The 134,198-nt window shown below is 33.0% G+C and overlaps 8 protein-coding genes, 2 long non-coding RNA genes and 3 pseudogenes across 12 annotated transcripts; 7 read left to right on the forward strand and 6 right to left on the reverse strand.

Moving 5' to 3' along the window:
- Positions 1-10,992: 10,992 nt before the first annotated feature.
- LOC100808490 (chlorophyllase-1) lies at positions 10,993-13,005 on the reverse strand. The gene is made up of 2 exons (XM_003528911.5): positions 12,664-13,005; positions 10,993-11,891 (listed from the first exon to the last, which is right to left on the reverse strand). The coding sequence occupies exons 1-2, from the start codon at positions 12,916-12,918 to the stop codon at positions 11,223-11,225; spliced, it is 924 nt and encodes a 307-aa protein (XP_003528959.1). The 5' UTR covers positions 12,919-13,005; the 3' UTR covers positions 10,993-11,222.
- Positions 13,006-15,805: 2,800 nt separating this feature from the next.
- LOC100809028 (reticulon-like protein B9) lies at positions 15,806-18,260 on the forward strand. The gene is made up of 5 exons (XM_003528912.4): positions 15,806-15,952; positions 16,256-16,436; positions 17,069-17,210; positions 17,314-17,383; positions 17,811-18,260. The coding sequence occupies exons 1-5, from the start codon at positions 15,847-15,849 to the stop codon at positions 17,978-17,980; spliced, it is 669 nt and encodes a 222-aa protein (XP_003528960.1). The 5' UTR covers positions 15,806-15,846; the 3' UTR covers positions 17,981-18,260.
- Positions 18,261-21,396: 3,136 nt separating this feature from the next.
- On the forward strand, positions 21,397-21,967 carry LOC113002122 (uncharacterized). Its single transcript, XR_003267608.2, has 2 exons — positions 21,397-21,503; positions 21,595-21,967. It is a non-coding gene; the product is annotated as an uncharacterized lncRNA (long non-coding RNA).
- A 5,521-nt stretch (positions 21,968-27,488) lies between these two features.
- LOC102661585 (uncharacterized) lies at positions 27,489-29,030 on the reverse strand. The gene has a single exon (XM_006584130.1). It carries the CDS (start codon positions 29,028-29,030, stop codon positions 27,489-27,491), a length of 1,542 nt encoding a protein of 513 aa, XP_006584193.1.
- Positions 29,031-31,667: 2,637 nt separating this feature from the next.
- On the forward strand, positions 31,668-34,149 carry LOC100805657 (pentatricopeptide repeat-containing protein At5g66520-like; annotated as a pseudogene).
- Positions 34,150-34,276: 127 nt separating this feature from the next.
- LOC102668299 (uncharacterized) lies at positions 34,277-37,133 on the reverse strand. Its single transcript, XM_041016961.1, has 4 exons — positions 37,045-37,133; positions 36,366-36,466; positions 36,020-36,263; positions 34,277-34,985 (listed from the first exon to the last, which is right to left on the reverse strand). The coding sequence occupies exons 3-4, from the start codon at positions 36,168-36,170 to the stop codon at positions 34,762-34,764; spliced, it is 375 nt and encodes a 124-aa protein (XP_040872895.1). The 5' UTR covers positions 36,171-36,263; positions 36,366-36,466; positions 37,045-37,133; the 3' UTR covers positions 34,277-34,761.
- Positions 37,134-50,758: 13,625 nt separating this feature from the next.
- LOC100809575 (reticulon-like protein B9) lies at positions 50,759-52,627 on the reverse strand. Its single transcript, XM_006583377.3, has 5 exons — positions 52,484-52,627; positions 51,953-52,145; positions 51,341-51,380; positions 51,165-51,234; positions 50,759-51,048 (listed from the first exon to the last, which is right to left on the reverse strand). Exons 1-5 carry the CDS (start codon positions 52,575-52,577, stop codon positions 50,999-51,001), a joined length of 447 nt encoding a protein of 148 aa, XP_006583440.1. The 5' UTR covers positions 52,578-52,627; the 3' UTR covers positions 50,759-50,998.
- Positions 52,628-58,951: 6,324 nt separating this feature from the next.
- LOC106799443 (40S ribosomal protein S3a-like) lies at positions 58,952-62,534 on the forward strand (annotated as a pseudogene).
- A 10,921-nt stretch (positions 62,535-73,455) lies between these two features.
- LOC100807785 (uncharacterized) lies at positions 73,456-78,958 on the forward strand. The gene is made up of 5 exons (XM_003529991.5): positions 73,456-74,121; positions 75,352-75,510; positions 77,829-77,927; positions 78,037-78,183; positions 78,640-78,958. The coding sequence occupies exons 1-5, from the start codon at positions 73,597-73,599 to the stop codon at positions 78,772-78,774; spliced, it is 1,065 nt and encodes a 354-aa protein (XP_003530039.1). The 5' UTR covers positions 73,456-73,596; the 3' UTR covers positions 78,775-78,958.
- Positions 78,959-80,896: 1,938 nt separating this feature from the next.
- Positions 80,897-86,348, reverse strand: LOC100808317 (uncharacterized). Of its 3 annotated transcripts, none has more exons than XM_006583378.4 (10): positions 85,830-86,348; positions 85,380-85,457; positions 84,672-85,020; positions 84,368-84,588; positions 84,086-84,188; positions 83,214-83,314; positions 82,920-83,094; positions 81,695-81,865; positions 81,318-81,421; positions 80,897-81,195 (listed from the first exon to the last, which is right to left on the reverse strand). In XM_006583378.4, the coding sequence occupies exons 1-10, from the start codon at positions 86,097-86,099 to the stop codon at positions 81,136-81,138; spliced, it is 1,632 nt and encodes a 543-aa protein (XP_006583441.1). In that variant the 5' UTR covers positions 86,100-86,348; the 3' UTR covers positions 80,897-81,135. The 3 variants fall into 3 exon arrangements, with proteins under 3 accessions (XP_006583441.1, XP_025984988.1, XP_025984989.1); XM_026129203.2 differs by having other exon boundaries at positions 81,318-81,418; positions 85,830-86,346; XM_026129204.2 differs by lacking the exons at positions 80,897-81,195; positions 81,318-81,421 and adding an exon at positions 81,436-81,560.
- Positions 86,349-92,378: 6,030 nt separating this feature from the next.
- LOC100808843 (uncharacterized) lies at positions 92,379-95,248 on the reverse strand. The gene is made up of 2 exons (XM_003529992.5): positions 93,719-95,248; positions 92,379-93,523 (listed from the first exon to the last, which is right to left on the reverse strand). The coding sequence occupies exons 1-2, from the start codon at positions 94,939-94,941 to the stop codon at positions 92,713-92,715; spliced, it is 2,034 nt and encodes a 677-aa protein (XP_003530040.2). The 5' UTR covers positions 94,942-95,248; the 3' UTR covers positions 92,379-92,712.
- Positions 95,249-103,307: 8,059 nt separating this feature from the next.
- LOC113002177 (uncharacterized) lies at positions 103,308-104,372 on the forward strand. Its single transcript, XR_003267665.2, has 2 exons — positions 103,308-103,606; positions 104,184-104,372. It is a non-coding gene; the product is annotated as an uncharacterized lncRNA (long non-coding RNA).
- A 19,141-nt stretch (positions 104,373-123,513) lies between these two features.
- LOC100809922 (uncharacterized) lies at positions 123,514-126,068 on the forward strand (annotated as a pseudogene).
- Positions 126,069-134,198: the final 8,130 nt, after the last annotated feature.

Raw genomic sequence — 134,198 nt, forward strand, 5'->3', positions numbered from 1 at the left:
AAAGTATACTTGATGCGCCGGTTGTTCAACCTCAAGATGGGAGAAGGTATCTCTGTAACTGATCATATTAATGAATTTAATACTATTCTTGCCCAGTTGGAATCAGTGCAGATTAAATTTGAGGATGAGGTGAAAGCATTGATTCTATTGTCATCACTACCGGATAGTTGGGCTGTAACTGTTACTGCAGTTAGTAGCTCTACAAGGGAGAACACATTAAAGCTTAGTGACATCCATGACTTGATCTTAAGCGAAGATGTTCGCAAGAGAGATTCAGGAGAATCTTCCAGTCATGTTTCCAATTCAGCATTGAATACCGAAGGCCGGGGAAGGACTACCCAGAAGGGTTAGAATGGTCGAGGCAGATCAAAGTCAAGAGGGAAAGGTCAAAGAAAATTTCAAAGTGACGTTACTTGCTAGAATTGTGACAAGAGAGGTCACTTTAGCAATCAGTGCAAGGCACCAAAGAAGAACAAGTCGCACAAAAACAAGAAGCGCGATGATGATGAATCCGCAAATGTAGTAACTGATGAACTTGATGATGCATTAATTTGCAGTTTGGATAGTCCTGTTGATTCATGGATCATGGACTCAGGTGCGTCGTTCCACACTACTCCCTCTAAAGATTTATTGTCTAACTATATTTTTGGAAGATTTAGGAAAGTTTACCTTGCAGATGGAAAATCTCTTGACATTGTTGAAAGAGGTGATATCAACATCAAGACCTCCAGTGGATCCCTAGGGACATTGCACAATGTCAGACATATTCCTGCCTTAAAGAGAAACTTAATATCCATAGGGCAATTGGATGATGAGGGGCATCACACCACTTTTGGAGATGGAGCTTGGAAGGTAACAAAAGGCAATCTTGTTGTAGCTCATGGAAAGAAGCGATGATCTCTTTACATGATTGCAGATGAGGATATGGTAGCAGTTACTGAGGCTGTCAATAATTCAACCATGTGGCATCAAAGACTTGGACACATGAGTGAAAAAGGAATGAAGCTTATGGCAGCAAAGGGTAAGCTATCAAGCGTGAAGCATGTTGATGTTGGTGTTTGTGAACACTGTATCCTTGGAAAGCAGAAAAAGGTCAGCTTCTCAAGGGTAGGGAAGACTCCTAAAGTTGAAAGGCTAGAATTGGTGCACATAGATGTTTGAGGGCCAGCCCAGTGAAATCTGTTGGAAACTCACGCTACTATGTCACCTTTATCGACGACTCTACTAGAAAGTTATGGGTTTATTTTCTTAAAAGTAAATTTGATGTGTTTCCTGTGTTTAAAAGGTGGAAAACAGAAGTTGAAAATCAAACAGGTCTAATGGTTAAAAGTCTGAAATCTGACAATGGCGAGGAGTGTGATAGTCAAGAGTTTAAAAACTTCTGTTCAGAACATGAGATCAGAATGATCAAGACAATACCAGGAACACCTGAGCAAAATGGTGTTGCAGAAAGGATGAATAGAACCTTGAACGAGAGAGCAAGGTGTATGTGGATCCAATCTGGCTTGCCTAAAGCATTCTGGGCAGAAGCAATAAACACAACAACATATCTCATCAATAGAGGACCATCAGTTCCTTTGAATTATCAGTTGCCCGAAGAAGTATGGTCTGGAAAGGAGGTAAAACTTTCACATTTGAGAATTTTTGGTTATGTTTCATATATACTGACAGACTCTAATAGTAGAGATAAATTGGATCCGAAGGTGAAGAAGTTTTATTTTATCGGTTATGGATTTGACATGTATGGCTACAGGTTTTAGGATGACCAAACCAAGAAAGTTATCAGAAGCAGGAATGTTACTTTTAATGAGAACTTATTTTATAAGGACAAATTTTCTGCAGAATCTACATGTGCAGGTAAACAGTCAGAAATTTATGAGAAAATAACACTTGAAGAAATTTCAGAAAGTGATGTAGCCAACAGAAACCAGAGTACATGCGTAGAGGATGATTCAGAACTAGAACCATCAACTCCTCCAAGAAAATCTAGCAGAATTTCAGTACCACCAGATATGTATTCCCCTTTATTGCATTATTTGTTGTTAACTTATGCTGGTGAGCCAGAATGTTTTAGTGAGGCTATGCAGGGGAATGACACTATTGAGTGGGAGCTAGTGATGAAAGATGAGATGACATCTCTTCAGAAGAATAAGACGTGGTCTTTAACTAAATTGCCAGAAGGAAAGAAAGTGTTACATAATAGGTGGGTCTATAGGCTAAAGGAAGAATCTGACGGTAGAAGAAGATACAAGGCAAGACTTGTGGTGAAAGGGTTTAAGCAGAAACAAGGAATTGATTTCATAGAGATCTTCTCTCCAGTTGTAAAGATGACTACCATCAGAATTATTCTGAGTATTGTAGCTACAGAGAATCTTCACTTGGAGCAGTTAGATGTTAAAACTGCATTCTTGCATAGGGATTTAGAGGAAGACATCTATATGACCCAACCAAAAGGTTTTGAAGTGTCAGACAAGGAGAATCTTGTGTGCAAGCTTCACAAGAGTTTATATGGCTGGAAACAATCACCGAGGCAGTGGTACAAGAAGTTTAATGATTTTATGAGCAACTCAGGATTCAACAGATGTGACATGGACCATTACTGCTATGTTAAGAAATATACTAATAGTTATGTTATCCTTGTCGTGTATGTTGATGACATGTTGATTGCAGGATCTAGTATGGCAGAAATTAATATGTTGAAGTAGCAGTTGGCAGAAAACTTTGAAATGAAGGATCTTGGTCCAGCTAAACAAATCCTAGGTATGAGAATTCTTAGAAACAGATCAGAAGGAATTTTGAAGCTGTCTCAGGAGAAATATATACTCAAGTTGCTTGACAGGTTTTACCTTGAAGATTCTAAGACCAGGAATACCCCTTTGGGATCTCATTTGAAGTTTTCAAAGAAGCAATCTTTGCAGACAGATGAAGAAAAATGTTACATGTCAAGAGTACCATATGCATCAGCAGTTGGGAGTTTGATGTATGCTATGGTGTGTACCAGACCTGACATAGCACATGCAGTGGGAGTTGTTAGTAGGTTCCTATCAAATCCAGCAAAGAAGCATTGGAAAGGCGTAAAGTGGATACTCAGATATCTGAAGGGTACTTCAGAGATGTGTTTGTGCTTCAGAAAAAACAATCTCACTTTACAGGGATTTTCAAATGCATACTTGGGAGGAGATTTTGATACCAAGAAAAGCACCACAGGCTACATTTTTACTTTGGGAGGTACTGTTGTGAGTTGGAAGTCTAAACTTCAAAATAAAGTTGCTTTCTCAACCACGGAAGTCGAGTACATAGCTATCTCAGAAGCAGCTAAGGAGATGATTTGGCTAAAGAATTTTCTCAATGAATTAGGGAAAGAACAAGATAATGCTTCAATGTTTAGTGACAGTCAAAGTGTTATAAGTCCTGCTAAGAATCCAGTCTTTCATTCTAGATGCAAGCATATTCAATTAAGATACCATTTTATCAGGGAGTTGATAAATGATGGAGACTTATCTTTGTTGAAGATCTTAGGATCAGAGAATCCAATAGATATGTTGACTAAAGCTGTTACAACTGACAAGCTGAGGCTTTGCATTGCCTCAGTTGGCCTTCAAGGATAATTGAAGATGAAGGCGCTACACTAGGTAAAGAATCGATGAACTCACCGCTTACAAGAAGCTGCTAGAGTTTGGAACTTAGACCCCAAGTGGGAGAATTGTTAGAGTTTTGTGGTCTTAGTCCCACATCGCTTGGATTGTTAGAGTTTTGTAGTCTTAGTCCCACATCACTTGGTTTGTAAAAACTTGTGTCTCATTAGTGTTATATATAGAGACACCTTATAAGCTTTTATATGCGCAAGTAATAAAAGTTCTCCTAGTGTAGCCATGGACGTAGGCACATACATTGTGTGCTGAACCACGTTAAACATTATGTCTTTTCTCTCTTCTCTGTATTTCTTTCTCTTCTTTTATTATTCTATACTAACAAGTATCTTGTGGATGGATAATACTAGAGACATGTGGAAGGACTTAAAGTCAAGATACTCACAAGGAGATCTGCGGAGAATTTTAGAATTGCAGCAAGAAATGACTTCCATCAAACAAGATGATCAAAGCATTACTGATTACTTCACAAAATTGAGAATTATTTGGGATGAATTGGAAATTTACAGGCTTGATCCAACATGTTCATGTGATCCAAAGTGTGCATATGATGTTCTTACTAGTATGATAGAAAGAAAGCAACAAGATTGTATAATGTAGTTTCTTAGAGGTTTAAATGATCAATTCAATACTATGAGATCCAATGTATTAATGATGGACCCATTACCAAACGTAGCCAAGGTTTTCTTATACATTGTTCAGCAGGAAAGACAAATCAATAGCAATGAATTAACAGGAAGCAAGAGTCTGATCAATGCAGTAGGCAACAATTCATCGAATTCTTGGCCTTCATGTACCTATTGTGGGAAACAGGGTTTGCGCAGACTGTGGTCTATCTAACCATACTATAGATGACTACTACAAGAAGCATGGGTACCCACCAGGACACAAATTTTACAAGGTACAAAATCCAAACATCAACAATGTCAATACTATAAGGGAAGGAGTGTGAATATATGTATACATGATTTTGATGATGTTAAAAGAAGAATCAAACAAGGGTCATTTGCTTCAAGATTAATACAAGATTGTTTCAACAAACAAAGCCTTGATTTAAGATTTCTTCAAGATCAAGCATTGCCTCAAAACGAAAGGTTTCAAGTCATCCAAGGCACATGTAATCGATTACCAATACATGTAATTGATTACTAATGGTTTGAAAGTGTGTAATAGATTACACATCATATGTAATCGATTACCATAGACTCTGAACGTTGGGAATTCAAATTTTAAATGAAGAGTCACAATTGTTCAAGAAAATTAACTGTGTAATTGATTACACTAATGCTATAATCGATTACCAGAGAGGATTTTTAAGGAATATCGCCAACAGTCACATCTTATCATTTGGATTTTGAATGGCCATCAAAGGCCTATATACATGTGTGACTTGGGACGAAATTGGGAGAGAGTTTTTCTAAATTGAAATGTCTTATCCTCTCAAAAAGATTCCTTGGTCAAACACTTGCATATTCAATAAAGAATCTTGATTGATCTTCAATTGTAATATCCTTCTCTTAAAGAGAGAAACTTCTTCTTCTTTTTCTTTTCAAAGGAAATTGTTTAAGAGATCTAGGGTCTCTTAAGTTGTAAGGATTCTTGAACACAAGGGAAGGGTTGTCCCTGTGTGGTTCAGACTTTGTAAAATGAGTTTTACAAAGAGAGTGAAAAATCTTAAGTGGGTTGCTTGAGGACTGGATGTAGGCACGGGAAGTGGCTGAACCAGTATAAAAATTGTGTTTGCATTCTCTCTTCCCTTATCTTATTAATTTTATTGCAATCAATTTTGTCTTTCATGTTTAAAGAACATTAGTAAATTGAATGCTGCTTTTTCTGCATTCTGAGCCTATCTCTTCTAGAAGGAGGTTAAAAGTTTGTTAGTGGGAAATTAATTCACCCCTTCTTAAGATTTCTGAGGCCACATGTCTAACAAGAAGGTGATGGTTCACCCTTAGATCGAAATCAAGAGACACAAAATGAAGATGTAAGATTAACTACTCAACAATATAAAGCCTTGATGTCATTGCTGCAACAACAAACTCCAACTCAAAGCAATTCACAAATAAATCAGATTGGTACAATCACAAAGGTAGTATATTATCTGTCACTTGTAGTGTTAGCAAGACTAGCCAAGATGAGTAGATCCTTGATTCTGGAGCCACTGATCAGGTCGCAACCTTCCCACATTTGTTTTCTTTATGCAAGAAAATAAAACCTGTAATGGTTAGGCTTCCTAATGGTCATACAGTTACTGCAACACTTGCAGGCAGAATCCAGGTTACTCAATTTTTATACTTGGAGGAAGTTTTATACATTCCTAGCTTTCAATATAATTTGATTTCAATATCTAAATTGGTTTCCTTTTTACCTTGCAAACTAACATTTATGAATGATAAATGTTTTATCCAAGGTATGAACCAGCAAAAGATTGGTATAGTTGATATGGTGGAAGGATTCTAAAGACTCAAGATGATTCCTATCAAGTCTAAGTACAAGTCTGATTTTGTTGGTTCTAGCATTTCCAATTTTTCTGCCTTCTCATGTAATAAAATACCTATAAATCTATGGCACTATAGACTTGGTCATCCATCTTTAGAAAGATTTTTGTTATTAAAACAATTTTATCCTATTCTTAAATCAGATAAGCAATTTGCGTGTGAAATCTGTCATCATTCAAAGCAGAAAAGATTATCATTTCCTAGTAGTGAATCACATTCTTCTTGTGCTTTTGCTCTTATACATGTTGATATCTAGGGTCCTTGCAATGTAACTTCATTAAATGGTTACAAGTATTTCCTTACTATAATAGATGATTACTCAAGGTTTGTTTTGGGGTTTTTCTCATGCAGTTAAAAGCTGAGACACAATCTCATCTAAAGAATTTTGTTGCCAATGTTGAAAGGCAGTTTGAGACTAAAGTAAAAGTGATTAGGTCAAATAATGGGGCAGAGTTTATCATGAGACAATTTTATGATGATACTGGTATTGTGCATCAAACTACTTGTGTTGAAACACTCCAACAAAATGGTATTGTTGAAAGAAAACATCAACATTTGCTCAATGTGACTTGATCTTTGTTATTTCAATTAAATCTCCCAACTGTATTCTGGTCATATGCATTGATTCACTCTATTGTTCTTATCAATTGCATGCCCTCTCCCTTTCTTAATAATCATACTCCCTATGAAAAATTACATGGAAAAATCTATGATATTGAGTCTTTAAGAGTATTTGGGTGTTTATGTTTTTCTAGTACTCTAACAGCTAATAGAAAGAAACTAGATCCTAGGGTTGCCACTTCTGTATTTTTGGGTTTTAAACCAAACACCAAAAGATTCATTATGTTTGATCTTAAAACCAAGGCCATATCTGTCTCTAGGAATGTGATCTTTTATGAGGATTGTTTTCCTTTCATTGGTGAAGACAAACCCCATGCTGTCACTGTCCTTCCTATTCTTTCTTCTCATGCCATTGATCAACCTGATGGCGTCTCATCAGAATTACCAGTTGATCATATCATGCCTGTACCAAATAATGTTGATTCCGATCCCTTAACTTTAGAGCAGTCCTCTAATGCAACCAGAAGATCTCTGAGACAGACATACATACCAAGTAAGTATAAGGACTTCCATGTTTCACACCCATATTCAACTTTAGCTAGTTATTCTGCAAGTACTTGTCTCTATCCTTTTAATTTTGTTCTTTCATATAGAAAATTGTCTCTTTCTTATCACAATATTGTTTTATCCATTTCACAAAGTCTTGAACCTCGGTCATATAATGAAGCTTCTAAGGATCCTATCTAGGTAGAGGAAATGAATGCAAAGATTAAGGCTTTAGAACTTAATGATACTTGGATTTTAATTGATATGCCTCAACATAAGAATGTTATTGGTTGTAAGTGGGTGTATAAGATCAAGCACATATCAGATGGGTCAGTGGAGAGACATAAGGTCAGGTTAGTGGCCAAGGGCTACATTCAAGTGGAAGGGCAAGATTACCTAGACACCTTTTCTCCAGTTGCCAAGCTAACCAGAATGAGATTTCTATTGGCCTTAGCTGCTATCAATAAAGGGTATCTCAAGCAATTAGATGTGAATAATGCTTTCTTGCATGGTGATTTAAATGAATAGGTGTACATGGTACTTCCTCAAGGTATGCGAGTAGCCAAGCTTGGGCAAGTTTGTAAGTTGCAAAGGTCCCTATATGAACTGAAACAAGCCAGCAGGCAGTGGTATGCCAGGCTCTCTTCCTTTTTAATCTCTCATGGGTACAAGCAATGTGCTTCATATCATTCTTTGTTTCTCAAGCATGGATTCAATATTGTCATTGCTCTATTAGTTTATGTGGATGATATTGTTTTGTCAGGAAATGATTTGATTGAAATACAAGCTATTACACAGTTGCTGGACAATGCTTTTAAGATAAAAGATTTAGGTGACTTGAGATACTTCTTAGGTTTTGAAGTAGCCAGAAAACCTACTGGTATCAATCTTTGTCAAAGGAAGTATGCCTTAGACATTCTTAGTGATGCTGGTATGCTTGGATCTAAACCAGTATCTACTCCATCAGATTATGCTACTAAGCTGCATCAACAATCAAGGACTCTTCTTTCATTGGAAGATGCTTCCTCTTTTAGAAGGTTAATTGGAAGGTTGATCTACTTGACCAATACAAGGCCTCAACAGCTGTTCGAATTCTTAGGTATATCAAGGGATCCCAGAGCAGGGATTGTCCTTTCTGCTGCAAGTAAAATACATTTAAAAGGGTTTAGTGATTCTGACTTGGTTGGTTGCATTAACACAAGAAGGTCTATCACTGGTTATGCTATGTACATTGGTGACTCACTGATTTCATGGAAATCCAAGAAACAAGCCACTATATCTAGAAGCTCATCAGAAGGTGAATCACATAGCTTCGAATCCAGTATTTCATGAAAGAACAAAGCATATTGAGATTGACTGCCACATAGTTCAAGAGAAGATGTTAAGGGGTCTTGTGAAGTTGCTTCCCATTCCTTCTACAAATCAATTAGTTGATGTTTACACTAAAGCTCTAATGCCTGGTGCTTTTAAATTTCTGAATTCCAAACTAGGGATGTCTGATATCCACTCCTAGTTTGAGGGGGCTCTTAGTGTTAGTTAGTTAGTTGGAAGTTAAGTTAGTTTAGTTGTTAGTTAGTTAGAAGTTAGTTTAGTTGGTTGAAACTAATAGTTAGTTGGAAGTTAGTTGCTGTATATGTGTATATATAACCATTTGTACAAATCAAGATGTAACTTTTGAGAATTAATCTTTCAATACATAGAACTCCATTCATTACTTCCCTTTTTCTTTCTAAGCTTTTCCTGCAAGTTTATTTGGTTAGCTCTGCATTCAACAACGACAGACACAAGGTTTATGATAGTTGATAAGGAATTAAAATCTTATTAAAAAAACTACATGTGATTAGCCATCAAATTTTTTAATAATGTAATAAGTCATTATACTATTACATAATATTATTGTAATGTCATAAGCTACTTAACGATAAAGACTCTTTGATAATGGAGAAAAAGTTTAGGAACTTTTATAGGTCTAATTTTGGATTATGAATTAAAAACAAAAATAAAAAAGTAGCAAATTTTTATTAAATGAATGGTTGAACTTGGAAAATATAAAACAGTATTGAAGCAAGTTGCAGAGGTGAAGGGCTTAGAGAATTTCTTACTTACATATAGCTGAGATGTAAAACATGTTCAAGTCTGCAAATGATGTTGAGGGTGAAGTTGGGTTGCAAACAACAACAATAGACAAATTCAGTATTCATATAGCAGTTGAATGGGATCAGAGAGTACAATTATATGCACTTTATAACGATGAAGATGTTAATGCATAGGGAGATGCGGAAGAGTATCCAATGTATGGTGATAGAAGAAACATGTGGACTAGCAAAAACAATTTCATTGCATCTTGTAAAACTTCCTATAAATTGTAACTTTTTTTGTTATTTGCCAATGAAAAATAGGTGAAAAGAAAATGTGTAAAAGAATCTATAAAGTGCATCAGATTTTTTCTCTTTGCCGACATTGTTGCTTCTGTATTTTCTCTCTCAAATTTTGTTTCTTTCTTCTTCTTTTTTCAAGTTTCAAAAAGCAACTGTTGCCTCTGTTATCAAGAATCGGGTAACACTGAAAAAACAACCATTTATTCGAGGGTTAAGAATGACTACTCAATTTTGAAATATAATTAAAAAGTCTAAAAAAACACGAAGAAGAATGAGAATAAGAAAAAAAGAAGAAACAACTAAAATATGTGAAAAAGTGTATAAATTAAATGCAAGAGGTTTTTTTTTTCCTTGCCGACCTTATTACTTCGCTATTTCTCTACAGCTTTTTCTTTTTGTTGAAGCTCCAAACGATCAACATTAATTCAATCATTCAAAACTAATCCATTTGTACAGGCAAAAAAATGATGAAATTCTAAGAGGAAGAAATTAACTTGAAGAAAGTGGTGAGACAATTTTGTTTTAATAATAGTTGAGATAGTACCTATGTAACCGATAAAGGATAATGATTAAAAAGAAAAAATAAATAAAAGATAATTCTACCACTATGCATGAAATAACCATTATGGCTTTTGGATTTTAATGAGACATCAAAATAAGAAATAAAACCTAACCAATCAACCTGAAGAACATGGATTGAAAAAATACTGTGTGCAAGAAAGGCCGCATATCCAACAAAAACTTTTTAACCAATCAACCTGAAAAACATGCAAAATCAATAATACAATAACACAATCATCACCATCACAAACATTAAAAATCAAAATATAAAAAACAAAACAAAACGTCTATAAATTCACAATTAAAAAAAAAACAACTCATTCAAAATCAGGCGTCTTCACACAGATTGAGGAATCTCGGGTAAAAAGTTCCGGCAAAAAGAGAGGAATGAGAAGTTAAAAATTAAAATATAGAGGAAGATAAAATGCATGAACGTTGAATACAAAAGGGAATCGTGGAGTAGGTTGAATAAAAACTGATTTAGTTATCTTGTTTTTATGAGGGAAATATGAACACGATTAAAAATGAGAAGTTTCAGGAAAGAGAGACCGATGAGAAATTATTAATTAATAAAAGTAAAAGAGAACCAATGAATTAATTATGTGAACATGATTTGAAAGTGTCAGTTAGGTAATGGTATAGATTTTCTTTTTCTCTTTTGTGGCTGGTTACATAAGTGTTGTCCCCTGTTGTAGTTTTGTTTAACTACATGTGGTTGTGAGAGACTAAAAGTGGGTTACATGAGCAGTTGAGGGCAAGGAGAATAATTGGTATTTTGCTAATTATTTAGAGGCAAAATCGGTCAAATAAAAATGTATATGAGATAATTCTTATTATTAATAGTTATAAATATAAGTGAAAAAAATTAATTACATTAAAAAATTAAAACGATAATATTTTAATTTTTTTTTCTTATACTATGACAGGATAGCGAGAATACATAAATAACCATAGACGATTATTTCGAAAGACATTTATAGGCCTTTCAGGGAAATAAAAACGCAAACGAACGTTGAGTGTTGATCAATTCATGCTGGTATGTAGTCTACACCATCGACTTCAGTGGGAGCAAGATTAGGGTCCTTTAAAATAGCATCAAAATCCTTCCATAGGTCATTCAATTGTGCCCTCAAGAAGGACACAACCAACCCTCCAGTGGTCCTTCTCATCAAGTCCCTAGGACCCGTCGTCCCATTCTTACACATACACTTTGACACCAATGTCCCAATTAGCCCTGGTGTGTCATCATTCAACATGTCCATGTGACCATACTTTGCTACAACAAATTTAGCACAAGGGGGTTTGCACTCGTTGAAGAACTCCTTATAGTTCACCCCATCAGGAGCACACGGTGGAGTACAACAATTAAGCTTCTCTGGGCCCAATCCAGTGCCAATTACTTCAACTGGCATTTTCAAATCAAAGGACCGTGGCTTGCCAGTGAGAATATGAGGACGTGTTCTACAATATTTAGATGTGCCTACAAGTGCTGAAAACTTGAGATTAGTTTTTGCATGACCAAGAGCCACAGCAAATACAGTTTTCCCACCCCTACTGTGACCTGATAGAACCAGTTTGTCCAAATTGGCTTCAACGTTCTCTGGAAGCAAATGTTGAAGCTCCTCAGCTATCCAATCCGCAACTTTTCCTGCATATTCCACTTCAGTGGGTCCATACATAGGAAGCCCATTGGAAAACTACAATATTGGGAAGACAAAAGTCAGGTTAGAGAACCCAGAAAGGAATATATTAAAAACATTTTTTTAGCTCAATTTATTTCTCACAATTTCATATCAATTAAATTATTTAAGATAAATATTAATAACTGCTTTAAGGATATTGATTAAGAAATTTAAAGTAGAAATATTTTTCTTGTAAAATAAAAATTATATTATACATAATATTTTTTACATTTTTTATGATTTAATAATAAATATTTTTTATTTTAGTTATTTAACTAATGTACTAAGCAAAATAATTAGTAAGATCCATTATTTAATAATGTACTCTAAAAAGAAATTATTTAATGATATCACAGATATTAGTTGATAATATGTGTATATATATATATATATATATATATATATATAAGCAGGTAATTAATACTAAGTACTAATTTCAATAAAGTTTAAGTGATTTTGAAAACTCATTAGAGGAGACTGAGTATTTATAGAAATACTTGTAGGATATTCATCTCCTCACATCTGCAACAAGAATTAATTGAGAAAGGTTTCACATATGTAGCATTTATTTTTCATACAATTTGTCACGCGTTGTTTGTAATTGAGGTAAACAATAAAGGTAGTGCGTAAAAAGAATCTGTATTTTATTTCGGTATTATATGTTATTAACCAAAATTATATATTCACAAGAAAAAAAAAAAACAAAATAGTATACAAATTTTAATGGTGCGTGAATAATGTATTTTGAAGTAAAAAAAAGTTAGAAAGTATTCAAAGTATAATATACCAGTTGAGGAGCAACGATTATGAATCCATGTGAGACTATGTGGGCTAGGAGCTTTGAGTAGTAGAAATTGCGAATGAAAAAGCCATGGACGAACAATATTACAGGGTATGCGCCAGGAACAGTTGGTGTAAAAATTAGCAATGGTTTTGGAGGTGAGAAGGAAGCACTGGATGTATCAACATTGAATTGCTTCCATTGGATGTTTCCCATTTGGAAAACATCTGTGGCCAATACTGGTTGAGCTCTCTGCGCCATCACACCACTCTTCTCACACCAAAGAGTTTGTTTTTAAGAATACTTATATTTAGTTCTATGCATGTATTTTGTATTTATACAACTTTCTGTCAGGTGTCAGTGTCTTATAATTTTTTCTTAATTGTTTTCATAAAATCAATTTATATAGATTTTTACAATTAAAAGTTACATGAAATAATTAATATGATGAAAAACGAAAAATAATAATTAAAATATAAAAAGTCTTTTTATTCGTCACATCTTTGTCTAAGAAAATTTATACTAAATTTACAATACATGTAATTCTTTTGTTTTAACATTGATTCACAGGAGAAAAAGATTGGGAACTATCTGAAAAATAAATAAAATCGGATAAAAAATCATTTTCCTTAAAGATCAATATCGAATAATATGTAAACTCGGATATCACATTAATCACTTATAACATGCATCTAACTCGGATACCACACAACGCTTAAAACAAGTTCATAAGTGGACCATGCGTTTAATGGAGTTACCTGATATTGAAGGGAGCATGTAACATGCATGCGTAGTTACTAATAATTGAAGGGGCGTCTAACATGGATCAGTCCAAAACTGGTGACATCATGGGTCTTAGGTTATATGAGTGTGAAATATTTTTAATTTTTTTTTTGTGAGAAAATCTGATTAAATCAGTTATAATAAAAAAATTATTTTTTTTATTTACAAAATTTAAATCTAAAATTTTACTTTATAGATTTATAAATTATTAAATGATGAGTCGTCAAAATTGAATATGCATATGACTGAATATGGAAGGTTGATATGACAGGGTTCATCACCTTCTATATATATGAGTATGAAAAAAAAATCAATGGTTAACATGCTACCTGTAAATAATTTGATATGTTTAATTTTGCAGCTCAATCCTCGTATAAAAATGTGATTAATTTGGATAAATTTGCAAAATTTCATTGAACAGATTTGGGAAGCTGAAAGATATATCCTATTTATATTAAGTAAAGAATCATTAAAAATGCTTTCAAAGTTCATCATATATACAAATATTGATAATTTAAATTGTTGGCTTGAAATCCATTTTTTTATATATATTCAACCTTCATATTGGAATGAATTGAAATGTGAGTGTATGTAATTAATGAGTTGGTAAACATGCAATCGGTCACATTCAATTCATTTCTGTTTTGAGAAAAGTAGGAACACCACTCAAGGAAAGTGGGTCAAAGAGGGTGAGGATGCAGTAATCCCAGGCAACAAGATTGACAAGAAAAGTTTGTTGATTGGGACCAATCCAACTTGCTTCTGTATTGATATATATGTTTCAAAGATATAGTAGGATCATATTAATATCATTCAGAAAAATAAAGAAGAAAAAGAAGAAGATAAAAGCAGGATCATACATTTATACTGCAAATTCTAAGTACAGACAGCGACTTTCATGACCACTCTGTTGTTTGTGCATGCTAAAAGGACCCATAAGCCACATGCATTGACGCACAACAAACACGCTTAATTATTTATAGACTACATTAGTACTCGTGCTATTCATGGGAATACAAAAAATTATTACTTTTCTATTATTTTGTTTATAAGTGTAAAGTATTTATTGACTTTAATATTGATGAATAATTTTAGTTAAAAAAATAGGTTAATCATTTTTAATAAAGTTTCTTCTTTTAATTATAATTCCAAAGGTTTTTCTTGACCTATTAGATCTCTTTTCGTCTATCCCCATTTTTACTTTTAAATTGAATTTTAATTTTTTTTAACAATTACTAATAGTCAAAAAATTTGTAGCACAATATAAATTATTCATCATAAATTTAAAATATAATTTATCTATTTAAAATATTTATTTATTATATATAATAAATATTTATCTTGTGTATTGCATAAACACTATAATACTAATAATTATAAATTTCCGTTATAAAGATTAACAAATGGGAATGAAAAGAACTACTATTAATTAAAGATAACAGGAATCATTGTTTTCAAAATACCGGTGTTTTTTCTTGTTTTTTTTTTAAATTGTTTTTCGTTTATGCTCTTTTTCCGTTTTTTTCTTCCTGTAAACCAAATATTTGTATGAATGGGTACCAGGGTTACCAAGATGATACAATTGATGCAACCAGCCAATCCCAACCAGCACTAATGCTCTTTTTCCGTTAATGCACCATGTGCATGCAAACCATTTTTACATTTGTTTAAGTATAGCATGCATTGATAGTTCATATTTTCTTTTTGTTTGGCGTAGTTTGTGTTGGTTGAGTAAGAGAGTGCAGGGCAGGAAATTGACCCATTCGACTGGACTTTTTTTTTTCACAACATAAAAGTATAATATTTTTTTACTCCAATTAGCTCAATTAATTAAATATAATGTGTGAATTGTTATAAATTATTTGGTACCTATTTTCAATTCCATCATATAAAAAATATTAATAGTTTTACAATTATATACAACCACTGTCTAAAATAACTTGATTTTTTGGGCTTTGTTACAGGTGCACTGATACATGAATATTTATAGTTACACAAAGATATACCAAACTATAAGTGTTTTAAATGTAAACATGCATTTTTTTTGTGATTAAATGTAAACATATATGTATAGAAAAAAATATGAACCTAATTATTTATGAACAGAGAAACAAATGCGCAGTTTATTAATTGCTCCATATTTTTCGACAAGGGGTTGCATAATAATCAAGAGTTGGTTGCTGAAAGAAGACTCATCTAGATTCGTGGCATAGATACTTTAGACTTTTTTAGGGTGTTAGCAGGAATGCAAAGGTATCCTCAAGTTAACCCCAAGTCATTCCTTACGTTAGTATTGAGCATAGAATCTCCTACCCTTGTGCATGAAAACAAATAAATAAGGTCGGAATTTCAATATAAATGGCACGTAGCACTAGAGCACAATATCAGTCAAGAAGGAATTGAACTATGGCGCACGATACATCATCTGATTCTGAAAATGAAATTATTGGAGCACGGGCAAAGCTCTTTGGACATGAAAAACCGATTCATGAAGTTCTTGGAGGAGGAAAAGGTACCACGTTAAATTCAATTTGGTTCATAGTCTGTTAGTCATGTTATAGAAATTCATGTTTGAGTACATATATTACAATATATAAATTCATTGGCATGATATTGCACACTAGTACATTTGCACTTGCGTCTTGTGAGCAACTCATAGAGAGAGCTATATATAATCTTGCAAATGATATCATTAATTTTTCTGTATTCTTTTAATTTCTTAGCATTATGCTAGTGATGTGACTTTAAGGAAGTTTTGACTTTTGAGAATCCATGCATGAATTGATTATGATATAATTGGGGAACTTAATTGCAGTGGCAGATATGTTATTATGGAGGGACAGATATGTATCAGGTGCGCTTTTGGGTGGGATGACTGTGATATGGTTTCTATTTGAGATCGTTGAGTACAATTTCGTGGCACTCCTTTGTCACATTTCCATCACCACCATGCTTGTTCTATTCATATGGTCCACGGTTGCAGATATATTTAAATGGTACCTAGCTAATTTGCTTAACTTCGAACTTAGTTGTGGGTATGAATGGATACAAGACATTTTATCCTCTCAATTTTGAATACCACATATTTTTTGCACCTGAATTTCATAGTGTGAATCAACCTATAAGTAAACTTTGATCCAAATTCAAGTGCTACTACGTACGTGTGCTGATTTTTAATCATTGGATTTGTAATGTGCATGTCAAATTGAAGGGTGACTGTCTTCTAAATTTTATGAGCATGCATGGATGTACATGGGCTAACCAATTAATTATGACAAATTCATATTCTCTTTGGTTAATTGGTATATTGAATCTAACTGACGAATCAATCCACCAAAAATTGTCATGGCACCTAATTAAAAGCTTGAAAGGAATTCAGAATATTAGCTTTATGGGAACAGCGGTACAATATCCCTCCCCTATACCTTCGCATAGCGAAGAGCCTCTGGACAATGGGGTACGCTAGTTTGTAGCTTTATGGGAAATTCATATGGAATTATTTTCTATAATTAATTATGTCAGAAGTTTATATTGTTTCTATTATATATATTTAAAACTCAAATAACATATGTAGATCTATGTATGTTCTTTTGTTACATTAATTCCATTTGATAAAAAAATATTTCAGGAAAGGTCCCCAGATCCCAAACATTGTTTTACAGGAATCTTTCTTCCATGATCTTGCTTCCATCCTCCACAAAAGATTTAACCAGTTATTACCAATGCTCCTCCACATTTCATGTGGAATAGACCTGCCAATCTTTCTTCTGGTAGACAACCTATATATAATCATTGTCCTTCATTAAGCTAAAGTAAATTTCTTAATTAACAAAAATAGTGAACCTGACATCTCACTTCTCAAAACATTTTCAGAACATTGTTTCTCTCTATATTCTGTCAGTGATTGGAAGCTACTTCAGTTTTGTCAATCTGCTATATATTGGTAAGAATTTCTTCCTTTTGTTTCTTTTAAGGTTAAATTATTTCATTGATTACCATAAATTATAAATTAGAGGCTGTTTCAAGTCGTCAATGATGAGAGAATAAGAAATATTTCACGAAAGAAACAATTTGCTAATCCTAGAGAATTAATTCAAAGAATTAATCTTACTTTGAAAATTCTAAATAATTTAGAGACTAACTGAGTTTTTCTTATCCGCAAATACTAGTTGTTTATTTTGTTATAATATTAGTAGAAAGAACAATCTCTCCATTTTTCATTTATCCATACAACCATCAAGTTAACTTTAAAACTGGTTAATTAGAGACCAACTGAGTAATTTAGTCTTATTATTATTTATGATTTTTAACTGAAGTTTAAGTGTACTAAGATGTCTTGTTTCTTTGTTGCATCGTTCATTCGTGACAAGGGTTTCTCTGCATGCAAACGCTGCCAATTGTGTATGAACGGTATGAGGAAGAAATCAACAATTGGGTCAGCGATATCATAATAGTTATAAGGAAAAACTATAGGAGGTTTAACAAGAACTACCTCAACAAAATTCCCAGAGGACCAGTGAAGGCAAAGAAAACCCAATAAACTATTATACTCAAACTTCTAAATATAAGATATACATGATGATTTATACAAGTTTCTTTCCAAGAAAACAAATACCAAACAATGTATAATTCTATTTTTCATACATGTCCAATTGTGTAATTCAGAGGTGTTTACATGGATTGTGTGTGAGGAGTAGTTTATTTTATTTTACTTTTTCACTAAAATACAATTTTAAGTTTTCTTCACTAAAGAAGTGTGCGTGTGGTGTGGACGTTTGTGAAAAACGTTTCTCTCAAAAATATTCTCCATCTTTTAAGTCCCTCAAAGTTCACTTATGTTACATTCGGATTTAAAGAGAAGCTGAGGTCAGACTCCAGAACACTTTTTCTGACTACATGATTAGTCAACTTAATACTATATTATTAATTATCAAAAACGTGTGATCAGAAACACATGCAGTCTTTGTAATATTATATGCAGTACTTTTTAAAAACAGGTCTAAACTGACAGTAATAAGAAAATAGATAAATGAATTAAAGCTTAAATTATTCAGTTGGTTGAAATTATTTAAAAAATTTTAAATAGGTCCTTAAATAAAAAAAGTAAAATAGAATTGGATAACTAAACTAAATAGCTCTATGAAATTAGTTTATAGTGGCTTAAAATCACAATAATAATAATAATTTATGAAGATTTTCAAAATTTTAGAGACTTAATTCAAAGAATTATATGATCATGAATTTAATTAAAAAATAGTTTAAAAACCTACTTAAAAAATTAAATAATTTAGAGGCCAACTAAGTAATTAATTTAACCTTAATTAGAAATTCTAAATTAGATGAATTTATATGAAAAAAATAATGGCATACCCAACTTCAATTATGGGTGCTGCTGCCCATGTTTCCAATCAGAATTGTCCATGGTAAATAAGGGTCCAAAGAATAATCCAAGATGATCGACTTAATTCCCACCAAACAGGTTGACTTGCATAAAATACAACACTATGATCTTGACAATACAATTGTGCTTGTCACATGAAGCATAATGCGTCTGATGTGGTGGTGCAGTACTCTATAACCCACTTAATGTGGCAAACAGATAGCCCCTAGATTACAAAAATTCCATTAACATTATGACTACGCACAGTGTGCGTCCAATAAAAATTGAACACATTCCATAGGCCTCAAGTTTCTGCTTTTGAATTGTTAAGAAAATTAAACTAGAAACTCAACCCGAATTCTACTTCTTATTTTTATATATTTATGCAATATGAGTAATGTCAGTGGCTAGAGTTCCAGTTTGTTGCTTCTTTTTGGTGAAAAAATTGAAAACGTTCCACAGGCTTGAATTTTCTGCTTTCGAATTTATTAGTTCAAAACCTGAATTTTGCTATATGTCTTATTGATATATTTATACGACTAGAGTAGTGCCAAGTGGCTTGAGTTTATAACATGTTTAGATTGGTTGTGGACCATGTTAAAAAATTATGGTGACCTTAAAGTTACTCCTTCGGATAAAAAATTATTGATATTTTAATTTTTTTATTAAAAATTATTGATGTTTTTATAAATTTTAAGTTTTATTAATTATTTTTTTCACATATATCCATAAATACTAGGACTTAAATAAATAATTATGATCTATTGTACAGTTACATACTTTTATCATTGACATTAAATAAGGATTTTTTTTTGCACTAAATATGTCATTTGTGAGAAATATAAATATTTTTAAAGCTATGCACATTAACTTAAGTAAACATTGGTAAAAGAATACTAAAGTAAACATCAATAACTTTGGTTCGGAGGAAGTACTATGTGGGGTGTTGGAAAAATCCAAACATGCTAAGTTATTGTTGTTTTTTGCATTAGAAAGCAAAATTCTTAAATCAGTTATCGACATTGTATTAATTGTGCATTTAATCGTGAGATTTTACAAATCCTCCATGCATTAATCTTGGACTTTGTAAAACTATATTCATTATATTTTTTTAACTTTTTTTATTACTGTAGTTTTCCATTGAAAAGAATTAAAGTAAATGTCGTTTTTTGTAAAATTAACATAAGGTTTTTAAAATCTTATAAAGTAAAATGTCCGACTCATACAATTTTTCAAGAACTAATTTTGGAGTCGTCATCAGGTAATTTTAATTGGACCTAGTTTATTTTAATTGGAAAAAAGGGGAACTATATATATCTAACATATACATACGGTAGTGATAGATAACTTACAAGTCATATGGATGGAGTTTCGTATCAGAAAGGGCCAAGATTTATATTGGCTTTTCACCTCTCTAAAAATCAACATATATAGTTGGGGCACCAGTCTCTGATATTGTAGTTGAAGCTAGAACCCATAATGGTGCTTGCTGATGCTGATTGGAAACATAACACATGGAGCATAATCAATTAAGCAACTGCAAACCAACACACTAATGAACCGTACGGTCTTCGAATTCTAGGATAAAATCTCCTTTTCAAAAGTTTGCATTTTGCAATTTCATTAACAATCAACAACTATACCATTATTGGTCTTCGTCCTCCACTGAACCATAAGTGGAGCCTCTAATAATGTTCTTTTTTATTATTTCTAGTCTAAAAAGGGCAGGTACTAGAAGCAGCCACTAAGCAAAATAATTGTATTTTTTACTGCTGCTTAATACTGAACCAGTTACAGCCTCCCCGAGTCTATAACAGAAGTTTTGCTTAGCTTACACATTCTCATTGTTTTGAAACCAGATCGGATATGTTGGAAAGATTGAAAACCAGTAAATTGGTTAAGTGTTCAGTTCAAATAAACCACAGAATCGATCTAGTTAAAAAAGAGGAAAACTGATTAAAAAAAAAACTGGTAAAATTGGTTAAAGAATACAGGATCACAGCCAATTAATTAAAAACGTTCAATATGATATCATTTTTATTTTTTTCTCAAGAAAATGAAAAAACAGCCTGTTATTTGTTATTTTCTTCTTTTACTCTAGATGCAACTTGTTATTCAATGAGCATTGTTGTTTTGTACTAAAACTTAAATTTAAGTATTATGACATAATTGATTTGAATGTGTACTTTGAAGGTTAAGAAGTTATAAAATTATGATAATATGTCTCTTTAATATTATTCTATGTATTATTATTAATACCAAAATGAGTAATTCGGTTTTAAAAAATTGTATTTTGCAATTGAAACATGAATGCCAATTTAATAGTTGAAAGTGACCACTGGAATCACAAGATTTGTCCAAAGGAATCCGAGATTCGACTGTCACAAAAAAAATTAACAAAGTACAGGTCATGTTAGCTCCCACAACTAAGTGTCATGACAAGAACACTGAGTGGTCCACCACAGTCTAAAGGAGCAATAACTTATGCTTTTCAAGGGTAATGAAAAATTGAAAACGTCTTCATCCGCATAGATAGATATTTTTATTTTTTTTATGTACAACATTGACTGTATATAGCTTATATAACAAGAATATATATGAACATGCGCTGTGTTCACTCCTTAAACAACAAGGGTTGTCCTAAGCAAAAGGGGAGGGACAAATGGTGAGAGAATTGAAAGAGGTGAAAATTGTAGATGCAGCAAATCTTGGTTTCTTTGGTAATGCCTATGCAATTTTGTTTGTGGTTTTGATTACCTTTTGCATTATACCAGCAATCATCTTTTCTTGCGCGGATGGTGTATCCAAAGAGAAAACTTCTGCAGCAGATCAAGAGCCTTATGGAGCTGGATGTGGCGCTGGATGTGGTGCTGGGTGTGGTGCTGGGTGTGGTGCATGAGATCCTTCTTGTTACTATCAATTTCATGCATATACAGATCTAGAAGAGGGATATAACACACAGTTCAAGTAGAAGTGGAATTTTAGTGACTACTGTAATGTTAGTTTTTTTTTTTTTTTTTATATTTCATAGTGCAGCTTGCTGCTAATTAGGCCTATGATTATTAATATATGCTAATTTTACTTCTTGCCACTGTAAGCAGAGAACTCCTGCAATGGTTGTTTTGAATATAAAATTTTGATCTCATATACCGTCAAAGTGTAACTTTCCCTTTGCTCAATTTTCCTTTGATCGACCAATCTATGTTGTTCTCAACCTTGTCTGTTTAAGCAAAATGTATGTCATGTAGAAAATGCAGGTTTGGTACATGGAAATTTCTGGTTTGTGAAATGTTATGACTTACGTACAAGAGAAGACCATATGGTGGCTTCACTCACCCATCTAGTCTATAGGCATCTTTTTCTGTAACCCAACTCTCAATGAAAACATCAATTATTACAAAAGAGTAGTCCATCGTGTGGAGCTAGCTCATGGCTTAGGTATATCACATTAAGCTTTTTATTCTACTCAAGAGAATGTTTAATCAGAAAAATTTTAAGAAAATGTTTTGGGGAGTCAAGGTGCAACACATGAGTTTTGTGCAGTTTGATCGAGTTTAAAATTAGAGACATCAAGCAGCATTTGGTTAATTTGCCAAAAATATTAACTATATATTGCCATCAATTAGTCTAACATTGCATAAGCACAACTGAATGTAATTTTTGATATTTAAAATTTTACCAAATTTTCTTAGACTACGTGTTGTCATCTAAAGAGTCTATTGGCACGCTATAATCGGCCTAGTGCATGTGAAGATTTTGGGTAAGATTGTATGAGATTCGAAATTTAAACCTAATTTCCGTACAACAAAAAAATCTAAAGAGTTTATTGGCATACTATCATGTATATCCCTATTTAGTGGCTTTTAGTTTTAGCATGCATCTTCTAATTAAAATGGTCCACCCCTTACAGCAGAATGGTGATACGCGTCTCAAGTGCAGTGTGGTTACTGCCCTAGGCCATGGACCTTCTTGATCAACCTTTGGCTTCATCTAGTAGGAAAGTATATTGTTGTAGCATGCATCACATAATAAAGTGGTCCACCCGTACCACAAAAACAAGCTATATATCGAAAGTTTGTCAAACTTATTTATTTTTGTACTTGAGTGTTGAAACATATGAAAATTGTAGAATAATATCTGTCAATCTAAATTGTAGAGTAATTGCACAGATTAGTAGGAGAATGAAAGAGACATAAGATAAGCAGACCTGATAAGATCGTAGTTGAACCGTCTAGCTAGTAGAAGAATGAAAGAGACATAAGATAAGTAGACCTGATAAGACGGACATATCACATGTGAAAAATGAAAATAATGAATATTGATTTTATTAATTATCCAAGTTAAAAGATTAAAGCATTTACTTTTTAAAATGGCCATTGATAGTAGTTTAGTTTAATTTTAATTACTCGTGAATTAAGATTTATTGTGTTGTTTCCGCGCACACGTAATACTTCATAATAAAAGAGAGAGATTATTAGATCTTATTTAATTTAAAATATGATTAATTATATTTTTTTCCTAATTTTTTCTAAGTTTTACTTTTAGTCCATAAATGAAATTTGTAGCATTTTTTATTCCAATGAGTGTGTCGGATCCATAGATTTTTCTTATTGGAGGTAAGAAAAATTTTGGATTAAAATATTTTTTCGTCTTTATAAATATGAAAATATGCGCTCCAAATTTATTCCTATAAAATTTTTGTAGTATATTTTCGTCCTCACAAGATTAAAATATGTAATTGTTAGGCTGAAACAAGGTTGTAAACCTACTTATATTGTTTTTATACATTGGTTATATATATAATCTATGTAAAAAATGTTACATTTACATAAGTTATATACATAACTAATGTAAAAAACTATTGTTGTAGGTTTTGATTTATCCAAATTTAAATTCAAGTCAAAAAGTGTCCTATTTCTATTTTGTGAGGATAAAAATAATAAAAATTTTGCAAGAATAAATTTTGAATATTTTTATATTTATGAGGATAAAAAATAGTTTTTAACCAATAATTTATAATATTTTCAAAAAAATTATCACAAACTTTTACAAAATATCTAAGTTTATATAAATTATAATTATCTTGTATGCATTTTTATACTTAAAAAAAATTCTATAATTTGTCCGTTGTCAATAATATAAATATTAAAAGAATAAAATAATAAATTTAGTATCAATCTATTTGTTTATTTCTTTAATTTTTACATTCATTTAAAAAAAGTACTTTTTGTGGGGGCAACAATCTTTTTTATTACATATATACAAATAAAAAAAATCTTGTTCAGACAATTGCCTTGCCTCATATAGTGTAATACGTGCATCCCCCACTGGTTCCAATACATTTCTTTTTTCTCATGTAAATTGTGTTCTAATCTATCAGTAGATTAGTTTGGCATCCTCAACTAGCCAGTGATATTAACATATGAGGGATTGAAAACATATTTTACTTAAAAAAGATCATGTAATTGTTTTTGTTAAATTCCTTAATGATATGACAAGTCATTAAAATGCTAATGTTACATCATCACTTAATATTATTACTTAATAATAATCACTAAAATAATTAACAAAAGAAAAGCATATAGAGACTAAAAATATTTTAAAAAAATTGATGAGTGACTAAAGTAAATTTTTTTTAAAAAAATAAGAACTAAGAACATAATTAATCCTTTAGCATATAAATACATGTTTTTTAAAATAATTGTCTAATATTATCAAATATATGAATCAACTATATTAGATCCTGTATTGGACATATTAATAACATATTTGGATTCAAAAGTGAATCCAAATTATACGATGAAATATATTGGACCTGTAAACTAAGGATGAAAATCATAATTAATCCTTTGAATCCAAATTAACTAATCAATTTCTCCAAAAATTAACTTTGGCAAAATATGCTATTTACATGTCCAATACATTTAACCATATAATTTGGATTCAAACTAGACCTATTTTACAGATCTACTTGTATTTATGAACTGTAAGCTTCTTGAACAAAAGAAAAGACAACAACAATAGTAATCCTTCTTCTTAACTTGTGTAACCTTCAAAGTGCTATACGATTGATTTTTAATTTCAAAGCAACAAAATTGTCAAGATGGCCGAGTTGGTCTACGGCGCTAGTTTCAGGTACTAACGGTGTTTATAGGCTATCTTGGTGCAATTCCATAACAGGATTGGATAGCAAATTATACAGAGCAATAATAGAATTGGAATATCTCCTAACAAACTTTGTCCTATACTGCAATGCAGAGGAGATTATCACACGTGCTTGATTCCTGAATCTTCTATGTATAATCAGCCAGGTAAGTTGGTCTATTCTTTGTTTTGATGGGCCTGTTGACGTTGCTACTATTCTCTTGGGCTGCTGTGTTGTTGGTGTTAGTAGCAATACTCATATTGCTAACAATATCTCTTGCTGGCAAAGACACCTTTTCCTTAAGGTGTAATTTGTCCGAGACAGCTAACCATGGTTCCTATGATGTCTCCTCCAGGGGTAGACCTTTCCATTGTACCAAAACTAACGGAGTTGGTGGAGAGGTGGTGTTGTCGTCTTTATGGGCCAAAATAGCTAGTGGTTCCAAAATGGGTTTATTGCCTTGAGCTACAGGGGGTAAATTATGAGTTGTGGAAGATGGGATGTATCTTTGAAGTCGTTGGTAAATTCAAGCGATAGGCAACTTGACCAATTTGCTCAGTGATCTCAAAGGGCCCGAAGAAGCGTTTGGCAAGTTTGGACTGGGAGCTGTCGGAAATGGAAGTGTGTCGATGCAGGCGAAGCTTGACATGGACCCATTGACCCACTTCAAACGATTCTGGCTGGCACTTCATATCAGCAAAATGTTTCATAGCAATTTGCACCTTGATTAAACAATTATGGAGCTTTTGGTACACCAAGGTACGATCACGCAGAAGGGATTTCACGGCTTCATTATTGGAAGAGGCCAATAAGGAATCAAGTATCGATGGTGGCGGTTTGTCATAGATTACTTCAAATGGAGTTATCCCGGTGCTCGAATGCAAGGAGGTGTTGTAGGACCATTCAGCAAGAGGAAGGTATTTGGACCATTCAGTAGGCCTGTCGTGGATGAATGCGCGAAGATACTTCTCAAGGACCTTGTTGATCACCTCTGTTTGTCCATCTTATTATGGATGATACGTTGTGTTGAGGCACAAGGTGGTGTTGCTTAATCGAAACAGTTTCCGATTGACTTACAAAAATAAGATCGCGATCTGAAACAATGCTTCTAGGAAACCCATGAAGCTTGTATATGATATCGAGGAAGAGGAGGGTGACCTTGTAAGCCGTGACGTGAGAGGGTAAAGCACCAAAATGCACTCCCTTAGAAAATCTGTCAACGACCACCATGATTACTGTGTGGTTCTGGGAGTTGGGCAGATGGGTGATGAAATCCATCGAAAGATCCTCCCATATCCCAGAAGGAATCGTCAATGGTTGTAACAAGCCGGCCGATTTTCCAGGGAAGGGTTTGGTCTGTTAGCAAATTTGACATTGCTTAATGTAGCTTCGAACATCACGGTGGATGTTGGGCCTAGTGGAATTGGCCTATAGGCGGTGAGTAGTTTTCAGGACGCCAAAATGTCCTCCCAACGGGGTGGAATGGAATTCCATGAGCAATGCTAGGATAAAGGGGTTATCATCATTGATCTAGACACTCCCCTTGTAGAAGATCAAACCATTATGGAGAAAGAAGTCAGGGAAATCAGTGGGACTAGCTTGTATGGAATGTAGCTTCTCCTAAAATGTCTCGCTAGCTTGTAATGATTCACGCAACTGATTCATGAAATCTAGCTGAGGAACATGGAGGACCAAACATGTGGAGTCAGGTGCAGGAGTAATGCGCAATAGGGCATCCGCTATGACACTTGAGTGTCCACTCTTGAATTTAATTTGATAGTCATATCCCAACAGCTTCGCCAAGTAGTAGTGTTGCTCCAGGGTTTGAACAACTTGAGTCATTAAGTCTTACAAGCTCCGGTGGTCGGTGAGAATGATGAATGCGTGTCCGAGGAGATATTGGCGCCACTTGTTGACTGCGGCGGTTATCATGTGTAATTCACAAGTGTAGGTCGAGGCACGCTGAAGCTTTGGAGTAAATTGTTTACTGAAATAGGCAATTGGCTTGGCATTCTACATCAACACGGTGCCCATGGCAACGCCGGAGGCGTCCATTTCAATCACAAATGGTATAGTGAAGTCTAGAGGGGTCAACACAGGGGCGAATGTCATAGTTTGTTAAAGCTGAACAAAAGCGGTTTGAGCGAAGGGAGACTAGGCGAATTTGTTGCGACATAACAGAGTTGTCAACGACGAAGCAATAGAGGCATAATTACGAACGAAATGGCGGTAAAAACCGGTGAGCCCCAAGAAAGCACGAAGTTCCTTCATGGAAGAAAGGACTGGCCACTGTGTCATGGCGGAAATTTTGGAAGGGTCAAGTTTAATGCTGTTACCGGAGATGACATGACCCAGATATTCCAGGTGACATTCCCTGAAGAAACATTTGGACCGCTTGAGGAAGAACTGATGACGGAGGAGAGTATCCAGCACTTGTTCTAAATGATGGAGATGGGACGACAAAGAGTCACTATAGATGAGTATATCATCGAAGAAAACCACCGTAAATTTGCACAAAAATGGCTATAATACGGAGTTCATAATAGCCTGGAATGTGAAGGGTGAATTGCACAACCCGAAAGGCATGACCTTATACTCACAGTGGTCACGATGGGTTCTGAAAGCTATTTTCGGGATGTCTTCCTCTGCCATTAGAATTTGGTGGAAGCCTTGTTTAAGGTCCAATTTACATAACCAGGAAGCTTTGCCGAGGTCATCTAATAATTCTTCAATTGTCGGCAATGGAAACCAGTCACGGACGGTGACTGCATTCAAGGCCCAATAATCCACGCACATGCGCCAGCTTCCATCCTTTTTCTTAACCAGAAGAACTGGTGAGGAGAAAGGGCTGTGACTTACCCGTATCAAGCCATCGAGAAGAAGTTCTGAAACCTGTTTTTCAATCTCAGCTTTTTGGAAGAAAGGGTAGTGGTATGGGCGCACGTTGACCAGACCTGTGGAAGGTTGGAGGATGATGTGGTGGGCAATGTCACAGGAGGGGGGGAGGGATGAGGTGTTTAGGAAGATGACACTGTATTGGGATAGGATGTGGGAAATTTCGAAAATGGTATGGGTGGTTATGGCTTCAAGAGGTGGGGAAGGGTGGTGGAGGGAAAGGTGGAAGAACGAAGAAGTGGAGCCAGTGTGGATCATGCCGAGGATTTGCTTGGCTGAGGAAGAAGAAGGCCCAAGGGGTACATCAGCGCTTAATTCAACTGGTGTGCCATTGTGGGTGAACTTCATAGATAAGGTGGTGTGATCAGTAAGGATCGGCCCAAATTGTTTAAGCCAGTCTATGCCCAAGACTATATCAGCTCCGCTTATAGGTAGCAGGTGAAAGGTAACCCGGAACTCGTGACCCTGGAGTAGCAGTGGTGTGGCAGCACATTGTTGTCGGCATTCCAAAATGGTGTCATTGCCAACCATTACGTGCAGCAGAGGGGTGTCCATTGGAGTGAGGGAGATAAATCGCGCCACTCGAGGCTGTATGAAGCTATGAGTGCTTCCGTTGTCGATGAGGACAGTGACGCAGTTATGGTGGATGAAGCCATATAGACAGAATGTCGCTGGGGCTGTCAAACCGGAGAGGGCGTTGAAACTAATGTGAGGGGTGGGGTCATCAAGTGGTGGGTCAGGGGGTTCTATGTTGGGAGGGTAAGAAATATGGTATGTGGTTAGGTTAGGTTCTGGTGGGGCTTCGTCGGTTTCTTCTATGAGGAGCAGAATCCGACCACGACACTTGTGGGATGTGCTCCACTTGTCGTTGCAATTGTAGCACAAACCTTTCTCCCGACGGAGGGCCATCTCTTCAGGAGTGCGATGGATGAAAGGTTGGCGGGGTGATTGGGAGGGTGTCGGAGTTGGAGGGGGAGGAAGAGTGTTTGAGGGAGTAGGTGGGTTGGGTCTGTAGGTACGGCGGCGGTCGAGGATTTTGTCCTCCTGGAGTTTGGCCAGCGCCGTGGCTTGGGGGAGAGAAATGGGTTGTAACGCAAGGACCTCCCGGCGGATTTTCGGAGCTAAATCAAAAATAAAACAACTGAGCAAAAAAGGAGGAGGCAAGCCCATTCGGTTCGCAAGGCGTTCGAATTCCGTCAAATAGTCATTGACGGAACCACGATGTAGGTGCAGGTGTTGTGGGAGTTGGTGGTGATTGGTTGAATTTGTCCAAGAAAATCTCGGCTACTTTGGAAGCAAGGTCTGAGTGTTGGGCCGCAAGAGATTCGTGGTGGAGGGTGAGGCATGATAGAGCTTCTTCCAAGCGATCAGTGGTAGTTTTGCGGGTACCGTGATCAGCCATGGCAGGTCGGACCAGCTGTTATGGTCCCTCAAGTGATAAAGGAAAAGAGGCAGTAATATGCCTTGTATTCGAGAACAAGGGAAACTCCTCAAGGTAAGAAAATGACTGAAAATTTGCTCTGCTTTTATTCATATTACTAACGATATTTATAGGCTATCTTGGTGCAATTCCATAACAGAATTGGATAGCAAAATATACAGAGCAATAAAAAAATTGGAATATCTCCTAACAAACTTTGTCCTATAGTGCAATGCAGAGGAGATTATCACATGTGCTTGATTCCTGAATCTTCTATGCATAATCAGCCAGGTAAGCTGGTTTATTCTTTGTTCTAATGGGCCTGTTGACGTTGCTACTATTCTCTTGGGTTGCTGTGTTGATGGTGTTAGTAGCAATACTCGTATTGCTAACAAACCACCTACTTACATAACAATTGATGAAATCTGTGTCTTCTTCTGTCTTCAGAAAAACTCTACTAGGCTTCTTAACCTTACCAGACGTGGCATTAGAATCAATGTCAGAAAATGAAGAATAATCTGCACGTACCCTATTATTCTTTGATCCATAACATGCCCATTTCCAGGCACACCTCAGTGCTTGATGACAAATTCTGCATGGTAGCTTGATGAAACAACAGGCACAGGCTAAAGGGCAACATACACAAAGCAAGCAACTACTACAAAGGAATTCAATCAGTTTCTCTTTGGTTATGTGACCTTGTTGCTGAGAGGCCAAACTTGAAAAATTGCAAGTTTTGGCATGCCTTGTTGCATCAACATGTTCATGCCTCTGCCTCCTCCTAAATGTGACTCTTTCTTTGTCTTCAAGGGCTAGTTTGCACCCCATATCAGTGTATGTGGGTCCCATATGCCATCAAATATATGCTGAATGCTGTAGTTGAGATGAAACCCCTGCAATCCTTGTGAAGGGTTGTGTGAACATTTGCTTGGAAATCTTCCTAGGAAAGCATTTGGAACTTGCTGCAGTTATTTTATGATGAGTATATTATATTTTTCTTATGTTCCTTCTTTCTTTGGTTTTCTGCTTTTTGTATCTAAGAATCTTGGTTGCCAAGGATGCTTCTTCACATTCAAGATTCTCTAATGGCTAAGATAATTTTAGTTATTCGGGTGATTAGATTCAAAACTTTCTCTACAGTGAAAAGTTATTAATAAAAAATAATAAGTATCCAATTCCAATGTTTTCCATTCCTTTCTAATTTGGGACCAGAATTCTTTAGGTGGAAAGCTTTTATAATGCACTAACAGGTACACTGGTATTCACACAAACTTATTCGTTTTATCATAACACCACTTTACTTAACGTGGGACAATGTAGATCACACAAGAAAGGCAGAAAAAAGAGGAGGCCTGAAATCGAAGGAAGGCATCTCCAATATCATCGCTACCTTCACTGGATAGCATAACCACAATTTCAGCTGTCCAGTTCAAGTTTCTTTTTATTAGTACAATTAAATTGGATTCTGATAACCCCATCAGCCTTATTTTCTTTTATCCTACACCTTCTTTCGGCATATTTATTTATTTATTTCAAAAATAATGAGTTCACCCTTTTTTTTTCAAATAATTATGACATTGTAATCAATTTGAATGGGGTTAACTGATCCTTCAGAGTTCAGATATACACTTTTTTAAGCTTTTACTTTTTATCAGCTTTTAAGCTCCTTTTTTAAGTTCAGATATACACTGTTTTTCTATAGTAAGCTTCTCAATTTAAAAGGCAAATTATGTAATTTCAATTAATGATGAAATAATCAATAGTGAATATTACGTACACATATATGATAAATTATGAATGTATTGAAACGTTATTTCTTAATTTAATTCTCCTCAAGGACTGAGATTATGTACTTTATTCTGATTCATTTTACACGAGTCAACTCATTAAAGAACATGTATCACTTTATTTCCCATTAATTATTATTAGCTCATCTCTCCCTAACCTGTCTAACCATCAAGGATTCAAACTTCGTTAGTTGTTCATAAGCTTCTTTATAGATTCGTGTTCCTGTCTTTCACACGTCCATAGATCATTAAATTTTTCTTCCACCTTCTTTTGTATCATCTAATTTGAATATTACACCAAAGATTACGAAACGCAGTAGTCCCAAGTTGCATGTCTTTTAGTTACTTCACATAAGTGCATGGTGTGGAAGCTTGAGACTTTAACTAAAAAATCTAACCACTGATCTGTAACCTTTATGGCGTGTCTGTTATTTTATTCCCACTTTCCTATGCACATTTAACAGAATATTTTAGACATTTACCAAAAAAAAAGATTGATATGGTAACACTCCCAATTAGGAGAAAAATGATTTCTTTTATAAAAAGAAAAAGGATAAGCAACTACTAAATCAGAAAGATCAATGACATGGAATAAAAATAATGATGTGGTGAGGGTTTTTTTTTTGACAGGTTGTGGTGAGGTTCTTTACCAGCCTTTTGAACTAATCCCATGACTTCAAGGGCATGCATCGATTTAAATTGAGACCATAATATTAAAAAAAATCACTGTGGATTCATTGGGTTCAATTTTGGTTCATCCATGAGTGATGTGGTTAGTTGATCAAGATGGTTACCCTTCTTGAGTTCAAAACCGTGGAATCCTTAAGCCTAACCCTTAGGAACACACTCTCTAGATTGATTGAACAATGCAAGAACCAGAGAGAGCTCAAAAAAATTCATACCCAGATTCTAAAGTCACCAACTTTACACACTGGGGATCAATATCATCTCACTACCCGTCTCCTATTTTTTTGTTCCTTTTCCAATTATTGTTCTTTCAGCTATGCCACCAATGTCTTTCACATGATCAAGAAGCCTGATCTTCGTGCCTACAACATCATGATCAGAGCATATACAAGCATGGAGGGTGGTTATGACACCCATTTTTGCAAGGCTTTGATGTTGTATAAACAAATGTTTTTCAAGGACATTGTGCCCAATTGCCTCACTTTCCCCTTCCTTTTAAAGGGTTGCACTAGGCGGCTTGATGGTGCTACTGGCCATGTTATTCATACCCAAGTGATAAAGTGTTATGAACAGAGATGCTTCAATGAGAGGCAGCATAGACACAACAGCAAACACAGGAGGTGAACACACAAACACAGGGGTGCAGAAAGAAGCAATACTCAAAAGAAAGGTCAAAAAGCCCACCTATTTGAAGGACTTCGTCTGAAGGAATCTAATGGGATATTGCCGGCTCACATGATCTTCCAAAATCCTTCTGCTGATGCTGCGTATCTGAGGAAAAGCATCCATAACAGAATTAGTTATATTCCTAGGATTATACCAATTCTAGAAGGAAATTATTCCTTTCTAAGGATCTATAAATACTATGTAAATAACAGAAGGATTAATAAGAAAAAGCTGGAATTTTTCCTTATCTCTGAAACTTCTCTAAATTCCCTTCTATTCTCTGGAGGAGCTGAACCTCTAAATCAGCTAAGTCCTTAACATAAAGTTTGGATTTTTGAAGGATATTTATATTGGCAATTCTTTGATCAGCTTGTACATGGCTTGTGGGTGGTTTCGTAATGCCAGGAAGGTGTTTGATGAAATGCTGGTTACAGATGTTGTCACTTGAAACTCAATGGTTATTGGGTGTTTGAGAAATGGAGGACTTGACATGGCAATGGACTTGTTTAGGAAGATGAATGGGAGGAATATCATAACTTGGAATTCGATTATTACAGGGTTGGCTCAAGGGGGAAGGGCAAAGGAGTCACTGGAGCTTTTCCATGAAATGCAGCTTTTGAGTGATGATATGGTTAAACCGGATAAGATTACAATAGCTAGTGTCCTTTCAGCTTGAGCTCAACTTGGTGCTATTGACCATGGGAAATGGGTGCACGGTTATCTGAGAAGAAACAGCATTGAGTGTGATGTGGTAATTGGAACAGCACTTGTCAATATGTATGGCAAGTGTGGGGATGTGCAGAAAGCATTTGAAATCTTCAAAGAAATGCCAGAGAAGGATGCCTCAGCATGGACCGTAATGATTTTGGTGTTTGCTCTTCATGGATTAGGTTGGAAAGCTTTTTATTGCTTTTTAGAGATGGAAAGAACTGGAGTCAAGCCAAACCATGCGACATTTGTTGGATTATTGTCAGCATGTGCTCATTCTGGTTTGGTAGAACAAGGTTGCTGGTGCTTTGATGTAATGAAACGTGTTTACTCGATTGTACCACAAGTTTATCACTATGCTTGCATGGTTAACATTCTTAGTTGAGCGAGGCTGTTTGGCGAGTCGGAGATTCTCATAAGAAGCATGCCGATGAAGCCAGATGTTTATGTTTGGGGTGCATTACTTGGAGGTTGTCGGATGCATGGGAATGTAGAATTAGGAGAAAAGGTAGCTCATCATTTGATAGACTTGGAACCTCATAATCATGCTTTCTATGTGAACTGGTGTGATATATATGCCAAAGCTGGCATGTTTGATGCTGCCAAAAGAATTAGGAATCTAATGAAAGAAAAAAGAATAGAAAAGAAAATCCCCGGCTGTAGCATGATTGAAATCGATGGAGAGGTTCAAGAATTCTCAGCTGGAGGATCATCTGAACTTCCCATGAAAGAACTAGTCTTGGTCTTAAATGGATTAAGTAACGAGATGAATATATGAATACATTGAATTATCAACAAAAACATAGCTTTCAATAGTTGTATGGTGAAATTTGCATATTGCTTTGTTAAACAGTAGTCCAACAATCAATTGCAGTAGCATGTGTTGTAATTTTTTGCCATGACTTAAAATTACTTACTTTTTCAATGAAAAGTAGGCACTGAAATCTTGCGGCAAATTACAGGAAATACAGTAACATCGCTAGTTCAAGTGTAATCTAAATTATTACGCATAAATTTTATAGTGATGCAGAGCATTGTGTTAATGGATATGGAATACCAGGACACATGTAAAGAGCCATTAAAAGATATGGAAAACTAGGATTTTACATCAAACAAAATCAAGGACTAATACCCCAATGTAAGCGTACTAATACCTCAATGACCATATTCTATGATAAGCATTAATTACAAAACCACCGATTTTTTTCACATGTATTCATACTAGCTTGCAATGATAACCATAATATATGTAGCATTGCCAACTTCGAAGTAAACGAAGTGCCACTACGGCACTACCATAAGATGTATTAGTATCTATGATGTAATTTCTTAATTGAGATTGACCACAAAATTTCTAACCATGACAGAATGGCTTTTTTTTTTTGACAGACCATGACAGTGTTAGCAGCTGACAAAAACGCTACAAACCAAAGCATAAAAAGCAAGCACCATATAGTTTAACAGCAGTAGCCAGAGGCCCCGAGCCACCTCCTGTTATCTGGTATCTGTTATACAACACAACCAATCCAAGGTTGATTTGAAATCTTGACAGCCACTGCCACTAGCAATTGCAGAGTTCAATCATCTCTTATTTTTTCCTTCATCAACTCCACTCCTTCCATTAAAACCAGGATCAAACTCCATCTTCATTATCAGTGTCATCTATTTCTTCCCAATGAGAATCGGACTCATCCTCTTCATCTTCGGACAATGTCCACTTCCCTAGAATTCCCCTCATCAACTCCTGGTCAGCTTCTATAGGCTTCCCTGCTAAATACCTCTGCAATATAGCCTCAAACACAGAAGGAATTGCCTCAGCATCACCCTCTTGAAGCTTTGCCACACGCCTCTTCAACTCTTTAACCCAAACACACAAAATAAAATTCTTTTAGCATAAACTCAAATGATCAATATTTGAAACCAATGTATTAAAATCCTAACTGGCTCATTCAACCAGTTGGACTATGATCCAGTTATGTCTCCAAGTCGATTACACCTTATTTCATAACTCCAAAAGTTATGTCTCCAGTTCTAATAAGTTCTTTTAACACATTTGTATTGAGAAACTTGAAAGTGTGAAGAGTTTTTACACTGTCAACTAATTAGAAATTGTCATGCATGATAATTTATTGACATTTATATATATAATAACTATTTTAAAGGTCGTAGCTAGTATGATTTTTGATAAATTGATAATATAAAGTATTTTACTGATAACACATAGGAATTAATCTCTAACAAGAGAAACTTATCTGCATTCATAATGTTAAGAATTTTTATGGTGTCAACTATTTATAAATTGTCATATATGACAAATTTATTGACTTTTATAATATAATAACTACTATAAAAGTCATATCTAGCATGATTTCTGATTAGTTGACTTTTACAGTCATATTGCAGAAAATAAAAAAAGAAATGCAAAAGAGAATGCATTTAGTGGCATTTCTCTTTGAGATGGAATAAATCATCAATTTAGTCCTTGAAGTATGTCCCCTCTTCTACATAGTCCTTAAACCAATAAAATTATATAAGTAATCCTTAAAGTATTAAATATCCATCAATTTAGTCCCTGAGTTGATATATTTTACTAATATTGAAAGACTAATTTGAAGGGGAAAAAAATCACTACTTGAGTGACTATGTAGTACGATATTTAATGATTTAGGGAGTACTTATATAATTTTAATTTCATTAATATAAAGACTATTAGGAGAGAGAAAAAGAGTGATACTCTATAGAACAGATTGATGGTTTATAATTCCTGTAAGATTGCTTGAAGCAACGAGAAAAGTTGTAAGCGTTCATAGAACCATTTTATCAGACATGTGAAGGACACCCAAGTAATTAAGAGGACAGATAAAGCGATAATTGAGGAAGAGAAGTGTTACCTTCGTCGCTAATGTCTTCAACGAGGGAGTGGGGTTTGTCTGGGGCATGGGAGCGAGAAGAGAAGCAGGTGGGTGCTGTAACTGTAGGAGTGGGAGAGAAGCGAAGACGGCGCGCGTGGAAGGACAAGTTTCTGAGAAGGTTTGCATTCATGGCTGTGTTGTGTTTGTGTTCCTCCTACGTTGCCAAGTCACGAAATCCCACAAGAGTTGATAATGGCTGATGGTTTTGACTTTTGATGTGATACTTTATATACAAAAGAGAATTTGAAATTTGAGTAATTGTACATTGTCCCCGGTCGTGCACAACCGAGGTCATTAGTTAATAGTGAAAGATTTTTTCTCTTACTTTGTGTCCGCTTAGCTGAACTAATTAATATATAATTTTTCATAGTAGCTGACTCTATTGTTTAATATATTAATTGCTTCTTTGTTTACTCCTGTTTGCACCTGAAGCATGAAATAAAGAATGAAAAGCATACAAAAAGCTTATTAGTGGACACCTTATCTTTACATATGTTTTATAAACATTAGTAACAATAATTAAATCAAATTCTCGTCTTAATAAACCCACAAGGATTTGTAGAAAACTACCAAAAAAAAAAAAATACTGATAGTAGTGAGTCTAAGGTATAGAACAAAATCTTAAAATTGCAAAGGATTAAATCTTGGCCAACTCAAGAGAGTTTCATTCCATCTGTGCATCAAAAGATACCTTCACACACACATGTGCATTACTAAATAAATCACATGAGATATACAATGCAAATTTAAGTGCAAGATTACTATCTAAAATTGATCCCAGGAGTTTCTTCTCGGGGATGAGGACCATGCATGTGTATATATAGCTGACCCTCCCCACTCAACAATGAAAAAGCTACTGCTACTAAAGAAAGCATATGATGAAATTTTTAAATCAAAGTTAATATGAAGTCATGTTAAATATAGACTCTCATCCAAAGATAAAAAAGAGGAAGGAAACCAAACTCTTGCCATAATTATTGCACAAATTTACCTTCAAAACTTACTTGCTTTGAAGCACCGACATGGCTCCAAACAGCGGTGTGTTCCCGCTTCGGACACACCGACGACATAGACATGCGCCGGACACGCATTCTTCGTGTCCTGCTTTTTTTTTAAAACCTTCGACATAGTTCTGGACACAGGAAACCAACAGACACGACACGACTTTTGTTAATTTTTTTTAAAATCATATTTTTTAAATCTTAAAAGATAAAAGATTAGATTTTAAATTATAATAATATATTAGATTTTTTATTATTTCCTCTTCACACTTCCTCCTCACGTCATTTACGCTTTCTATTTTTTTTAAAAAATCTTAAAGATAAAACATTATATTTTAAATTATAATAACATATTAGAATTTAGATTAAATCAAATTAGAATAACGGCACTTCCTCTTCACGTTAGTTGTGCCACTCCTTCAGTCACGTACGTCTTCACTGGTTCTCTCGTTCATGTCTATTCGTTATTGGTTTGAGTTTGTTGTTGTCGTCATTCGTTCAACTTATGACTTTCGTAACGTTTACGGTTGCTGACTCTGACTTGCTGTTTGTTGCATTTGTAGTTGTTGACCTCTAACTTACTTTTGGTTTTGGCTAGGTGCATCGTAACTTTGTAAGGTTTGCACCTTTGAAACATTTTCTTTACTTTCCAATATTGATAATTTTTTCTTCATCTTTCGTAGGCTCGTAAGAATTTTTAGTTTAATATTTTTTTCTTTACTTTCTTACGTAGTAATAGATTTAATACTTTCTGATTTTTAATTTTATATCCTATTTTGATAATAGTTTTTAAATATAACAGTTAACTATTCATGGTTTTTTTATATTTTTAAATTGGTCGTTGTGTTCTTTTTTTTTTATTTTATCATATTGATTAATTGTAGAGACGAGTTCTTCTAATCAAGTTAAAGAACAAGGTGATGACACCAAGCCTTTATGAAATTATGTTTCAAAGATTAAAGGTCTAAGTGGAGGTGGTGGAAATTTTGAAGTTAGATGCAATTTTTATGAAATAGTTTTTAATGGGTCTTACACGAGAGTAAGGACACACTTGTTAAAAATTACAGGAAAAGGAGTTAGAAGTTATCAGAAGATAACTCCTTCAAGGCTTGCACAACTACCAAGATGGATAATGAGGCTGCATTAAAAATAGAGAGGTCAAAGAAAAAATCTAGCTCTTTACCCTCGATGTCTAACCAAGAGACAACCAATGTTGATCCAAAAAAGAGAAAGACCCTTGAAGGTTCTTTTAATATGCAAGCTAAAGAGACCCTTAAGTATGAAATTGACATAATGTTTTATTCTACAGGACTACCATTTCGTTGGCAAGTGTACCAATTTGTCACAAGTAGTAAAGTAAAATGGAAATTCGAGTGTCGAGTCCACAAAGACTTTGTTTGTACTTAGATTGATGCAAACCCAATTTTCAAGCAATTAATAGAGTAAAAGAGATAATGAATTATAGATGTAAAATTTAAAGAAAGTAAGAGATAAGAAATTTAAAATAGAAGATAAAGAAAACTAGAAGATAAGATAAAGATTTAAAATAAAAGATAAGAGATTTAAAGATAAAAAAAAGTAGAAGATAAAATAGATAAGAGATGTAAAAGATAAGAAAAGTAAAAGATAAAGATGATGATAATATGTTTAAAGGCTTAAAGATGAATTCATAATTTAAAATATGTTAGGGCTTAGCATCTACTTGTGATGCAATGTTAATAAATTTTCTCTATCTAATGTTATCCCAGTTTCCACCAGCATCTACTATGATACTCTATCTTTGGTTTCCCGCATGAAGAGCCTAATTTATCTATTTTTCTCTCCCAAATTTCTTTGCAAAGATAAACATAGTAAATTGCATTAAGATTGAAGATGTGTAAAATAGGCTAAACAAATCTCACTCTATTTCTAGCAATGATTTCATTTAGATGTCATTTTCCAGTTCCCAGAAAATAACCATTTTTCAATGTATTATCTCCTAAACAATACATGAGCATAGGTGATCAGGCCATATCAATAAACAATAAAGCACAGAAAAGAGTAATAAAAAATGGATTGCATTAAATATATAATACGAAAGAATTACATTAGAAAAGTTGATTTGCCAAGCTCTCAACAATGGGGGTTTAGCTTCTCATTGCCATGAGAGGCTTTACACTTTAGGGGCTGATGTGGATAAAAGAAGGGAAGGGATGAATAAAGGAAGAGAAGGGGATAATGGACATAGAAAGAGGGTTTCCCCTATTTGAGATACTCAAGTTTAGGATGTATTCATTAAAGAGCTATGAGTCTCTGTGTGTGCTTCTCCTTTTCTTCCTACTCCTTTTATAGGCCTAAGGTAGCTTAGAATTCACGCGTCCTCGCGCTAAGCGGGCCTTCTAGGCTTAGCTAGTATGGCGGTGATCGCGCGCTTAACACGGGACTCGCGTTAAGCGCGCCTTTGGGCTACTTCGTGGGTCTTCTTTGCGCTAAGTGTGAGCTAGTCGCTAAGTGAAGAGACGTGTTGGACCCATCTTGTGCATTAAGCGAGTTGTCCCAATCTCCAACTTTTCTTCAAGTTTTTGCATCAATTTTCCTCCAAAGCACTTGAAATTTTCTTCTTTTGAATCCTGCTGGTAAAAAATTAGAATGATATTAAATTCTTCATTATTTCATTAAAAACAACAGTAAAGTGAAGGAATTCTAATTATTCTTAGCCAAAATTGACTATCAATTAAACTCAAATTTCGCAGTTATCAACTACCATTTCATTTAGCAAGGAATCCTCACTATAGGAAGGCGTTCTCTTTTCCTGCCAACAATTATTGTATATTTGGGTATCAACCTCTAGGTTACAATAAGTTGAGAACAACCTTACTTGCAAATGAAAGAAGACATGTAGAGAACCTATTACAACTAATAAAAAAATTCATGGAAAGAAAAAGGTGTAAGGATTGTAAGTGATGGATGGAGTGACAGAGAGTGGACCAATGTTTTTAAAGGCCTTAGATTGTTCTGGTGAGGTAAAAGATAGGGGTTTCATAGCTGAATAAATGAGGGATGTAATTATAGAGGTTGGTCACTCGAATGTAGTATAAATTGTTACTGATAATGCACTTGTATGTAAGGCAACAAGTTTGATCATAGAGGTTGAGTTTCCTTCCATCTATTGGACTCCTTGTGTTATGTGCACCTTAAATCTTGCATTGAAAAATATATGTGCAGCCAAGAACATAGAAAAAATAATGAGGTTTATGAAGAATGTTGTTGGATCACACAGATTGTTGACGATGCCATGTATGTTAGAAATTTTATCATGGACCATTCTATGAGACTATCAATGTTCAATTTATTCAACACATTGAAGTTGCTAGCTCTTGCTCCCACAAGATTTTCTTTCACCATAGTGATGCTAAAGAGGTTTAAAAATTTGCAAAATGGACTTCAAGAGATGGTTATTAGTGAGCAGTGGTCTTCTTATAAGGCAGATTATATTAACAAGGCAAAATCTGTGAAAAAGACGTTGTTGGGTGACATTTGGTGGGACAAGGTTGATTATATACTTTCTTTCACTACTCCTATCTATGATGTTCTTAGAAAAATAGATACGGATGCAGTTTGCCTTCATTTGGTGTACGAAATGTGAGACTCATGATTGAAAATGTGAAGAAAGTCATATATCGACATGAAAGAAAGGCAGAAGGTGAAGAATCTACCTTTTATAAGGTAGTACATGAAATATTAATTGAGCGTTGGACTAAGAGTAGCTCACCTCTTCATTGTTTAGCTCATTCTTTAAACCCAATGTGATACATTATATTCTTTCACTTATAAAGTCTATTTTTTTCATACGTTTCTATATGTTATATTAATTTATAATCATTTTTTATCATAGATATTATAGTCATGAATGACTAAGTGAAGATTCAAATAGAATTCTTCCACACCAAGATGGAGAACTTACTCGTGAAAGATTGAAATGCTTCAAAAGGTATTTTGATGATGATAATCAAAGAAGGCAAGTGAAATGTAGAGTTTGCAAACATTTCTGGTGGAATAGAAGGCTTTGATGATATTGACTCTTTAAGGGATAGAGGTCTAATGGAAGCAAAGTCTTGGTGGCTAATTCATGGTGCTCATGCACCAACACTTCAAAATATTGCTCTTAAGTTATTAGGGCAACCTTGTTCATCATCATGCTTTGAAAGAAACTAGAGTATTTACTCTTTCATTAATTCAATCAAAAGAAACAAGATGACACCTCATTGGGCAGAGAATCTAGTATTTGTTCATATTAATCTTCATCTTTTTTCAAAAAATTTCCCAATGATTTATCTTGGTATTTGTATGTGTGTGTGTGTGTGTGTGTGAGCAAGCTTTCAACAGAGAAGAAGTAGAGAATAGAGGAAAGGAATCACCTCAGAATAGTAGCTTCCCATTGAATCAACAATTGGGACATAGTAGCTTCTAAATGTTTGACAACTCGAACATCCAACACCTTCCATGGGCAAATCGTTGGTCCCAGTTCACTAGAAGTGAGTGGAAAAGGAAGATATGGTGGAAAACTTTTGCCACGAAATGGTTTCAGAAGAGCAATATGAAATACAGGATGTATTTAGCAGACTCAGGAAGCTGTACTTTATATGCAACAATACCAATTCTTTCAATCACCGGAAATGGACCAAAATAGCGCATGCCTAGCTTCTGATGCTTCCTCAAAGCCACTGAATGTTGCCTATAGGGTTGTAGCTTAACTAAAACCAGATCACCAACCTTAAATTGCAAATCTCTTCTTTTCTTATCTGCTTGCATCTTCATATATTGTTGAACCTTCAGTAAATTACCTTTAAGCTTGCTCAAAAGTTGATCACGTAGTTGTAATAAATCCTTGAGTGGATTAGGATCTTTAGGATCAACCTCGTAGTGCATCACCGCTAGTGGAGGTCTACCAAAAACTGCTTGAAATGGTGTCATACCCAAGCTTTGGTGGAAGAAAGTATTATACCAAAATTGAGCCCAAGTTAGCATAGTAGCCCAACTCTTAGGATGTTCAAATACAAAGCACCTTAGATACATCTCAACGGTCTTGTTAAGATTCTCAGTCTGGCCATCGGACTGAGGGTGATATAAAGAGCTCATGGCTAATGTTGTGCCTTGAGCTTTGAATAATTGTTGCCAAAAAGTGCTGATAAAAATTCTATCTCTGTCAGAAACAATGGTTTTTGAAAAACCATGAATTTTGACAATGTTGGTAATGAAAACTTCAGCCACAACCTTGTTGTTAAACTTAGACTTCAAAGGGATAAAGTACCCAAATTTGGACAATCTATCAACTACTGTAAAAATGGTTGTAAATCATTGTGAAGGAGGCAATTGAACAATAAAGTCCATTGCTATGTCTTCCCATATTTGTTGAGGAATGGGAAGAGGCTATAACAACCCAGTTGGCAAAACATGATCAACTTTAGCTTGTTGACATATGGCACATTCCCTCACAAATTTACTAATATCGCTTCTCATACCATTCCAATAAAATTGAGCACCAATTCTAGTTGTTGTTCTATTAACTCCAGAATGTCCACCCATCTTAGAACTGTGAAATTACTCCATGATCTGATTAAGCAACCCAACATCATGAGGTAACACAATTTTGCCTTTAAAGAATAATAATCCATTCTAAATACTATATTCAGAAGATGGATTCTGACCTTGCAAACATCTTTCATAAATTTTGGATAATTGAGAATTAGTTTGAGTCAAATCCATCACTTTATTAATCCACGAATGTATAGGAGTAGATACAGCCATCATGAAACTCCTAGATAAAGCATCAGCAGGTATATTTTCTTTCCCTGGTTTATACTGAATTGTAAAGTCAAACCCCAAGAACTTAGGAAGCCATTGTTGTTGCTCAAGAGTTTGCAACTTCTGTTCTAACAATTCTTTAAGGCTTTTCTGATTTGTTTTAATTATGAACTTATGACCCACAAGATAATGTCTAAACTTTGCCAAAGCTTGAGTAATAGCATAGAATTCTTGAATATAAGCAGACTGCTTCTGCATCCTTAACAACAATTTCTTAGAGAAATAAGCAATTGGATGCTTATTTTGGCTAAGGACAGCACCAACTCCACTTCCCGAGGAATCAGTCTCCAATACAAAAATTTCCTTGAAATTAGGAATAGCCAATACCGGAGCAAATGTCATGGCAATTTTGAATTGTTGAAATGCTTCTGATGCAGCCACACTCCTTTTAAAAGAATCCTTTTTCAACAAATCAGTTAAAGGGGTTGCAATGCTAGCATAAGACTTAACAAACCTCCTATAGTAACCTGTGAGTCATAAAAATGCTCTCAACTTTTTGCGATTACTAGGCTCAAGCCACTTTTGAATAGCTTCCAATTTAGTTCCCTCCATAGCTACTCCTGAACCAGACAGTGTATGTCTCAAGTAATCAATCTGTTGAACTCTAAAACAACACTTAGAAAACCTTGCAAACAATTGATGTTGTTTCAAGATACTTAAAACCACTTCCAAATGGTATAAATGATCTTTCCAATTAGCACTATACACCAGAATATCATCAAAGAAAACCAGTACAAATTTTCTTAGTATTCCACCAAAAATGTCATTCATAAGGCTCTGAAAAGTAGCAGGAGCATTGGTTAGGCCAAATGGCATGACCAACCACTCATAGTGGCCATGATGAGTCCTAAATATTGTCTTATGTCTGTCATCTGCATTTAACAAAATTTGGTGATAACCAGACCTTAGATCCAATTTAGAAAAGAAGGAAGCTCCAAAAAGCTCATCAATCAACTCATCCACAGTAGGAATAGGGAAGTTGTCCTTGATAGTAATTGCATTAAGAGCCCTATAATCAATACACACCCTCCATGAACCATCTTTCTTTTTTACCAATATAATGGGAGAAGAAAAGAGACTCTTACTAGGCTGTATGATGCCTTCATCTAACATTCCTGGCACCAATATCTCAATTTCTTCCTTTTGACTATGAGGGTATCTATAAAGCTTAACCTTAATAGGTTGTGAACCACTCAATAAAGGAATAGAGTGATCATGGGATCTCTGTGGAGGTAAGCTGCTAGGAGTATCAAAAAGCACAATGTAAGTGTGCAATAATAAGGCTAATTCAGGCTCCATCATAACTGGTAAGTCAAGCATAGACTTAGGAACAACATCTGGCTTCATCAACTACAGACTATAAACTTCAGCAATGGAATTAGTGGCCACCATTCTTCTTATACAATGTAGTTGAGCTTGCTCAGGTACCAGTTCACAATCTCCTTTAAAGTAGTAAATTTACCCTTCCACAAAAACTTCAATTGTAGAGCATCATAATCAGCAATGTGAGAACCAATAGTCTTCAACCAACTAGCTCCTAAAATGAGATCAGTACCAGAAGTAGGAAGCAAAAATATTGGTAACTGAAAGGTATTCCCTTGAGCCTGTACCTTCAATTGCTTAACCAATCCTTCAACAGACATATAATTACCATTACCAACCATTACTCTAAATTGAGTAGCTGGTTCCACAGGTAATTTCAAAAACTTGGCCACTCTTGGCTGCAAAAAATTATTAGAATTGCCACCATCAATCAACACAGTCACTGGTAACTTTCAATATAAGCTATGAACCTGATAGTACCAACTCCCCTACCACCTTTCAAAGCATTTAAAGACAAATGATGATCTTCAGATTCTACTATTTCATCTTCTTGAGTACCCTAAGGTAAAATTGTACTAATAGGATCCTCATTATCATCTTTCATTTGCAACAACAGAAATTGTCTATTAGGACATTTATGATTAAAAGAGAATTTCACATCACAAAAATAACACGATCCTTTTTCCCTTCTCAACTACATTTCAGTAGGAGTAATGCTTTTTACATTTGAGGACCGAATTGGAGGGCCTGGTGAAGTAGGTAAAAGCGGAGGTAAACTAGATTTAATTTGTGTTTTTGGTTGAGCATTAATAGAGACTGGGGTGGAAGAAATTTGGGAATATTTGTGACTATAGGAATTTCGAAATGGCTTAGAAACAGGACCATATTTTTCTTCAAAAAGTTTAGCTAAAGCAACTGCACATAATAAGGTAGAAGGGCACATAGCAACAACATCTCTTCTAATATCAGGATTTAAACCACTATTGAAACAATTAAGGAGAGCCTCATTACTTAATCCCAAAGATCTATTAGCTAGAGACATAAACTTGAGGTAATAATCTGATACTGAACCTGTTTGTTGAAGCTTGAAGAGCTCAGCCATTGGACAATCAAAAGGTGAAGGACCGAATTGAGACTCTAGAGCACGAGTCAACTCAGACCAAGTAGACACTAGAGCTAATTTCTACGACATTTGAAACCATGCCACTATCCTTATAAAAATGCATCGCCATAATATCCACTATAGACGCATCAGGAGTATTATGATAAGTGAAAAATTCTCCGCTTTGAGGATTCACTCCATCACCGACGTCGTTCCATCGAAGTGAGGAAATCCAAGTGAGATCTCTTTTACAGGCAAAGAAGCATTAATCGGTTGCACCATCGGGGAGCCATTGTTCGAAGAACTTCCAGGAGGTTGAGAAGCATTCTGTAATAACAGATTCATCGCTAACTAAGTTTGATCCATAGAATTTTGGATCTGAAGCATCTTATCATTTTGCTCTTGGTAACGCATATCCATCGTTTGATTGAGACAACGAATATCATCCGAATGTGTTCTGTTTGCAAATCCTTCAAATGCGTGTTCCTAGCCATGGAAGCACAATGAAAGCACCAATGAAACAATTCAATTATGTAGCAGTAGTTTATTACAATGAACAGAGAACAAAAAATCAACAATAAGCTGCAGAAACAGCAAGGCAACGAAGTAGAGAAAGAACGATGATCACGGCACACTCCTCGGCCGTATACCGGCAACAGAATCACCTGAGAGAAAGGGGTAAGGTGAGAGAAAGGAATAACAGGGAGAAGAAGCAAGCTCTCAGTAGAGAAGAAGTAGAGAACAGAGGAAAGGAATCACCTCAGAATAGTGCTACAATGTGTAATCCTCCAGCCTTATATTCTCCCTCCTCAACCTTGTGCTACACCTGCCTCCCTCACTTTGCGGACTGTGAGCCACGTGTCCCTCCCTTCTAACATAATTTCGTACTAAATCTCCTTCCTTCTTTATGCACGTTACAAAAACCCAAGCAGCATCAAACTGAGATCCACCTTCGATTGGTGGTGCGGTTGATTTGGACACTCCTCTCAAACTTTGAAATGCTCTCCTTCAAGGTTGTGAAGTTCTTCGCGAATTCGTGACTAAGTGATAGAAAAGGGTGGACGATGCCATCAATTGGTTCAGAATGTTGGTTGATAAAATGATGCGGAGTGGGGGCCGACGACCCCAGCCTTGTTCTGGTGCGATAATGGGAGTTGCTTGAGTTAGAATAATAGAAAACACAAGGAAAAAATAAATTGTAATTAAATCTGGTGCAGACACTTCAATTCCATTGTAATCTCCACTTATCTTAACTTGATTGAATCTGAGGTATCGTATTTTTGTTTTTCACGGTCGGAAACCAGTTTGTCTTTTGCACCCTAAACTCCATCTTACTTTAAAAGGAATAATATATAATAATGTGGGGGGTTGGTGTATTAAAAAAAGGGAGATACCGTGAAAAGAAAGAGATAGAAAAAGTGTAGGGTTTAATTTTAAGAGAATATCTGCAATGATTTTTAAAATTATATTATAAAGATCTATAAATAATTTGTAATTAGATGATACTATTAGTATAATGAATTCTAATTAAATTTAATGTGATTTCAAAAGGAAGAAAGAGAATAAAATATGTTTTTTGTTATTCTAAAAGTAAATAGTAAAAATTCAACTTTCATCATCCCTTGAAAATATGTTTTTGGTTTCTAATAAATTTTGTTCATTTGTCATTAATTCACCAAGTATTTTGTAAAGGGATTAATCCAAAGTGAACCAAAATTATTAGGAATCAAAAACATAATGTGCTAATTTATTGAGGACTAAAATCAAATGTCAATGATCAAAAATAAATTTTTTATTTTATTAGGAATTCGACAAAAAAATTATCAGAGATCAAAAATAAAATTCTTTAATTTATCAGAGACCTAAAACATAGTTTCAATTTTCATTTTTGAAGTAATTAATATATTAAACAATATTGAACTAAAAAAATATATTATTCATAATTTAATAATATTAGTTGTAGTTGGGGTGTTCGTGGGATAATTGCAACATGTTTATTTTTGTTAGGTTATTTATGTGAACTTGAATTCAATCCAATCAAGATCCAATAATATATAAGATAAGATTAGATCAACCTGATTTATTGCATAATAATATATTAATATCAACATCATTTGCTATTTGATGGAAGATTCATTCTACAAAAGGATGATTACTGTTTGTTGGCTCAAGAGTTAGTTTTAATTAGGCCAAAATTGCATCCACTGTTTCTATCTTCATAACTCTTTATTATTATTATTATTATTATTATTATTATTATTATTATTATTATTATTATTATTATTATCTTTCTGTTTATACACCACTGTCATTCTTTATCAATTTTTCAATAATGTTAAGGCATTCATTTGATGGCTTTAATTATATGATCCTTCACAACTTCTTGGTCTTTTGCTCTAACATTAGGACTTTTTCATCCTCCAAACTCCAAACTCCAATGTAGTGCATTTATGTTTCTAACTACTTTCATTTTTTGTCTTAATTTTGTTATTACTCACACAATATCATTGATGTCTCTCATTATATATACAACAATAAACAATTAGATCTTAATTTTTTTTCAAGTTTCTATAGTACAGTGCCTCTTAGAGTCGTCCAAATTGAATGAGTGTTATCAATTAACTAATTTCTCTAATTCTATTGCTTCACTATTGTATAATTTTCGTTTACATGGGTTTTCAATGGTCTTAGCATTTTGCTTGAATTTTTTTGGATATTTTTCTTAACATTTTGTACACAAAACATTACTATGAAAAGAACTTTTCGTAATGTTAAGAAAAACAAACACTGTTCCAATAAAAGTGAGGATAAAATTGGATATTCACAAACTCAAACTTGCTGCCAGTTTCCAACATCTACTTCCTCAATCAAGCAAAGCAAAGATTATTTATGCTTTTATTAACTATTTTTTTATTAATGTTTATCTAACCAATAAGGAACATATCTGAATGTATTAATTGAAAAATCGACTCTTTTTAGTTTTTACATAGTCTTAAAAGCCTTTCAAATAGCAAACATTCACGGTCGGTAACTCAAACAAAATATTCTCCATCTTTCTTTTATGATCAGTATAAATGTTCAATAATTAAGTATAGTCAAAATTTGACAGGGATAAAAGGAAGAATAAAATTTATTGATTCATATAGCAAAATATATAGGGCAATTCTATAAAATATTCTCCACGCACTCTTTCCTTGTGTTATCAATATATACGGTCAATACCCCTATCAAGTAGTCAAATTTGATTAGGATACAATTAATGACTGATCAAATTTAGTGATTCATACAGAAAATACATTTGTGGTAAGTCACTCTTTCTTTTATTATCAGTAGAAATGTTAAATACTATATAATAAAGTTGTCAAAATTTGATTAGAATACAAGGAATGATATCATAAAGACAATTAATACAAATATACGTACTAGAGATTTACACAGGATGTAAACAACATAAACCTCTTCACAGCCTCACTAGATTTATATAAATACAACAGGAAAAAAATTTACTATGTACTAAATAACAATAGTACTTGTTTTATCACCTTTGTTATCACTTTTCATATCATCATCACATTCACATACTTCCGAAGTTTTTAGTTTTGTTCAGCAAAAGACATAGTTCCGAAGTTATGGGAGATCCTAGGTACAAGGTGGAAGTACTCACAGAAGGTGGTCCTGGAGAATGGTTCGGACACACACCGGATTATTGCAGTACCTATCGTGGCACGGTAACTATTTTCTTGATTGACACTATCCAAGAAGCTGATGATTATTGTCCACCTCTCTCATTTATATTACTTTTGGAGCTTACAATGCCGGTTCCCATAGATGGAATAATCATACCTCGTGAGAGTACACACTATTTTTGCACATTTCTGATGAAGATTCCAACCCCGATTCCCCTTCGGCTTCCTCTGGATCTAACTGCACTCCGAGTACGTAGTTCATCTCGCAGTGCTTGCTGTGGATGGTTAGATCATGAGTAGTAGGGTGAAGGGCGAATTCTTATGAGTTATGGCTTTAATTAGGGTTTTATTTTTGCATTTATCTGAACAATTCTGATGGTTTTTATGCTGGTTGTCGATTTAGACTTGGATTGTTTATGTGAATGACAAGCATGCATTAAGTTTGGCGGCAACGATTCGAATGAGTATGCTTGTAATTGTTATTTGATCCCAATTTCTTTCACTCTGTGGTACCCATTTGGGCGATGTTCAAATTTTCGTGATCGATCATCAAGTTGCAATACCTTTTTACTGTGACAATGGTGGGCACCCATGCATACGCACAAGGTTGTGGGCCAAATATATAATCAGTATTACAGATTTGTAGCACACAAGTTCACTTGATATTAGTTGTTTCTAGGCAAATTCAACAAGTTAAGTCATCTCAAATTAAGGAGAGCACGAGAAGTTATCCTCGCTAAAAAGGAGAATTTAGAATTGGGTAAGATGGAAAAACACAGAAGAAATTAAAAAATAGGTTTTATCCCTAAACCACGAATTTGAAAAAATACAAGAACAACGGAATAACAGTTTCAAGCTCGATCATTAGCGAGAATTGTCTCAAAATTGCTATGTATAAAGCATTTTCGTGGAGGCTTAATTTCCAAGATGACAGGTAGAATGGACATGTTTAAATTTACCGAGCCAAATAATTAATTAAAGATTATTTTTAAACCTTGATCTACTATTTTATTTACTACAACTTTTTACGCGTACGTATCACAATAATTTTAAACTTAAAGTTTACTTATCCAAACGATTAAACATATTTTAAACTGAAATATTTAAACTATACAATTTAATATTTTGGCCATATATTATTTTACGTTATGATAATTATTTTATTTAATAATAATTTTAGACTTAAAGTTTAATTACTAAATCAAGGGCTATATTATCAATTATTTTGTTATCTAATACAATAATTAAATTTCTATACCCTTAAAATCATTAAGTTCAAATTAATGACTAAAAAACTATTTTAACAATTATTTAATAATCTGTTGTTTTGAACTAATAATTAATTTAATAATTTTAAACTTAAAAAATTATTGAACCAAATAATTATTTAAAAATTTACTGAAGCAAATAATTATTTGCATAAAAATAGTTTAAAAGTATTTACTAAATTGCCACGTGACATGCTACATGACTGCCGATCTATTTCAAAAAAATAAAAAATAAAAATCAAGGTGACATGAAACTTACCACGTTAACTGATGAGTTAACCATATTGGCCTGGTTAAAACTGTCTCATGCTGATAAGATGTTTGAAAAGAGTCTTGTTTAGTATTTTATTTTTCAAAGTGTCTTGATTTGGTCAATCAGCCAATAATTGTTTAGTGTAAAAAACTGGCAAGTGGATTTTAATAAATAAAAAATATAAAAACTACACATCACAAGCAATCCATATAAATACCTTAGAATCACACAACATGTATGAAAAATAAATTCATGAACATTGTTTGGTATTTGTTTTATTGGAACCATCATTTTATATATGGTTTTTTTGGAGCTAACCGTCACCTTTTATCTTCAATGTATAGCAACTATTTATGTATGTACAACACCATATGTTTTAAATATTTCAGTATAATAGTTTGTCGGGTTTTCTTTTACTTTACTGATACTCTGGGAATTTTGTTGTGGTAGTTCTTGTGAAACCTCCACCCATTGTTGATTTCTATACGTGCCATTTATACACAATTGGCAGCGTTAGCAAGCATAGAAAACCTTCGCATGAGTGATGAACCATCAACAAGAAAGAAAGAAGACAACTTTTAGTACACTTAAATTAAACTTCATCATAAAATCATAAATTAAAAGAAAAAAGGTGAAGAAATGCTTACCAACATGTAGCCAATTGACAATGCTGAAGTACCTTTCTATCACTGACAGTATATAGAGGGAACCAATGATCTGAAAATGTTTTGTGAAGTGAGATGTCAGGTTCATGTATTTGTTAATTAAGAAATTAACTTTAGTTTAATGAAGGAAAATGAACATGGGTTATATATATATATACCAGAAGAAAGTTTCGCAAACTTAATTCACCTGAAGAAATCCTGTAAAACAATGTCCAGGATCAGATAACTTTTACTGAATATATATATATATATAAGGAGATAACTTTTGCTGAACGTATCTATCTATATATCGGGAATGTAATAAAACAACATATATAGACCTCAGAATGCTATTTGATTTCTAAATAGAATAAAACAATATAAATCTGGCATAACTATAGAAAATCACTCCATTCCCTTAAATTTGTTATTCTGAATTCCATTGAAGCTTTTTTTTAGGATCCTTGATCACAATTTTTAGTTAGTGGATTGATCCGTCAGTTAGATTCAATACCAACCATAGAGGATATGAATTTGTCATGATTAATTGATCTGCCGATGTACATGTTGTATGCCCCTAAAGCATATAAGAAAACCACCCTTCAATTTGACATGCAAGTTACAAGTACAATGAATTAAAAGCAATAGCATACATTTGAATTTGGATCGAAGTTGACATATATTATAAGCTGAGTCACTCTAAATATTAGGTGTTACTACTATTTGGCAATATGTCTTAAAGGACTCCATTCATAGCCACGATTAAGTTTGATGTTTAAGCAAATTAGTACCTTTTTAATATATTTGCAAACGTGGAGTATATGAATAGTACAAGCATCATGGTGATGAAAATGTGAAAAATGAGAGTCCTGAAATTAGTCCTGAAATTGTACTCAACGATCTCAATCAGAAACCATATCACTGTCATCCCAATCAAAAGCGAAGCTAATACATTTATGTTCCTCCATAATAACGTAGCTGCATCTGCAAGTTCCCAAATTTTCAGAATCAATTCATGGGTTCTAACAGAATGCAACATTCTTAAAGTTACATCACTAGAATAATGTTAAGAAAGAAGAGAGAAAACTTAATGATATCATTAGCACGATTAGCCCTCTAATGAGTTGCGTGCTCACAAAAACGCAAGTGCAAATGTACAACTTTGCAAGATTATATATAACAATGACTTTATTGTGAAATATGAAACATGGAGTCTGATCTTTATTTTATAATCCTATTTCCGTTTGTGGGGCTGCCTCATGCCTAACATGAAGTTATATAACATGACTAAAAAACTATATGAAAAAAATCCAACGTGATACCGTTTCCTCTTCTAAGAACTTCTTGCATCGGTTTCTCCCATTTAGAGAGCTTTGCTCGTGTTTCTGATGCTGAAGATGATGCATCACGCGCCATATGTATTTCCTTCTTGACTCATATTGTGTTCTAGTGCTACCATTTATATTGTACATCCGATCAACCATGTTATTTATTTATTTTCATGCACAAGGAGAAGAGATTCTATGCTCAATATTAAAGCAAGTATATGACTTGGGGTTAAGTTAAGGATAGCTTCGCATTCCCACTAACCCTCTAAAAAGTCTAAAGTATCTATGCCTCTATAAGGATCGATGCAACATTGGTGACACATTGAGGTCTCCGATGGTGGCCACCTCTGTAACACTTTGCTATCGCTACATGACCCTTACTGACTTACATTACGGAATAATATGATTAATAACAATACTCTTATTAATTTATTTATGAAAATAAGTACTATTTTTTGTATTTAATTTCATAAATAGAAGTAAAGTGCGAAGTCAAGGCCAGCCCTAAGCCGTGCAGAGAGACTGTAAATCTTCTATGGTAGAATGATGTAGTATGTGATAAAGTAACTAAATTATTTGTCAATATAGCACTTAAACTATAGACCTAACTACACTAGATCCATTCCTTATAATATCTATATTTATGTCATTTCATTTATCTTATTATTGCTACTATTACCTATCACACTTGTTCAGTTCAAGTTTATATATTTCAGGTCAAATACACAAAATCCAAATTAAAGCAAGCATATTCATCCAGCAAATAAATTATTATTACGCCTAAAATCGGTGTATGAAATTTCGCAAACGAATCGTATATATCTGTGTATCTCGCATCTAAGCTTATAATAGTAACATAGGTTCACAAAATGATTGCTATTCAGATAACGAAAACTAGCGTGTAACTCCAACTTTTCAGAACAGTTGCATGGTACTAGAATGCAATGCAATTCAATTGACTATTAAGGGTGAGCTAGTGTGCTTGTTGCTGCAAAGGAAAATGCGAGAAGAGAATAGAGTTTTCATATTTAGACACCTGTTTTAGTGACCAAAATCCTTAATACACCGCCTAGGTGCTTTTCTTTATTTCTATTTCATTACTTTTTATTTAAAATAGGGATTTCGAAAAACACAAGAAAAAATTAGAGATAAAAAAAGAGCAAAATACACAAATACCCCCTCAAATTTAGACATATTACAAGTATATTCCCTCTGTATTTGATCCCTACACAAATACTCATTATTTTGAAATTTTAATTATACTAATATTACTTCTCTTATAATGATGTTAATTTCGTTTATCCAGAATAGTCATGTGTGTTAGTCACATGGTCCTTTAAAAGAATTTTTATGACAAAACTATCCATGTCTTCTTTCAACCAACAGTTTAAATCATACATTTTAGGGGTTTTTCATGCATTTGCTAGTTTTTGTTTGATTCCTATTGGCCAAATTGATTTCTTCATACACTTGTTCGATTTTTTTATGTATTCCCGAGTTATTAATCATGGGTCGTGAGTTTTATTTGTTTTTGTACTGAAGGTTTCATAGTTTGACATAAATCATAGTTTGTCTCACAGTTAGGTGCCTTTTTTTGTTTCCTTTATGAACCTATTTGGTGCTTTTTTGGGATTAAGGGTTTCTATTATGGATTGTTGGGTGTTGCTCTATGATGTTGGGTGTTGCTATTGTTGTTCATTATTTTCCAAATTTAGAATGCTATATCATTGTGTTTTTTTAAGATTTTTGTTTGTTGCTTCTAGGATGTTCGGCAAAATGTCTCAATCTAAGATTGTATCTTCTGGTAGTGTTAGTGGGGGCATGATATTTGTGAAACACCAAAAAATGTATTGTGTGTGGATCACAAATGGAAATATATTGTGAGGGAACCGTAGTCAATCCATATCGCAGAACATATTTTGGGGTTTCTAATTTGGGGGTTTTTAATTTGGGGATTTTAAAACATGTGAGGGGGTAGTGAAATGAGAGGTTTTAGAATTATAAAGGATAATTTCGATCTTTCGTAAACACACTAACAGCGTTAATTAACAGATTCGGTTAGGAGATACAAAAGAAATGCATTTTAAGGGAGGGGATGTGTTTTTATTAATTAATCTCTTTATTTGAGCCTATGATACTATGTATGCTGAATTATGGCACACATTGTGCTAATATTCAGCTTTCTTATGTTGTTTCAGTTTTAATAAAACTTTGCTCATCAAAAAAGAAAAAAAAAACTCAACAACTGTTGTATTTTCAAGCATGCATACAAGATAATGTGAATTTGCTCATTTTATTGGTTTTATGAAAAGGTGAGTGTGAACAATATTGTGTACAGAAGGGTGAAGATGATATCAAAGTAGTAAATGATAGATTTATTGCGTGTACATTCATGTTAAAAAGTTATATATACTTTTTGTGTTTTTGTTGTTTCCATAATTACTCTCTCTCTCTCTCTTTAATAATCAATGTTTTGTTCAATGCATCTTAATTAGGGTTCAAGCAATTCTTCCTTGTCTCTTTAATGTTTTCGTAAAGTATTTACCTTCTTCAGAATCTGCATCTTCATATGTAACATTTCATATGCTTTGACACATTTAATGATCTTGCTAATTGTTGACTGACCAATTGCAGCTCTGGTTGCGTGTATGAACTTTTGTTTGAAGTTTGATGATTTTAGCATGAAATTGTTCTTTGTGCATCTTTTGATCTTCTTCCGACTTCGTAACATATTCATGAACTTTCTATTGTTGCATAGCAGCAAGAGAGTTATTTTTCATTGCATTCTTCTTGATTTCTTTTGCTAACTTTTATATTTCATTTTCATTATGTGTTTCACGCTTTTCCAATCCAATTTCCATAACTAGAGCTTGTTCTCTGTTATTCTCGTTGCAATTTAAACTTTTCGCATAAACAAAAATCCTTTTCAAGTTATCCATATGCCACTAGACTTAAAATGTATAAATATATTAGTTTATTTTTTCCAATCATAGCAAGGTTAATTTAGTGCATATTCTTATGGCATCTCATTTCCATGTATTTTAAGTGCTTTTTTTTTTTTGCTTGAATAATGTTAATCAAATTGGAGACAAGTTTATCTTGCCTTTGAGATTCTTCTTCAATAAGCTCGTGTCTGGTTTTATCGTCTATATTTCATAAATGTTCTTCATATTGTTCATTTTGTAGTAAAAAACCTAGGTAATGCAAGCGTAAATACCAAACTTTTGCCAAGAATTCACAAAAAAAAAAAAAAAAAAAAACTTTTTTTTCCTTCTGATGATGTAATTTATGTATGACCAACCTTAAATAATGTTTTTCCATTATTAAGAACAAAGAATTAATACATTTAGATATTTGAAGGAAATCAAAATTAAATAATGCCTTAGGATAATAAAGAGCAAGCTCTACGAGCTTATTGGGGGCCACAACATTCTTCACATTTTCCATTATTGCCATTGTGGAGTCCGCCATAAACAATATAGTCAAAGATCCATCCATTGAATTGTTGTGCTAGTAGTGACCCTTGCTCAACTCACCTCCATTTTTCACTGTAACTGTCTTATCAATGTCATCACCCATAAACTCAAAAATATCAAAGAGGTCATAGTTCATCGACAAGCTTTAGAAGTGCTAGATAGAGGGTACTCCTACTAGCATCGACCGCCTATATACCAAACTCATCCAAATTGAGGTCAAAAGTTTCAAAGGGTAATAGGTTGTCAAACTTTGCAACAAAGTAGAAAGACGTGGTGATAGGACCCATTCTTTAAAATTAACACTAAATCCATAGTTGTTGGTGGGTTTTCAATGAACTTTAGGTTAGTTGACAAATTGAAAGTTCATCAAGATTTAGTTTTCGTGGACTTAACATTGATTTTAGTTTTTCAATGGATCCAAAGTTCATTGAAAACTCATTGAGAATAATGGACATAAAGCAAATATTAGATAATGGGTCCTACCACTAATGTTCTCACTCATACACCTCTTTCTACTTTGTTGCAAAGTTTGACAACCTTCTATCCTTTGACATTTTTGACCTCAATCCAAATGAGTCTGGTAGGCGACCGAGGCTAGTAGGAGTGTCCTTTGTTGGGCACTTTCGAGGCTTGTCGATGGACTACAGCTTTTTTGATACTCTTAAGTTTATCGATGATGATGTAGATAAAAGAGTCACTTTGAAAAGCAGAGCGAGGGACACCAAGTAGCACAACAATTTGAGGAATGGGTTCCACAACCAAAATAAGGAACACAATATTTACCTAAAACAAGAACCCAAATCAGATTTCATAGAAGTAGAGAACTTGAGCTTATGTAAAACCATCAAGAGAAAGGAGAGAAGTGTAAAAAACAAGGTTTACCAAGTAACAAGTAAGCCTTCTAACTCAAGAGGAGCAGAAAATAACTTTGCCTTAGAAGATCCACAACTTCAATCACTAGAGGGGAATATCAATGGAGATGATACGTGTGCTTTGCAAGAGACGGAAAAACTAGTCTTTTAGGTTATGGTGGCTGCTACAACAAAGAAAGTAATTGCTTGCCACTAATTAAATACCATCACACATAACTAAACCCTAAAGACCCGATGGGCCTTCTCAAATCCTTCCCAAGGCCGAAAACAGCTCAAGCCCATCAACACATCCTATAACTAATTAAACATAAGATTTTCATTTTAATTATGTTTTTCACAAATACAAAATCAATTTAATTGCTCTTGTAGTTTAATTAAAATTACTTAATTATGTATTTAACAAAACCAACGATGCCCCAGTCAATATATATGATGGAGCATGAGACAAGGATTAAGATAAGTAAAGTACATGATCTTGATTCAAATTGTTCAACTTGGACTATTTGATCAAATAAATTACTCTCTATTTGGTCGGACTCTAAAATGATCAAATTTTGTATCGTTTTCCTTTTTTTTCAACACAATAACAGAGTTCACTTTAGATTAAAAAAACAAAAAAAAAACTGAAAATTACAAAGTTAAAAAACTTAGCAATAAATAAATCTCGCGTATGTGTCATAAAAAGACAAACATAGGGGAATAAAATTCACCATCAAATCACTTTGAATGGTTTGTACTCATTCATGAAATATCGAATCTCAATCAAATCAAAGAAGTACCAAGTAATTTTTGAAAAATAGTTATATCTAAATTATTTGATATTTCATTGACTGGTTAAGACAAATCTTCACTCATTATTTGAAGCATCAGGGAAAAATAAACAGAATAAAACAACTAAAGCCAAACATATGTAAGAAGGAGGGAACGGTACAATTCCTCCCGGCCACATTCAATGTCGTATTACAATTCGTTTTGAGCTATGCACAAATATATATATATATATATATATATATATATATATATATATATATATATATATATATATATATATATATATATATATATATATATATATATATATATATATATATATATATATATATATATATATCCTCAATCTAGCAAATTAAGATATGTATTTATTCATTAAATAATATTATTTATTATATTTATTAAATACAATATATAATTAATATTACAATGCTTAAACACTTTATTAATGTAGTATTTATAATTATATAAATATTAAATAATATTTTTTATTATGTTTATTAAATATAATATATAATTGATATCACACATACACACTTTATTAATGTAGCACTTATATAAACATTAAATAATATCATTTATTACATTAATTAATTATAATATATAATTAATGTTATAAAATTAATTAATATCATATACATATGTATTTAATGTATGCATTTAACACACATGTAAAGATTACTTTGTTCTAAAATAAGTGTGCATTTGAAAAAAAAAATTAATTGTCTCAGAATAAGTGTTATAGTAAGGTTAGTTTTGTGAAACTTTATTGCATAGCTTGCATAACTTTTATAAATTTGTGTAAAACAACTTAGGAAAACACTAATTTGGAAATAAAGGAAGTATTATCATTTATATTAAATTTAACATAAATTAATATTACACAGTATATGTACGTATTTAATGTATTAAATAATATTAATGTATGTATTTAAATAATATTTAATGTTGGATCGGTGTCTATCCAAATATTTCTTGTATAAGTATAAAATATATTTTTAATCTCTCAATTATTTAAGATTTTTATTTTCAATCCCTCAACTGAAATATGATTAGACTTACTGAATACACTATTTTTGTTTTTATCATTGCCATCAAGTTTTCCTGTTAAATGTTAGTGTGACAATTGAATTGTAGCAGTTTTTATTTTTGACAATTAAAATTTGCCAAAAAATTTGCTAATAATATGATTTTTAATAATTCAAAAATCAATTTTTTTGTTCGAGAAACTGGGATTAAATAACATTTCAAAAACAAAAGCCATCCTTATATTCTCATATTACCAATCAAACATTTAAAAACCACATCTACGTTAAAGTGCAAGTTGCCCCATCTTGGTATTCTCGTACCAATCAAACATTTTAAAAAACCCATCTTCTTCAAAGCCACTTCAGCCATGGAACCCACAAAAGATAATTTATAACTGAATATTGAAAATACAAATTAGGTATCAAAGGGCGACAAAAAATTCATCAATTGCTCTAACCCTTTCTCTATCTCTTGGAATTACTCACGCAAAATCTCTACCTAAGAAGCTTCCTTCTGGATGGAGACCTTGCGATCGTGCGTGCTTGCAGTGGAGCTTGTCGGCGTCGAGTTCCTCATCTTCGTTCCTCTTTAAATGTTGATTGTGTCGTTGAGGAAGGGGGATTGTGCAAAACGGTGCAATGGGCGAGCAAAGGTGTTTCAAGAATCGGCTTCCAAAGGAGGCGGTGGACGTGCATCATGCCTGTCTTAAATGTGTTAAAGTTTTCATGAAGCTACCTCCATGAAGATCTTCAAGTTTTTTTTTTTGTTCTTTTATCTATTTTATTGTTTAGATTGCTGCTACTGACTTTTAGTTTACGAGGATGATGGATGAGAAGGAAATACTTTTTGTGTTGAAATGCTAAGATGGGACTAGGTCCAAATAATTAGGTTTTAAGAGATGATGGATGTGTGTGCTATTGCTTACAATGGTTTTTTGTTCTTGTTGTTGATTGTTGTTTAGCTTTAGTCACCAGAAAGATGGATGCATGGCAAAAATATCCTGTGTTAAAATATTAAGATTTAGATGTATGAAGCTATTGCTTACTAATGTTCTTTGTTAATTTTGGATTTTGGATCTTGGTTTTTGTTCTGGTTCATCGTCTTACTGTTGATTCTTGTGTTGGGTCTCACTACTAAAAAAAGATATTTTACGACACTAAATCAAGGACGATTTTATAAAACCTTACTTGTAAAAAATACTACAAGCTTTCAAAGACAATCCTCTAAAAATTGTCTTTAAATGCTTGCTTTCAAAAAGAGTTATCTCTAAAAACTGTCTTTGAAATTTGAATGCCTTTAAATATTTTGGTTCTCGCTTAATTACTTTTCCTGCTCATTTCTTTTTTGCTAATCTAGTTTCTCTCATCTCCTCACCCTTACTCTCTGTGTTGTCACTCTTGTCTGCCGCCGATGTTGAACCCATTGTCATCGTCAAAATCACCATTGTCGAACGTTCTTGCTCTGGCTCTGATCCCATCCCTGAAAGGGGAGTTCCAGTGGATGTTCGAATTCCGCCTCAAGGCCTTCGACAAATTCCAGTCCATGAAGGAACCCACGTGGTTCGACAACACTTACCCCCCCCCCCCTTTCCATCGAGTTCCAGAACATCTGCTACTACTCTAAGTCGAAGAATAAGCCCTTACTCCAATCCCTCGACGACGCCAACCTAAAGCTTCCCCGCTACTTCGACAAGCTTAGCATCCCTCTCAATGAGCAAAAGAGCCTCGCCAATGTCATCATCGATGTAGTCCTCAACAGTGTCTTCATCGCCACAACGCACTGCAAAACCCTAGAAAAAGTTGACATCATTTTCTGCTCCATCTTCGAGGCCATTAAGAATTTGTTGAAGGAGCAAAATGAGGAAAGTGGACTTGTCAAAAGAAGCATTGCTTCAAGGTTTGATTCATTAGCTCAATGCATTCCTCAGTTATTGTTTGTGTTTGTGTTTATGTTTTGGTTTTGATTTAACCATAAAGAAGGGTGGCAAGAAGAAGGCGTTAGTATCTTCTGTTTCTATTCCCTTTTATTCTGTTTCATTTGTGTTTTTGCGTAAACATTCAAAATTCAATGATTTGTTTGGTTTTTGTATGAATGTGCGAAGTTGATCCCTTTGCCAAGAAGGATTTGTATGACATTAAGGCCCCTTCTCTTTTTCAAGTGAAAAATGTTGGCAAAACCTTTATCTCTCATACCCAGGGTACCAAGGTATTGTTTTTCAAATATTCAACAAAGAATTGGAATTTTTCCTTTTTTATTGTAAATTTGTTGGTTTTGTGTTGTGGGTCAATTGTATGGGTCTTCAAAATCAGAAATTTGTTTTCATATAGCTTCGACTTATGTTTTGATTTTTGAGTTGAATCTATTATAAATGCTTGCTTTCATTTTGCTACAGGACTTTGTTTCTATTATGTTTTGGTGAGTTTCATGGAATGGCTGATTTTTTTGGTTTTTGATGTACTAAGTGAACTTAGAGAAGCTAAACAGAATGATAGCTCCCTCTTTGAGGTTTGTTGTTCTCATCAGATCTCTATGTAATATGGGAAAAATAATATTTGTTTTGAAGTGTGTGCTTATTGCATTTTGTTTCTATGGGAGAACGAGGGTTTATGAATCTTTCAAGTTGCCTATTTTTATGGGTTTTATGGTATGTGATTTGGTGATATGAACTTTGTATGCTTATTTAGACTATGGTTGTTTGAAATGACTTATTGCTTATGAAGGACTCAAACATAGAGTGTTTGAGGTCTCCTTGGTTGATCTTCAAGGAGATGAGGATCATGCATTCAAGAAGATTAGGTTGAGAGCTGAAGATGTGCAAGGGAAAAATGTTCTGACAAATTTATGGGTATGATGGGTCATGCATGAAGCTTCTTTTGATTGTAATATTGTATTGCATTATACTCATCAATTTTGAATTTTTGTTTTATTCTTTGAATTTTTAGGAAATGGATTTCAAAACTAACAAGCTGAGATCATTGGTGCAAAAATGAAAAACTCTAATTGAAGCCCGTGTGGATGTGAAGACAACTGATAACTACACATTGAGGATGTTTTGCATTGGAGTTACCAAGAGAATAACTAACCAAGTGAAGAGAACCTACTATGCACAATCAAGCCAGATTAGACAGGTATGTGCACTAATGTTTGGTAGTTAGATGCTACTTCTGTTTACTAACAATCTCGTTAATTTTCCATTCAGAAACTTATGGTACAAAGTCAACATGGTATCCTTAACACATGCTTCTAGTTGCACTTCTCCAAATGAAGTGCATATATATATATATATATATATATATATATATATAATAGCCAAAAGAAATTAGTGGCTTTTAACTTTAAAGTATGTTGTGTTTTTTATATAATATTGCATATTAGTAATTATAATTACACCTTTATCATTTCAGATTTATAGGAAGATGAGGGAGATCATGACCAACCAGACAACATCCTATGATTTGAAGGAGTTGGTCCGCAAGTTTATTCTTCAGATCATTAGAAAAGAGATTGAGAAGGCAACATCTAGTATTTACCCTCAGCAGAATGTGTTTGATTGTAAAGTCAAGATCCTGAAACACTGCTAAATATCACACTTTTTACATCGGTCAAAAACGATATTCAACATCGGTGGTCAACCGTTTTTAAATATGATGTCGTTGAAAGTTAAAAATTTCAACATCAATCCTCAATTGACCATTGTAGAAAAATAATGTTTTCTACATCGGTGTTGTCCTGCCCACCGATGTAGAAATTAGACCTTCTACATCGTTGTTGATATCATAACCGTTGTTGAAATTAGACCTTCTACATCAGTACTATCCTGACCACCGATGTAAAAATTAGACCTTCTACATCGGTGTTGTAGTCATAAACGATGTAAAAAAGGTGTGTTTTAACATCGTGCTTATGTCACAATCAATGTTAAATGTTAAATAACCTACAATTAAAATGTAGGTCGATTAATAATCAAAATTTATATTTTCAATATTATCAATATTGATAATAATAAAAAAATATTATTATGTAATATTAAAATTAGTATTTATAATTACAATATTATCAATATTGCTAATATATAATCAATAAATATTATTATCTAATATTAAAATCAGTATTTATAATTACTGATTATGATATCCTATTATAAGAAACCAAGATAAAAGAATATAAATTTCATATGAAACCTTGAATGAAGTCTCGGTCTTCACATGGCAATGTCTCACATTTTGGATATGCGTTCAAAACTGCATCCTCATTATATGCTCCTGGAAAGCTCTGTATCAAGTAATTCACTAGTTAGGAGAGACAATGATGCTATGTGAAACCATAGTAAGAATACAAAGATCTCTGACGGGAAATATAACATTATAGGTTCAATAAGTTTCTGTTAGTGAAACTACAATAAGAATACAAAGAACTTTGTATTTCCAGCCTTGCAGTTTCTGTTAGTCATAATTCATAAAAAAATAAGCTTTAATCAAATAGAATCATGCATATGTTTTACTCATGGAAGCTGGACATTAGAAACTCAAAGATGTTAATTTTTAAAATAGAAAATAAGAAGAAAAAAAAAAGAATTAGAGAGAAAGAGATGAACAAAACATAATACAAAGGCAAAAGGAGAACTGGAGAAGTCATGTGATATGAGTATATGCCATATGCATTCCGCATCTAGTCATATAGGAATGAATGTAAAAGGTTTGTGGTGAGAAAACAAAAAACAGTGAAAGAGATGGGAAAATGAAAATAAAAACTTGCTTGGATATTTATTTTAGAAATATTAAGTTAAGTGGGCTTATGGACTTACGGTTAGCCTGGGCTTACAATGTCATCAATCATTAGTATATTAACAATGTATATGAATTTAAGATAAAAAGGTCTGCATGCAGTGAAGTGAAAAAAGGGCTTGAAGTACTATCCAGCTAACAAACTATGCCATGCAAATTTGAAATTTCCACAAACTATACAAGAGATATTAGAACTAAACGTAAGATCCAGTGGTAGTATACCAATTAAAAAGAATCATTTTCTATAAAACAGAGTATTTATAATACTCCCATGGCTTAATGTATAAGAAAGTTGCAATGATGAAACCTGCAAAAGATGTATCATGAAGAAAATATATATAATTTTTCTACTCAATTAATATTTACACCAAAAGTCACCTCTTCCAAAAATTCCGGTTGTTCCTCATATATTTGCCTCAGCTCATCCAACTACACAATAACAAAATTATCCAAAGTCCAAAAATTAAAAAATCCCGATCAATATTAAAAGGAGAAATTCAATTAAAACTAGATAAAACATTGAAATAATTTTGTAATTAAGTATTTTTAATTAATGTTGGCTCTAATCAGATATTGTATTTTGATATCCCACTTAATAAAAGTTTGTGTTAAAAACTAGCATAAGATATAAAAACTAGCATAAGATAAATTTTCATATGATATATATATATATATATATATATATATATATATAATCTGCAGAGTACTTCAGGTAACTGACAAGTAAGTCACGAGCTTAAACCCTTGCTCGCAAGTCACGAACTTTAACTCAATCTTATTTAATATTTTTATTCTAAAAATATCTTTAAGTTTTTTATATGTAGAAATTAAATTTAAATATCAAGAAATTTATAACAATTTACTTAGAGGGAGACCCCCTCAGTCCAAGTATCAACATCATTTACAATAAATATGGTTAAAAATAATTTAGAAAATACAGTTATTTTTATATGAAATAAAGAAAATTAAATGAACATAACTTAAAACCTTAATCAGCATAAAGTTAGGTATTTTAGTTATATTAGAGTGAGAAGTATAAAATATGTGAACATTATGATCTAGCCGGATTTGAGTTTAATTTAACAAAACTTTTGGCACAATGGCTGAAGCTCACGAATATTCATAATCTGTAGATATAAGTATGCATAAGTATAATATTTAAAGGGGGTCTCTATATTTTTTTAAATTGAAAATAAAAATGATAGAAAGAGAGAGAAGGAAGGTTAAATAAAATATGATTAAGCAGATAAGCCGAAAGGGTGGAAAGCAGGCTGGTCGAAATCTATTACAAGCTGTGGTTTTCTAATTAGCTTGGACAAATCGTTGGCCCGTTTATTTTTTTTATATAAATTTATGTTTTTTTTAAAACACACATATTAATTGATACGAATTATTTTTTATGACTAATCTTTACTTAAAAAAATATAACTAACCACTTTTAGGTGGAGTTACTATTAGAAAATCATGAATTAATCACTAACAAAATTGGTTGTTAAACAAGAAAAATCGATCGCTGGTTTGTACAAATGACAATTTATGTCACCAATGACTAAATTGATTGTTGTTTGTCACCAATAATTTCCGATAGCTATTTTCGGTAGATAATTCCCACTTTCTTAGTAGTGAGTTTCTCGTCCCAACTATAATTTTCTCAGCTATAAGATTTGAATATGAGCTCCAACTAAAGTTACTTATTTTTACTCTCGCCAGCATAATATAATTTCCTGTCTATATATCATTTTGAATATTTTAGCTTGTCTCCCATTTTGCCATTTTAAAAATTAAGAAGTTAATCGTCTCATTAACAATACTCTTATTTATTATGTCCTTCGTTTGTTTCATTGTATATGACATATAAGATTTTGACACAGATAAAAAATGTAATTAATAGTTTAACTTTGATAAAAATATATTGTGTAACTCTAATGTATTTCTTATCTCTCTAATTATATAATTAGTTTTTTTTTTCATTTACTACACTGTAACAACTATTTACTCCGAATAAGAGTATTTCATGAAAAAAAAATCAATGTTTGACAACTAATTTAAAACTTTTTTTTTCTAAAACGTCATATAAAGTAAAATGAAAGAAATATATATTACTTAAAAACTTAAATGATTTATATGTGCATTATAACTTTTTAATAAATATACTTTTTATCAGGAAAAAAATAATATTTTTCACAATAATTTATATGATTAATAAATTTCTTAAAATATGCATTTCCTTAAAAATAAATGACATATGACAGATTACACATAATTTGCTTCATCCTTCTATGATTCTACCTCTGGCAAAATTGTTCTTTTGTCTCCCATATATGGCTCCCAACTTCAATTAATTAATGCCTACACCAGTCAAAAACAATATACTGGAACATTTTGCTTGTTCTTTTGCCTTTGTTCTTTACTTCTTGGCAGTCCCATTATTATATTTTTTTCTGCACATTTCTATATTATTTATAAGCCGCACTACATTTCATAGTACCGCTCACGTGATCTGAAAGGATGGACTTATATTTTGGTAATAACCGCATGTTTAGAGAAGGAGCACATGCACACACCTTTCATATGGATCAAGGGGTCTTCCATAGAACCATCAAGGGTCATTTTCCAAGAATAAGGAGTTTTATATGATATAGTCATTACCAATAAACTCAAAGGTAAAGCTCGGATCTCATGTATACAAAAAACAATGGATTTGTTTGTGATCTTCCCCATTTTTAGAAATTAAAAACAGGAAAGAATTTTGACCGCAAAAATTGTAACATTTGTATTCTAAAAAAGGTGAAAGATTTCGAACTTAATTATATTAATGCGAATTAAAGTTGAGAATATATAATTAAGCATAAATTACAATATACTAAAATAATTCCTGACATTTCGTTTAATTTTAAATTAATTAGTAAATACAGGTCATTAACCCAATTACTTAATGATTCGGTACGAACTTCCATTTTTCTTAAAGCATATCCAATAGTTTTGATATAAATAACCTAATATATATCATAGCTAACTCATTTAATTTTTTTTTTTTCTGATGAGTATTTTGATTGACAAGTTGTTTAACTTACAAATATTATATTTCTCTCTTATATTTAATATAAAATTAAGTACATATAACTCATGGGTAATAGTTGCTTACATATGAAACTCTATCCAATTTTAAGTAATTCAAAATTATGTGTGTCATATCAAAATAATATTTTTTTTAAGCAACACCTGTTATAGATGCTATGTTAGGGAGATTTGAGGGGTACACCTGTAGACCACGAGTCACCTCATAAGGAGACCTGACACCGCACTCTAACCCAAAACTTTAAGGCTCAGGTGTTCTTGGTATTGTCTTGATCATTCTGATCCCATGTTCTGAACAGAAGTCTTTAAACTCCTGACTATCATACTCCCCGCCATTGTTAGATTTCAGACTTTTAACCTTTAGACCTGTCTGATTTTCAACTTCTGTTTTCCATCTTTTAAACATAGAAAACACATCAGATTTATTTTTAAGAAAATAAACTCATACCTTTCTGGTAGAGTCGTCGATAAAGGTGACATAATAGCGTGAGTTTCCAACAGATTTCACTGGGGCTAGCCCCCAAACATCCGTGTGCACCAATTCTAGCTTTTCAACTTTAAGAGTCTTCCCTACCCTTGAGAAGTTGACCTTTTTCTGTTTTCCAAGGATACAATGTTCACAAACACCAACATCAACATGCTTGAGGCTTGATTGCTTACCCTTTGCCACCATAAGCTTCATTCCTTTTTCACTCATGTGTCCAAGTCTTTGATGCCACATGGTTGAATTATTGACAGGCTCAGTAACTGCTACCATATCCTCATCTGCAATCATGTAAAGAGATCCTCGCTTCTTTCCACGAGCCACAATGAGATTGCCTTTTGTTACCTTCCAAGCTCCATCTCCAAAAGTGGTGTGATGTCCCTCATCATCCAACTGCCCTATAGATATTAAATTTCTCTTTAAGGCAGGAATATGTCTGACATTGTCAATGTCCATAGGGATCCACTGGAGGTCTTGATGTTGATATCACCTCTTCCGACAATGTCAAGAGATTTTCCATCTGCAAGGTAAACTTTTCCAAATCTTCCACAAATATAGTTAGACAATAAATCTTTAGAGGGAGTAGTGTGGAACGACGCACCTGAGTCCATGATCCATGAATCAACAGGACTATCCAAACTGCAAATTAATGCATCATCAAGTTCATCAGTTGCTGCATTTGCGAATTCATCATCATCGTGCTTCTTGTTTTTGTGCAACTTGTTCTTCTTTGGTGCCTTGCATTGATTGCTAAAGTGACCTCTCTTGTCACAATTCCAGCAAGTAACGTCACTTTGAAATTTTCTCTGACCTTTCCTTCTTGACTTTGATCTGCCTCGACCATTCTGACCCTTCTGGGTAGTCCTTCCCCTGCCTTCAGTATTCAATGTTGAATTGGAAACATGACTGGAAGATTCTCTTGAATCTCTCTTGCGAACATCTTCACTTAAGATCAAGTCACGGATGTCACTAAGCTTTAATGTGTTCTCCCTTGTAGAACTACTAACTGCAGTAACAGTTGCAGCTCAACTATCCGGTAGTGATGACAATAGAATCAATGCCTTCACCTCATCCTCAAATTTAATCTGCACTGATTCCAACTGGGCAAGAATAGTATTAAATTCATTAATATGATCAGTTACAGAGATACATTCTCCCATCTTGAGGTTGAACAACCGACGCATCAAGTATACTTTGTTGGTTGCCGACGACTTCTCGTACATATCTGATAACGCCTTCATTAAGCCTGTAGTAGTCTTCTCGTTCACGATGTTGAACACGACGTTCTTGGCTAATGTCAATCTGATCACGCCAAGAGCCTGTCGATCTAGCAAGTTCCATTCTTCTTGCTTCATGTCTTCTGGCTTAACCCCTGATAAGGACTGATATAGCTTCTTTTGATATAGATAATCCTCTATCTGCATCTTCCAAAAGTTGAAATCTCTGCCATCGAATTTCTCAATCTTCACCTTTCCCTCTTCTAATGTCATTGCTCCCACTGCATCCTCTAAACTGAGAAGACTCCCACTAATCCCTTTAAACTAAGGAAATCCCGTGGAGTAATCGAAAGCTCTCTATGGTGTCAGGTCTCCTTATATGGTGGCTCGTGGTCCACAGGTGTACCTCTCGAATTTCCCCAATAATTGGTATCAGAGCCGATGGTTCGGAGTTGGTGATACCACAGGTGGCCAGAATAGCTAGCAGTACAGCGTGCCCCGCTGGTGGAGCGGGGTGGCCAGAATGGCTAGCGGGCAGGGCAAGTACCGCAGGTGGCCATGGCTATACTCGTGGATCTTGAGGGGGAGATGTGTTGGGTTACAAGTGTGAAGTGAAGTCCCACATCAGGTAGAAGTGGAAAGGTTGAGCACCATATAAGTGAGGAGAAGACCCATAAACTTAAGCCTTAAGGTTTTGGGTTAGAGTGTGGTGTCAGGTCTCTTTATGTGGTGGTTCGTGATCCACAAGTGTACCCCTTTTAAATTCCATTGTTATCACTTTCTTAATGGACAGCCTTCTATTAGGAGATTCTGGACGCTTAAAGGCTAATTGAATAAATGTAATTAGGTGAAATCACTTGCAACAGTTTGGACCTATAAATAATCGTTTAGGTGAATTTCTGCTAGCAAATCCATACTATTGGACACACTACCTAGTAGAATCAGGGTGTCTTCTTGTTCTATCACTTTTTAATACCAAAATAAAAATCTAAATTAATATTTTAAGATATTAATATATAACATATTTTAATTCACCTTATATAAATGATTTTGTTACAGATATTTTTTTCTCTGATTCATTTTATTACATCAACAATTAGTAGAATTCTTGTAACATCTTATTTTTTATAAAATAAATTATAAAAAAATTATTTATAAATAAATAGAGTTTTAGAAAAATAATGAGAATTTTGTAATTAAATAAATAAGGAGAAATATTTTTATTAATTAAAATAATAGTTTTAAGATAAATAAAATAAATGTATGTTCTTAGAAAATAAAAAGGATGTTTTATTTATTCATTTGATATGGAGTAAAATAGAGTTTTGTTTTATAAAATAAAAAAATAAAAAATAGAGTAAATAATAGATTGAAAGTGCCTTAGCTATAAATCGAGATATATTAGGTCATTTTCGATAGGTTTCTACTCTCTCCTCCTTTCAAATTCGTTTTCTATTTCCCTCTCCCAATACCCTCTCTTTTTTCGCATACATTCAAATATGTCTCAGTAAACATATGATCCCAGAGTTGTTATCTGTTATATTGTTGTGAAATTTAAAAACCTGGTTCAGAACTTAATTTCGCACATTCTCACAGTTGGGATTTACGAAATAATATCTGTGGTGAGACAAATGTCTCTCGCATGTAGTTTTTTTTTTCCTCACATATACCAAAACTTGTCCCAGTAAAACTACAATCCTGAACTTGTTAACCGTTGGATCATCGTGAAATTTAAACACCAACTTCATAATTTACTTTCACACATTCTCACCATTTGGAGTTGCAAAATAATGTCTATCGTGATAGAAACGTCCCTTGTATGGAGACAGTGAAATGAAGATTCTAATCCCTTCTCCTTCTCTCTAACACTTGGAAATCCTAGTAGAGTAACTAAAGAAAAAGTTTGAATAATCTTAGAAAACTATTAGAGATGCCGCTACCACTATTGGACTACACACATGAGCCTGCTTAAAAGTAATAGATGAGCTTATCGTAATTGGGATTAGAATGACCGTGTATAGGGATCTTTAGAGGATCAAATTGAGATTTATTTTGGGATGTTTACTGTATTGTGATTCTTATTTTATGATTATAATTATGAGATTGTTTTGTTTGATGGATCAATTGACGCCCTGATGAAAATTGGTTGATAAAATTATGTGCTCTTAGTGTTTTTATGTTTTTGACCTATGATTTGATTCCTTTTGATATGATTATGTGAAATTGTTTGAGGGGTTTAATCATATGAACATAACATATTAATATTATTATTGTGTGACATGTATATAATGCATGAAACGCAATAATGTGTTGTCTTGGGATTATAGAAGTGTGATGAACTATGTGAGTGACAAGTTGAGTATAGGTTAAATTGTGAGATCACACATGTGTATTGAGATGTTGTGTGCATTGAGTTGTGAATTATGAATTGTACAATCACACGACTATAAGACCTTTTAGGGCAACGAGTTAATTCATGACGATATTGTGATGAGATCTATTGTGGGAACCTAATGAGTTTAATCACTTTGAGGCATGACAAGTAAAAATTATTTTGAGAATAATTGAGGAGTCGTGTGTTTTGTACCGTTCATAAATAGAGTCTGCGTGTTAAAATATTTTCTGGGTTGGACCTGAATTAGGAGGGAGAAGTCATGGCGGACTCTTCGGAGTGTAAGCCTTAAGGGTAAATACATTCAATTTGAATGTTCCTTGAAGCCTATGCTAATCTCATATGGTTGGAGCATTCTCACAAAACAAAGTGACCTTGACTAGTCTCCCTATGATTTTACCTAGTGAGAGTAACCTGACTTACCAGTGTATGGTTTGTCTTGTCATGTACTCCTAGGCATCTAATGAGGTTTTTCACTGACATAGTATCACATTACATATAGGATTGAGTCTTAGTATATTTGTTGCATAACGCTTCTGTATTGATCAATATTAATTGATTGAGTGATATTGTGTTTTGATCCTTGAGTATGAGAATGATGTGAAAATGTGTGAGGCATGTAGTGTTCAGATGTGATGTCACACGATAAGTGGTGGAATGACATGAACTGTGTTTAAGTAAGTTGTATTTCATTTATATGATATGTATATCTATGTTGTTTTGTTTCTCTCTATTAGTTAGGAATATGATCACTCACTCCCTGTATATTATTTGTGTTTGAATCCTATGATGTTCTCGAATCTTGTATTCGTGGGAGCAGATGATTAGGTGGATGACTATGAAAAACCTTATGCCAGAGGACACTAAAACACGATGCTCTGATATGATGTGACATTGAGACATGGGTTTCGGTATTATTTGCATAATGGTCTGTGAACATGTTATTTTATGTTATTTCACTGCTTAACTTGTTTCTTTTGTAAAAAAATTGGATGACTTTATTTTGGACCAAATATGTTTTCATACCCTTATTTGACAAGTTTTTAATTTGGTGATTAATGGGAATGTGAACATTTTACTTACTTGAGCTCTTTTATGTTTATTGAATAAAATTATTTTGATTAATTATGCATTTTCATATATAATATTATATAAATATGTATGTCAAGGTAGAAGGTGTCACAATTCCTATTATCATCTTTAAAATTTTAAAAGATGTAATAAATTAAAATTCTAAGGTCAACAAAAGAGGTTTTTATTTTTTTTATAACACCTATAATAAAGTATTCAAAATCAAATGTTAATGAAATTTTAAAAAATGGGGAAATTTTTTAAAAAACCCATAATTTCTTTCAAGGGTTAAATATATTTATAGTCAAATAATTTTTTGTTATAAATTACTTTTTTTATTTTTGTAATTTGAAAAATGTTTGTTTTAGTTCTTTCATGTGTTAGAATGAATACTTTGAAATGAAAGCACGCATGTAATGGGATATTTATTGAATAAATGCAAAATCAAATTATTTTCATTTAAGTAACTTGTAATTCATCCGTGAGGTAGACTGACTAAAATACATTTTTCAATTAAAAATAAAGCGTAATTTAATCATTTGTTGCCAAAAGCAATGTATTTGTCCAGGACCTGAGATCACATATAGTAAAAAGAGTTCAGAATCTTTTTATACGTAAATTCCACATATTGTTCAATGTCTTTAATTACTCTTTTTTTCTTCTTTTCTATTTTTCTTTGTTGCCCCTTTTCTCGCACCATCCACAAATGAGTTTTTAGTGGAATAAAAGTAGGTAGCTAGCATAAATAATTTCCCAAGTGAAAAACACAATGAATTGCATGGAACTTACAGCAAAGTTGCTTTACATGGACGACATTAACTTTTTTTCTTGGGTCAAAATTTAAGGCACCCAACCCCACATAACACACCATTTTCTGAATTTCTGTAATTAAATGATGGGTGTGACCCACTACATCCCAAAAACCATTGATGTTTTTGACCTGGTGATTTCAGTGTGGGACCCTTTCCAATGCGGTCCATTCTAACCTCTGAAATCTAACTTTCTGTAGTGTTTTGATTATTATTATTTTTTTTATCGTATATGATATGATCCCTGCCCCTTGGTAGTACCTTATTTTTTTTGCATTCTAATTCAAGCCTCAAGCCAAACCACCACACTCCAAGAACAATCAGAGAGGAAGGGATTTTCAACTTTTCCTCAGAAGTGTAGCATCAGTTTAGCTTAAAATGCACAAAAAGAAGCAAAAGTAGTCACAGATTCCAGGGGCCTCAGACACCGATTGAATAATAGCATATGCCCACAATTCCAACAACAAGACAAACCAAACCCCACTTATCAAACAACCACGTAAGGAAAGTAACCCCACAATTAAATACATATATTATAAATAACATTATTTCATAACTAATCAATCCACATCCCCTCCACTAGTCTCCCCCACCGAATGCATGAGTTAATTTAGAACATAGCAAGAAGAATTTCCTTGAATTTTAAGATAATAAAATTGCATTAGCTTTTAAATATTAATATTCATCAATTTAGTCTCTAATGTGATAAATTTTATTAATATTTAACAATCAATTTGAAGATTTTTTCAATAGTCGAGGAACTACATACAATTTCTTTTATAATTTATTTATTTATTTTAAGAATAAGAGGGGGTAATACTTTATATATGAAACTGAAAATTTATTCACTATTTATTATAAAATTGCATTAGCTTTTAAATATTAAATATTCATCAATTTAGTCTCTAATGTGTTAAGTAGTTGAAAAAAAAAATTAATAATCCTACTGTTATTAGTTATTACCCTATCAGATAACTGTCTTCTCAAAAGAAAAATCCACATTGTCTGCATTCCACATAACTAGTTAGTTCCTTTGCTTCTAAGACCAGTTTCAGACTATTGTTCACTCATCTCCATTCTCTTCTTAAATTCTCAACACATCTTCTCTCTCTAAAGTCTAAACCATGCCTGTAGTGACAGAACACATGAAATGGAGAAGACCAAGAAACCAATTCAGGCACCCCATTTCAGAAACTGATGATCCAAACCCTCAAATCCCTTCCATAATCCAATCCTCTCACAGCAAATCCACCTTCTCCTCTCTCTTTTCTTCTTTCTCCACCTCCAATGAAACCAGAGACCAAAATAGAAACAACAACAACAAAAGCAACAGAAAATTCTCTGCAGCAACCTTCAGAGGCTTCGGCTGCACTGCCGGTGCATCGCAGAAGGTGTCGGTGCCGGTGCCTGCGGTGATTCGCTCCTCGGCGGATAGGGAAGGGAAGAGTAGCAGAAAAAAGAAGCACAGAAGGAACAGTAACAGTGGCAACAGCACAAGTGATGATGATGATGATGATGTTTGGTGTGGCCCTGGAATTGGGTTCTCAACTGATGCTGCTGCTGCATCTGTGGAATGTGTTGTGGCTAGGAAGAATGTGTCTGCAAGAGGAAAACTTGATGTGGTGGAGGACAGGGTAACACACAGGGAGGTACTATACTTTTCTGGTTTTTTCACAATTCAATGACTTGGTGGTTGAATCTGTTATGAATTGTTTTATTTTTTTTACTTGTAAATGTTCTTCTGAGTCTAATTTGTAGAGCCAGAAAATTTTATTCCGTGTGGGTGATATATGTATGGTGTGCTTGCTGCACTAGTATTATGTTCACATTTTTTTTGTGTGGTTGGATGTGTTTGTCATGTTCATAACTTGGGGAAAATTGATCTTTCGTGCGAGTTAAGACCACCAATCTTTTTGGTTTAAATTGATTGATTGATTTATGTGTCTCGTTCACGGTTTTTCTTTTCTAATTAAAAAACGGGTAATTTTTCGATTTTGGGGTACTTTTAACACATGTACATAAAAGAAATAAAAGTTAAGTGAAAAATAAAGATACTTAAGTAATGAATTAATATTTTCACTCCTATGCTGTTTATTTTTTCTTCAAAAGAGGTAGTACTGCTTCAAGAGTTTAATAAATATGCATTAACATAGGTATATATGTATAGTATGTTAGTATAATTTATGCAGTCAATGAATCAAAAATTAATTTTTTTTATTAATTTTAAAATTATTATTATTATAAAAATTAAGAAACTTATCTTACCACAATTTATAGTTAAAAGATAGTACTAGTAGTATATAAAGTTTGCTCTTTTGGTAAATACATTTGTGTGTGTGAGAGAAGTTCGACTTCAAAGAAGTTTTCTGTCAATGCTGCAAATAGCGGACTCTTAACAAGATCCGCACACAAATTCTTGCAATGACATGACATTTTTCTATAATATTGATCTCGATAATCCAAAAAGCATAAAAGGAAAAGAAAACACATTTCAATACTTTCTAGTTTCTAGCTTAGTAATTAAGACAATTATTAAAAGATGGTCTATAAGATTCAGAATTATGTATAAAATAGCTGCCACCTTCTCCAATGCGTGCACGTATTCCATTTCCTAGTCACAGACGCATGGGAGAGTTCTTGATTGGTGTATTGTGGACCCCTCGAGTAAGAGGAGTCCAGTGATTGAAGACAATGAAGGAGGACACTGATTACTATCACAAACATTCTAGAGTTGTTTGTTTCATTGTACTGTACAAAACACTTACATGTGAATCATTAGTTGGGGTTTTCGTTCCATTTGTGTTAGTTAAGTTTCGTCATTGTTTTGGTCTCTACTTGCTTTGACATTATCTGACTCTGCTTCATAAATATCATGGCAGCGTTCATCTTATTTTGGAAGGCGCACTGTAAAGCCAGAAAGCTTCTCCTTTCTGGAAGATGAACCTGACATTTTTGCAGCACGCCCTGGATTAGAGCCTTTTGGAACTGCTAGATTCTATCGCCATGTTCCACATCCTTCCCCTGATGGTCTTGCTGAGGTTGGTTCTTTATTTGATACCCTTTTATGTATGAGTTTAGTTTCCATGCACTAATAATATAAAGGTTTTTACTCAATCTATAAGAGACCATCGTAAGTATGAACTTTAAGTAGTTTTTGTAAAAGTCACTAAATTATTGTGATTTCTGATGAGATACCAGTGAAAAAATTCTTTACACTATCAGTATATTGATTATTTTCTCTTATTGTATTCTTGTTGTGGACATTGATTAGAGTGGATGTTTAATATATAAACACTTGGAACAAAATTTGGGTTTTCATTATAAAGAGCTTTTGGTCTGTCATTGAATTTGATTTGACTGAAGATGATTGTTTACTCTTGAATTTGATGATCATAACTTTTATTGTAAGCTAACTTACCCTTTTTATCAAGTATGAATAAGGGAATTTTTTGTGTGTGTGCTTTCTTTTTAGTTGCTAAAACAGAATTAAGTGTATGATATATGAAAATAAGCAATTTGGCTCGTTAGATAGGATCATGTACTGCTGTATTGCAAAATTCTTGTTTCAAATGTTGGGTTACGCCATATAGGTAAGCTCCATGTTCTTGCAGTAAATGGTACCAAACACTGATTTGAGTTTGCTGTTATTTTCTGACTAAAGTAGAACTGTTTATGTGGCTGTCACTTACTGAACATGTTAAGCCAACAGTAGAACTTGAGTTTCTAATGGTCTGTTTGAGAGGAAAGAAAATGCAGTGTCACTAAAACTGTTTTACCTCTGTAGTAGAACAAAAATATCAATTTGTGCAGGCCGCGGATTGGCCTTTAAAAAAAAAAATTTGCTAAATCTTCCTTCATGCTATGGTTCTTGCATGAATCCTTTACAACAGAGTAATATTATGATGCTAAAATAGAAGAATAAAGGGTCTTTCACACTCCTTTTTACATTAAACAACCCTATCTACACTTGCATTGGAGACTTGATTGGAAACATCATGATGTCAAATATAATTGAAATAGAAGAGAAAGAGAGAAGTGTGAAGGTAATATTTTTTTTGGTATAGAAACGTGTTATACTTACACTAAAGAGGCTCTTCGTTGAGGAGGCCTCATACTAAGTGTTAGTTTGGATATCCGTCCATTGAACTCATTGGCCATCTTATATTTGCGTTGGTTCGTCGTTCTAGAAATGTGTGTCACCGCATGATGAATAGGAACTCAAACATGTCCAAAGATGTTTTCATTTTGGGTTACTCAAATCTGTTAGGTGGGTCCCTCCTTAAGTGGGCCCACACTAACCTTTTAATAAAAGGAAAAAAAATAATGAAAAGGGCCGAAGCCCTTATATGTTTTAAGGGCTTTTTAATCCCTAATTAATTGGAAAAGAAATAGGAAGCAGGAAAGACATTATAATTGGAAATGAAAAACGACGGTGCTGTGAAAAGGCACTAAATAGAAAAAGGGTTCGATGCGGCAATTTAGAAAAAAAGGGTTCTTAACTTAACTGATGAGTTAGAAGCAGATGAGTTGGAAGAGTAAATGTATTTCCTTTTGTGTAAAATTTTAGTATTTTCATCTATTTTATTCGCGGTTTTACCTTTTCTTACTGTATATGTTTAGGTACCTGTTATTAGGTTTTATCATATTGGTTTCCACCGTTGTGGTGATATTTTTTATAATCTGTTGATTTCTATTGGTGGTGTTAATTAGGATCTCAAAAACAATGTTAAGTGTGGTGATACTTTTTATAATTTGTTGATTTCTATGGGTGGTGTTATGAACTCAAGGACAATGTTAAGTAAGATTTATTACCCTACGTATAAATATGTCAAATATAAAAGGAAGGATTTAAAAATTTGGTATGGCCCCCTTTAGCATCAAGGTAGCTTCGCCTCTGCATATTTGGATCTTAGAAATTGGAACGAAATTGTAAACAACAACAACACTTGTTTCATGTTTTAATTTGTCCTTTATGTACTATATACTAAAATTTGAGCCATCAAATTTTTCGATGATGTCATTTTAATTTGAGTGCTATGTACTTTCTCACAATTTTGGCTTTGCCGTTTTTGGAAATTGTTTGATGGTAATGTTTACCCAAAAATAGAATATTTATAGTTAGATTTGTATGCTTCTTTGTTTTATCGTTTTAAACTTCTACATTTTATCATGGTTTTTCCTTCTATGTTTGGGTTACATAGGTAACTGAATAACTAGGGCTTCTTAACAAAAACAAACTTGTGTTTAAAAGCATCAGTGTTACAAATATAACACTTAACACATCAAGCCTTTGCTCAACTATTATTGCATTCAAGAGGTAATATTGAATATCTTGATTGTTGCTTGCACATTGAAGATAATGATACTTCAAGGAAGAATAATGATGGGGGGACGATTTGATTCACACGACCAATTTAGAGACTGGAGACTTGATGTTGATAACATGTCATACGAGGTGAGAGATCTTTCTCCCGTTAAATGTTCCATTGTTTTTATTTTGTAATGGATTTTGTGTCTGCACATGCTTCTGCATTGTTCATCAAAATTTCTGGTTTCTGTAACAGCAATTGCTTGAACTGGGTGAGAGAATCGGTTATGCCAACACTGGGCTCAAAGAAGATGAGATGGGACTCAACATAAGGAAAGTTAAGCCTTCAAGTTCAAATGATGCATCAAAGCATCAACTAGACAAAAAGTGCAGTGTTTGTCAGGTGAGTTTGTAAAATTACTCTTTACCTTCACTAGCTTTACATGCAATGCAGGAAGTTTTGAGTTAAATATATATGTTTTTATTTCTTAAAAATATTCCGAGTTTTGGTTTTAGTTAGTAAATTCGATTTATTTTTAGTTTCTATATATGACAAAATGATGTAGGTTTAGTCTTTATTACATGTATTTAGTTCCTTATAAGAGACTAAAACCATGTCATTTCCTTAAATGTAAGGATTAAGTATGAATAAAATTTGCATATAGCCTAATATATAAAAGGACAAAACTTAGATGCAGGTTGGAGAATAATACCAAAAGCATCTATAGAACTACATTTAAGTTTTGTCCAATAAAAAGTTGTGATATTTCAAGGACAAAAAAATTTATAAACTTAAGTTTTTAAAAAATGTGTTTAAATAATTGCATATCATGTTAATTTGTTTTGCTTGTGTGCTCAGGAGGAGTATGAATCAGATGATGAGCTGGGGAGATTGAAGTGTGACCACAGCTATCATTTTCAGTGTATAAAACAATGGCTTGTGCATAAAAATTTCTGCCCAGTTTGTAAGCAAGAAGTTGTGGTTCGACACTAAGTGGCACTATCCTCAACGTTTTTTACCCTTAAATTGGTGTATAGTTTTTCATATGCAATATAAGCAATCTTCATTACATATTTTAAAACTTTTGGCTTCCTTAGCGAGGAGTCGGCAATATTATACTTGTAAGTTTTATATTATGATCTCGTAATTGGACAGTGATTTTGCATATTATACGCAAGGTTTTGAAATTTGAATGTTGTCACTCAGGTAAACAACGATTTGATAAGGGAGAACTCACTTTCTATTCCTTTTTGCCCCGTGCAATTCTAAGTTTTCTAGTTATTAAAACATTGGTATTTTTTTAAAGCAGTGTACTTACATTTGATAAAGTACAAAAGCATTCCGTATGTTAAGAAATTGATTGAAAAGAAGTATATACTTAAACTGGCGCTTCCAAAACTTGGTCATATATATATATATATATATATATATATATATATATATATATATATTAAATAGATATTTTGAAATGTTTATATTAATAATTATTAATAGTGAAAGAAACTTTATATATATGATGTATATGAAAGAAACTTTCAATTTAATAATAAGTTTTAAGAAAATATTAATCGGTTGAAAATTATAAAATAATATAATAATTATCATAGTTACAACTTATAATTTGATCCCTTATCTATGTATATAATTTCTTGGCAATTTCACTTCTCTTTGTTTGCAAAGTCTTAGAATTTAGTTACAACTCTTCAATTTAATTTCAGTTAGCTGACAGCAGTTAAGTGATTGCTAATTTTTGGTTCGTTCTCTGTTTTGTTAGTTATCTATTAATGACTCTTTTGCCAGTTGCTCTGTTAGAGGCTTAGTTATTCTTACCATTCATATTATCAACCATTATACTATTGAATTTAATAATGAATACAGAATTCACCCATGTTCATCAAATTCAATTTTTCTGTATTAAAATAAATAAAAGTACTATCTTTTTTTTAAAAAAAATAAACTGTTTTATTTCTTAAATATGAGTAAAATTATAAATAATGTCAATAATTTTAAGGTTTTCTTGATAAAATAAAACTCATAAGGAGGTTTTTGCCCAAAATAACAAAAGGATCTTTTTTGCTTAATGATCAAATTTTTTACTGAACAGTGAACACGAAAAAGGATCATTAAGTCTATGATATATTTATGCCCAAAAGGTTGCAAGCGAAACAACACAAAATGCAAATATAAGTAGGTAGCATTAAATTGTTGTCAATTATTCAAAACCCTTGTATCAGTCCGGCTGTCTTATTAAATTCCAAATAGCTTTTAGCACAAATGGTTTTACGTGTTTGTTTGGTTTGGTAATCTATTTTGAGTTTTATAAGCCTTTTTAGAAAATTTTAGAAAAACAAATATTTCTTAAAAAAGAAAAATCTATTATTAAATAGATATGTATGACTAAGATGTATAGTTAGAAACAATTTTAGGTCACCTCATTTTCTTTGGTTTTTTTTTTATATTTTTTTAAAATTATTACTCAGATCGGCAAAATCTTGAGTTTGTTCTTTTAGATATGGTTCTCAGTGGCATATCTTTTGTCTTGGTTATTCTTCTTTAGTGGGTTTTGGTTTTTCTTTTAGAGTGTCTTTTATTAGTCACCTTATGATTGATTTTCTTTTGTTTGTAGGGTAGAGTTTCACACGTACTTTAGCAGGAAGTGTAATACACTCTTCAAGCTGCCATACTTTTTGTGTTGCTCTCCACTATGAAAGATGTTATGCCATCGATATTCTTCTGGCTAAAAGATAGAATTACAAATGATTAGTCACTTCCTGTAAAAACTATTTTTTGTTCTTTCTCTATTTAAATATGATGAATCTTACCCAATTTGTAAAATACCCCTGCTTATATGAAGTTGTGCTGTGACATTAATAAAACTTACTTTTAAGATTAAGAAAAATAACTCGTAACTGTTTGAGTTTTTAGACCAAAGCATTTTAATATGTTAAAAACTTCAAGGGAAGTGACAAAGTGGTACTTCTATAACATTGTCAAAAGAAAAATAATTGTTAAAATAACAAAGTTCACAGCAACTTCAGTTCCACTATTTAAATTCTTGTTAATTTGATTGAAAATACCATCTAATTCCTATTACCTGCTTTCTTGGAACTTGGTAAAATCAGAAATCAGAATGATATATACAGAATTTGTACTGTCACCTTGTTTACTCTATTTAAAACTACACGTATACATACTGTCTTTGACTATACACAGGAATTTAAGTATTACTGCAGATCATGCATATATTATATAGTAGCAGGATCTTGTATGGTATAGGGGGTGTCCTCTCTGTGAGGATTTTGATCTAGTGTCCTATAAGTACAAAAGAATGAGGCATTGGAAAATAGCAATGGACTAAACGATGTCATGATGGATGAGAAATTCAGTGATACATGGATACAGTTGATCTGCAGCCTGCAATATGGAGTGTAAAGCGACAAAGTTATGAAAATCCATATCTTGAAAAATGTCAAGTTGGTTCAAATAAGTATTCTTGCAACTCATTTTCAATAAAATAATAATTGGAACAATCATACCAGACGACCACCCACTAAGTCATAGTGGGCATAGTGTGGACCACCAGGCTCCCCAAAGACTTTGTATGTAACCAATTCTTCAGGAATAAGCTTCACCGTTTCTGCTTCACATTTATCATTATACTCATCACGAAAACTAAAAAATGAGGAGTACTAGCTACACACTTTATAACACTCTTTTTCCAACATGATCTTTCTTATTGGTTGAGTTTCATGTGAGTCTCACTAGTTTGGGAATGGAACCTATCAAATGCAAAATGTGACCCAAATATTTAGTGAGACTCAAATGAATTTCATCTAATATGTCATAAAAAGAGCGTTAGACAGTGTATTGTTAGCATTTTTATTTAAAGGATTGGCTAATGCAGTTTTAATACCATATACAGCTTCAGGAGGGCAGATTAAGTCTCGGTCACCAGCAATTGCTAAGACAGGAACATTACTTTTGTGGAGATGGTCCTTGTAGAAGAATGTTCCACTCCTGTCACGTAAACCACCTTTTTGGAAAACTGATGATAACTGCAAGAGAAGCTTGGAAGGTACGGTATCTGTAAATTATGGTCCAGTTGTAAATAGTGGAACAATGCAAAGTTTGCAAGAGAAAAATTGTGACAGCATACACAGATCACACAATTTAAGAAGTTACAGAAAACACAAATTAAAGCCTGAAAGATCTAACATTTATCTATGACTGTAAACTAAAACACAAACTAACATTCAATGTATGGATTTGATTAAAAGACTGGCATTTATATAAAGCTGCCAGATCAGGCAAGTTAAGATTGAAATAAAAGGACCAAATCAACTATTAATTTAGCATCCTAGCTATAAGAAATTGACCAGGAGAATAGTCATATAAGGAGTATTTTAGTTATATTCCTAGCCAATGTGGCATGTGGGACATCTTAACACACGTCCCTTATTCTTATGCCCGGGACTAGATATCTGGTGCGTAATTTTTGCAAGACCAGACCTTTATGGGTGGCAGAACATCAAGACTAGAGAGACTCAGAAACCGTATTATAAATAGATTGGGACAAACTCACTTCCAAAAGTTAACTCAAACGATGAGGGTTTCCTAAGTCTTATCAGTCGTATTCTGATCGTATTCTTAGCCAATGTGTGACATCTTAATACCAGCATTAGCTTGATTTAGTTGAAACTCGAACTAGATAAATAGAAGATCCAGTTGGGGCTGTAGCATACTTCAGTTAAGTCTGCCAATAAACTTAAATCTTATCAAAGGAAAAGGAGGAAGAGGACTGTAGCTACACAAATTAGTTTAACTGGAGCATCCACAAGAGTATGATAAAAAGTTTATAGATATTACTGTTGCACAGATTTATAGTGCAAATTGCACAGTGAAGAATTGAAATGCTGCTGAGTGCTGACTAGTATTTGCAATAAGCTGAAGGGCATGGATCACCTCTTAATTTATTTTAGACGAAACATATAACGATGTATTTCTCAATGGAAGTCCCTGATGCCCTACTGTGTACAGTTTCATAAGCAATTTTTTTGCTAAAAAAGTGCACAGATATTTTGTTGAAAGACACTCTGTAGTCTGCACAAAAAGTTGCCTGAGAAAAAATTGGAACTTACCGAAGTTGTTCAAAACAAGCTTCTCAAATAGATTTTGGTCCATCATATCTTGAGCTGAAATCTGAGAATTTAGCCAAGAAAAAACATATGGAGGATAGCTTGCAAGGGGATGAACAGTAGCCATCAATGGCCCAACTGGAATAACAGGAATGTTCAAAGCTCGAGTAGGTTCTGCCTGCAAATTAAGGCATAATCTACTTAGTTTTTGTTATCTTTAGCTTAGAGACATATCACTAGCATGGAATAAAACAAATAATTTTTTTCACCACACAATCAGTTTCTTTAAATACTTGCCAGGGGTAAAAGCAACTTGAGAGATGATCTTGAAGGGGTATAGTCAAGTGACGATGCCAAAGTAACAACAGATGCCAACCCAGAATCCTTTCCATCAAAACCTGACATAATTTATGTAGCAAAGAAGAAATACCAATCAACACATTGATTCCCAAGAATAATTTGCAAATAGGGTCCTTCACTAATCACAATTCACAACAATGCGGTTTGTATTCCACGCAAGATCTCAACCAGTCCGGAAAACTTCTCACATGATCAAAGAGGGAGGTGACATGCTTGGCAAGAGATATTTATATTTTAAATGTCATCCACTTAGGTTGTAGAAAATAACTAAGAATATTTATTGTTTTGTTCTTAAAAAATAGTGATGTGTGAAATAATTAACCTACAAATATGTCGCTCTCAATAAAAAAAGAATGGGCATAATAATCTAAAGCTCATAAGGTTTATAATGCCCTTCAAATGCTGGGCAATGAACTAGATGCAGCTATTGCAAAACATTAAAAGCACTTGGTTCCACTATAATTTCAAAATAAAATGATTTATTCAATACATTAAAGATAAATGTTGCATTGGACCATTGAAAATTCTAGAATCATGTGACTAATTGCAATGAAGTCAAAGAAAAATGAAGGTTGTAGCTACGTAATATTTTAGCATGCTTTTATAGGTAAAGGTATGAAATTTATCAAATTAAAATAGAAAGTGAAATACACAAAGCAACCATGATAAATTTTGTGTAAACAAACTTGCACCAAAAACCAAGCAAATTTGAATTTTGATATATCTGCCAAATAAATCATGAATGAAAAGTAACAAAGCCCCATCACTGAAGTTGCAGAAGAAATAAAATAGCAGATCGTGGGACTTACAACAACTTGAAAGCTTTGCATACAACAAGATACCCCCCATTGAGTGACCAATTGCCAGCAATTTTCCATCTCTTGGTTGGCATTGAGCCCTTATGTACTCCATCTAATGTACGAATGTATGAAATCAACAATTGAAAAACTAATTTAATTAAAACATCCAAAAAATTTATGCCAATATATAACAAACAAATATTAACATTACACCAAAGAAGTAACAAAATAGTTAAAAGTACAGATCTTGTTAAATTAAAAGTAATGTATCCCAAAGGAAAGTCATCTCACGGCAGCAGGTAAGTCCTCTTCCAAATAATGGTCAAAGTCCCAATCATACTTGACCATCAGCTCAAGCTGTTTCTGGAACTCTTCTAGAGTGGCAGATAAACGGTCTTGCAATTCTAAAATCTGTGCTGGGAACAGCCGCTGACCTTCAATCATACCTCGAAGTCTCCGATTGAAATCCTTGATTTGACCGGCAATTGCAGAGTTCTGTCCTTCCAACAAATCTGTAAATATTAATTTTCATATTAGTGGTTCATATAATCATACAATATTAAAAATGAAAAGTTCCTAAGATCACTTCACCAACCTCCATTGAGAAATCCTGCAAGCCTTTCAGATATCCTTGTAAGAACCTCCATGAACCTTGTCGTTAGCCGCATTTCCTTGTATTTAGTTACTACCTCTGATCCTCTCCTTTTCATATGAGGAACTTCTGATACAAAAGAAGCACCGAGGTTCTCAAGTCCCACTGCTGTTGCAGAAGAAGCACTGCTTTCGCCAATATCATCATTAATAACAGAATCAATCTTGGAAAAATTCTTGAGGCACTCCTCATCTTCCTCCAAGCTATCTCCAAGTGTGCTCAACCCAGCACCTCGAACCTCAAGAATCCATGTATCGAAACCTTGTGCTGACATGTACCGAGCAAATGAAGACTGAACACAAACAACATTTACTCATCACACATCCTTTAACATTGTAGACTAGAAAAGACTATTGTCACAAAATCATATAACCAAACTTTAGGTTTTAATTCTAGGGCACACACAATTATACTCAAAAACTAACACAACAAAAACATGGAACCCAGTTTTTAATAAATGGTCTGTGACCATAATTGGTGCCTAATTTGTCTATATTTGTAAGCAATTTTCTGCAACATTAAGGATCGTGATAAAACTACAATTTAAAACCTTGCATGGAACTATGCAAGTAATGTTTAATGGGTGCAAAATCAGCATTATAATCATTCCAAAAACAAAGCTCTATGAGTTTTCAATGGAAGCAAGGTCACCTCAGGAGAGAGATCATAGCCTATTGCATTGGTTGCAACCCCTGACAACAACAAAAGCGGGTGATTCCTCGACGGGGCCTGCAAAGCACATGCAAAAGTTTATGCCTTCAACAACAACACCTTTGAATTTTGAGAATCTAACGTAAAAAAAAAACAATGTTTTAAAAAATTGTCTGCCACCGGCATTTCAACCACAACGTCAAGATTGTTTAGCTATCGTGATCGCAATTGTAGCTACATCGGTCGCATTTGCGAACAATTTTTCGCAACCGCGACCGCAATTTAAAACCTTGAGAAAAATGTGCCAAAAATGTAGCTTTCAGCCTTTTTTTCCCTATGTTTTTCGATAAAAACGAGGGAATTCGAAGACACCCAGAAGCAATATATCATTGCATTGCCAAAAGGGTATTCACAGAATACAAAAAGTGGAGAACTTGGGAAGAGGGGAACCTCAGGAGAAGGACGGTAGCGCCACAGAGCGAGCTTCCAATCGGAGTTCGAAACCGCGACGCGGTGAAGCTCGTCGGCGGTGCATATCGACCGCCGCTTATCGCCTTTCTTCTCCATTCGCACGCCGTGGAAAGCCGCATGCCTCGCCGGAAACGGCGGCGACGCCCGCCGGCGGTTTAAACTAGAGGAGAGTATTCGGGTTTGACGTTTCGGATCGGGTCGTGGCGGGTCGATCCAGTAGAATCCGGCGCCAATGTGGTTAAGAAGCATTTTTTTTTTCTTTGATGTTTAGTGAACAAAAACACGTTTTATTTTTTATTTTTTATTTTTGTTTTCTTCTCTTGGGAAGTTTGTAACTTTGGTAATTTGGTTGGGTTGGTTTGCCTTACACTTTTTGTTTGTTGATTCTTATAGTAAACGGAACTACGTGAAGATAAGAAGGAAGAAGCATCATTATGGGTTGCCAAATCTGGTGTAAGTGTAACCGTGTAAGAGAGGTCAATTGGGTTGGAAATCTTCTACGTAAAGAAGCATAAATAACCATGTATTAATGGAATTAAACATGTAATTGAGTTTAAAATTGGAATTAGAGCTTAAAATTGCAATTATAAGGTTGGAATTTTTAAAAAAAATCTGAGTTAGGATTCTGAAATCTAATTTTGTAGAATTTTAAATTATTATAATTCTTGGGTTCATTTGGCAGTTGGAATTATTGTAATTTCTGTAATTCCAATTTTAATCTTATCAAAATTGAAATTGGTTTGAAATTATAAAAAGAAGCCCCCGCAATATAACAAACATAGGTCCAAATGCCCATTAGGAGAAATTTTCATATTTAATATAAGTTCATATTTTAAATAGAATTATTTCAAAAGAAAAATACATGTGAGAAACTAAAAAAAAAGATAGAGATTAGCTAGGGATAAGGGTGTAATCTTATTTAAGGACTAAAATATCCAACTTAATTAATAATATTGAGAATTATATTTAGATGTTTATTAAAAAATGAGAGGAGAAATTAGACAAACCCTCTCCAATGTTTCTTGAGATTGCACACGATTCGTTTTTTTTTTCCAACATTTATAATAATGTTAGAGTAATATTTTTCAAATGATTAAGTGGTGTTGGTGTAAGAATAAAAAAAGAGGATATGAAGAAGAATTTGACGAAACCTCAAAAAAGATTCATTAGTATAATTTAGTTTAAAAAATAAAACTTTTATATATGTTAACAATCAATCCCTAAAAGTAAATCGATCGGTTGAATTCATGAATGACATGAAAAGTCATACATTATGAAACTTTTTTTTAAGTCCAATAATGACAACAAAATTAAAATTTATACCTAAACTATCCAACCACTCGGACGATATAGAATACTAAATTTTAATTTTAAAATTTATACTGATATAAAATACAAAATTAAATATTTTTAGGCTTTCACAATTTTGGTTTGTATGAACTTTCAACTTAGGATAGTCACAAATTAAATTATAATCAAATTATTTTGGGTCATTTACCAGTGTAGTGTAGTAATTGATGATTGTACAATTAAAACAATTCAAATAAAATTTAATTATTTATTTATAAAATTCTTCTATATCTTTTGTAAATAAATGTCATAAGATATGACACTTTGTTAAAATAAATAAACAAATATTTTTTTTATTAAAGTTCAATCAAATATTAACAGAGAGGGATATATTTCCATCAAAGATAAAATCTTGTATAATTTTCATTTTTAAGATCTAAATTTTAGTAAATTAAAAATGTTAATAAATAATGTTATATAATTATTTTATTAATTTTTCATGAATAAATGTCATAAGAAATGAAACTTTATCAAAAATAAATGAATAAGCATTTTTTTTTATTAATTTTGAATTAAATATTCACACAGAAATATATTTTCATCAATGATAAAATCTTGTATAATTTTCATGTGTAAGATCTAAATTTTAGTATATAGTAAATAAATTTATTAAATAATTTTGTATAATTATGTTATAATAATCATTCTAAAAGATACAACAATTTCATATTATTTTCAAACTAAATATGCACCAAATAAAATTTATAAGAAATTAAATTCATATAGTTAGTGTAAAAATTTAATTGCAAAGTATTTTTTATTAATTTGGCTGGAACAAATATGTCAGTATTTAAAAGATAGTTATTATTAATGTATAAAAATGATATTAATTACATTTATTATTTTAGATAGAATATGGTGTTACCATATGATATCATCGTATATTTATAAAATCTTCTTTTATATAATATAGTATATTATTATTAAAACTAATCAATTTATCGTACATAATAATTTATAATTCGATGAGTGTAGAAAATTTATTCAACTTCTTGATTAACATTTATGAACTTATAAATAATTTTTTAGGAATATTAAAATTTTTATATCAATTGAAAAACTTTCATACTTTAATTAAAAGTTAACCCAAATTTCTCAAATAAAAAAAAAGTTAACCCAAATTAAAACTTGATTTATCAATTGGTGGTTGAATTAAATAGTACATATATTTTATTCTTTTCAAATAAAGTTTTCAGTTTGAGTAATTTTATGCACCGAAAGAGAACTGCATTGATGATATCACCATAATGTAAATTTTTTCGACTCAAATATCCTCCAACATGTAGTCTAAAAGAAAAATTAAAACTTAATCACCAATTTGTAGGAAGGCTACGAGTTAATGGGTTAATTTCCGTATGAGGTTCTTTGAACAGAATAGAAGAAATGAACTAGTGTGTGTTGGAAATTAGAGGGTGCGCTAGGGTTCTTTATCTTCAGAAAAAGTTAACTTTTAGTAGGGTCCTAAACTTATCCACTTATGAATAGACGTTAAGGGTCAGTTTGTTAATTTGTTAAAAATGAACGAATGAATTAGGCGAACCAGTGGACCAATATGGAAAGAAGATTTATCAAGTGCTATCCTCAATTCTCATAGCTTTTGTCAGTGGTTTGTGATTGTCTTTCTAGTTTTCAAAATTGTCTCGTATTGGGAGATGTTTTTGGCTAAAGCCTGGTACGAGAGAGAATGAGAGATGAATCAAGCTAATAAGTTTATGTATCAAAGTTCATTTGATTTCGTCTCTTATATATGCACTTATACATAGTGCATGTGAGTGATTGATTATTCTAATCCAAACTGAAAGTGTTGTTTGTTACTCATGTTTTGGAACCGCTGAAAAGGATGAATGAAACATTTAATTAACCATAGAGATTGAATAAACAAGAAAAATTGTAAAAGGATTTAGAAAAAAAAAATTAACAATTATTTTGTACATTGAAATATAATATACTCCACAAATAATGTTTTTAAATTTTGAGATCATATCAAGCACGGATAAAAATTTTAGAGTTGTGTCTATTAAATTATAACAAAAATATTGTATGATTAAAGATGAAAAATAAAAAACATAGGTGAAGAAACACATTTTGGCATTACAACTAATTTTTAAGAAGCTAATTATAATCCTAAGAATAACATTTGCGACGTATTACTCGCGTATTTTTTTTGGCCTAAGTAATAAAGTTTGCATTGCAAACTTAAATTAATTTTGCACTGTTATTTAATTATAAATCTTTATATATCATAAATTTATTTATTTTATAATAATAGTTATTTTAAAATTTATATTAAATTATAATTTTAGTCCTCCTATAATTTTAAATCTATAATTTTGATTTTTTATTGTTTAAAATAAACTATTTTGATCATTGAGCATTTAAAATTAAATGAGAACTTTGATGTTATAGATTTCACGCTAACGTGATATATATGTAGGGTAACATAATACTTATGACAATGATTAAATAAAATAAAAAAGGTCTTCATAGAAGTTTAACTAATGATCTTTTATTATTTTAAAATAATAATTTATTAAGACACTTATTTTGTTTAATAAATTTATAAACACTATTTTCTATGCATTATTACTTGAGAGTTTTTCTTTTAATTATAAAAATTTATGAATTAAACTAAAATATCTAATATTTAATTTTACATGTATTTATTTTTATTATAAAATTTTATTTTAATGTAAAATAATAAATTATTATATATAAAAATATGTTCTTATTTTATTATAGTTTTTAAAAACTACATAAACTAATATATATTATTTAAAAAATTATTTTATGTTATTTATATAAATGACGTATATTTAAAATAATAATTAAATAATATAAAAATAAAATTAAAAATTTATTACTTTTTATAATTTAAATAAAACATTTATTATTTATATTTAAAAATAAATTTACATAATTTTGTAAATTACATAAAATAATTTACATATTAATTTATGCAATGTTCTTGATTTATATAAATAGTATAAAAAACAGTTAAAACAAAAATATTAAACATGTATGTTTTCTAAAAGATTAAATATTTAAATTTTATTAATTTATATAATTAGAATAAAAACATTTACATAATAAAATAAATTTATGTAATTTGTATAATTTACATATTAATTGGTGTTATTATATAATTTATATGATTAGAGTACAAAATAATTTGTATATTAAAATCAATTTACAAAATAATTTATAGATTAATTTATGAAATTTAATTTTAAATTGGTAAAGTTTTAAAATTATATAAAATAAAACTAAAAAGATTTATATATTAAATATTTTTTAATTTATAAATTTTTATAACTCAAAAAAGTTAATAACTTTTAACTAATGATATATATCAAACAATATTTATAAAGTTAAATAAACAAAGGAATTATTTTAGTGATTTATCTTTAAATAAAAGATTATGAGTTTAAGATATTTTTTTTAACTTATTGTCACATAAGTGTTATATCAATAATTTACATAAAGTTAATATCGATATAACTCTTGATCTAGAAATAAGAGATCAAAATTAAAATATAATCTAATACTTTTTGTTGATTCACCGTTTAAAAGTTTCTATACGAATAATATGTCATCATTAAATTCATGAAAATTTACCGGCTAGGCTAAAATGTGCAAATCCTTCAAGGGGGGTTTTTCGCATGCACTAGGTTAAATTCAATGCTACTTTGTATGATTAGGAGAGTATAAAGTTTACTTATGAATCATATTTAAAAAGAGTTTCCTTAAAAGTCACCTCCAGATGGAGATATTTCCTGTTTTAATTTTTAAGCCAATTTTAAAAACTTCATTATGAATTCGGCATTTAACAAATGTTTTACAACTAAGCCTAGCTAAGTACCTATATCACAATTCACAGCAATTATCACAAAACTTGTATAAATCTCCTTAATTAGGTTGTCAATTATGGCATTGTTTTCTAATGAAAATGTATTATATAATGTCTTTATTATTTGTTACGTCTGTTGATTAAACTTTATGGGAGGATAAGTGACCTAATCGCAAAGCAAAGACAGGCATGTCATATCAAGAAAAACCTGATCACACGTCATGAAGCATCATGCATGCTAAAAGAGCTACGATAATTGAATGAACCTCTCGCATGATGCAGAGTTTTTGGTTTAATATGGTAAAAAAATGACTTTTCATGTCATGAAATGGAAATCTCATACTCCCCTCTATTTTTTTTTCTTCATATACCTTAAGTCACAGCATAACAATAAATAAGCTATATCACTATATATGTTTCGACTTTCAAGAACAAATGGGCGAATATGCTACAATTAATGTGGTATCTCCGTTTAAGTCTATGCTTGCAATAAAATATATTAATCATTAAAAGACACAAAGACACGTCCTAATTCAGGTTCCATAGATGCAAGTGAAAACTGCGCGTTTTAGTCTGTGGATCTTGAACTACAGCTAGATCTTGGGCACGTTGCATGCATATTCATAGATTCTCTGCTTTGTATTTATATATGCCCATAATAAATGTCAAATAAGAGTGATACTTTCATCATGTCTATTTTGTAGCAATTCTTTGTGTAAAAGACAAATATAGCTTATTTGGTTTCACATCTGGTTTTTCACTTTTTCACATTTAATGAAAAGCTAACAGTTGTAACTTCTACATTTTTCAAAGGTGATTTCTTACTACTTAAATGGTTTTCAATCATGGTGGAAGTCATTCCAATGATTATGACTTTAAAAAGTTTAAGACTCACGACACAAATTTCATAACTAACCAATCTTTCACTAACCATCTTTATAAAAGCATCTGTTAGTTAAAGAACAAATGCTGTTAAGCTAATAAAGATTTCAATGACAATCCTTTTCTTATAAACCGCATGTTAGGATATCCACAATTCCACTGAGTCATTTTCTTTTTGGATTAATCAGATTCAATTTATAGACCTCTCTTTTATTATATTACTGGAACCACTTTCGCGCACTATTTGAGCATTTAGCATAGCTAAGGTTAACTTATGCTCAATCAAGACAAAGTGTAGAGATAATCAAATAGCTGAATTACTTCACGAAATCTGATGTTGGTTTTGTTAATCAGAAGAAAACAAAATAAACTTGACAGTCAAGTGACTCCAAATCTAAAACAATATAATAACATTTGGATAGAAAAGCAATAAGAAAAAGGTCCCTCAATAAAGCTAATGGCAACAACTTGCTTTATTCAACTGAGTAAACTGTGACGACCAGAAAAAGCTAAGTTTGCAGAATATGATCTTACATGTCATTCATTTCATTATAGATAAAAAAGAAATAACCTATGCTTTACTCCTTATTTCCTTTTTTTTTTTTTCTGTAGAAATTAGGGTGCATATGTTCATGGTTAAAAAATGAAAGTAAAGTCTAATTGCCCCTCACCCCACCCCTCCCCAACATGCCTCCACCAAACTCATTCATTCATTTTTCTCCACTTTTTGATTCATACTGGTTGTGATGCTCTAGTTGGCTGCTGAATGTTGTCTGCAGGAAACTATTTTGAAGCATCTGATAGTGCTGCAGCAGCTGCAGCTGGGGTCATGGATTGGTACTGAGGAAGCAATGGAGCAGTGGTGGTTTGTTGAGTGTAGTAAGCTTGGTCTTGCACATGGCCACCATATTCATAACCATAATTATTATTAGTAGTAGTACTAGAAGGAGCCACAGCAATGGACTGTGGTGGATGATGGAACTGATGCAAACCCACATACTGTGGTTGAAATTGGTTGGTAGGTATTGGAGCATATCCAGAATTTGATGCCATAGTAGAGCTAACTGACTTGGTGGGGTAAATAGGTGGAGTACCATCTTTGTATGCTGCTGAGGTAACAATACTTTGTGGCATTAATGACCTGCTTGAAGCTACCACATTAGGATCAGCTATATTGGGCTGCAATGCCATGTTGTAGGGTTGTGTTACTTGTGTAGGTCCAACTGGCATTACATAAACTGGGTACTGTTGTTGACCAATTGGAGGGTGAAGTTGTTGAGGTTGTGGTGGGGCATAAACTGGGTAGTATGATGAAACTGGCACTGGACCTGTGGCTGCTGGGTGGTGGATGTAGTGAGTGCTGGCATGGACAAATGGCTTCTGCTGCTGGAAATGTTGCTTGTTTGGATCCAATTGTGGGGGTAATGTGTAGCCAGAATCTTGAAGTTGTCCTTGGACCTGAATCATCTGATCAGATATTTCACTCTTGGCATTTGGCATAGCAACAATTTTGTTGTCTAGTAGTGCAGCTTGGACTTGATCTTGGTAGTAAACAGTCTTGGAGAAAGAATTTGCAGCTGCAATACTACTATCACTGAAAACATTCACCAGAAAACAATACTTTCAAAACACATTATCATCACCGAAGTTAAAATTTTCAAATTTGTGATTTTTCCTTAAAAACCACTATATTGATTATTGACAATAGCAAAAGAAAAAAAGAAAAAAAACAAAGAAAGAAAGAAAAAACCAAAAAGGTTAATATACTAAAATGACAGAAGTCACACACCTTGCAACTGAATCAGGTGAAGGCAAACCCACACCACCACTAGTCCTTGGCTGCACAAGCTGCAATGGTAAAGGGGGCTTCTGAAACCCGGGATCTGATCTGTCATCCTCACAAACAACTCTATTCATCACATTATCACTAGTAGTAATCACCCCAGCTGATGCCATAGTCACAGATGCAGGAATTACAGGCACAGCCACTGCAGAAGAAACAACATTCACCAATCCATCATCTGGCTTCACCCCACTTGCAATTGTCATCTGAGCAAATTGCTCCTCCACCACCAAACCAACCTTATTCTCTTGCTGAAGCCTACTACCATTGTCATCAACATGAACCCGAATTGGAGGCAGATTAACCAGAGAAGGAGAGAAAGAAGGAGAAGAAGAACTGTTCTCCATCATAGGCGAACCAGGTGTTGATTGCACTTGCACCACTTCAGGAAAATTCTTAACCTTGTTAGCATCAGGCAAAGACTCCAAGTTGTTGCTTGAACCACTAGCACTAACACCACCAACACCAACACCATCAAGGTTAACAAAAGAATCCCCGGCAGCAGAATCTGACACCACTCTTGATATCATGCCAGAGTTGTTGAGTGCATCAACAAACCATGTCTCCGACTTGGCATCATCAAGGAGTGACCCCATTGAAACTGTGGCCTCAGGTTTGGTGAAGAACAGGAACACCCTGAGCCGCGAAGAAGCCGAACCTTTTGCCATTATCCGATCATACTCTTCCACCATGTTGTCAAGGTCTTCATCAGTGGTGACAGTGATAAGACTCTCAAGGTCTTCATTGGGAAGCTGGTACTTGAGTGTGAAGGGTCTTCCATTGAGGATAGTTCGGGAAAGCCGTGAACATAGATCTTTCAACGACGAGTGGCGGTCCACCACCACGATCCTCGTGTCGCCACCGATGTAGCTGAGAGATTTGTCGTGAGGGCGTGGCATAATGTGGCCACCGTAGCTGCACATGAGGCGCAGCTTGGCACCAGGAACCGCCGGTAGAGTCTCATCAGTCCACGTTTCCGCAACGCGGAAACATGGAGAAAAGGACTCTACCGATTCGGGATGGTTTTTTTGAGTGGCGGCAGAGAGGGGTGGAGGATCCATTAGGAGTAGTGGTGGAGTGGATCCTCTGTTTTGCTCTGTTTTGGGGGCAGAGTGGTAACAGAGGAGAAACAGAGTTAGTGGGGGTGATATTCTTATAGGTTGGTGCATGTGGCATTTATTCCTTCTTTTTCTTTGGAATGTAACTTTATGAGTGTAAAGCAACCAATATACGATACCTCATTGGTATAGGGCCCTAGTCTGTTACAACTTGTTTGGAGCTGTAATTTTGTACCTTCCAGCTTTTGCCAATGTATTCTTCCCATCGTAAGTTTCAAAGATCAAAAGAAAACAACAAATAAAAATCAGCCAAAGATTCAAAGAACTAATGTGACACAGGATTGCTTCAATTCAACTTTTGGCTTACATTCAGGGGTGCTGTGATTCATTTTCATTTTCAAATGCTTAAATTCAAGTTTGCCCTGGTATTCCTCTCGTATCATTGTTTTATTTCATTAGATGAGTTAAGAGTTAGTTGATGTAATGAGTAGTACTGATAATAAATAAATAAAAAATGAGTAGTACCCCGAATGAAAACATATAGAGGATTATTTAAGTGTTTAGTTTGTCATGGAGTAATTCATAGTTTCATACAATATTTGTACAAGCATATTTCCTTCTATAGGGAGGATTCAAGGAAAAGAACCCTTTGTTTCACATCCCCTTGCAATAGCCTTCTTTCTTAGAACCTTTATAATTTAAATCTAAAGTCAACTCTAATATAAATTTTCAAATTAAAGTATTCAAATAATCACATGTTTAATATTTCTTGCAATAATGATATGTGCAGCTGAGTGTGATTGAGACAAAATTTGTATGAACTTTATCCAATTACATTTTTTTGTTTGACTATTTGAGCAAAAAAAAACACTAAAGATAATAACGTTTTCTTTTCCAAATTTTAATGGAGTTGCATTTTCAAGACTAGATTACTAGTTAGATCAACCCGTTGCTAGTTGATTAGGCAGTTTGTGGTTATCCAATTTCATTTTGGATTCATGTCTTTGGTCCAAGTCTTTTCTTAATATTTAATGCACGAATTTGCTCCTAATTTCTAGTCCCATCCTTCTAAATTTTAAAACTTCTCTTTCTTTTCTCGTAAACTTTATAATTAAACCCACACCCCGATATGTCAACCAAAAAAAAAAAATGAACAACTCAATTCAACATGTATCGAAAATAATTAATAAAAACATATTATAGTTATAAAAACATAGTGATAAATACATTTTTCCTTTCACTCCCATGAATGACTAGATTTGTCTCCTTATTCCCTTTAATTGCTTCTCTGTACATTCCCTTCGTTGTGAGGGAATTGAACAAGCATATGCACATGTTGATCTATATGTACTTGTGCACACCTTGCAAATTCACAGCTTGAGTTGGTCATAAACGCAATCTACAATGCTTATGCATTTTCTTGACTTGTCCTTTTGAGTTGGCTTCCCCTCACGCACGAGGGAGCTGCTTGAGAAAACCACAACCCAAGGGAGCAACTATAGGAGAGTAACATGGTCGAAACACATAACAAGGCTACTTGATAGCTTTGGTGGCTCAATTTTTTATTTATTGAATTGTGTTATACATAGTTAGAGATGGTTCTCTTATTATGGGGTAGTAAAAGTCACATTCATTTCTTGGTTCTCACATCACATTCATTGGTTGGAGTGCTTGATTTTGGTAATGTTTTCTTTTTTCATGTTTTTAAATTTTAAAGTTTTCGTCAAATTTTCTCATTTGTAACAGTGCTCCTAATTATATTTGAGGGACTATTTGAATGGATAAGTTAAGAGTAAAATCTTTCCCTTCACTTTGTGGCTGAAAATGAAATGATGCTCTCAAGAGTCCCATGATTAGGAATTCGAAAATTTGCTTCTGCATCCTCAAATTGGAACCTGCTATTATAATATTATATCTAATTTGATGCATATCCAGTTGACATACTATATAAGCATTTCTACTTTTCCTAACTTGATTAGAAAACAGAACGAAAATTTATTAAAACATGCAACGAGCTAAATTAAAGCAATTGCATTCTATTCCATCCATCTGCAAGACTTGACTAGTTTTCAATAGGGATCACTGCTTGAAATTTCTTTTAAAATATGAATATTTTCATCAAGCCATTATTTTGTTTGTTTGTCTCTTTTCTGCTTGATAAAGACATTTGTCATCTTTAGACAAAGAGATAAAGCTGCTTCTAAGATAATATATTCTGACTTATCAAACAATATATATATATATATATATATATATATATATATAATATTCTGACTTGATAAAAAGAAGTGGAGTAATTAATTTTTGGAAGAATAATATCCAATGTAAAATAATTGAAAAAATAAAAATTTAAGAAAATAAAAAAACTGATATTTGTGAAAAATAAATTGAAAGTAAATATTTTTTATATTATAAAGTGTTAAGATTTAAGAAATAATTAACAAAAGAAAATTAAAAGTAATCAATAATATAATAATTAAAAAAATATATTAAACAATGACAAAAGTACATACGCATATTAAAATAAGAATATAATGCATGGATATCTTATCTGGAAAACATTAATAAAAACCAATGTACTCATAATTCGACCGGCCATCGAACTGACATGAAAATACAAGTATATGTGCAATAATTGACATTACAGAAATACATGGCTTCTGTTCTGTATAAGCAGCAATTGTTGCAGTAATGTGAGGCTGAAAAAGAACACGACAATTGCAATTTCATAATCAAGATTAATTGAAGAACAACTAAGGTTGATTTTCATAACAAAACAAATTAACCTTACAGTAAGTGTTGCTGGCTGCCTGGTTCATTGAAACATCGGGAACCCTTATAAAATGGGCTGATTTGGTCGAAATAGCAGGCCACCGTGATTTTTATAAGGATGTTGGTAGGTGCACCGAGCAATATTGCTGGTGCATCAAGTAATTTTTTATTTTTTCAAAATGATCCTTACTTCTTTTCTAAGAATTTTATAAAAGAGGTTCTTTCATAAAAAAAAAAAAAAAAGAAACTCTTACAGTTTTACGGAAGAACCTCTTCCGTAAATATAAAGTGTAAGATTTTTTTTTTAAATATTTGTGACAAATTAATGGTCTAAACAAAATTCAAATTTATGACTTTCATGTTATTAGTCCAATACTTAACCCACTAATGAGTCAATTATATTATAAAATAAATAATGCTGTTATACATAACACTAAATTTTTTAATATATATTTAATGCACATGTAAATTTAAATAATAAATTTTGTAAAAATTAATTTTGATATAAATGATATAAATTATTTAATCCGTATATTTTTTAAAAAAATAAAAAAAAAATATTTATTTAATATATATTAAATTTTGTAATAGAGAATATTTTTTATTTTTAAAAATATTATTGATGGGTCATTAATTTTTTTTACTATTAGAAAATTTAATATATATTAAATAAATATTTTTTATTTTTTAAAAAATATACTAATTAAATAATTAATATGATTTATATCAAAATTAATTGTTAAAAAATTTATTATTTAAATTTACATACGTATTAAATATGCATTAGAAATTTTAGTGTTATGTATAGTAACATTATTTATTTTTTTATAATATAATTGACTCATTAGTTTAGTTGGTTAGAACATTGTGCTAATAAATTGAAAGTGATAAGTTCAAGTCTTGTTTGGGTCATTAATTTGACACAAATATTTTTTTTTAAAAAAGAATATGTTGATATTAATTTTACCACTTTATTATTTCAATTTTAACTATTTCCATACCTCTAGTACTAAATACTTAGTAAGTCACTGATACATAAATATACTTTGGATCAATTAGATCCTCTCGTTTCTTTTTAAAAAGGATTCAATATGATATTTTACTTTTAAAAGGTTCAATTAAGTATTTTATTTTATAAATTAGATTCAATTTTGTCTCATTATTCTTTCATTTGTTCCAAAAGTTTCAATAAGTAGAACTTAAATTGGCTTTAATAAGGCCAAATGAAACCCATTTTAAAAAATATAGTACATAATTGAACATTTTAAAAGTAAAATTCCTACTTGAATTATTTTAAAAAAAAAAATACATGACCTAATTAAACATGCAAATGATAAGAGTACCAAATTGAACTAGCAAAATAAGTTAGAGGAAAAATAATAAACCATTTTATTGTAAAATGTCTCCTTGTCCTCACTAAGTAAATTTTTTGTATCCGCCACTAATGAAAATAACTCTAAAATAGTTAACTCTTGCAGTGATTTCTCTTTCAAAATATATTTTTGCATTTAAAAATTAATTTTCAGAATAAAATAGGGTGTGAAAATGGGTGTGAATAGAATTTCTCTTAAATAAGGGAGTTAAGAGTAAAATACTGAATTAAATCAAAAAGGGGATTATATTTTAAAAAAATTGATAATTATTTCTTTAAAGAAAAGTCAACTAAACATGAACTAATTTTACCACAGAAGGAGTTTAAACAAAATGGGGCAGCTCCAAAAGCACGTCAAAGGGACAGCATGCAAGTAACTACTAATGATCGATATCCATAAGTAGTTGGACAACAACTCAATCCTAGAGTGCAAATTTTAACAAAGTTGGACAACCACTTGTCAAGTAATATCCATTTTGTTAAAGAAAAGTGTTACCTCAGAAGTCAGAAGAGTTAAATGGGACACTCCAAATGAATAATGATAAAAGTTTATAGAACACAAGAATCTTTAACTGAAATCCTTCCGGTTAGCCATACACCAGCACAATAGGCTGTTGTAGAATTCAGACATATTCAATTTGACAGAAATTGTGACAAGGGCGTTCTATAGTTAAGATTAGTTTGATATTACTCAGGTATGTATATTGATGACATAATGGTGAGGCTTTGAGTAAATTACATGATCTTAGGTTCAAACTCTACTATCATCATTATATATAGGTAGAAAAAAACTAGGACTTTACTTAAAGATCCTCACATCAAGGCAGATGAAAATTCCAAAAAGGAGCTGCATGATCACGGTTGGTCCAAAAATAAAGTTAAGTTAAAATTTTAGGTTCACCAACAAAATATTATTTTTTTCATAAAATAAAAAGTTACATATCTTCGGGAAATGGTCAAATATGTAGTTCTTTCATTTAAAGTATAAAAAAATAATTAAAATTTACATCAAACCTCACTCATACTCGTGATTAGGTCAATCCTATTGAAGATTTTCAGACCCAAATACAAAACAAGATTAATTTAATTCAATATTTTACTCATAACTCAATGATTTTGGCCCCTTAACAAAATTGTTCTATATATCATTTCAAGCTCCGGGAGCTTCACATTTATAGATGAGATTGACCAAAAAGTGATTGAAATTAATAGTTTCACCCGAAAAAAAGCCAATAATTAATTTCTCCCTTCATTTCAAAATAATACTAGTCTTTTAAAGTTTTTTTACGGGTCTTTTAAAGTTATGACACATTAATTAAAAAAAATTAATTAATACAAATTTAGAAAGAATAAAACTTAGTTTTTAAATTACTCTTGTGGTAAATGATCCCAATATTAATTCACCAATAACAAATACTACTGCATTCTATTATTCACTATTTTTTTTATTAATCTTCTTAATTATATCTAGGGTATAATTGTTGAATTTTTTTTAAAAAGAGTTAAAATAATAATTATTTTGAAAAAAATAAAAAGCTAAAAAGACTTACTATGTTTGTCAAGTTAGTTAGCTGACATTTTTAATTTTAAAAAGTTATGGGCATTTTTTTTCTTTCCCATGAAGGCTTTTCTAACCCGGCCACCATGCTTTTCTTACTAATAAATACTAAACATTCCTTTCATTTTATTGAAATAAACACTTTTCTTTAATTTAAAAGACTAGAACAGACTAGTAATCAGAAGTTAATTTGTATAAAATTTTGAGTTTAAGCCTATTATACTAAAAAACACATATATTTTAATAATACTTTCCCCCCCTTGAATTAATGCTCATGAAAGAAAATTAAGCTCCATTAATATAGACAACAAATAACAATATTACTGACAACCACCGTCAAATAAACACAGAATAAATACCAAAGCTAAAGTAATGTAAGTTGGTTTCTTGGATTAATAATTATGTCATTCAATTCTCAACAATCAACCATGCCTACAGGTAACTAGAAATGAATATACACTTGGTGCAAACGAACATATTTTTCTCTTAAGAAAAAACTGTAAGGTATATTATGTTTGATGCGTATTGAGAGATAATATATACACGCAGAACAAAACTGAACAAGAAATTAAGTTATACTATAACTTTTTGTTTTGTCTGTTACATATGCACAATATATACAAGAAATTTTTGCGGTGGAGGACACTAGATTATATCATATGCAAGTCATATAGGCTTGTTGTTCTCCATTGGTACATGATGATATTTGCCCAAATTGACAACTATTTATTACTTCTGTCAAATGCAGCGTTGTATGTGACACAAAATATTGCTTTAAATTTTTTTGAATCACAGGCACTTTCAAATTTTTAATCTTAAGAATTAAAGACAATGTTAGAAGTTATAACAACACACATCATCTTACTTAACAAATTGAGCTTTATTAGACTTTCATTTTATATTTCTTTTAATTTGTTCTATTCCAAGACCATAGTTAACATCAAACATAAATTAAGTATTTTTTGCTTTACAAACCGTCCTTTATTTTTTAACAAATTAAATGCACTCTAAAAGTTTTTAAGTTGCACCAGTTTATATAGCACCAACTTTAGAAATTAAGAGCTAGCTAGTCTTATTTTTGCATGAGCAATATAAGTATGGAACCTTAAAGATATATACAATCCAAATAAATAAATAAAAGGTAACGTAATAAGATAAGAAGAAAAAAAAATTCTTGAAATTCTATTAAATTTTTATTTTTAAACCTTCAAATCATTTCATAATAAAAAATTCTAAACACCTGTGTAAAAAATGAGTTTTTGAAATGCTTAAATAGAAGAATAATAAAATAATTTTTTGAATCAAGAATTGAATTAATTAAAAAAAAAAACGATAAACACAAGGCGATCCCAACGGATCCAGCCCCAAAAAGCCAAGAAAACAAAAAGACCAAGGAATTGGTTCTAAACTAAACCAAAACCCCAAAAAAGAACCTATGTCATCAACTCAGCAATATACCTCCTATACCTCTTTCTATCCCACACTCTATAGATTATCGTATTGATAATCGAATCCTCAACTTTCCTGTTATTTACATTTCCACCAAAAACCCTATGGTTTCTATAAGCCCAAATATGATATATTGTTTCAGTAAAAGCACATTTGAGTAACATAGCACGCCATCCCTTTCCTTTACACTTCCTAGTAATCCAATTCAATTCTTCTGACCAAGAATAATACAATAATTAAAAAATTAAAAGATACAAAATCTGTATAAAAAAATATTAAAAACTAAAATGAAAGGTTAATCATAACAAATTGATGGAAATTATATATATAGTACTGTAGTAAAAATTTTCTGAAGCCAACCACCCCCTCCTTGTGTTAGTTGGCTTTAAATTTCAATTGCATCAACCAGAGGCAGAGAATCCTCTGGCATAGGTTGCATGACAATTTAATGAAAGCGAATCATATCCTTTTTCGTTTGACAGAAGGTTTTTTCTTACACATGGACTGCACCAGACAGCGGTAATGTGGTCCAACTGACTTTCTTATCGTCTCGATCACTGTCATCACAGTACATGTCTGGTCTAACGTGGTACAGTTGATCACGTTAAATGTTTTTTTTTTAATTATTATAAGAATTAGTAAATTTTTTTTTTGTTAAAAATAGTATTATTTAGTTAAATCACTCCACTACTCTAGAGGCCAAGATTGATCTAATCATATTATTATTTGAACCGAATTTTTGATAAAAAGTTATTTAGGCTTAAATAATTTTTCTAATATCAAATAAGATATTTTTAAATTTTGTTCTATAAAATTTTTGTTTTCATTTTAGTCATTTAAATATTTTTTTATAGTTTTTATTATCAAATGCTAAATAATTCAATAAAAATTACATTAAAAATTCATTAGTTTGTCACATCATCAAAACGTTTAATAAGATAATAATAACATAATTATGTGTAATTTTTTTAACAAATTACTTTTTTAATTTTTTATTTAATTAAAATAATTAATGACGTGATACTTACCGATAACAGATTTATTTAATAATATTATAATTACATATCCATACATGCCATTAATATTATTGATTTCATTTGACTTAATAAAAAATATTTTAAATCCTTTTAAAAGAATAAATAAAACAAAACATCTTCCCAAAAATCTTGGATGTTTCAAAAGAAGTATATACTTAATTTCATATTCATACGTTCGACTTCTCTTACAATTTATTTAATTTTATCCTATTTTTGTTTTCATTTCTCGTCGTCTCTTTTATTATATCTACTAATTTCTCTCTTTTACTTTTCTTTTCTTCATCTAAGCTCTTCTTTTTTTATCAATACACCAAATTTTTTTCATTTAAGAAATGATAATATATAGTTTTCTGACACCTTTGCCTTTGCTCTTGTAGGTATATTATCATGCACATTTAGCATCGATAACTTTTGTTTTCTATATATACGAGGTTCTTGGCCCTTATATATTTCTCTTTCTCGTGTGTACACCACACACCACAGGAGTTGTACAACATGGAGATATCTGATTTTGTTCCTGTGTGTGGAAGCATGAAGAAGTACAGGAGAAAAATATCAACATATCATAAGCTTAAGAGCGGCACAGAGGTAAGTGATGATTGCAGTGTTGAGAATGGTTGTATGTTAAGGCCAAAAGTGAAAATGGTTGAAGAAGAGATACAGAAAGCTCATCAACCGAAGATTAGGTTATCCATAAATCTTTGGAAAAGGTTGAGAAATGCTTATGTACAACGTATGCTTGGCTTGGCTGAACATGTTGCCCATTTGAACAATGGGGAAATTTGCTTTCTCAAGAAGATTCATGATGATGAAGTTCAGCTTTTGTTAGCTTCATGAAACTTGAGCTTTTGAAACACTTATGCAAGAAGTTAATTAAGGAAGCACTTATGTGAAATTATTATGTAAATTATGCAGTCTTTCTTTCTTTCTTTTTTTTTTTGGGGGGTTTTTGTGTACACAAATAGAGAGAGGTCAATCCTTTAAAATAAATCTCGGTACTTTTAAGAGAGTAATCCTTAATTCTCAGTTAGGAGATATCTCTTGTTTAAAAAACGTGTTACCATGCATCTACCATGGAATAAAAGAAATATCATGTTCTTGGTTGAGCTAATATCCCTTTTTTATTTTTTAATTTGGGACTAATCTTTCCTTATAAACATGACAGAGGTACTATATGAATATTTTGATGTTCCTGGTTGGTATAGATCAAGCTTGAAGACAAGAAGGAGAATCGATAAAGTCATGGCGGACACATTTATGAGTGTATGAGTACCATCGTTAAATTCTGTGTGCTGTCTACGTTATAGTATGGGAACTTGAAAGTGTTGAGAAATGATATGTATTACATCCTGAAGGACTCGTCATTATCGCTGTGTTTTTGGTACGAGAAGAAGAAACAGAGGAAGGGAACATAGGCAGATGAGAAATGATGAAAAATAGAGAAAATTATATAAGTTATTTGATAAAATAAAAATAATAGAGTAGAAATAAAAATAAAATATTTAAATTAAAATAATTTAATAGGTAAAAGAAGAAGAACTAAATTTAAAATAAAATAACGTCAATAAAACTACAGCCTTTGAATATTTAAAGTGATCATATAATCAATTATGGATAGGCCATAATTAATTATATGACCAGCTTCATATTTTAAATTTGTTAGGGGGGTGTTCATATAATTGATTATATATCCTTTTGTTATGCACGAGGAGAAGGATAATATCATAAGATTTTGAATATTTTATTCGTATTTTTGGGTACCAAACCACTGAAATTGGAAATGATCCACATTTTCCTTAGTAAACTCTTCTCTTCCGCGCTATTTTTGCACTGTAAATTATTTCTTATATCAAGGAAAAAATTTATATATCCTTCTTGAGAGAATATGAAGATAGAAAAGCAATCAACTACTTAATTTGTTGCATTATACTTCCTCAAGTCTTATTTTAAAAGAATCAAATGAGTTTATTGTTTTGATTCTAATTATAAGAAATATGAATTCCTTTAACATGTATTACTTGTTAACTTTTTTATATTCTTAATTTATTGTAAAAGAGTCAAGAACCAATTCAAATTTTGTAATTCCAAATTCCTAAAATACTGTTTAGATTAGATTCAAAAAATATTATTTTATCTTTAAGATATGTTTAGGTTTTAAAGATTTTATTTGTAATAAATTAAGGAATTATAATGTTAGGCCTATAAATATGGATTTTTACGTGAGAATAATCATCAATCCGAAGAGAATCACCATCTTAAGTGAGAGAAGGGATCATGTGAAAGAAAAGTTTGTTAGTTTGTCATTATTCTCACTTTTCCCCTTTCCTTTGGGTCTTGTTAGTTTCACCTCCGTTTTATTTAAGTTTGTATTATTCATTTTATCTATTGTTGTAGTCCCTGCAGTCTTGGTTCATCCTTTTTCCTTTTCCCTTATCGCTCTTTCTTGTCATTGTTTCACAACAAATTAGTAACATTTCTTCCTTGGAGCTCTTTAGGTAGGCTTCAAATATTCTCCTTGATGGTTTTTTTTGGTTGTTGTTGTTGTTTGGTACAACAAAAATGTGTTTTCATTGAATATTGAGCTAGTGATGTTATATCATCAATTGTTTTAATTATATTGGTCATGAGGTTGTTGAACTTTGTTTTTACTTAATGTTGGCTAGACATATTCCTTTATGGTAAATTTATTCGGACACCAATTCATGTCTATATATTCATTCTCAATAATCATTACTGATTCTCTTCTGTACATTTTTTATCCGTAGGATTCTCTTCTTTAAATTAAAGTAAAAGTGAAGTCTCACTTGAGCTGTCACATAGTGTTCAATGGAAGAAAAATGATAACGCAATATCGTAGCTCTCGTAGGTAGAGGGAGGTTTCTTATTCTCACTTTGTTTGGCAAGCGCATTTGGCATGGGCGTGAACATGGTTGCTACCTCTCTGAATTCTGTAATTATGTTTTGAACTATTGAAAATGACACATTATATATACGATGGATGCAACTTTGCATTCATTGATTTGCTAGTGGGAACAAATTCAGATGACTACATAACGGTGCTAATACATTTGCTAACTTCATTTTATCTTTCCAATATTTGAATACTTCAATTTTTTGAAGGGGATTTAATGATGGACGACAATAAAAATTCATCAAGAAGAATTTGATTGAACTGGATGCTCTTGGCTTCATGATTGTGCTCCAAGTCAACGTCTGTTCAACTACATTTATTGAACATCCACTTCTGATCAGAAACAAGATTTTGACCGCATAATTTATACTTTTCTTCATGCTAGTTTCATTGGTCGTGAAAGTGAAGAACACAAAATTCAGTGAGTTACTATATAAGTTATGCCAAAAATAAGTAATCAATACAATATTTTAGCTAGCTTTCTGAAAAATGCATGCCTCACAAGTCACTAGTGAGAGGGTTTCTGAAAAATGCTAAACACATGCTTACTTCTGATGGGGAAATTCATTTTACGTACCACAAAACAATGCAATCTTTCAATTTGTGGAATATCACGAAATTGGCACAAAAAGAGGGATTGGTGTTGGTTAGGGAAGAAAAGTTTGATCAACACCAAGGTTACAATATCATAAAAGGAGATGGGTCTAAACGTGACGAGACTTTCTATGTTGGAGAGATGAGTATCTTCATGTTCGCATGCGTGAAGTTTAATGACAAAATAAAAAAAGAAGATAAAATGAGTGATGGGATAGAAAAAGATAAAAAGAAAAAAGTTTTGAAGACACGATAAAAATAATGTGAGAAAATGTTTCTAAATTAATCACAATATTAAACCAATATTTTTATGTTTATTTGTCTCCCTACTAGAACTTTTATTTATTAGGATATATAGTGTTTAGTGTTTGGTACAAGAAAAAGTATTTATATTTAGAACCTTACGTAAATTGTTGATATTAGTCAACACCATCCTGCTCCTAATGAATCGATCTGCGGTTAGATTTGTTAATGCACTTTCTTTCTTTCAATTTTTTAATAGATTGTAGGGTATGAAAGAGGCTTCCAAAGCTACTAAGATTCTTAGCATTTACTTGATTACACAGAATTTCTTTCATTTACGGAACCTCAAAATTATTTATGAATATATTTGTGACCGTAAACCCTAATTAATCTTAAGAAATGAATCATGTTATATATATATATATATATATATATATATATATATATATTATATTTTTTTATATATATATATATTATATATATATATATATATAAAGTTATTTCTTATCTCACCTTCCATTCTCTTTTTAGATAATAATTATAACGAATAACCAATAATTAATGGTTGGATTGAATAAAGATCATAAAATAATTTAAATATAGTTATTATAAAAGTAATAGAATTTATCATATTTTAGTTTGTGATTCAGCTATGTAAAAAAATTTATACTGTTACGTATTATTTTCTTGTAAAATTTACCAAAAAAAGTTATGGTTAGTTAAAAAAAAAGAAACAATGTGTTCAGCACATGCTTTAGCCTTCGGCGATAGCCATTCCCAAAAAATTCCAATCCTCCTTTAATGACCATGACAGACAACAATACTCTCCGTCAACTTCAAGCCCGCATCACAAACATGGAACGTCGTCAAAAGGAGGAACTTAGAAAATTGAAAGTCGATCGCAATGAGTTGGAGGCTCATGTGAAACGCCCCTAAGGGGGCGAACACTCCACCCACAAGATCAACGAGGGCACCCAGGGTGAATCGCATCCCCATTAGACCAACAATACCCTAGACGACCACAACATCTCGCATGTACATCGCCATGAAGCACGGACGACTCATCGACATCCTTTTGTCAATCGTATCATGGAGGTCGACCTGTCTTTAGGTTGGAAGCTGCTCAACTTGGAGCGTTATGATGAAACTATCGATCCAAATGAACACCTGGACATATTCCTCACCCAAGCTAATCTCTACACCAATGATGATGTGATCCTATGTAGAGTCTTCCCAATGTCCCTTAAAAGGGTGGCATTGACATGGTATGAAGGACTCCCTCCTCGGTCCATTGACAGTTTCAACACCCTTGTCGAACGCTTTAGTTCCCAGTATGCAACGAGTCGGTCACACCATTTGACATCTGCAGCCTTGGCTAGTTACGCTAGGTAGATGAGAAGTCATTTCTCAAATTTATGGACAAGTTCATTCGAATCACTTTCCAAATCAAGAATCTCAATCCTTAGGTGGCGTTACATTCCATGTCGCTGGCCCTGCGACTTGGGAAGGTTGCCAACAGTTTGTGCAAGAAACCTCCTAATAGCATGGATGAGTTACAGGAATGAGCCAAGGGTTACATTCATATGGAAGAAATGTCAAGGTTCAAAAATGAAGTCGAACAAGCTGAACAAAAAAGGGAGAAAGGTGAAAGTAGCACAAGGATTGACTCACACAAGTTGGACAAGCGGCACAAATCAAACAAATGTCAGCCTCTTCTGAGGGGACCCAGGTACGAGCATTACACACCCTTAACAACAAGTCGAGCCACCATCCTTAAAAAAGCCTTTAACATAGAGGTACCCATACAACTACTCGCCCTACCTCCTCATAGATCTGGGCTTGACAAAACAAAGCACTATAGATACCATCGCAATCATGGCCACAATACTAAAGATTGTTAGGCCCTTAAAGACAAGATAGAGGAACTCATACATGTCGAATATCTAGCCTAGTTCGTAAAAAAGCCCGATGACAACCGAATTGGAGACAAGTTCGGGGGGGCATAGGGACGACCATCATATAAGCCGAGTTGTTGATAGAATAAGAGGTCAAACAGAGGAGAAAGGGAGATAGAGGTGTCACCTACAAAGGCATGAACGTCAACCTTAGCAAGAGCAAGAAGACGAACCCGCCCAACAGATTAGAGGTGTAATCAACACCATTGCAGGCGGATTTTCTTATTGAGGGTTATCTAGCGAGTCCCGAAAGCATCACTTCCACACCATCAGTTAAATTGACGTCAACTACATCGACATATAGCCATCAAGAAGCCTTCCTTCCATAACCTTTACTGGCAGATATTTCAAAGACATCAACCCCATTAACCAGGATGACTCAATGGCCTTTTCCATTGTCATCACCAATTTCATTGTGTCTAAAGTCCTTGTCGACCAAGGTAGTTCCACATATACACTTTATTGGAAGACATTTCAAAGGCTTGAAGTCCAACCTAGCACAATTCAATTGCACTATGGACCACTCCTTGGTTTTGCTGGAGAGAAAGTGGAAACTAGAGGTTATGTAGACCTAATGACCACCTTTGGTCAGGGAAAATTCTCACGAAGTTTCACTGTAAGGTAGACCAGAAGCAGGCCCCCGATAATGGTATGCTGAAAGCTTGAAGGTGGCATCTTATCCTCCCATCAAAGAGCTAGGAAAGCCTCATCCCACCTCTAGTGGCAATGACAATCAAGTCATGATCATGGACGAAGAATCCCCAATAAAGACCCTGACCGTTTATGAAACAACTAGAGGGAATCAAGATGAAATAGTTGACATAGACTTGCATGATGACATTGTTGATAGAGGCCCAAAACCAATTGAAGAGCTCGTTAAGCTGTAGCTTGGACCAAAACCTGGACATTGCACTCAGCTCAATAGGGACCTCACTAGTCCCGAACATAGACATGTAGCTGAAGCCCTACAAAGGAATGTAGATTTATTCACATGGAAATCATTTGATATGTCAGGTATCCATCCTAGCATCATATGCCACAAATTGGTCATCTGTCCTCAAGCCAAACCAGTCTCACAAAAGAAGAGAAAGATGGAAGAAGAACGACGAAAGGTGGTCAGTGAAGAGATTGACAAGTTTCTGAAGGCTCAGTTTATCAGAGAGGTCAAATATTCGACTTGGCCAACCAATGTTGTCATGGTAAAGAAGGCCAATGGGAAATGGCGTATGTGCACTAACTACACTGGTCTTAACAAGGCATGCCCAAGAGCGCATATCCTTTGCCCAACATCAACAGGATTGTGGATGGTGCGTCCGACTTCCAATTATTGAGCTTCTTGGTCGCTTATTTAGGGTACAACCAAATCAGGATGCACCTTCCAGATGAAGAAAAGATTGCCTACATAACTGAAGTCGCCAATTTTTGTTACAAAGTCATGCCTTTTGGGCTCAAGAATGCAGGGGCTACATACCAAAGGTTCATTGACCAAGTCTTTAAACAACAGATAGGCCAAAATGTAGAGATCTGTATGGATGACATGGTCGCAAAGTCTCACATGTGGTCCAACATGTAGCAAATTTGGAAGAAGTGTTCAGAGAGATTTGTAGGTATGACATGCACCTTAATTTTGAAAAGTGCACCTTTGGGATTGGTGGCGGAACATTCCTGGGCTTCATATTCACACATGGGGAATCAAAGCCAGCCCTAACAAGTGTACAACGATACTAGAAATGCACAGTCCAACCAATGTCGGAGAAGCTCAGAAGTTGAATGGTAGATTGATGTCTTTATCTAGGTTCCTCTTGAAGCTTGTGGAGAAGGCGAGCCAATTCAACAAGCTACTTCGGAAAATTGAGTTATTCCTATGGTACAAGGCATGTGAGCAAGCCTTCTTAGAATTCGAGAAGACTATCGTGACACTGCCAGTTTTGAGTCGACCAAAACCAAGAGTACCCCTGCTTCTTTACCTTTTTGTAGCTGAGGAGGCCATAAGCTTAGCCCTCGTCTAGGAAGATGGAAAACACCAAATACCCATATATTTTGTTAGTTGTGTCCTTCATAACGCTAAGAAGCGATACTAGATGATTGAGAAAGTAGCACTGACACACATAATCTTTACTCGACACCTCAAGCCATACTTTTAGAGTCATTAGATCATTACCAAGATGGACCACCCCATCAAGAAAGTGTTGAGAAAGCCTGAGATGGTAGGAAGAATGGTAGCATGATCTATAAATTGTCAGAATTTGATCTCCAATTTGAGCCTTGCGACCCTATGAAAACCCAGTTCATGGCAGACTTTGTAGCAAAATTTGTTGGCAATGTCCATGTCACCCCAGATTGGTGGAATCTTTATGTGGATAATGTGTCCAATGTTCAAGGAAGTGGTACATGCATCATCCTTAAAGGACCCAACAATGTTACATTGGGGCAGGCCCTTAAAGTTTATTTCAGGGAATCAAACAACCAGGTCAAATATGAAGCACTCATAGTAGGCCTAAAACTGGCAAAAGAAGTTGGTGCAAGGAAACTCAAGTGCTACAGTGACTCACAACTTGTATAGGGATAGGTTTCAAACTAATATCATGCCAAGGAGGTAGTGTTGCTTAGATACTATCATGTCGTAAAGACCCTTGTCGATAATTTCAATTGCTTTGAGATGTACCACATACCAAGGGAAAGCAACATTGGGACATACTTGCTCTCTAAGTTGCCAAGCACTAAGAAGATTAGACACCTTCAAAACCATCATCCAGGAGACACTCCAAGCACAAACCATAGACACCAAGGAGGTCATGGAAGGAGAAAAGGATGAACCAGACTGGTTGACCCCTTATAAGAATTTCTTTAGTCAAGGCGTGTTACCACTAAATGAAAATGAAGCCCGACGCCTGAAAAGGAAGACTAATTACTATGTCATCCTTGATGACAAACTTTTTTAAAAAAAGGCTGACAACACCCTTACTCAAGTGCCTGAACAACCAACAAGCGGACTACATCATGTGAGAGTTGCATGAAGGAATCTACGACCTTCATAAGGGGGGATGCTCCCTGGCAACCAGGGTAGTGCATGCCGACTACTATTGGTCGACACTCAAGGTTGACGCTCTCGACTTCACAAGGAGGTACATATGATGTTAAGAATTTGCAGATGTTCCACGCACACCTCTCGATAACCTCCACAGCTTAAGCTCCCTTTGGCCATTTTCCATGTGAGAAATGGACATACTAGAGCCATTTCCAAAAGCCCCAAGACAAATCAAGTTCTTATTGGTCACCATTCACTATTTCACTAAGTGGATCGAGGCAAGGCCATTGCGAGAAATTTCAACCAACGAGGTAGAGAAGTTCACTTGGAAACACCTCATATGCGTATATGGTCTTCTTTACGCCATTATCATTGAAAATAAAACCCAATTCAAAGCTTAAACCTATGAAGAATTCTTGTCAAGGTTAGGTGTCAAGCACCTTGTGACTTTTTCCGAACATCCCCAGACAACTGGCCAAGTAGAGGCAACAAACAAGTTTATCCTTAAAGCGCTCCGCACGAGATTTTACAAGTCCAAGGGTTTGTTGAAGGAGGAACTCCCCAATATACTTTGAGCTTATCATTGTTCACCTCAGACAACGACTAACGTGACCCCTTTGCACCTTACATACAACACATATGCCACGATCCCTATCGAAGTCAGGGAACCACTAACAATAAGGTTTTTTTTCCAGGCACAACAGAACGAAGAAAATATACGGGTGGAATTAGAGATAAAGGACGAAGTTTAAGAGATGGTCAGAATCAAGGAAGAGGCCACCAAGCTCTGAGCATGATGAAAATTCAATACCAAGGTCTAACCTCAAGCTTTTCAACCTAGCAACCTAGTGTGGCAAGTTCGAGGTAAAGCAAGGAAAGACCCCTGAGCAAGAAAGTTAGGGCCCAACTAGGAAGGCCCATTTAGGGTCATTGCAAGCTTAGACAACAGAGCATACAGACCACAAGAACCAGATGGAAAAACAATTCTAAGAACATGGAATGCTACCCATCTAAAATTTTATTTCAGTTGATCTATAATAAGGCCAGGTGTTATACTCTTTTTCCTACTCAAGTTTTTCTCCCCAAAAGAGAAAAATCAGGGTTTGGGCTTGAGAAGTTTTAACAACACACACCTGGGGGATGAAGGGAACTTGTACTCAAATTATCAAATTAAATAAAATCCCCCCTCCCTTTAGTCTTTACTATTTTCCTAATGCATATAGTGACTTCATAAAGGCTCGTCAAATCCAAGGTCTTCCCTTGGTGAGTCTCGACAAACCCAAGATGAACGCGTCTCTGGTCAGATCTCCAAGGCTTGTCAAACCAAAGGTCCGCCATAGGTGAGTCTCAACAAACCTAGGAATAATGCGTCCCTGGTTGAATCTCTAAGGCTCATCAAACCCAAGCTTTGCCCTTGGTGAGTATCGTCGAATCTCCAAGGCTCGTTAAACCTAAGGTCTGCCCTTGGTGAGTCTAGTCGAATCTCCAAGGCTAGTCAAACCCAAGGTCCATCCTCTGTGAGTCTGGTTGAATCTCTAAGGCTCATCAAACCCAAGGTTCGCCTTTGGTGATTCTCGTCGAATCTCCAAGGCTCGTCAAACCCAAGGTCCCCCCTTAATGAGTCTTGCCAAATTCAGGACGAACGCATCCCTGGTTGAAACTTTAGAGGCTCGACAAACCCAAGGTCCACCCTTGGTGAGCCTCTCTGTTACCAAATTTCGTCTCTACATGAACCTAAGACACACTCTTGGTAAATTCATTCCTATGAAACTATAATGGGCCTAGTCAAGGTTTAGATTAAACACTTGTTAGTTTAACGTACCACCCAAGTAAATCCCTACGACTTTGGGCAAAAAGCTCCATAAAGCGAAAAAAGGAACATTACTAGATTGATTGGCAAGACCTTCAATCAAGTTGGAATCAAACCCGAGATGATCAAGACGTTATCTTGTTCCTTATTTCATATAAGCTTTTCAAGTAGGGCAAGATCATGCCCACCACAAAGGATCACTCTTATTAAAGGCCAAACATGACAACATGCAAGTAAAATCATGAAATAGCAAGTTAATGGCAATTATAAAAAGGAAGTGCATTAAAAATAAGAAATATTGTCAAAGTTACAAGGCCAATGCATCCACAAAATCAACAAAATAAAGCAAGAGACAAATCAAAGGAAACACGACCTAAACATTGGCCTCATCATTTTCTTCTTCGCCGACGTTCTTCTCCTCCCCAACAACAATATCTTCCTTGTCAAGCAATTCACCATCCTTAATATCCTTAGATGGGTCAAAAAGACCTAAGTCGAGACCCTCAATGAAGAACTTGGCTTGGTTGATGGCCTTAAAGAACTCTTTCTTGTGCTGCTCCATGACTTCCTTTTTAAACATTAAGAGCTCCTCCCCAGGCTCCTTATTTGCTTCTTTCTCCTTAGCTGCTTCAAGCTCGGACTCCTTCATCTTATTCTGGAGGGCGGACATAGTAAGCTCTGTTTCTTTTAGTTGGGCTTGGAGGTTAGCAATTACCTTGGCAGATTCGGCCACTATCGCAATAAGTTTTTCTTTCTTTTCAGTAGTGTGCTCCACCTTGCTTGCCAAATCATTCTTCTCCTTTAACAAACCTTGATAGCATTCAAGCACCTTGTCACCGTCCAATCTTGTGCTTGCTAATTTAGCGAAGACATCATTAACTCTAGACAACAATTGGTAGTTGAACCTAGTAGCTTCAACAAGGGTGACCGTGACACTGGCTACTTTGGGATGCTCCACCCACTACACAATTTGAGCAATAACCTTCCATTTGTTGACCTTAGCTTCTAAAGATGTAATTTTGTTCAAAGCTTTCTTATGTCTTTACCCATTTTCCTCTAAGGTAGCCAAACTTCGTTGAAGGATGACCTTGGCAACATTGGTCGAGTTTTGTACCTTGACTGACCAAATGAGGTTTTGGTCAAAACGGGACACAAAGTATGTAGGAATCCTCATCTTAGGTCTATAGCACAAGCTTCATATTGAATTTGTATCATGAGAAGTGTATACATGGTTTAGTGAGACACTTGGATGTGAAAAAGAGGAAGACATTGTCGAAGGTAAGATAATTGGAGCTGAAGGTTGCAAGGCCGGGGAAGAAGGAGGCAGGCTCGCCAAGACATTTGCTATCATCACACCAACACTTAGCAATGCCAAGGGAGTTGATGCAACCAGAGTAGTGGAAGAAGGGGCAGCAATTGCCTGAATCAAACGAGAAGAAGGCCCAAAAGAATAAAAAATAATTGCAAAAGCAACAACAGCTTGAGTAGCCAACAAGGTTGAAGGTGGACCTTGGGACCTGGTAGGGGAAGGACGGCTCGAGCCGGACATCAACCCAGTAGCCTGCTTTAGAGCTTGAAGAATAAAGGGGGCCCTAGACTTCTTGCGCTGACTAGACTCCCCAACCCCTTCACTGCACTTACTTTTGGTTGCCAAAGGTGGAAGCATGTCGAGTGTAACCTTGACATTTTCATCCTCACCAGCTTTGGAAGCTCAAGGAAGGTCAATTCTGGAAATGATGTGCCTCTTTGCTTGAAAGAAGTCTCATAAATGATGGGGGGACGAGGAGGCACATCATTTCCAGCAGGTCCAATCTGCTTTACCAAGGGCTACCATTCAAAATTGCGTATTGTGTCTACAAAGACAAATGAAAACATAGAAAATGTAAGAAAAGACGAAGTTATACCGAACAAACAAAAAAAAAAGGAAAGATACTTTACCATTCAGAATAGAAAGGGGGTTGGCTGCCACAGGTAAAGACAGGATGGCTCATGGGTCAAGAAAGGTTGGCACTCATTCCAAGATAGCCTTGTCCGTCCCCTTCTCCGGAGACATCAGACACTCATTAAAGGACTTGAACCTCGTGAGGTTTGATTGCCAGTAAAAGTGGAAATGAGGTTTCTTATTCCCATCATGCATCAGTGGCAACCCGTCAACAATGACGTTGGTTGCCTTGACCTTGAAGAAATATTCCTTGAAACTCTGAAATAGGTTCAAGTCAAACTTGAACATCTTCTTAGACACGTTGTTCAATGGCACCCAACCAATCTTCCCAATCAGCTTCATTTGAAATAAGTAATAGAACACGGGCACGCTGGGCCTTATCTTGAAGAATGGACATAGGACCTCAAAGGCCCTCACCATTACCCAATTGTTGAAGTTGAGAAGGTGCCACATTTAAGCGCCATAGCAAGGCACACTAGAAAGTGTTCAGTGGAAGGGTCAAATTCAAAACCTCAAATAGACATTAAAGAAGGGTAGACATCCTAGGGCAGTGCACATGAACGGAAACTCATCTTTCCTGCAAACCTAGACAATCATTTTGAGAGAGTCGTCCAGTTTGGCTAGCTCTAGTTGGCGTGACAGAGCCCCGACTCCTACAGAGAACATTATTGAGGAGTAATAATTCAGGACATCATCCCTCACCCATTCGTAACCAACAATGAAGGGAGGAGACAAGGGCATTCTGAAACTATGGCTAAGCCTATTGTGGGGCAAAACCTAGCGTCACCACTGTCACTCCTTCCTGTTGCCATTGAAGGGGAAAAGGGAAGGATTATAGTGACAAGGATAGGCTCTTTGTCTACAGGAGTAGTAGAAGGCCTTACCTTCTCGCGGGGTTCAGAGCTGCCCTCACCAACATGGTGCGAGTCCATCAACCTCTCGAAGGAGAAGGACCCATTGTTGGAAGATTTATGGCATACCTCCTTCGATGAGGAATCACCTATTGAAATGACCTCTCGTTCTACTAGGATTTGATGGATGGAGCCCCTAGAATCGCTTCCACCCATACTCAAAGTAGAATCCGAAAAAAAAAGACATGGTAGAATAGGGGAATGCACCTTGAAAATAATCAGAGGAAGGAAGAAGTGTAGAGGCAAAAAAAAAAAAAACTCTGGGCACGACGAACACAACAACCAATTGCAAAGCTCTAAAATGATTGAGAAAATATGAATGGGTACTCAAGTGTGACGGTGACCAAAACCTAACGTACACCCCATTTAAATGAGGTTGTGACCTTTCAGCAACTAGCAGGAGTTGAAACGACACCCTAAGAATCCGCACCACGACGCAACCCCATCAAATCACGTAATGCATCAAATCACTCGCATACTTAATTGAGCATCAGAGTCCCATTGCAGGTAGCCCCTTCTCATTCCTCTAGTGGAGGACACATGCAAATCCAACGTAGGAGATTGTGGAACCCAACTTGACAATGGTCAACTTTGAGGTCAGTTTGCTCTAAATATTGTTAACTATAGAATCCACCTCTTGCTAATTGGCCTGGTGTGATTGATTAGCAATGATTAATTGATGGTACTTTCATATTTGTATTTTTAAATTAAGTTTGTAAGCTACATAATAAATAATAAATCTTACTTTATTAATAGTTTTATATAAATATGTACTCCTAGTATAAATATTCATCAATAAAAAAGACAGGTCATTATCAGAAAAACAAAAAACAAGGATGATGCTGCCACTTAATATACTTTCAACTTGTTAAACTTATATAAATGTTCATTTTAAAAAAATGATTTTCATTTATTTAACAATTGATTTTCCATTTTCTTTCCATGTAGTATCATTTGTTGAACCTCTGAATTTGATTAAAGCCACTAAGTCTGTATTTAAGTGCATATTTAAAAATTTATTTTATAATATTAGTTTTGGTTAAAGAGTGAATTTAACTTAACAATAATAAATTGTAAAGAAAAAATATCACAAGAAGGGAAATTAAATTTTGATTTTTATTAAATTTAAAACCTTTTTTCTAAAACAACGAAGTTATAATATGATGAAACTTAAGAAAAACATACAATAGATTTTTACAGGAAAGATTAGAAGATAGTTACAAATCTTTTTAAAACAAAGAAAATTTTTCAAAAGCAAAGATCAAATTGAAATCCTAGGTTAGTTTAAAAACGAAGGAGATAATAAATATAATAAAACATAAAGAATTTATACTAGTTCTTCTCAACTATCGAGATTATGTCTAGTTCTTGATAAATCACAAAGTTTCACTAACATCAATAAGTGACAAGTATTTATCACTGTCACTTATAGTTCCTTAACTCAACTTTTGCATCAAGCTTATTACAACCAATATTCTTTGTCCTACCAAGCGACTGTTGACTCTAACACAAATCAACACTTAGTCTTTTCTTAAAATGAATACTAGGGATAACATTAAATAATGATTTTAGATTTTCAAGGATTACAAATATTTATAGGTACTAAAATTAAACTTCACTCATTTTACAAGGGCTATAAATAGTGATTTCAAAATTTAAATTGATGAAAAATAAATAAATATTTTTAAAGGGACCAAAATAAAAAAAACTCAAAAGTCACTCATTTTATAATAACTAAATACATATTTAATCCAATAATTTATACTAATATTCACATTACACATGTATGAATAATTTCAATGGTTGTAATGGAAAAACAATTTTAACCGCATGCAGGAACCAAGCTTTTTTATTTTTTATTTTTTATACATGGAGTGAAATAAAAGGCCAAACTCAAATTATCATGCAAAATTTAACATAATTGTTATGTTTTTTAAATATGTTGACAAAAATTTGATTATGCATGTGAAAAAAAGATCTGTGTTAGCAGAAATAGAACTCCAATGATCCTTCCTTTTTCCACAAATGACTTAGTTAAAAGAAGGAAACATAACAGAGCCCTATAAAAAATGTGGGTAGAAATTATAAAAAACGTGGTTAGAAATTTTCATTAGAGGCGGATCATAATTGTCAAAATAAATTATCTTGTTAAGCATAAAAATACTAGATTATCTTATATAAAAGATTGAAAAATATCTCAGTACTTTCTTTTTCATTGCAAATTTTGGATTATTTTTCTTTTGCAATCCTTATTATATAATGATTTTTTAAATTTCCATTTTCCATAATTTATCTTTTTAAATAAAAAAACCCAAATTACAAATCTAAACCTGTGGCGTCCTCCAATAGGAGCCCTGAAAATCGTATCCTGCACATGCTCATATTGGCCTGATTACGGAAGAAAATATTGAAAACAACTTGTGCTTATACATAAAATTAAAATTGAAATCATGTCAACTTGTGATTATTAAAATCAAAAGCAACTAAAATCGAAAACAACTTATGATTAAAATAAAGATGAGTTTGTTTAAATTTAAAAACAAATATTTTTAAAATAAATATTTTTTTTACATAACTATGTCCCCACCCTGACACTTAAAGTTAATTAAGTTTGACGAGTTTGATCAGTTTTTTTTTTTTTTTTACATAAAATAAAAAACATGGACGAGTAATTAAAAAAAGTACTTAAAGTTGAAAATCTAAACATATATGTCATTTATTTATTATATAATAATATGTACTAAATTTTGAACCTAATTAATGGAAATTAACAAAATTCTTCACCATTAAACCAACTCTAATTATTTTAAGTATTTAATTGATGGATAGTGTAACAAATATTTTGTATTATTTATCCATAAATTATTTCATCAAAACACATTTGTGCTATTTAATATTTTTATTATACTAACAATCATATATTAAATAAATAAAATTACAGTCAAGTGATTTGTATTATATTCTTTGTTTTAGCGGTTGGTTCGTATATAGTATATTCCCTCTCATGAGGGGCCAAAGACTTCGTGAGCCTCTGAGAAATGTAACATATATTATATATACTATTTCCATTTGTATGAAACCATGTCAACTGTCAAATAGTGTCATTTGAAACATATTGTTGAATCATATTCAATTATATATTTAGTCACACATACAAATGGACCACATTACTCTATTTTATCACTAGCCATCTGTCCCAAAAGAGAACAAGTCATCGCCTAGAATACAGATAGAGGAATCTTTTTTATTCAGTTTTGTATTTATTCAGAAATACAGGGATTTGGCCGAAAGAATCCAATTAACAATGAGTAATTATATTTTCACTATGTTTGCACAATAATACTTACATCAACGTACAATAAAGAAATGTAGAATAAGATGAATGATACGATAAACTTAGGCAAAGAAAAAAATTAATATAAAAAGAATTGAATAAAATTAGGAAAGCTCATTTGGTCGTTGTGTTGAGACTGAGAGTACATGTATTGGCCTGGCTATATAACAAAAATAAAGAAATAATTGAATAAAATTAAAAAAAAGAAACTAAAAAAATAATATTTCTGATAAGCTAGACAGAGCATAATAATCCAAGTGTTAAACTAACAATATAACAAAGTATAAACATTAAGCAAGAAAATTAGCTCTGAAAATTAAGATTTTTTACATTGAAAATTTAGACTTGGAACTGCAAGTCTACCGAATAAACATATAACCAACTAATTAATAACCCAATTCACAAATAATTAAATGGGCAGTAAGCGAAAAAGAAATTACGCACCATGCAAAACCAAAGTTACATAAATATTATGTTTTGTATTGGCTTGGGTACTCTTGTACCACTTTTTTTATTTATTTATAATAATATCATTCTTTGCCGATAAAAAAAACATTCAGATTAAAATGTTATCCTAACATTAATGTTACTAACTAATGCTCAGATAACACCTTTGATTAATACAGATAAAAAAACACGGCCTATTTAATTCTTTAACTATGCATGCGGAAAAATAAAACTCCAGTGATCCTTCTTCTTCCTCAAGTGACTTAGTTCAAAGAGGGAAAGATAAGAAAGCCTACTACTAAAAAATTCTTTTTTTACTATGCACATTCTAAATCATCTTAGAATGTGATACGGTAATATTTGTGTAATTAATGAAAATATAACTACGACGGTTTTATACAACTATTTTGTAGGTAGGACGTGATGATATTTTTGTAAATTGAAGGATTTATCAAAGACCATCGTCGTTTGCACGTTTAAATTAAGAAAAGGAAAAAAATTAGTTGTAATTATTTAATTTTCTAAATGTTTTTTGTTTGGTGAATAATATTAATTCGGTGTTTCTTAATTTGCAGTGTTAGAGTGCCTCTGAACATTAGCATTCTTGAAATCTAAGAGGAAGTTCACAAGCTGCAAAGTTCTCTGTACTCTTGACTCTATACTCTTGACAGAGGTTACATAATTTGCAAGGTTATTTATCTGATACCGTTGTGTGCCGTCACAGAGATCGTGGCCGTGCCGTCCCGCCGAAGTTAGCCGCACAATCTTAAAGGTAGTTCCTGTGCCACCCCGGCTTCGTGCCCTGACTCAAATCGTACCATGACCATGTCATCTTGCCGTCAAAGGTTTGTGTGTCCCTTTTCATTTTTGCCTTTAACTTTATAATGACCATTTGTATAGTAGTGGTCCTATAAAATAACTGATGTAATAGGTCATTTGTATAATAATGGCCCTATAAAATGTGGTTAGAAATCCATTAGAGATTAACCATATCAAAGATTGACCATAACTATAGAAATAAATTATCTTTTTATGCATAAAAATATTAGATTATGTGACATAAAAAATTGAAAAATCATCTCAATACTCTTTCTTTTTCATTGTACTTTTTGGATTATTTTTCTTTTGCAGTCCTTAGATTATTGGATAACCATTTTTGAACTTTCCATTTTTCATAATTTATCACTAAAAAAAAGAAGCAAAATTATAACCTTACAAATCTAATCCTGTGTCGTCCTCCAATAGGAGCCCTGAAAATCCTATCCTTCACATGCTCATGTTGGCCTGATTACGGAAGAAGACATTGAAAACAACTTGTGCTTACAAATAAAATTAAAATTGTTTATTAAAATCAAAAGCAACTAAAATCGAAAACAACTTATGATTAAAATAAAGATGAGTTTGTTTAAAATAAATATATATTTTTTAAAAAAAGTAGATAATTTTTTTAATTATTTTTTAAAACAAAGAGCCCTGAAAATCCTATCCTTCACATGCTCATGTTGGCCTGATTACGGAAGAAGACATTGAAAACAACTTGTGCTTACAAATAAAATTAAAATTGTTTATTAAAATCAAAAGCAACTAAAATCGAAAACAACTTATGATTAAAATAAAGATGAGTTTGTTTAAAATAAATATTTTTTTAAAAAAATAGATAATTTTTTTAATTATTTTTTAAAACAAAAATAATTTAGATAAATACATTTAAAATAATAAAAAACTACTTATTTTATTAAAATAAATATTTATTTCAACAAATAAATTTAAACAAACTTATTAAAATCGTACTATGAGCTTTAGTTGTCTAAAGGTAACTTTTAGTGGATAGAAATGAGTGAATAAACAATTTAGTCTCTGAGATTGTACTCATTTTACATATTAGTCCCTAACTTAATGTTAAATTTAAAATAGTCTCTATCTTTGCATAAGTGTTGCAAAATAGTCCTTCCGTTAAATTTTAAAGTAACGTCGTTAGTGAGGTCAATTTTAGTAGCACGTAGACTATCCAACGTGACACTAAAGGAAGACGTGGCATGACACGTGGACGTGCCTTTTAAAAGATGTCACGTCATTTGATGATAACAAAACAAGTAAATAGACAATTTAGTCCCTGACATTGTACCCCTGTTGCATATTAGTCCCTAACTTATTGAAAAATTCAAATTAGTACCTATCTTTTGCATAAGTATTGCAAAATAGTCATTCCGTTAAATTTTAAAGTAACATTATTAGTAAGGTCAATTTTAGTGCCACGTCATTTGATGATGATATAATGAGTGACTTTTTCAAATTTGATGGTTATGAACCAATTGAGGCATATATACGAAAAAGAACTCACATACACTTGCACAAATAAAAAGAACCAAAAATCCACAACAACAACCTTATCTCTGTAGCCGTCAACACCAATGGACGATGTCTGCATAACCATTCTCTTTTCCTCTTTTTTTTTTTTCTTCAATTACCATCAATGTATCATTTCGGGTTTTGATTTTTTTTTTTTGTGTATTCTGAATAGGAAGAGAAAAAATCAGAGGAAAACAAAGTGGAGGAGAAAAAAAGAAAAGTAAGAAGAAAAGAAAGAAGAAGAGAAAAAACCAAAAGAATCAAAAGATGACAAGAAATTCAAGGAGGAATCTACGCCGCCAAAAATTGTGCAAGACACAACCTTCACAATGCAGGAACACTTTAAGCACGATTTCTGACATCTTTTAAGTTAGGGACTATTTTGCAACACTTATGCAAAATATAAGGACTATTTTGGATTTTTCATTAAGTTAAGGACTAATATGCAACAGGGATACAAAGTCAGGGACTAAATTGCTTATTTACTCGTTTTGTTATCATCAAATGACGTGGCATCTTTTAGGAGGCATGTTCACGTGTCATGTCACGTCATCTTTTAGTGCCACGTTGGATAGTCTATGTGGCACTAAAATTGACCTCATTAACGGCATTACTTTAAAATTTAACGGAAGGATTATTTTGTAACACTTATGCAAAGATAGAGACTATTTTAAATTTAATATTAAGTTAGAGACTAATATGTAAAATGAGTACTAAATTAATTATTTAGTCAGACAGAAATGCAATCCTAATCCCAGTAGCTAATACGTCGTATGCCAGCTACCTCACTCGGTCAGCGGAGACTTTATGCGATACACACCCCTATAGTCCATTTATTATTATATAAACAAATAGGTGCTGGCTCAGCTCCAAAGAACAAGACAAACACCAAAAAACACCGGCCGCTTTGAGTTTGTTCCCAATTATTATTACAAGAGCAAGAAGTGCCCCTTTCCTCCAATTAAGCAAAAATGAAGGTATGAACAGTTCACTTAAATAAGCTAACTAACCAATGGTTTCAGTTTTGTTTTTCTGTCCCTTTTTTTATATCATGATATATATATATATTAACATGTCTAATAATACAGCAAAAAATAGTCATTAAGCTGCAAATGGACTGCGACAAATGTAGAAACAAAGCCCTCAAAATTGCCGCAGAGGTACCAGGTGAACATCAGACGTCAATTCTTTCCGGCTTTATGTATTTGGACATACATTAACTTCTTTTAAGGATGTAAGCGGGTGGATATCACATGTGAATTTGAAATCAACTGAAATAGTTTGAGTTGCATAATTTTTATATTTAGATGATTTTTATAGTTATATTAGACTAATCAAATGAATTAAACCCATTGAATTTTAAATTAAGTCACAAATTTTAATATTTAAACTCATTGATCCATTGTCTGGTTAGTTGACCCGTTAATATATTAAATTATTATTATTATATGTAATATATATTAATATATTTTTTTTAAAAAAATCATATACTATTGACTAGTAATTATATAGGCTTATCGACTTAAATTGAGTAAGTATCAACACATCCTTATCAGGATCAAAGTAACAAGAGTTTTATTGATTAAAACTACTTCAAATGAACTTCTAAAAATATTTTAAATTTATTTACAAAGAGTAAGTCTCATAATATTCCATTAGTTTTGGTAGAAAAAAATATTTGAAATTCATTCTCACTATACTTATTGAAACTTCTTATCTCGAATATGATATGCTTAATTCTCATCCCTCATGAATAAATAAATAAATAAGAGTCACTAGAATGGAGTGTGATAGTATCACATAATTTTCTTTTTAATGAAAAATCTAACAATTAACAGTTGTATCTGATTTATTTAATAAAAAATTTAACTTATAAAAATATTACATTTTAAAAAAGAAGAGAAAAGAAATTAAATGTTTTGATATATTTACTCAACTCAATCCAAACAATTTATAAATAGGTTGATTTGATTTGAGTTTCATTATTTTCTTAAAAAATTGACATAAACTAACCCATTAAAATTTGATTAGATTGGGTCATAGGTTTAACCAAACCTAATACACTAAAATTTTAGTAGTTAGAAAATTGCATTTGAGTTGGTTGTATATGAAGGAAAAAACTTAGAAGTAATTTGTTAGGTATTTTTGGTATTATTTTCTAATTAGAATTAAATTAAAATTTCATCTAACAATATATACAAACTTTTAATACAAATGTTTTTTTTTTTCAGGATTTACTGAAATAAAACTTTGATTTTATTTAATGAACAACACTGAAAACACCTAAAAGAAACTTCAACTAAGCTTTGTCCATATGTATAAGTTTTAAAATGTTAAAATATCAGTAATTAATTTTCTAATAATCAATGAAAAAAATAGAGAAAAATGAATATATATATATATATATATATATATATATATATATATATATATATATATATATATATATATATAAATAGATATAATAAGTGATAAGATCATATTATATAAAAAAGTGAAATAGAAATTAGGATGAACAAGGTTTTTTCATTGTGGTGGCGGTCTCAATTTCATTGCATTTCTTGATATTGCAAACAAATATTTTTGATTGCTGAAGACTAAAAAATAAAAATATCTTAACGTTCCGGCAAAAAACTTGATGTTGCTGTTTTTAAAACATTGATTATTAGAGTCAAGGGAGTGTTTAGGGTGTGCGTTGTTGTCCAAAAATCTGGGTTCAAATTCAACATGCATCTCTTATTAACTTATGTTAATTTGAGTCATGACCAAAACCAATTACAGGTGTGACTTCGGTGTCCCTGGAAGGGGACGACAATGATCGCGTTGCGGTGACCGGTGTAAACGTGGACATGGTTTGCTTGGCCAACCAGCTGAAGAAGAAGTTCAGCTCTGTGACCATTCCCACCGTGGAAGACCTAATTAAAGCGGACGAAGAGAAGAAGAAGAAAGAGGAGGAGAAGAAGAAGAAGGAAGAAAGGTTGAAGAAGATGCTGCGTGCTGCTCTGTGAAAAAGGTACAAAAGCTCCAGTTGCCATGGTAAGTGTGACACTTCATGCTGCACAAAGTGTGAAAGCATCCACTGTGATGGCGAGTGTGTCATGCTTTGTGCTAATTGTGAGAGCCCCAAGTGCGATGGTGAGTGTAAGCCATGCATCAATTGCCTCAACTCCAAGTTTGAGTGAGTGTGAGTACAAGCCATGCCCTAAGCCTCCTTCACCGTGCCCTAAATGGTGCAACTGCCCCAAATGCTATGTGCCCTATCAACAACCTTGTTATTACCCTTATCCTCCTCCAGTAGTATGTTATGATACATTTCCCGATTCGCCTTGCTCCATCATGTGATCCACCAGAAATTAGCACTATATATGCAACCACATGGTTAATTGGTGTGTACTATGATCGCATTTCCAACCTATGATCTCTCATATATATTATTTCAACTCCTACCTCTATATCAATCCTAGTGATTCTATACAACCACATGGTTTAATAATAAGATATTTGTATTTGATAAGATGTTTGTAATCTCCACTGTTTAATGCATCGGGGCACACAAGTACGTGCACGCACTGTGTTTGGTTAATTTGTTCATGATGCTTGTTTTAGTTTCATGTAAAATTTCGAGGTTGATTTCTCATATTGTTGAGCGAGATCACAATTTGTACGTATATCTTTCATCTACTATATGTTATATGTTATTAATAAAGAAATTTAATTAACTCCTTTTAATAATCCGCAACGAGTTTTTTCCTCGCCAGCTGGCTATACCCTGTGTTGGGGGAATATTGCATATACAACAAGAATTTCGTCTTTTTCTTTTTTGCTTTTATTGTATTTTAATTTTCCTTTTGTCTTTTGCGCAGGACATCAGTAAGACTACTTCTTATTGGAGTATAGTTGCAACATGCAATATGTCCTTTCCAACAATTGAATTATAAAATATTTAAACATTAGTATATTCTCAGGGGTGTGTGGATCCATCCTTTTCCTTATCTTTTGAGAATACTGATTTCAATAATTTTCGTCGTACGTAAATTATTGTTTGATAATTTAATCAGATAAATTTGGTTTGACTTTATCCTGTACGTACGCACTTGCATAATTCGTACATAAAGTACTTGTTTGTAAACATCGCGTTCACTGCTCATCAATAAATTAGAAGGATTCAGTATATTTCCAAAATTAATTTGAAATCAGAAACTACGAAGAATCGTAAATAAGAGTTGAGCTCCAAGAAGAGAGATGGAAAAACTAAAATACTTGGCTTGGCGGTTGGCCCAATTGGGTATATATATATATATATATATATATATATATATATATATATATATATATATATATATATATATATATAGATATATATATGGAAATTTAAAATTGCTCTTACGTTTCATATAAAAATTAAAATAATTCAGCACAAGATGCTTGGATACAAGTTGAATTCTGAATCATCTCTGCGCCTGCTTTAACAAAAAGCGGTATACTACAATGCGCAACCGTTAAAAATATTACCTGAAATTATTGGATAAAATATGGTTGGGATCTCTTGTAAAATTTGAAAATATTAATTTGATTCTCATAATATTTTTTCATTAATTTGGTTTTTATAAAAATAAAATATATTTTTATGTTTTTCAAATGATAATTATGTAGCTACAAATATTTAATTATTTTTTATCTCTATTTTCACACGTGCGGTTGGAAGACACCAAAATTTATTGTTGCTTCATATTTCTTCCTAATCTCATTAAAATGGTTGAGAAAATCGCTCAAGAAAGGACAAAAAATTATAATTTATGAGGATTTTTAACCGCAAAAAATTGTTTCATTCATTTTGGAAGATTTTAACAATCACAAATTGTATAATTCATTTGTAATCAAATTATACATGTAATTTTACTAGCCACATCAGATTATAGTCTAGCGAAGCTACCACTGAGAATCATAAAAAATATGTTTTATTTTTACAAGGCCAAATTAATACGAAAGTTTCTATGAGGATCAAATTAATATTTTTCAAGTTTTATACGAATTCCATGTAAGAATAAAATAACAAACATGTGATCTTACAAACAACTAAATGAAACACAAGTCATTAACAAATGCGAAAAATAGAATCAGAATATACCTTTAGTCATTGCCCTGGAAGAACTGTTTTGTTTTGGATCTTTCAAGCTCTTACTCTCTATGTGTAGATGACCTATCAGATGAAAATTAAAGATATAAGCTCAAAGACTAAACACATGTGTTATATATAGACATTATACCATCAAGAATGGACTTATTAGTCATTACCACTCATTGATATCATTCAATATTTGACTTTTTAATTCTAAAACTAATGGAACACTTCAGCCAAAGATGACCTTCCAAGTCCAAAACGTACAAACCACTAATAAGGAGTTAATCACAACTTTTAATAATAAAAACTTATTATATTCTCTCACTTGGTCCAACATTTTGACTCATTGACTAAAAATAAGTCAATGCGCAATTTCCTTAAGAAATGAACATGTAAATTATAGTGATAGTTCCTCTTATAACGAGTAATATCATCCATGTAATACAACAAGCTCAATTTCCCAAGTAGTATACTCAATGTGGTAATAAAATTTAATGAATAAACCCAATGCTTATTCTTTGTCCAAAACATAATTTTTCTCAAATAATCAATGTGCACTTGAATATGAGAAAATATCACAACATAAGAGTTTCAACTCTAACCTATATGTATACAATCATAAAGTGGAACCAAGTCTCATTCTCTCTAATGATCCTTAACTTAAACGGTGACATGTCCTTAGGCAAAGGATCAACGATCATCAATTCAGTGCTTATATGCTCAATGACCACTTTCTTGTCTTTTACTCTTTCTCTAATGGCTAAGTACTTAATGTTGATATGCTTACTTGGACTTCCACTTTTTTTATTCTTAGCCATAAGGACAACAACTAAGTTATCACAAAAAATTTTCAAAGGCCTTGAAATAATATAAACTAGTTTCAACCCAAAAGTGAAACTCTTAAGTCATACACCATGTGATGTAGCCTCAAAGCAATAGACAAACTCAACTTCCATGATAGAAGTAGCAGTCAAAGTCTTCTTAATAGTCCTCCACGAAATAGCTCAATCCACTAGGCATTATGAAAATGTACCTAGATGTTGATTTGCGGGAATCAACCCAACCAACAAAGTTTGAGTCTAAATAACCAATCACATCTAGATTGTCCATTTGTCTATACATAAACATGTAACCTTTGGTCCCTTGAACGTACCTCATTACTTTCTTTGTAGCTCTCCAATGTTCGATATTTGGATTGCTTTGATCTCTTCCTAACAGTCCAACTGCATAAGCAATGCCAAGCCTTGTACATACTTGAGCATGCATGAGGCTTCAAGCAACTGGAGCATAAGGCATGTTTTTCATCTGTTCCCTCTCAAAGTCATTATTTGAGCATTGGTTCAAATTAAACATATCACTCTTCACAATGGGAGCGACACTTAATGAACAATCTTTCATATGAAAGCTCTCCAAAATTTTGTTAATATAGGTTTTCTATGATAGACCTAAAATACCTCGAGGTCTATCTTTATGAATCTTAATATCAATGACATAAGATGCATCACCCATATCTTTCATGTCATAATTCTTAGAGAGAAACTATTTCACCTCATGTAGCGATCCTCGATCATCGATTACAAGCAAATTATCATCTACATATAAAAGAAGAAAACATATTTTACTTCCACTGACCTTGTGGTATAGGCATTGATCCATGGAGTTTTCATCAAAACCAAATGAAGAAATTATCCCATAAACTTAAGGTACCATTGATGGGAGGCTTGTTTTAAACCATATATAGATTTCTTAAGCTTGCAAACCAAATGCTCATCACTGCTAGAGGAGAAGCCTTCAAGTTGTTTCATATAAATCTCCTCCTCTAAATCACCATTAAGAAAGATTGTTTTCACATCCATTTGTTTCAACTGAAGGTCAAAATGAGAAACTAATGCCAACATAATACAAAGAGAATATTACTTATATACAAGAGAAAAAGTCTTAGTGAAATCGATTCCTTCTTTGGAGTAAATCCCTTAGCAACGAGTCTTGCCTTGTATCTCTCAATGATGCCTAATGAATCCTTTTTGGTCTTAAAGACCCATTTAATACCAATATCCTTTACCCCATTAGACAACTCTACAAGGTTCCAAACTTTGTTACTTTGCATGGAATTCATCTTATCCTTCATGGCATTATACCATAAATTTGACTCATTGCAACTCATGGCTTGATCAAAAGTTTCGGGATCATTTTTAGTTCCAAAATTATAGTTAGATTCTTGCAAATATACAATATAGTCACTAGGAATAACTATTTTTCTCACTCTAGTAGATCTCCTTAATGTTGCATCAACATTTTCTTGTGAATCATGTTGTTTAGCTGGTTATTCATCATTTTCAGGAATTTGACGATTAATTTGATCTATTGGATTATCATCAATTGGTTGTGGAATATTAGTCATTGGTTGTTCGTCATCCCTTTGAACTTGAGGGGTATGAATTACAACCAATGTTTCACTTGATGTGGAAGGTTAAGACTCTATATGATCAATTTCAGAACCTAAGTCCCTCAATTAATCACTCCCATTAATCAAGTCATTTTCAAGAAACTTGACATTTCTTAATTCCACAATCCTAGTAATATGATATGGGCACTAAAACCTATAACCTTTAGACCTTTCATCATATCCTATGAAATACCCACAAATAGTCCTCAGGTCAAGTTTCTTCTCTTGTGGGTTATATATCCTCACCTCAGACGGGCAACCCCAAACACACATATGTCTGAAACTTGTTTTCCAACCTTTTAACAACTCAAAAAGTGTCTTTGGGACAACCTTGGTTGGAACATAATTTAATATATACTTTTTCATCTTTAGTGCTTCATCCCACAAGGATTTAAGAAGATTGGAGTTGTTAAGCATACTTCATATCATGTTTAATAATGCTTGGTTCCTTCTTTTTGCAACATTATTCTAAAATGGAAAACCAGGTTTAATGTATTGGACAATAATCTTATGTTCTTGAAGAAAATTTGCAAAGGGACACGGTCTTGTCCATTCTCAGTATATTTGTCATAATATTCTTCGCCTTTATCTGATCTCACTAGTTTTATTTCCTTGTCACATTAGTTCCCAACATCAACCTTAAAGACTTTGAAGGTATCCAATGCTTCATTTTTGTTATGAAGCAAATAAACATTCATATATCATGAATAATCATCTATAAAGGTGATAAAATATTTATGACCACGTGCATCCATATTTGGACAACAAATATTAGTTTGAATTATTTCCAATATGCTTGAACTCTTATTAGCACCTTTCTTAGACATGTTGGTTTGCTTACCCTTAATGTAGTCCAAACAAGTCTTAAAGTTATCAAAATCTAGAGTATTGAGTATCACGTCTTTTACTAACCATTTAATCCTCTCAATGGAGATATGTCCTAATCTCTAGTGCCATAACATAGAGAAATTCTCATTAATATTACACCTTTTAATACCAGTTTGAACATGCATTGAACTATAAGTGGCATCATTTTGTAAACCAATAAGATAAAGACCATCAGACAAGATACCATTCTCAACACATTCAAAATTATAAAATAACCCAAACGAAATGTCTTTAAAATTAAAGGAATATCCAAAAGGTACGAGTCTGAAATTAGAAATCAAGTTTTGAGAAAAACTTGGCACATAAAAGGCCCTTTCTAATTTCAAAACAAAGCCACCACTTAAAGTTAAAATGCAAGTTCCAATAGCCTCCATATGTGAGCCTAGCCTATTTCTTGGTAAAATGTTTTGCTCACTTCTCGCTAGTTTCCTTAGATTTTACATACCTTGAAAAGAATTTGCAATATGGTTTGTAGATCCAGAGTCAATCCACTAGGTGTTAATATTAACACTAGCCATATTAGATTCATAACATACTAATGAGATTAATTTACCTTTCTTCTTAAGCCATTTATGGAATCTGGGACAATTCTTCTTCATGTGTCCCTTTTTCTTATAGAAGAAACACTTTACCACCTTCTTAATATTAGCTTATGGTGATATTCTACCATTCCCTTTCTGATTAGCTTAAGACTTAGTAGCTTTGTTCTTCCCACAAGCAGTTGCCAGCAATGCACTCCCACCATCCATTACAAGCCTTTCTTCTTCCTGAACACACATGGTCATTAATTCATTGATAGACCATTTATACTTATGTGTGTTGTAGGAAATCTTAAACGGCTCATATTCTAATAGAAGGTGTTCAGAATGATGTGCACTAGGAAGGACTCAGACATATCAACTTATAGTTTCTTAGGTTAAGCTGGAATATCTCGCATTTACATTATGTACTCACACACTTTTCACATTGGTGAGCCGAAGGGAGGAGAACTTCATGATGAATGTGCTTGCTAAAGCCTTATTTGAAGTGATGAACTGGTCATCAATAGCCTTAAGCAAGTCTCAGACCTTTTCATGTTGGTCAAAAGAACCACATATCCCAGTTGAGATTTTGGTCTTAATATGAACATTATGTTGAGCCGATTGGATTGCTCCCAATGCTCATATAGTGCAACAACAGTTGGACTACTTTCATTAGTGATTGTAGGTGGTTTGTCTTTCCTTATAACATAGACTATGTCCATCCACCCCAATTGCAAAAGAATTTTCTCCTTCCATATCTTATTGTTATCTCCTTTGAGTTTGGGAATATCATATTGAATATCAGAAAAACTAACAGTTTGAGAAGCTGCAAAAATCCAAATGCCTATGTCAAAATTTGAGGCATACTAATCTTAATCGTATGTTTAGCAATGTAAACATACTAGAAAATTTAATCTTGTGACAAAAATTTTCCATGGGCTAAATTTTTAATTCAATAAGATATTGTTAGACTTTATGATAGAATAATCAAATTACATACTCAACTTCATGCTTTATGGGTACAACATAAAAACAATTCAATTTTCTACCATAAATATTTATTTTATGATAAAATTGTCAAATTATACATCACCTCATGATCCTTCTGGGTAAACCATGAAAAATAATATGACATTTTATCCTAATTAATTATACAAATATAATAAAAGTTCTCGTGGGATAAAATTTGTTATGTAAAGTACAATTAATCACAATGTTATGCCTAATTCCTTATATGATATTTAAAAAAATTAATATATAATTTAAATCAAATTATAGATGTTGTGGCTAATCCATAATTAATCCGTATTATGCAATTCAAGATCAAGATATAATACAATGATGAATAAAACTCTCATATACAATTGCATAATTGAAACATAATATTAAGTATTTGATTTTATATATATATATATATATATATATATATATATATATATATATATATATATATATATATATATATATATATATGCATAATAAACTTTTCCAAAATATTCATGTGAAAAATACAAAAAAAAAGGGGACAAAAAGGTCTTTTCCTTGGTTTTCTTGGACCCTAGCTCGCCCAGACTAGTCTCTGGCTTGCCTGGGCCACCAAATAGTTTCATGGTGAAGAAACCAACTCGCCTGGGTTAACGCATTGCTTCAACACTAAGTTTTAGCTCACCTGGGCGAGCTGCAACTGCCCCAAAGTGACTCTTTGCCTATAAATAGGCGTCCTAGGGGTGTTTTAAAGGGTTCAAAGGTAAAAAATTGAAGAAATTGAGAGAAGAGAGAAAAAAAGAAGAAGAAAGAAGAGGAAACTAAGTCGAGGCACTACCGAATTGCGACCGCAATCAATCTCTACATCGTTCTTTGTTCGATGTTCTTTGTGCAACTGTCGGTTAGTTTTACTTTTTTTAAGATTTTGATGTGATCTATGCACCCTTAGGGGTCCCCCTTGTTGTTTTGTGCATATTCATATCCTCCATCTATCATCGGAGATCTCGTTTTTCTTTGTAAAGTTCAATCTTAACCGATCACTAGTGTTTGAAAGTTTTCTTTAAAGAGATTGAAAGTTAATAAACAAAACCAAGATAAAACCAACTCATAACTAATTTTTTTATTATCAAATATCACTTGAGATCATTTCAAGGTCCAACGCTTTAACGATTCCCTCCATATTTTAAGATCTAAAACATCGTTTCAAGGTCCAACGCCTTAAACGACTTTTTGTTGGCAATTAAAATGAATCTTTCGAAAACATAAAAACAATTTAACACACAAACATTCAAACTTAAAGTACTACATAGGTCTAAATTCCTCGTTGCACCTGAGGATACGTAGGAGCAAGGGCAACACCCTTGTCGACCCAAAAAAAATAAGAAAATATAAAAAGAGAAAAGTAAATAATATTGAAGTCACATTTTTGCACACTCGATTAAAGATTGCCGTCCCTTATGACGAGCACGTGGGGTGCTAATACATTCCCCATGCGTAAACAACTCCCAAACCCTTATTTTCAAAATTCACAGACCTCTTTTGGTTTTTCCTAACGTTTTCCTCAAATAAATGTTGGTAGCAACTCCCACGTGTTTTCCTTTTTGGAAGACACTCCTTTGGCTTTTCACCCGCACTCCCGTCGAAGGGTAGGTTGTGACAGATGGCGACTCCATTGGGGATTTGTTAGAGAGTTAG

Source organism: Glycine max, chromosome 7 (assembly GCF_000004515.6).
Source record: "Glycine max cultivar Williams 82 chromosome 7, Glycine_max_v4.0, whole genome shotgun sequence".
In the NCBI taxonomy this organism is placed as follows: Eukaryota; Viridiplantae; Streptophyta; class Magnoliopsida; order Fabales; family Fabaceae; genus Glycine; species Glycine max.

Excerpts from the sequence above, each read along its gene's own strand:
- LOC102661585 (XM_006584130.1), bottom strand. The coding sequence starts at position 29,030 with ATGGGCTTGCCTCCTCCTTTTTTGCTCAGTTGTTTTATTTTTGATTTA.
- LOC100808317 (XM_006583378.4), bottom strand. The coding sequence starts at position 86,099 with ATGCTTCTTAACCACATTGGCGCCGGATTCTACTGGATCGACCCGCCA. Across the intron at positions 84,589-84,671 it reads TGCAGGATTTCTCAATGGAG|ATTTGTTGGAAGGACAGAAC; the intron begins GTTGGTGAAGTG and ends TAATATTTACAG. Across the intron at positions 81,422-81,694 it reads CCCTCCTGAAGCTGTATATG|CAGAAACGGTGAAGCTTATT; the intron begins GTATTAAAACTG and ends ATAAATGTGAAG.
- LOC100809028 (XM_003528912.4), top strand. The coding sequence starts at position 15,847 with ATGGCGCACGATACATCATCTGATTCTGAAAATGAAATTATTGGAGCA. Across the intron at positions 15,953-16,255 it reads AGTTCTTGGAGGAGGAAAAG|TGGCAGATATGTTATTATGG; the intron begins GTACCACGTTAA and ends ACTTAATTGCAG. Across the intron at positions 16,437-17,068 it reads GTTGCAGATATATTTAAATG|GAAAGGTCCCCAGATCCCAA; the intron begins GTACCTAGCTAA and ends AAAATATTTCAG.
- LOC100808843 (XM_003529992.5), bottom strand. The coding sequence starts at position 94,941 with ATGCACCAACCTATAAGAATATCACCCCCACTAACTCTGTTTCTCCTC. Across the intron at positions 93,524-93,718 it reads TCACCTGATTCAGTTGCAAG|TGATAGTAGTATTGCAGCTG; the intron begins GTGTGTGACTTC and ends GAATGTTTTCAG.
- LOC100808490 (XM_003528911.5), bottom strand. The coding sequence starts at position 12,918 with ATGGCGCAGAGAGCTCAACCAGTATTGGCCACAGATGTTTTCCAAATG. Across the intron at positions 11,892-12,663 it reads TAATCGTTGCTCCTCAACTG|TTTTCCAATGGGCTTCCTAT; the intron begins GTATATTATACT and ends CCAATATTGTAG.
- LOC102668299 (XM_041016961.1), bottom strand. The coding sequence starts at position 36,170 with ATGAATGCAAACCTTCTCAGAAACTTGTCCTTCCACGCGCGCCGTCTT. Across the intron at positions 34,986-36,019 it reads TGAAGACATTAGCGACGAAG|AGTTGAAGAGGCGTGTGGCA; the intron begins GTAACACTTCTC and ends TTTGGGTTAAAG.
- LOC100807785 (XM_003529991.5), top strand. The coding sequence starts at position 73,597 with ATGCCTGTAGTGACAGAACACATGAAATGGAGAAGACCAAGAAACCAA. Across the intron at positions 74,122-75,351 it reads ACAGGGTAACACACAGGGAG|CGTTCATCTTATTTTGGAAG; the intron begins GTACTATACTTT and ends ATATCATGGCAG. Across the intron at positions 77,928-78,036 it reads TTGATAACATGTCATACGAG|CAATTGCTTGAACTGGGTGA; the intron begins GTGAGAGATCTT and ends TTTCTGTAACAG.
- LOC100809575 (XM_006583377.3), bottom strand. The coding sequence starts at position 52,577 with ATGGCGCGTGATGCATCATCTTCAGCATCAGAAACACGAGCAAAGCTC. Across the intron at positions 51,235-51,340 it reads GTTTGCGAAACTTTCTTCTG|ATCATTGGTTCCCTCTATAT; the intron begins GTATATATATAT and ends AAACATTTTCAG. Across the intron at positions 51,049-51,164 it reads TGTCAATTGGCTACATGTTG|GTTTTCTATGCTTGCTAACG; the intron begins GTAAGCATTTCT and ends ACTCATGCGAAG.